Here is a 144,179-nt window from a genome sequence, read left to right as displayed (position 1 = left end):
CCCAGAGGCACTAGGGGTGCGGGGCACCCAGGCGTGGGGCTCTCAGGGGAGCCACCCCAAGAGTCCGGGGCCTGAGAGTTGAGTCCGAGGAAGAGCCCGCCCGTCGGTCAGAGCGCCATGGCAGGCTCTTCTGCTGCGGGCGGCTCTGTGCCGCGAGTTCGGGGGCAACCAAGCCAGTGAGATGCTGAGGCGGCCAGCTGGCTCCGCCCTCCTGCGCGCCTGGGGCTGGGCAACCTGGGGGGGAGGTGCATGCGGATCTTTGCACCCCGGTGCTGCATATGCTTAAGACAGCCCTGCATATATCTCATTGTTCCTATAAGGAGAAAATGAGATAAGACCTAAACTCTAACTCCATGGTGGAAGGCTTGGTATGGAAGCAGAATGTATAAGCTGGGCTGGAGCTTTCACTTCCTGCTATTTGTTGTTTGGTTGCTAGGTGAGCTGATTGATGGTTGCTTAGTCTTACCCAAAACAATGAAGTCTCAGCTTACATCTTCTGGTAGGTCTATTCCTTTGGAGGATTCATGTCAGATCTAGGATCTTAATTTTCTGAATAAGACTTCCATAATTTTAACCCAGTGCAGAATTGTTGTTCTAAATTATGTATCGTCATGAAATAGTGCATTAATATGGAGCTCAGAGTCTTATTTATGGCACCTCAGCAAGAATGCCATAATTCAGCATTAATTAGGCAACAAGGCATGGCAGGATGTGAACTGTGGTGTAATTATTCACGTTTACTGAAGCTCAGCCTCACGCCATCTTCTGCAACTAAGCATGAGTAATTAAACTATAAATCAAGTCTTATTTCAATAACATATTTTTAATGGAAACATGGAGAGGGAAATATGTGCTGGGTTGCTATGACCTCTGCAACGCTACCCAAACGCAAATTTTCGATGTTTGAGTGTCTGTGGTATCTGACCCTCAGATCTAGAACAGAAGCAGAGACTTTGAATGAAAAATGTGCACATCCTAGATTTCATTCAGACTTGAATATGGAACAGCATTACTTGAAACAAGGGTTGCCAATATTTGATGATGATGATGATGATGATAATTTTCTAATTTATAAACCCGCCGCCCCATCTAGCTGGGTTTCCCCAGCCGCTCTGGGCGGCTTACATCATATACCAAACATAATAAAGCATCAAACATTAAAAACTTTTGGAGCCAAGGAACTTCAAGAGATTAATTTTTGTCCTAAAGTTTTTGCGCTCTCACTTAAGCATTCATATGAATCAACCTGGAACCTGCAGTAATCATGTGCTTCCTCTGTGAGAGGTCAGGAAGGTGGCAACATGAGAACGGGCCTTTTCTGTGGTGGCTCCCCCTTTGTTGAATGCTCTCCCTAGGAAGGCTCACCTGGCACCGTTGTCACATATTTTTAGGTGCTGGGAAAAAACATTCCTTTTCTCCCAGGCCTTTGGCTAATTAAATAACCTATGGCCTTTTAAACTTGTGTGTGTGTGTGTGTGTGTGTGTGTGTGTGTGTGTGTGTGTGTTATTTATGGCATCTTGCTTGTTTCTGAGCTATGTCATACTCTTGCTGCCTAGTCTAATAATAATAATAATAATAATAATAATAATAATAATAATAGTAGTAGTAGTAGTAGATTATCTGTACCACACCCATCTGGCTGGGTTTCCCCAGCTACTCTGAGTGGCTTCAACAAAGATTAAAAATACATAAAAATGTCACACGTTAAAAACTTCCCTGAACAGGGCTGCCTTCAGATGTCTTCTAAATGTCAGATAGTTGTTTATCTCTTTGACATCTGATGGGAGGGTGTTCCACAGGGTGGGCGCCACTACTGAGAAGGCCCTCTGCCTGGTTTCCTGTAGCTTTGCTTCTCGCAGTGAGGGAAATGCCAGAAGGCCCTCTGTGCTGGACTTCAGCGTCCGGGCAGAATGATGGGGGTGGAGACGCTTCTTCAGGTATACTGGGCTGCCTGTCTTCGTAGTATAATATCCTGAAGTCCAAAAAGGTGGGATAAATTTACTCCCATTTTATGATCTATTCGATTTCACGATTTCCATCTTTGCCCTTTTCACACCCTCCCCCCGCTAAGTCAGTACAAGAACTTTTGTACATTTGCACCTGTAGTACATTCCTGAACTGGGGTGGGGTGGGGAGATGACATGTCTCCCATAAGCAATTCCAAAGCAGCCTAGGTGATTAGCTAGTGCAGCATTGTTAGTATTGAGCACTAGTGAAGATATTGCTTTTATTGGGATTTCTTACCTGCCCCTAACCATAAGGTCCCAAGGAAAGTTGCAACAATATTAAAACACAACACTGACATCAGTTAAAACTCAGCATGAGGAAGGGTGTATGCAGCGACAGACCTTGGGGTCTCAAATTTCAGTGGTGTCCTTTGTGCCAAAATTCTGCACCCCAGCCTCTGGTGCTCCAGTCTAAATAATTGTTGTGGCGCCCCTGAGGCTCTGCACTCTGGGCAACCGAACCAGTCCTACTCCTCTAAATCAGCCTGTGGTGTATGGGTATGTGCTGAAACATGTGTACAGCAGAGCAGTAAACTCTATACAGTCATACCTCATGTTATATCCACTTCATGTTCTTTCAGGTTACGTTCCATGGTGACCCGGAAGTACCAGAAAGGGTTACATCCAGGTTTCGCTGCTTGCACCTGCACAGACACGCAAAATGATTTCACACGCATGCGCAGAAGCAGCAAATCTCAACCCACACGTGCGCAGACGCGCCACTGCGGGTTGTGCTCTTTTCATGTTGCGAACGGGCCTCCGGAACGGATCCCGTTCGCAACCAGAGGTACCACTGTATTTCCTGTTCTGTGCAGTTTTGCTCCCAGACTCACCTCACACTCTAACATGGCCCTTGGGAGGTTGCAAAATAGCGAATGTGGCCTCTGGACTGAAAGAAGTTCCCCACTGCTCATGTAACTGGTGAAGCTGAATACTGAAATATTCAAGACCGATAAAAGAAAGTACTTCTTCTTGCAGCACATAGTTAAACTATGGAACTTCTCCTCACAGATGGCAGTGATGGCTGCCAACCTAAATGGCTTTAAAAGAGAATGAAGACAAATGGATGGAGTGGGCTATCAAGGGCTTCCAGCCATGATGGCTTTGCTTTGTCTTCACAGATGGAGACAGTAATGTTTCTGAATGCCAGTTACGGGAAGCCTCAGGACGAGAGAATGCTCTTTAGCTCAGGTCCTGCTTGCTGGTTTTCCACAGGCATTTGGCCTGCCAGGATGCTGAACTAGATGGGCCATTGGTTTGATCCAGCTGGCTCTTCTCATATTCTTAATACTGAACATTGTGGACCAGTGGTCTCACATAGTGACATTATCCTAGGCCTAATACCCTAAACTTTAGGCTGGTGGAGTGGTTTTTGAGAGTTATGGTTCAAGACAAAGTTTGTCGTTGAGGATGAAGTCTTTCAGAAATATTTGTTTTATCAATTGCCCTGTTTATCAAATAATTTACCTGAAGGTAGACAACCCATAGGGATGCGGGTGGCGCTGTGGGTTAAACCACAGAGCCTAGGATTTGCCGATCAGAAGGTCGGTGGTTTGAACCCCTGCAACGGGGTGAGCTCCCGTTGCTTGGTCCCTGCTCCTGCCAACCTAGCAGTTCGAAAGCACATCAAAGTGCAAGTAGATAAATAGGTACCACTCTGGCGGGAAGGTAAACGGCATTTCTGTGCACTGCTCTGGTTCGCCAGAAGCGGCTTAGTCATGCTGGCCACATGACCCGGAAGCTGTACGCCGGCTCCCTCGGCCAATAAAGTGAGATGAGCGCCGCAACCCCAGAGTCGGCCACGACTGGACCTAATGGTCAGGGTCCCTTTACCTTTACCTTTAGACAACCCATACATTTATTTACCAACATAGTAATATTAGGATTGAGCTATATATAGTGTATATTTTCTCCTCTACATTTTTATTTTCCTCTAGATATCTTTCATAAATAGATAGTGCCACTATTTCCTCCTCCCTTGCATGTCTTGGTGCAAAACAATGGAATTATTTCGTGGAATGTTCATGTTTTGAGGGGTGTTAATTTCACTCCATTTCAGCCCATAGGTCCACAACTTCTGAGTGTGATGCAGCATACATACACAAGAGGACAGTATTTCACAGGGAAAACAGGCCTGCTTGATTTATACAAAGCATCAATGGAGGATGCTGGCACAAGCTTTCCCAGAGAATGTTGTACTGATTACATCAGCCCAAATATTCTAAATCCAGCCGTTCGGTCAATTTAATGAGTCTAGGGAACTGAGCAAATTAAAAACAAGTTTTGCTGGGTTTCCAGCCTTCTTTGTTTTCTGCAACTTTTGTAGTCAGCACTGCAGGCTAAAAGCAAAGAGTGAATTCTGCCAGTGATGACAATAGTCTTAACACTGCTCCAAGCTGCAGCCAATATTTGATAATGGCAACAATTGACTCAGCAGCATGCAGTGGCTTTTCTACTTGAAGGTCACCTTCAAGCATCGGTAGCAGAATTTCCAGCTACACTCAAAGGAGTGGAACAGGGCTTCTTTCCCTGTACGATGCAAACAAGATATGCTAGTCAAAGAAATGGTACCCAAGCCATGAAATATGATTCTGAAACTTTACTGATGGTGAAATATTTTCATAGTGTTTGACAACACAGCTTCTACTGTGTGATTAGCCCAACTTGCAGACAAAACTCTATAATTGCAATCACATTGCCAATGTGGTACAGTATTTGAAAATATTGTCTTACTTTGTCTATAGGAAATGAAATGTTTATTTAAAAGACAGACAGGTAATGTTGGATGAGGACTTTGTTTGTGTGGAGGAGAGATGGTAATGAGGTTCATTGTTTTACCCTCAAAAGCCTAGTTCTAATATTTTATTAGATCATAATTTAAAAGGAGTGTAGATTACAGAGGAATGTAAAAGCTTGGCAAACCCTCACAGTGATCAACTCCCACCCGGAAACCTATGTCCCCACAATGGAATGATGTGTGGATCCAAAATTGGCCTCCACAGTCACTTACAGACCCACTGTTAAGATCGTGTTCATGGAAGGCAATCTTTCTCGGCTCCAAGTGATTGCTAAAGAAGAAGACTGTCACCCATCACAAGAGCCCAGGCCCACATGACCACATACTCTGGAACTGGCCAAATAATGTGATCAGGGCCTACTATTGCACATGCATCTCAGTTGTCATTGAAAGTTATACATATAGCTGTGAGTGGTGCGCAGAATCTATATGCCCATACTACGGCTGCCATACGCCTGGAATTTCCTGGACATAAAATAGCATCCAGGTTGAATTTTCAGAAATTGGTTGAACTATCCAGGAAAATCCCGGCGTATGGAAGCTCATATTGGAAGTGTTGATATTTTGGTCAATTTCCCCCCAAATAGCTCATCAACTTTGGCCAAATATAGCTTATAGCTCAACAACTTTTGTGTCCAGATTTTCACTTTTTGAAATATGGCAACCCTTGCCCATAACCTCCGTGTCCCTATTTTTAAGGACAGTCCCAGAATTGAATATTTTAATATATATCTTGTATTTCAATTGCTATTAATTTTAATTTTTTTGTAAACCGCTTTGTGGTTTGTTTGTTTGTTTGTTTGTTTGTTTGTTTGTTTTTTACAATCTAGCGGTGCATAAAATTTATGAAATAAAAAAAAATAGATTTCTCTTTTGTATTTTATTTTCTTCTGTGCAGTGCATTGCCTTGTTTGTCTTTTTCCTTCTGTGGCCGAAAGAAAGATAACTTTAAACATATGCAACTACTTTTATTTATCTTTCCCCCCTGCTTTACCTTACTTAATAATGGCTCACAGGGTCCTTGCCAAAATGTATTAAGTCAGATTTCAAAATGTACCCTGAAAGAATATGAAAGCTATGCAGAAAGGCTCTCTGGATAATTCAAGAGATTCTGCAGGTAGGGACTATGCAATATATCTGCAAAGTGAAATAATGAACTACAGTCAAGACTCAATCTCCTAGAATTTGGAACTGCTGTTTAGTTCTCAGTGTGATGAATATCAAAATTGCCTGTGAATACTACAAAATGATCAATACGTGGCAGGTCATGTTTGCCCCACGATGATCTTGGCAACTTTTAAGAAAAACTGATTGCTTTTAAACAACATAAATGATGTGCGCCAGAAACTTGTGACTGCTTATTATCAATGAAGTGCCCTCTAGTTAGCACGGGTTTATTTGGAAGGAACAATATCACACAGTGAAAGCAGCCATCTATTTGGAGCAGAGAGGATATATGCCACGTGTCCTGCAAGAAGATCATTATTCCACTCCACAGCTGTGTCCACAGCTGGCTTTTTCTCCCAGCTTCCACTTCAGTAACTTTCTCCTTCAAATCACCAGGCCGCTCTTTAACTTCAACACACATTCAGAGTGTAAAAGGTAGTTTGGCAGGAGGAACTCCAATGAACAGAGCCACCTTTCCTATTGGGCTTAGTGGTGCATTGCGCCAGGGCGCTGCCCTCTCAGGGGCGCCCCAGTGAGTGGGGGAGCTGCGCGGCTTTGCCGGCTGCCTCTCCTTTTCCTGCACACCCGCCAGCTGTGCCCCGTCAACCATATGGCTGGCGGACATGCAGCTTGCCTCCCAAGCCTTCGTGGGAGGAGAGCAATCCCTGCAGAGGCTTAGGATAGAAGCTCCGCCCTGCCAACTATATGGCTGGTGGGCATGCAGCTTCCTTCCCAAGCCTCCACGGGAGGAGAGTGATCTCCACAGAGGCTTTGGAAAAGGTCAACAACTCTGGGAAAGGGGGGGGCATCGAAGGGATGTTTGCACCACAGTGCCGGATATGCTTAAGACGGCCCTGCCAGTGAGAAAGACATTGATGGCCACGGAGGCATTAAACTTTGAGGCTGAGCTGTAGCTAATGGGGTTGGGGACCCATAATAGCTCATAATATGCTACAGGAGAAGCCACAGCTTGACATGCTCTGCATGTAGAAGGCCTTTCCTCTTTCAATAGGTCCTCAACAAGAGGAGATTTTCATCCCAGTTCATATCTGTATTGGATTTGGAATGTTTTTTTAATAATAATAATAATAATAATAATAATAATAATAATAATAATACAGATTCATAGAACTGTAGAGTTGGAAGGGAGCCAAAGGGTCGTCTAGTTCTGCCGCCTTCATTGCAGGAATCACAGCTAAGGATATATATGTGTAATTTGTCTTTAACTGCTTTAATATACATAATGTTTTTACATTGTTTTTATGTGAGTCCTGGAAGACCTGCTCCCTGCCTTGCAGGCCATTTCGGCCTTTATCCACCTGGCCTGGGAAGGCAGGACTGACTCCAGCTACAAAAGCTGAGGTGGCTGAGCAGAATCTTGGGTTGGTGTATTGTTTGGGGTTTTTGTCAGGGGAGGAGTTGTTGCTGTAATTTTTTTGCATCTTTATTTTGTATCTTATTATTTATGTGGAAATTGTACATTGGTTATGTACTTTTTGATGTTTTGTTTATTACTCCCTTTGTCATGTTCATAGTTATGTAATTTTTTATATGTTGTAAGCCACCTTGAGCATGGCTTTAACTTTGGAAAGGCTGCACACAAATAACAATGTTTTTTACATCGTTTTTATATGCACAATTTTGTTAACTGTATTATCGTCATGATAAATAGCTTTTTACATAGGTCTCAAGGAATTTTACAAAAACCAGTTCAAATAGGTTTTTTTTCACAGTACAGCCCCCACCCCAAATATGTGTTTTAAAAACAGTACAAAATGGACACCAAAGACGGATAAATTTTCCTCTAGCTGAGAAAGCTGGTTGAAACAAAAATGTCTTCAATTGCTTCTGCAAACTACAGATTGTGGGCACCTGTCATATCTCAACAGAGATGCTGTTCCACATAACTGGGGCACCCCACTGAAATCCCCACTCTGCTGTTGTGGAATGGGCTTCTGATATATCCAATTATTTTAGGCATATTTTTATTGTATTGCGAAATCACTTTGAGATTCTTCATAGGAAGTGATTCATAAATGAAAATAACAAGAACAATACAGTGGTACCTCAGCTTAAGTACTTAATTCGTTCTGGAAATCCGTTCTTAACCTGAAATTGTTCTTAACCTGAAGCACCACCTTAGCTAATGGGGCCCCCCGCTGCCGCGGCGGCGCCGGAGCACAATTTCTGTTCTCATCCTGAAGCAAAGTTCTTAACCTGAAGCACTATTTCTGGGTTAGAGGAGTGTGTAACCTGAAGTGTATGTAACCTGAAGCGTATCGAGGTACCACTGTAGTATTCAGTTCAATGGATTGGGTTGAAGGACACAGCCTCGTACGGAGTCAGACCATTGGGTCCATATAGCTCAGTATTGTCTTCACTGACTGGCAGCTGCCCTCCAGAGTTTCAGACAGGGAATCTTTTGCAGCCCCACCTGAAGCTGCTAGGAGTCAAACCTGAGACCTTCTGCATTCAAAACAGATGCTCTGCCACTAAGCTATGTCCCTTCCCCACAAAGGTGATGGGGAAGCCCAGCTGCTGTCAGTCAGAAATGGCAATATGGAGCTAGGCAGATCTGAAATTCATGTTCCATGCCTTAGCTTTTTTTCTAGTTGGAACTCCACACTTCTGTCTGCAAACTGCATGCCATTATAGGTCAAGCATTGGGATGCCATTCATTTTAATTTTAACTCTGCCCTCCGTGAACACTGAAGATGCTGCCAATTTGAAAGGGATTTCAGAATTCTCTCCTCAGGCCGTCTCATTTCTTCCGTGTTAAATTCAGCTCACGGTGCAGGGGCAGCAGGAGCAAGACTTTGGAGGCAATCCCACATGATTAAATGGCCTAGCCGTTGACCTCTAAGGCAGAAGATTGGCCCTTTCTGGGTCGATGCACACAAAGTTTGCCAAGAGAAAGACTACTTTTTTTTAATGCTGTGAACAGCATCTTGAATTTGCTTGTGGGCTTTTCCTCCAAGTTTCCAGCGTTCCAGACTTTTTTCTGGATTCCGTAATATTTTTCGATTGGTGACCGAGAAATACAATGTTGTCCTGTGATATTTCCATAGCCTAACCTGCTTCCGCTGGTTGCACATCCTCATGTCAACAGAAAGGGACAAATTATGGGAAAGAGTAAAGCAAACTCCCTGTGAACAATAGAGAAAAAGACGGGAAGAGGAAGGAAAATCTTGTACTTGTCCACCAAAGTTACTTTAACATAGGCATGGGGTAGTTCAGGCCTGTATAGGGCATGGCCAGCACACTTGGCCCCCTCTCAATGTGTTTGGGGGGATGGGACTGTACACCTCCCCCCCCAAAAAAATCTCATAAAAATATGCCCCCCTCCCCGTTCCAATTCAGGTTACGCAAGGGCTGTGACTCAGTGCTAGATCAACTGCCTTGCTCTTTGCAGAAGGCAGCGGGTTCAAGTGCTGGCATCTCCAGTAACCCATGGGACAAAAACCCTTGTCTGGAACCCTAGAGAGCCAGTTGTTATGTATTCAGTGGTCTGTGTTTGCCTGAGCTTGAGTCTGAAGTAAGGATTCTGAGCCCCTTTGTTCTGATTCGATACATGATGTCCAATCAAAGAACATTTCAGGATTTGGGCCTCTGCCATTGGCCCTTGAACTCTGAGTCATGATTTGCAGCTTGGGAGTTTAGACAGCCAATCACGTTGGGAGTGGGAGTGGCCCAGGCTTTCAGGAATGTTTATAAGCAGTTGCTTTGCCCCTGTTTCACAGTCATGTAGTTCAATAAAGGATCTTGGTGTTATCACTGTGTCTTGCCTCGTGCCATTCAGTGTAGACAATACTGCATTAGATGGACCAGTGGGTCTGACTCGTTATAAGGCAGCTTCCCCATATTGCCTGAGATTGACAACAGGAAATGGAACTAATTTGCAAAGGGCAGCCTTAAAGAAATAGACAGCCTCTGCTAACAGAGGGGGGAGCTGGCAGATGTTTTATGCATGGACTTGGCTTCAGCAAGAGGCACAGACAATGCGTAGGAGGAGAAAACAAAGGAAGTAGGAAGCGCATTGAATGCACCCATTCTTGTTTGTTCCTAACCTTGGGTTAGGAAGAGAGGAAACTACAATGGAATCTTCTGAATCCACTTTTGCAGGAAACAAAATAAAAAGTCAGGGCGGAGGGTGGCTCATGAATTTCAAAGAGGAGCTCATGAATGTGCAAATGTGCCTGTCAAGCTCAGATAGCAGATATGCCTCCTCAGCCACCAGTCTGTATAATGCACTTTGACATGGTAGCTCAAGAAGTAGTAAATAAACTGCAGTCCTTGTCTGGAATGTTTGATCGTAAAAAAACAGGCATGGCCGTGCCAAGTTTAATTCATAAAAAAAGGTCTTGAGGAAATTAGGGAAAGTGCATCTGCTCTCTGATAGGATTTTCTGAATCACAGCAAAAGCACAATCCTTTGCAGGGTAAATAAGCCAAAGAGAAACCCAATTTAGGGGCAGTGGGGGAATAACCAGGAGAATATGTATTGTTTCAAAAACTTGACTGTTATTTACAATGTTTTGCACAGAGCACTCCACACACACCCCAGACACAGAAATAGCTTGTACTTATGACCTCTTTTAATAGAAACACAGTAATTGAAAGCATTATTCATCTTGCAGATTGCTGTTTTCAGGAAATCTACTGTATGTCTTAAAGAAGCACGAAAAAATAGTTTTGCATGGTATTCCTCTGCAGTATGTTAACTTTAATGTGGAGACATCAGCTGCTATGCTCTTGAATGGGAAATGCGAAGGGATGATTAAAAGCTCTGTTTTTTAAAGATTGATTTAACACTGAGCTTCCTTTAAGTGAAATGTTACCTGTAATCTATATCGCAGTGTGCTGGATGATTTTTGAGTGAGTGGTGGTTGTTAAATTTCTGACACTGATTGGTGTAGCTGCCTGCCCATCACAGAGGGCCAGGTAGTCAGAAGAAACTTTGATTGCTATTGAGGGATATACTCTGATTCTTAGGGTTTCTGAAAGCCATTATTAGAGCTATTCAGCCCAAGAGCATCTGAAGAGAGGAGGAAAGAAGGGAGGGAAGTAAACTAGAAATGAGAAGGGGCAGAGAGAAGATGCACACACAATCTAGAGCCGCAGAGGTGACAGAGGCTGAAGTGTCAATATTGATTTGAAATAGCTATTAACCAACCATACCTTTGGCTGTATAGCTGTAGTAAAATAAAATAAAAAGCCCAATTAAGCCCCAGATTCTCCTTCTGTAGCTACAGTTATGTGCTTCAAACTGTGACCTGCAAATGGGAACACACTGCCTAAAATCAAATTGAAGTATTTGGATTTAAATTGCTTTGTGCTACTTACTTCAATGAGATTAGATCACCTTAAATCCAGATACTTTGCTTGTCAGAGTTGTAACCTGGTTGATGGTGGTTGATGCTGCAACTTAAAGCCAGACTCAAGCTTCCATCTTACACAGAATTAAACTTATTTAAGGCCATTGATTTCTGTGGCATTTAATCTTATTTAATTCAATTTTGAACTGGCTAATGAAATGGCTGGCTTTGGGTTTCCAGTGTATACCAAAGTTAAATTATTCCAATCTCCAGAACGAAATGCCTCAGAAATAGGTTCCTGCGAATTTGCTTGAAATGCAAGTGTTTAAGATGGGGGTGTTCTTCCCCACGAAAGGAAAACCTGTGATAAATGCCCACAGAATGTGATAGTTACATGCTTGTTGGATTCAGGATGCTTGTAAGCCCAGCAGGACTCTTCCTATGTTCTTACAGAAATGTTCTTACAGAAATAAGTTCAAGTAAATCCATACTTCTGAACAGCTTTACCAACTCAGTGAAAACAACACCATTAATTAGGCAGCATCTAGTTTCAAAATGGAAGCCCTATCCTTTGTGATTACCTGTGGGCTGCAGAGCGGAGAGATTCAGAGCACAGCAGAGGTTTTTGAGCAATATTGTCATTTGCAATAATAAACCAAAGTTAATTTAGCAGAAGACACTGCCTTGTTAGACGCAAGGAGGGAGATGGAGTAAGCTTGGGGTGGGGTGGGGGTACAGGCACAGCAGCAAAATGATAATTAGTGCTAAATTTTGACAGAATTGGCCCAGGACATGCTCCTAGAACCACAATGACCCACATTTTCAAATTAATTTCAAGGCGATTTGACGTGCATTTGCGCTTAGCAGAAGCAGAGCAGAGGTCAACTCCATCACTTCAATTCTTCCCTGCCAACCACAAATATATACCATGGTTTCTTTCACTAAGTAGGTCACCGTTGGGTTGCTGTGAAAATTAAATACTGTATGTATGTATATATATCTCACATAAGTAATATAGATAATACAAAATGGAACAGGTGATTGTCAGTGACAATTCTGAAATAAAGCAACTGCAATAACAAAATGAACTCAAAAACAGAATCCAAAAGTTGCCATTCTTCAACAAAAGGAGGAAACTCCAGCATGAAATTAACCCAGCATGCTGAATTAGAATTTATTAAGAAGTTGTTTCTGTTGTTTAGGCTTGAATCAAGAAAACGTTTTCCATTTCTGCTGCAAGTGTGTGGTGAAAGCATATGTCTGTTGTTGGCATCCGCCTTGTCTCGGGAGACAATGAAGGGGTGTGCCTTCAAGGGTGAAGTCAAACTCTTGGAGTGTCACGGCATCTGCTGTGGCTGTAGAGACCAATAGGGGAGAGACATGTTTTGTTGCAGTTGGTGCAGATGAAGGTGTCCAGTTGTGTTGATGCAGAGGCACAAGAAAACAGAAGGCTCAATTTGTGCCTATAGTTATCTATTTCCCTTGGCAGATAAAGACTACACACACACACACACACACACACACACACAAGCTTTTAAATTACTGGTGTTTTTTAAAATCTTTACTAGCCTGCCTTCACTGATGCTTTCAAATTGTTCCTTTATTGTTTGCATTGTAAGCCACTCAGAAAATGTTCTTTTTTACTGAAAGGAGGTACATAAATCTTTTAAATAAATTTTAAAATACAATACACTAGGCAAAGAACGACCCAAATTTTTGATCCAATGCACAACATTTTAATCTGCAGTGCAGCTTATTTGCTTTATTATTTATACTTTTATCCCCATATCCTTCCTTCAAAAACCTCAGGACAGCATTTAGGGAGCAGAAAAGGCTGTAGGTTGAAGCACATTCAGTCACCAGGGACATATTATTTGAGCCAAGGAAATTAACAGGTCATGTGCAGCATAAAGATGTATGCAAAAGGTGAGTCTTCCATTGAAATGAATGACAAGAAAGTTCATGTCCATTCATTTATTCATTTCCTTGAGAAAAAGAATGTGCTTTGATGTGCTTCAAAGATGTAGACTGTACAACTTTATATTAGTTTTAAATCAGTCCTTTCTCCAAACTCAGATATGATTTTTTTAAAATTAAAACCCAGATTTATCCATGGAAACAGATGAGCATAAGATGGCTATTTTGTGGGGCATTATTGCAGTCAAATGAACAATTCAGGTTTTGCCAGATGGGCACATGAAGTGGCTGAGGCTCAGAGAGCTCCCTGTAAAATTTCCTAGAGAGAACTCTGTGAGATCGCTTCCTTTGTCTGCCTTGGCAGGAAGCTGTAACACTGCATATTTCTTTCCCGTCTGGGCATCTCTTTCTTTCTTTCTTTCTTTCTTTCTTTCTTTCTTTCTTTCTTATGATTTCAACACATGCATGTCTGAGCTCTGCTTTTGTAATTTAGATAGTAGTTATAAATCTGCCTTCATTTTGCCACTGTAATTGCCGCTTCGAGACCTGAGCTGGATCTATACTGACCTATTTAACATTGTGTGTCGAGGTCCCCAAGCCACCCCCCAAATAACTCACAACGCACACTTAATTTTTGTTTAAGGTTTTTGGCATAATTTTGGCCACAACTTTATTTAAATACAAAATCGTGAGTGGTTGTTTAAGCATTGGTTAAGACTATCTGTCCCCCCGCCTGGGGACAGAACTGACTTCCGGGCACCACCAAAAGAGCAGGGGAAAGCAAGTCGGGGAGAAATGGAGCTGAGTCACAGACCCTCAATTCTCATCCGCATGCTCCCCGAAGGCTTGCCGGCCCTAGTCCCATTCCAGGGATTGGACGAAAAGATGGCAAGCCCCAGGATTTCTTTAACGGAATTCCCTTTCCGCAGCAACCATGGAGGGGCAGGCCCAGCCTATCCTAACCCCTCCTCCACAAATTTATAACCAATGCCTAACCGCAACCTTACAAGTTGTGACGATTTGCTACGCAGTAGGCAAAAACCAAATGGCCCAGCCAATCAGCCAGATGGACAAAATTCCTACCAGGCCCCTGCCCCAACGGCAGACAACCCCATGACAGGCATAGCAAGGTCAATGCAACAACCCTTTACTCAAGGGCGGGTGGGCGGGTGATCCGTTGCACGCAGCAAAGAGAAAGCTCCAGGCTGCATGCAGAGTATTTAAACATTTTACCCCTCCCACCAAAATTGCAACATAACTTTTACCCCAGCAACCCAGTGAACCAATCACTGCCCCAGGCCATCTTTAGAGACCCTGCCTTTATTAGAACAATATTAGATATATTGTTCTAAAACATTTCTTACCTGTTTTCTTTGTAAAAACACTGTTTTTGTACCACTGGCTCCTGGTTTCTCTGCAGCACCCTCTGGTGTCACATTTTAATAATACATTAGGAACATTAAGAGTAGAACATCATGTGTCCAAACTAAGGCCCGAGGGCCGGATGTGGCCCAGTCGCCTTCTCAGTCCGGCCTGTGGACGGTCCGGGAATCAGAGTGTTTTTACATGAGTAGAATGTGTGCTTTTATTTAAAATGTATCTTTGGGTTATTTGTGGGGCATAGGAATTTGTTCTTTTATAGATAGATAGATAGATAGATAGATAGATAGATAGATAGATAGATAGATAGATAGTCCGGCCCCCCCACAAGGTCTGAGGGACAGTGGACTGGTCCTCTGCTGAAAAAGTTTGCTGACCCCTTACATTATGAAAACCATTCCTTAACTCAACCCTTTCTTAACATTATAAACCATGAGTGTAGGTTCACTCCTAGACTGTGTAAGCAAATACTACTTTTACATCTTTACCAAACAGTGTGCGTGTGATAGTTGTTTTTAAGGGGGAGAAATGGGTTAAAAATAGAAGAAATAAGAAATGGGTTGTCTTAGAAGAAGAAGAAGAAGAGAAGAGTTTGGATATGATATCCCGCCTTTCACTCCCTTTCAGGAGTCTCAAAGCGGCTAACATTCTCCTTTCCCTTCCTCCCCCACAACAAACACTCTGTGAGGTGAGTGAGGCTGAGAGACTTCAAAGAAGTGTGACTAGCCCAAAGTCACCCAGCAGCTGCATGTGGAGGAGTAGAGACGCGAACCCGGTTCCCCAGATTACGAGACTACCACTCTTAACCACTACACCACACTTAGCTTCCAAGTTTAAGCTGCAAAGGATGACACTCTGCTGATCTCACTAATATGAGCAAGGAAGGATAATAACTAAACAATATATCCATTCCTACATGTTTTGGTAAGGATTTGGCAAGAACCAATTACAATTCCCTCCATGTTTTCCAGAAAACCAGCTTGCGGTTCATAAACCTCAGCTGAACACTACAGCCCGAATGCGGATGATTTTTCCATGCCAGAAACTTCTCTTGCTTTTCATTGCTAGCAGCAAAACAGAAGACAGACAAACTCACCAGCTACTAGGTTATCTTTCCTTGCCAGGGAATCTGCAGTCATGCAAGCATTTTTCTTGGCTCAAGAAGATATCATTGCAACCATTTCTCTGCTTCTGAGCATTAACCTCGGAGTGTTCACCAAATTGCTACACTTTTTTTTTGTTTGCTGACATAGAAAAATAACACTTCCCAGCAGCACAACACCAGATGGTAATTGCATTCTAATAATAGAACAAAACCATGAGATTGCCTGCTATTTTGTTGTGCTTTTAACTGACGTGACACCAGAAAGTCAGCCACCTGGTAAATACAGTAAGAGAGCTGGGATTTTTTTTTGGGGGGGGGCATCTAGGCCTGCCAGTTTCGAAACAAGCAAGCAAGAGGCAGGGTGGAATTGAACACAGGAGCTGAAAGTGCTATTATCAGGGATATCGGGTCCTCCCTTAAACAGGGCACGTATTGCAGTGAGATCTGGAAAACCAACACCCTGTGTTGTGGGTTGGTACGATTGGTCAGCCACAACACCCGATTGGTAGGTCCCTCGTAGCTGGGTGCAATCTGGCCAATGGGACGCAGTCCAAACGGTTTGAGGGACCTATTTATGCCCATGCATGTGACCCAGAGCTTCCTCTTTTGGCATGTGCATTCGGAACACCCGCCCACCTCTCCCTACTTTTAGGGCTTTGCACTTGACCTTGCTATGCCGTCATGTGTCATATGTCATTGGGACAGGGGCACGGCAGTTTTCCCCACCTGGCTGATTGGCTGTTGCCATTTGGGTTTCACCTGCCGCGTAGCAAATCGCCATAACTTGTAAGGTTGCGGATAGGCACTGGTTCAGGTGATAGGGATGGGAGAACGCTCTCGCCACCCCTATGTGAAGGGTATTCTGTTAAAGGAATCCAGGGACTCGATGGTTTGGTCAACCCCTGAGAGGGGTTGTGCCCGTGCCTGAGTCCAGGGGGACATTTGGGTGGCGGAGATAGCCTGTTCCCGGCTTTCCGCTTATCCAGGTGATCACCCTTGGCTGACCTATGCTGGTGCCCTGAGTCAGTGCTACCTGCATGGCAGGGAGCTAGTTGAACCAAAGCCGATGCAACCTGTCACTTTCTATAATCAATAAAATTGTGGCCTAAATTCTGCCAAAACCCGAAACCAAAATTTGAGTCAATTGTGAATTTATTTAGGGGGAAGGTTTCTGGGTCTGAACACACAAATTGAGGAGCTCTGGAAGATGCATGCATGCCCGTTCCTTGTTCACGATGCATGTGTCAGGTGGCCATGAGTTCTGCTTTAGAGGGTACAATCCTCTATGCGAAAGGCTTTTGGACTGAATCTTGTTTTCATAGACTCATAGAGCTGGAAGGGACCCTGAGGATCATCTTGTCCAACCCCCTGCAATGCAGGAATGTGCAACTGTCCCATACGGGGATCAAACCCGCAACCATGGCATTATCAGCACCATGCTCTAACCAACTGAGCTACCCAGGTAAGGGAGCTCAGGAGCTCTGAGCTTGCCCACTAGCTCCTTAACACCCAGACAGCAGACTGAGCAAGCACACAGACCATCTGGTCATAGGAACACAAGGAGTTGCCTTGTATGGTGTCAGTCCTTTGGTCCATCTAGCCAAAATATTGTTCACGCAGATTCGCTGCTGCCTTCCAGGATTTCAGGCTAGCGTGGCTCTTTGCTCTACCTGGAGATGCTGGGGATTGAACCCAGACCCTTCTGTGTATGCAAACCTCCACTACTGAGCTTTGGTGATGAGGCTTCCTCACTATGTATGGCATTTCAATTCACATTATGGTAATTATTTCTAAATTTGCACCTATATATATAACTTAGCACTTTCAAATTCCACGCAAAGTTGTCTCCTCTGCATCCTCCCATTTGATGATTCACCCCTTCACATATTTTGGGTGATGCAGAGTGGCAGTTGTGCATTGCCGATGGGGTGGGAGTGTCAAAAGGGGTCCTGTGGGGGGAGGCTGAAGCACTGCATGATTCTAAGCCAGCCGTCCTCCACACACCCAGAATGGTTCTTAAACTACAACAGCCCTGGAGCTGGCATAGTTAAGTCCCTCCCCACTGTGATCAGTGGTGGTGGGGGGGAAAGTGATAGGATAACTCATTCCCACCTCCTGCCTTAGCCACAGCTTAGGAAGTGGTAGCAGAATCCTGTACGAATGCTCAACTTGGCTACAATCCTGTGCATACTTACTCAAGAGTATATCTCTATTTAATTCAACTGGACTTCCTTCTAAGTGAACATGCTTAGACTAGCACTGCTATACTTGTTACAGGTATACCTGCAGACACTGCTATTTTTCTAGAAAAATAGGTGCCAGAACTCACCACGAATGTCTCCCTTGTTTTCTTAGAATGGCAATGGCGTCCACCTGAGCGATATCGGAACTGAGGTCCACCGAGTTCTGGCTAGAAAAAAGCCTTGCCTGTATTTTTTTTAAAAATGCCATGAAGATGGTATATGCCATGGGATGTTTATTCAATCTTGTTCATCTGTTTTAGTTTTCCTCTCCCTGTGTTTTCATAGCAGTGGCTCATCTGGGCTTTTTGGACATTACAGGGAAGTGTCGGCCAACGATTCTGAGTTCTAGCGTAGCAAAATAATGATGTGTGGTGGGAATCTTCAGAGCATAAGGAAAAGGGAAATGTGTTTGAGGGGGAGATTGATCTACTCTGCCTAGTGCACATCAAAAACAGCTGCTGCAATTAAAAAGTAATTAAGAGTGTGCTAAAATAAATGGAAAGGCTTCCACATTTTTTTTTTTTTTGAGAAAACATATGGGGCCCACTGAATGACACAAAGCAGCAGGGATGTTGAGTTACCCCATTTTTGAAAGTGCATCCGTACATTTGTAAGACAAACAAGCTCCATTCATAATGTGTAGTCCTGCGTTAACTGCTGCTAATTTAAACATGAATCCTTATCTGTGTGCATTACCACGACACCAAAGATAAACCCAACGTTGTACCATATTTTATTCCCGAGGCCTGTCTGTAACTGAGAAGCCTAGTTTGCACAATAAGATTGGTCCATGAAGAAAGTGGATTTTAACCAGATATGAGGCGTCATTTCTCTGGCACTGACAGATTGGAGCTTACATGTTCTTCTCAGTGAATTGGGGGACAGGGAGAGATGATCTTAAGAGTTTTGATGGCTTCAGTCAAGATGGGAGTAAGCAAGGTGAGGTGTAGTTAAATCAGGAAGCTATAATGTTAAAAGGGCCTAGAGTTTGCTCAGGAAAATGAAGAAGCCTGATTGGGAAGCCTTACTAGAAACCCAGGAATATTGCATGCCTCACTCTAGTCTGCTTGCTGCACTTTGGCCAGCTCTGGCTCCAGGAGTTTGAGAATCCTCAGGCATAGCACGCTGCGTGGGCCCACCAAAACTGGAAGGTGCAGGAACTGCAAGCTGAGAATTATCTCTGGCTGCATCTGATCTTCATGCCAAGTGGGGATGGTAGCACCATTAGGGCAGTGGTTTAGGGCTTTGGCAAATGCCCAGTCATGTCAGGCTCTGGATCTGTCCCTGGATCTGGTTGAGCTCCCTGCAGTTTGTTCCTTTGAACAGACCTGAACGGTGGTGCTCAGGCTGAATCACCTGGCCAGTTAATCATTTCAGTTGTCTAGACGTTGTCTTGAAGAGGAATCAGGAGGAAATGGGGTCTGGAGAGAATGTAGGAAGAGGAAAGTAGGCAGAAACAGAGTAATAAGGGATGGTCCGAGTTACTTCTTAACAAAGTCTATAGAACTACACCAGCTCTCTTGTAATTGTAAGGACAACAAGACTGTGTACACACTATACGTTTCATGCACATTCCCTCCCCCTCCCCAAATAATAATACAGTGGTACCTTGGTTGTCAAACGTAATCCATTCTGGAAGACCTTTCGACTTCCGAAACGTTTGACAACCAAGGCGCAAAGGGCAGCCAGCAAAGTCAATTGACAAAATTGAAAGAAATGCAGCGGAAGCCATTTGACTTCTGAAAAGTGTTTGAAAATGAAATCAATTACCGTACTTCTGGGTTTTTGATGTTCAAAAACCGAAACGTTCTGCTTCCGAGACGCTTGAAAACCGAGGTACCACTGTAATTGGAACTATAATTTGTTAAGCATGCTGGGAATTCTAGTTCTGTGAGTGGTAAGCTGCAGTTCCCAGGATTCTTCGGGGTCTGCTCTTTAAATTGTGGTGTACATGCTTGCTCAGGACTCCAGTTCACAAGGACATTTCAGCATACATACCCTCCAAGTGTCCCTATTTTCCAGGGATGTTCCTGATTTAGATAAGTCGTCCCAGTTTCTGATTTGATCCCTGAATGTCCCACTTTTCCTTAGGATATCCCTATTTTCATTGGAGAAATGTTGGAGGGTATGGAGTTATCTGACCCCCAAGCCGTCTGAAGGCAATTCTGCTTAGGGAAGTTTTTAAAAGATGTTTAATGTTTTATTATGTTTTAATATATGTTGGAAGCTGCCCAGAGTGGCTGGGGCAACCCAGTAAGATGTTTGGGGTATAAATAGTAAAATTATCATTATGGAATGGGTCATCCTTATTTTCATTGGAGAAATGTTGGAGAGTATGAGCCTTACATGCATTAAGCAGCCTGGAAATAAATTAAACAAAGGAACATTCCTGATCACAGTTTCCTTTCATATTTACATATTTATTTCAGTTGAAATAGCCCATGTCCCACAGAGCTTTTTGTAAACACTCTGTCTCATAAGGTTGTGTATAACAGATGTATTAGAGTTAAATCTTTCTTTGTATTTTGACATTTTGTGTTTCATTTTTTAAAAAACACATATGTATATTCTGGGACGCGGGTGGTGCTGTGGGTTAAACCACGGAGCCTAGGACTTGCCGATCAGAAGGTCAGTGGTTCACATCCCCACGACGGGGTGAGCTCCCATTGCTCAAGTCCCTGCTCCTGCCAACCTAGCAGTTCGAAAGCACGTCAAAGTGCAAGTAGATAAATAGGTACCACTCCCGTGGGAAGGTAAACGGCGTTTCCGTGCACTGCTCTGGTTCGCCAGAAGTGGCTTAGTCATGCTGGCCACATGACCTGGAAGCTGTACGCTGGCTCCCTCAGCCAATAAAGCGAGATGAGCGCCGCAACCCCAGAGTCGGCCACGACTGGACCTAATGGTCAGAAGTCCCTTTACCTTTACCTATGTATATTCTACTCCTGTTCACAGAACTCCAGTTCCCAGGGTTTTCTGCGGAAAGGAAATAATAGTAATAATTTATTTATACATACATACATACATACATACATACATACATACATACATACATACCCTGCCCATCTGGTTGGGTTTCCCCAGCAACTCTGGGCGGCTCCCAACAGAATTAAATGCACAATAAAACATCAAACATTAAAAACTTCCCTAGGGCGGATGCCACTACCGAGAAGGCCCTCTGCCTGGTTCCCTGTAACTTCACTTCACACAGTGAGAGAACTGCCAGAAGGCCCTCAGAGCCAGACCTCAGTGTCCGGGCTGAATGATGGGGATGGAGACATTCCTTCAGGTATACTGGGTTGAGGCTGTTTAGGGCTTTAAAGGTCAGCACCAACACTTTGAATTGTGCTTGGAAATGTACTGGGACCCAAACAGCGGTCAAACCAATTTAAGGAAGCAGTGCAGAAACAACAAAAGTATGTCTACTATTTTTGTTTTGTTTTGTTTTGTTATCTTACCCAACAAAATGTCGGTAGGAGGAAAAATCCCTTTCAGATTTATTGGCTTATGAACTTATTGTGTCCCTAATAGAGTGTTTTGCTGGGGAACAGATGGTTTGTTAGAGCCATTTTAGAGCAAGTGACTCTCAGGAGGCCAGGCAATTAGTCAGCAGATCATTAATTTTTTTGGCTCCTAAACTGCAGGAGGGAGCTGAAATCAAAGTAGCCATAACCAGAAACAAGAGCCAGTTAGTCTCTTGGTGTCAATAAAATAGCTTAAAGGGCAGGCATTTGCTCAGGAGAGCATCTTAAAAAGTGAGGAGAGGAATTGTTTAGATATATTCTGGAAGCAATGGGGAGAGAGAGAGAGAACCATTGGAAGGGAAATTGCTTTGCCTTAAGTTCTCTCTCAAGGTTTTTTTTAGAAGGGAAATAGTCTTGCACAGTGGACTGCCTTCTCAATCTTCTCCATGTCAGGATCTTTAACTAAGTCAGATGAAGAACCTGACTTAGTTAACGTTTTATTCCAGTCTGAGGCCTCTGCTGGAGTTCAAGAGGACTCATTTCCTCAACAGTCCAATACAAATGTAGAAGATTTTTCTGACTTTCAAATTAGCTTTATTTACGGTATTCTTCTTCCACAATTGTAAATGTAACCTTTTGTTCTTTTAAACATTGTGGATAAACCTATAAAGCCATAGTGGGTGGTCGTTTATCAACTGTAGGTATATTAGATTTAAAAAATGGAAGTCATCTGGTTGATGTTGAAATTTCCATTTATCCAAGCGGGAACATTTTGTTTCTAGAGATAAACATTAACATCTTTTCTGCCACTTGATTTCTTTGTTAGGTTTTCCTTCTGTAAAGGATTTGAGATAATACAGTTTCAGTGAGGTGCACTGATTCTCATCTTGTGACCATGCTTGCTGACAGACATCTCCAGAGGATACAAACGTTTGGCGTACTCTGACTATCTGAGTAAGACCAAATTGTGTTTCTATGGCACAGGACGAGAAAAGCTGGTGAGAGCAGGCACTCATGACACGTTTAAAAGCTTAAAGCTAATTAAGAAGGCTTAGGATCTGTTTTGATGGCATTAAAAATTATATCCAGGAAAATCCTCACTCTGTGTCTCTTGGAAAACATGAACTTTACATTACTTAAGCAGGTTGGTGCCTGATGAAAGGCCTAACAGCACACAAGGAGCTTATTTCAGGGTGGGAGGGGGGCATTGGAAAGACATGGGAAGGCTCCATGGAAAACAGATCAATATGGAAGTATATTCTCAGATAAGTGGAGCTCACTGGAGTAAAAAAAAACAAAAAAACTTGTAAGACTACTACATTCCTACTGTCTCAAGAGTTTGGATGAGTTTGTTGAACTGAGCATTAAGGCTGGCTTGCCTCCCTTGACGGAGAGGCACCCTAGCAATTTAACATCATTATTGCAATGCACTGCTCTGAAGACCTTCTAAGAAGTGTAAGGAGTGTGTTGAGGGACTGGACATACGGGGCACAACTGCTTTCTTTTAAAGGTTAATAACAACACTTGGAAAGACTGTACACCTTGAAGATAAGAGGCATTCTCACCTCTTCGCTCTCAGAGAGGGGCGAACTCCCATCTCCACCCCTTCACTTCCTTAAGGCCTGTTTGGGGTTATACCTGCAGCCACCTCCATCTCTAATGTTGCCACAGGTCCAACCATGTTCCTCCATACAACACCCATAGGAGAGTAACTGGGTGTGGCTGTATGGGAGAACGCATACCAGGTCAGTTTGAAAGCCCCCTGTCTCCACTGGATTATAAAACCAGAAGTGAACCTGGATAGGTGGGAGGGAATTGCCTCAGGTATGTTTGGGTGGGGTGGGGGGAGGCCGAAGTGGTAGGAGCAGGAGGGATGAAAGTACCCTTCAGTTCTGCCAGACCTCATGTTATCATGGCAATATGTGGTGGGTGTTAGGGAGTGCATTTGCTTAGATGACATGCATCATCCCTGAACAACTCCCTCATCCCTGAACAATGGTCCTGCTAGCTAGGGATGATGGGATTTGCAGTCCAAAACAGTTGGGACCCAGGTTTGAGAAACTCTATCATAGATGTTTGGGGGGGGGGGCTTTAGCCTTTTCTCCACTTTGGAAAATGAGAATATATTTCACTTCTTTTGTTCTTATGCAAACTTTAGCCCCTATACACAATGGGTGGTATTGAGCTACATTTTTGTCACAGTTGACCCATTAAAATGATTGGATGTAACTTAAGACATATTCATTAATTTCAACGGGCCTACTCTTGCGTAGGGACACGGGTGGCGCTGTGGGTTAACCCACAGAGCCTAGGACTTGCCGATCAGAAGGTCGGCGGTTCGAATCCCCGCGATGGGGTGGGCTCCCGTTGCTCGGTCCCTGCTCCTGCCAACCTAGCAGTTTGAAAGCACGTCAAAGTGCAAGTAGATAATTAGGTACTGCTCCGGCGGGAAGGTAAATAGTGTTTCCGTGCGCTGCTCTGATTCGCCAGAAGTGGCTTAGTCATGCTGGCCACATGACCTGGAAGCTGTACGCCGGCTCCCTCGGCCAATAAAGCGAGATGAGCGTCGCAACCCCAGAGTCGGTCACGCCTGGACCTAATGGTCGGGGTCCCTTTACCTTTACTCTTGCGTAAAATGGAATACCACCCAATATGTCTGAGAAAAGAAACTATTGGCTTAACTATGGGTCACTGAAAAGAACATCTCTACAAAGCTGAGTGGGCTAAAAAAAGATGCTCTTTAGATCATCCTCTAGAGAATGACATTTTATTCCTAGAAGCATCCGTCAACAGCAAAAGTTGCATGCCTGGTAATCAGGATCCCACCCACACTGTGAAACATGAAGGGCTCAGAGGGTTGGGCATCTTGGAAGGACAAGAGTCTGGACACTGGGAGAAGCTTTAAACCATCTCAGCCAATTGCACTGCCTTGTCAAGAAGGGACAACAAAAAGCTCAAAGAGAGGAATTAATTTGACATGCAAAAGTAAAACCAAACATGTTCCCAGCTGTAGCTGTCTGTCCATCCCTCCTCCTCATCCAGCATTTATGGACTCTGCAGATGCCTAACCTAGGAAGACGGAACGTTGATGAATCCTTGCTAATGCTACGTGGTAATTAGTGAGGTTGAATATTTCTGCAACACTTTCCTCCTGTAGGGAAGGGCTTGGAGTGATGAAGGTGCCGTTGGCAGATAAATTGTACCTGCCTGAGCCATCTGTCTTACAAATGATCCTGTATGTACAGCTATTATTTCAGTCAGACACCGACAGCTCCACAATTGTTCACAGCCTCAGTGAAGAATAGTAGCTGTCAAGAGGGTTGAGAGTGCTGCGGCTTTTAACAGACCTGTTTGCAGCTCGTCTCAGAGGCTGAGGGATGGCATGTGGGAAACAAATCAGATCTGCACGCAAGGCTGCAGACGGCGTATTTATTATGTTCTGCTTTGCTATGCAACAGTGTCACAGGAAAGGTTGCTGCGTCCTTTGGAATGAAAATGTTATGGAATGCAGCGGGGGAAAGTAATTTGCCCCCTCAAGGGTTAAGATGCTCACCGTTCCCAGACCCAGATCGTGCTAGGAAAAAGAACCCAGGGATCCCAAACCATTAATCTTGTATTGGTTGATGTTCAGTGGAAATATTTGGTACTAAAACCCTGTCAAACGGTGATGGGAAACCTGTGACCCTCATGATGTTGTTGGACTCCAATTCCCATCAGCTTCCATCAGCATGGCCAATGTTCAGGAATGATGGGAGTTGGATGCCAACTGTGATGGCCAGAGGCAGCTCATCCAGACAGTAGTTGGGAGTGTTTATTTCACCAGACAGACAGACCAAATGGACCAATCATGTTCTTAGGAGGAATTCAACGGTGACTCTGTCTTAATGAAGTGTGTTTCTACTTGCACAAATGGGAGACCCTTTTTTTTGCTGATCCCCTCTGCCCACAAAGACCTCCCTTACCCAAAAAGCTGCTCCCAAGAGTTGTTGTTGTTGTTTAATTAATTAAATTTGTATACCACCCTATACCTGGAGTTGGGGGACCCTCTGGGACATGATGCTTTTGCGGATGGAACAATAATAGGAGTGTGACATTGAATTCCTCCCTGTGTCTTTAATTCTCAAATTTAGCAGTACAATAGAAATGTGAGAATAATCGCAAGCTATTTGGGGAAGATGAAATGTAAATACTTGGGAGTAACACAATGTTTAGAAAAGGGGTACAAAAATTCAAAACATGGAGGGGGGAATTTGCCACATGCTTTTTGATAAATCTCTCACCCCAGACAAAATTATTTCATATATATACCATTTTGGGAGTTCTTAAAGGCACCCCGCTAGCCAATTGGGGGGGTGCAGGGGGAGGTGGTAGTTGCCCTGGCGGGACACATTTTACTGGCTCCCACTAGCTCAACTGTTTTGTTGAATCTGGCCCAAATGATTAATAATGTGGAGAAAAGAAACTGGAGTTGCTATTCATACTTCCTTAATACACACAGGAACAAGGAAATGTTGGATAAAGTGAACAGTTACTGGACCTAATGTTAAGAGGAAGCATTTTTCATGCACAATTAGCTTGTACAATTCATCGTCACGAATTTTGCAAGAGCTAAAGATAGAAGAGCCCTAAAAGCTCAGCTATGTTCGTAAGAACAGACCCATGAAAACTGCAGGAATAGTGCAAAATATCTTCTGGATGACAGAAACTGGAAACACATTTGCTTTGCATAGGGCCCAGCTTTGTAGATTTCACATGTGATGGGCAACAGCAGGTGTGGAATACCTCTGGCTCTCTTTGTGTTGCTGAACTACAATTCCTGTCATCTTTGTAGATTCAGGTAGGTAGGCCGTGTTGGTCTGATGCAGTCAAAATAAATAAAAAAAATTAAAAAATTGTCCAGTAGCACCTTAGAGACCAACTAAGTTTGTTCTGGGTATAAGCTTTCGTGTCCACATGAAAGCTTATACTCAGAACAAACTTAGTTGGTCTCTAAGGTGCTACTGGACAATTTTTTAACCCTGTCATCTTTGGTTATTGGCCACACTTGCTGGGGCTAATGGGAGCTGTAGCTGAGCAATATCTGGAAGGCCAAAGCTCCTCCACACCTGGACTAAAGGAGAAAACATTGGTTTTCAAAGAGAACCACAAGCCAATCCCTGTATAAGCCATACTGAGTATGTGCCACATGTCTAAAGGGCATTCTTAGCCCACTCTATGAAGCAAGGGATGAACTAAATCCACCTACTAAAAAGTTGGCAACTTTGTTTCTGTCATATACTGGAAGTGAGGTAAAATCGTTTCTGGGGGCAAGAACTGGAATGGCCATTTTGTGTTCCTCAGAAAGCCCTCTTCCGAGACACTTCTTGGATTTGTGGGTGGGGACTGGCTGCCACCATAAAAATTGACTGCCTTCTTTTTCACCATTACAGCTGACAGCAGTTGGATGTCCACAAAGAAACACACACTTCTAGACAATGGCTGGATCGATCCTTCAGTAACTGCCATTATTTGACAGGTGCAGTGTTCAATGTACACAATACTCCTCACCAACAGAAGGTAGTGACTGAAACAGCCTTGCTTAAAATTGCTTAAAATAAGGTTAGTGGGTTGCATGCAATGCTATTTTTAATCCTGTACTACTAGGAAACACATTTTTTACACAATGGATTTTTTGAAATACAATAATGTCTTCTAAAAAATCCCAAAGGTGCCCCATTTTTTTGGGGGGGGGGAGAGGCAAGGGCAGGAATCATGAGATTAACACTGATGTCCTGTGTGTGTCAAATTTATGACTGCTGATGTAAATTTGACTTGGGTCAAATATTTGCACCAGCTCTAATAATAATAATAATAATAATAATAATTATTTTTATTTATACCCTGCCCTCCCCAGCCAAGGCCGGGCTCAGAGCGGCTTACAAGCAATAATAAAAACAAGATGAATGATTACAACTTAAAAACAAAAATAAAATACAACATTAAAATATGCCTGTTGTCTTTGTCCATGGAGTTTTCTTGGCAGGGATACTGGAGTGGCTTGCCGGTTCCTCCTCCAGGTGGATCACGTTTGGTCAAAACTCTCCACTATGACCTGTTCATCTTGGGTGCCCTGCTCGGCATAGTTCATAGCTTCTCTGAGTTCTTCAAGGCCCTTTGCCACGGCAAGGCAGTGATCCATGAAGGGGCAGTGATCCATGAAGGGGGCAGTGATCCATGAAGGGGACATTAAAATAATGGAACATTAAAATATTAAAATGTAGCCTCATCGCAGGAGGAGAAGGAAAAGGGGGGGGGAGAGAGGGAGGGAGGGAATCAAATTGGCTCCAAGCCAAAGGCCAGGCGGAACAACTCTGTCTTACAGGCCCTCCGGAAAGAAATCAGATCCTGCAGGGCCCTGGTCTCATGAGGCAGAGCGTTCCACCAGGCTGGAGCCAGAGTTGAAAAGGCCCTGGCTCTGGTTGAAGCCAATCTAACTTCCTTAGGGCCTGGGACCACTAGGGTGTTGTTATTTATGGACCTTGAGGCTCTCCGTGGGGCATACCAGGAGAGGCGGTCCCGTAGGTACGAGGGTCCTAGGCCGTGAAGGGCTTTAAAGGTCAAAAGCAGCACCTTAAATCTGACCCTGTACTCCACCGGGAGCCAGTGCAGCTTGAAAAGCACTGGGTGAATATGCTCCCATGGCAGAGACCCCGTGAGGAGCCTCGCTGCAGCATTCTGTACCCGCTGGAGTTTCTGGGGCAGCTTCAAGGGCAGCCCCACGTAGAGCGAATTACAGTAGTCAAGCCTAGAGATGACCGTCGCATGGATCACTGTGGCCAAGTCGGGGCGGGAAAGGTAAGGGACCAACTGCTTGATGCGGCGAAGGTGGAAAAATGTCGCCTTAGCTGTTGCTGTAACCTGCGCCTCCATGGAAAGGGAGGCGTCAAGGATTACACCCAAACTCTTAATGGAAGGCAATGGCACTAATTGGGCCCCTGCAAGAGAAGGCAGTTGGTCCCTCATCCCCATACCATCCCGACCTAGCCATAGGACCTCTGTTTTCGAAGGATTTAGTTTCAATCGGCTCCCACGAAACCATCCAGCCACAGCTTCCAAGCATCTGGTCAGTGTGTTCGGGGTCGAGTCGGTGTGGCCATCCATCAGCAGATAGAGCTGAGTGTCATCAGCATATTGGTGACAGCCCAGCTCAAAGCTCCGTATAATCTGGGCAAGGGGGCACATAAAGATGTTAAAAAGCATCGGGGAGAGAATTGAGCCCTGTGGCACTCCACACACCAAGGAGTGGCGCGCCGACATTTCCCTCCCTAGTGCCACCCTCTGTCCCCGACCAGAGATAAAAGAGCACAACCAGTTACGGGCTATGCCCTGTATCCCCACGCCTGCGAGGCGGTGGTCCAGAAGATCATGATCGATCATGTCAAAGGCTGCTGACAAATCTAAAAGGATCAGCAGTCCTGACCCGCCTCGATCCAGTTGTCTACGGAGATCATCTGTTAGGGCAACCAGAGCCGTCTCCGTCCCAAAACCAGGACGGAAACCGGACTGAAATGGATCTAATGCCGATGTTTCCTCCAGAAACCTACCAAGCTGTTCAGCAACCGCTCTCTCAATTACCTTACCCAGGTATGGAAGATTTGAAACTGGGCGGTAATTGGATAGGTCTAAGGGATCTAATGAAGTTTTTTTTAAGAGTGGACACACCACTGCTTCCTTCAATTCCCCTGGGAATGTCCCCGTGTCAAGGGACAAATTGAGAATTTCAACCAGGGGGGTCCGCACAACATCTGGACACTCCCTAATCAGCCAAGACGGGCACGGATCAAGGAGGCAGGTGGTGGGCCTACCAACTTGGAGGAATCTATCCACATCAGTAGGGAGTATCCGATCGAAATGGTCCAACACTGGACCTGAAGTCAGTCAAGGGGCCTCCAGTTCATCACTGTATCTAAATTGGCAGGGAGGTCACGGCGGAGCAACAGGACTTTCTCCGCAAAAAAACTTGCGAATGCCTCATAGCTGTGAGTCGAATTTGTGCTTAAATTTGGTTGTCCTCCTAAGGACGTTATTGACCTAATTATTCTAAAAAGTTGTGCCGGGCGAGAGCTAGAGGATGCAATGGAAGCTGCAAAGTAAGATTTCTTAGCAGCTTTCATAGCCATCTCATAGGTTTTCATAAGCGTCCTATAAGATGTTCTTGAGGCTCTGTCACGAGTCTGTCGCCATACTCGCTCTAGCCGTCTGAGATCCCGCTTCATTTTCCGGAGCTCCTCAGTAAACCAAGGGGCCCGGTTTCGACGGGGTCGCAGAGGGCGCTTAGGCGCGATCTCATCAATGGCTGCCAAGAGCCGGTTATTCCAGTCCTCAACAAGGTCATCTAATGAGTCGCCAGGAGGAGCAGGGTTCCGCAAGGCTTGTCGGAATCTATCAGGATCCATCAGTTTTCGCGGATGAGCCCAAATAGGTTCGCCACGCGAGCCAGGGAGGCTGGAACAACAATCTTCCTCCCTCCAGTTCACTTCAACCAACATGCTAAGCAGGACTGAAGATGCACAGGGAGGCACACTGCTTTGTAAAACCATGCTGGGAAGCAGCTGTTAGGATTGCACCCTTAGCAAGCTAACTTTAGCACCTATTTTATACATGGACACAACCGTCCTGGGTCTAGTGTTACTGTACTTATGCTTCTCTTTTCTAGTTAGGACTGTATTACTGATTAGAACCCAAATCATCTCTCCGGAACAAGGCAACAATAGCAAGAAAAATGCTCAACATAGTGCACCATAGATCACCACCTTAGGGAGAAAGAAGACCAAGCACAGGAGAGTTAGTTTCTTGGTACACTCAGCTCTGTACGTTCCTCAGAGCAGCTTGAGGGGCTCTTTCTGCAATCCAATTAAAAGCAGCTCACATCTAGACGGTGAAGAAACACGTACAGCACACACACCTGATAGATATTTATAAGACACAACAGTATTCAATTAGTTCAGGATCAGTTTCATTGGTCCCCTTCCATCTTGCCATATGGCCTACGATCAATAGGTGTCTGAATTAGCAAGCAAGATCACAAAGCAGCCAACGATATGGTTGGGAGTCAGCAAAAAGCAAGCTTGCTCTGTGTATCTCTAGAGACCACAAAAGCACAGCAATATTGAATAGTCTCTGCCTCTCTGCCCATTGAGTTTCTATCATGGAAGTTTGCAGCAATGCTAAAAATAGAGCGTTTCTGTGCGTGGAGCTGTTCCCCTCGATACATATATTTCAGTCTAATAAAAAGTGCCGGCCGTTTCATTGCTCCTTTTCCTCAGAATGAGATACTCCGATAACAGCCATTAAAATCAACCCTTGCAAATGAGCAGGTACAGGGGGTTCTTTTAAATGCAGCCTCCATTCTAGCAGGTGGCCAGAACCACTCTGAACCAAGTGATTACCTGTGAATAGAAGAGGTAATGCTGACAACTGCTCGCTGCAGGCAGTTATTCAAAAAGGAGAAACAGAAGCGAATGGAATGGAAATGCAGCATTTAAAGTGCTTCGTAATAAATACCTTAGGAGCCCCGCTGCTGGCCTATTCTCCAAAAGCCTTCCTTTGAGCTTTGGGGTGGGCTCGGTCACAATGAATGCTAATGGGCAATCAGTGAAGCCCATCCTCCTTCACATTCCATGGTGAAAGGTGGCATTGAAGCTGCTTTTCCAGGTCTGCAAGGCACAAGGGCAAGAAAGCCTGGGAAAAGTTTGTACGAAGCCAATGGAAGAGTTACGAGCTGCAACGTAGATGCTGCTGCTGTAGAACTTACGTTCCTATGAATCTAGCACTACCTGCCTGCTCAGGTCTGCTTACCTGTGCACCTACATAAAAACCTGCTTGATTGGGCCAATGGCCCATCCAGTCCAGCATGCTGTTCTCACAGCAGCCAACTGGATGCCTGTGGGAAGCCTGGAAAAAATCCCTAAGTCTCCACCTAACTTCTCCACCTCCAGAAGTTTCTCACCACTGTGGCCATTTCCAGCAATTCCTCCCCTGGCTCCAGCTCCCCATGCACCCAAAATCTGTTCAAGAGGGTCCCCCAATTCTCTAGAGATTTTGAGAAGTGGTAGGGTGGAGGATGTGGGAGAGGAATAGCCAAAAACTGCTCCCATTTCTCCATTCAGCTGATGGCTGCTTTCCGGCAGACAAACATCAGCTGGATTCTACCCTCTATTCCTAGGCATACAGCAAAAGCCAGCATTTTCACAATACTTTTGTAATAGCTGGGGCGTCCCAAAATATAAAAGCAGAAAGTCATTGTTCATATACTTATTAAAACTTTTATTATGAAAACAAAATTGTCATTTTACAGTTATGTGAATCACACACAGAACAATACATACAATGAATTCTATTTTGCCAGATTATAGTTTTGTACAAGGCCAACATCTCATTCCAAGGGCCTAGACATTCCTATGCCCTGACGAAGAGAGAAGTCGCTATTTATTGAAGGGACAAACTGCAACTTGCATTCACAACATTCAGCAATGTAGTTGAGCACCGTAACCATTTAGAGCCATGGTGCTTTTTATTCTTCAAGGGGATGGATCGGTCCAGTAGCACTTCGTAATGTGCATGTAGCACATTGGTAAATATACCTTTTAGTAATGTGAATATTTACAGTACAGGTGTGACAAGAAGCCAAAACAATTCTGAATGATGTGATGCAAAAGATGACGGTCCTCAGAGATCAGCTTCTGCACACATTTCAGGCCACAAAACAAGTGTCACATTCTTTGCAGGCAATCTTATCTTTCTGGAATACATATGAAAATCAGTGGCCAACTTTGTGTAAATCAGTTATTTAAGGCATATATACAACAAGTATGAGCCATGAAATCTTTATTTTGAATGGCTGATTCCTTATGGATCTCTAGTATGCAATATTTTATTAGGCACTTCTGCCAGCAACAAAAGGAGGAAATAAGGGGTGGGTGGGGGAACATGGCTAAGTGTTCCAGTAACCACCATAAAGTAGTTGTGTAAATAAGCCCTTGCTGGTGTGGCCGAGGGGTGGAGGGAGGCGCCGCTGAGCTCCCAGTTCAAAATGTGCTTCCCACAGAGCTTTTAAGACTTGGGGCACCTTGAGACAGTCACTATTTTGGGGTGATAGTCGTCCACATACCAGCAAATTCCAGTTGCGCAATTAAAGTTGATTTAGAGATATTGCACATCAAACCTGCTTCCCAAAAGATAATTTTCTTCTTTTTTTTAGCAAAAAGGAAAGTGAAAGGAAAAAGTAGCAGAAAGTGTGAGATGCTACATCATCTAGCCTCCTTATAAACAAAAGCGAATGCTCAGTAAAACGGCTAACCAAGTCGAATCTGCCTGCAAATAAATCAGGATGAATGCTCAAAATGCAGGTCTACTGGAAGCGCCCTTAAGTGTCACCTAAAAGGATTAAGAGCAAAAGAGGAGGTATGGAATAATAACAAAAATCCTTCTACAAGGTTAAATTTACAGCCATGCCTTCTCTCACCAAATAATCTAGGAGAACAGCATATTTTATTGAATGACAAAAACCAGGATTAGAAAAGAACCCATTTATTGCAGAATGGTGTGGTGTCTTTTTCCCTATATCCCTAGGACTTTTGAGAAAGAATATCATATCAGCAAGAATTTACAATTTTGGCATGTTAAAGCACAACAAACTTAAGATCACTTATTTAGTGAGCAAGTTCTGTTAACATTTTCACATTAATGCACATTTTGCTAGCCACAAAAATAGGCTGTTAAGACTGATCTCACTGATATAACAGTTTGAAGTTCAGTAACACATGGTTTTTATTCTTCGCAGACCTTTTAAAAAGTTGATAAAGAAACTATGGTTCTTGTTACTTTTTACAAATACATTCTTGAATATGAAACATTAACCTGAATTACGGTATACTTTTTGTACTCAAATATCTAATACTAGAATCGTATACTACCACTATTCTCAGGAGGACGTTTTTAACACTATAATGTTTATTACCTTCAGTACTAGATGTCAGCACATTTGCTTCTAGTTAGATAAAAAAAAAGCCACCATGAAATTTAAATTTACTCAATAGCAAAAATACAAATTAAGATCTAATTTTTGATACATCAAAGTGATAAAATCACCAGGGGTTGCTTGGCAGTTTGAAAATTTGACAAGAAGCCAAAAGTATCATTGAGCTGAAATGCAAAAAATGTGCAAAATAAATATAACATACAGAATAATGGTTCACAGTACAAGCAATGGAAAATCTGGAATTTAGCAGTAGTCCTCCGATCAGATATGGCCAATTGCAAATAGTATCCTCATTCACACTGTGTTACCTAACACTTCATTCATGTTCATTGTAAATTAATCTAATCTGCAACTGAAGTCCTTTTCAGCTATGGCCACACATTGGTGCTGGCTTTGCATGATGCAGTTTAGAGAGCTGGAACTGCCTATGAATGATGTGACTACTTGTCCAGGGCACTCGGTGGTATGTGGGAAAGATCCCTACGATGAGTCCTGCCTACATGGCAGCACTATTCACGCATAGCCCATTGCATGGGGCAGCATTACAGAAGGGTGGTACCCACATTGCTGTGTGTGAAGGGTACCACAGGCTGCCTTTGTGACGATCTCCAGTTTCATCCACTAACTTCAGCAAAACTGACATTGCAGCTGTATTTTAGCTTGTATTTCTCATTGCTTATTATTATTTTTTTAATCCTGACACCCCTGCCTCGCCCAAGCCTATTAAAAACAGTAATGAAAAACTGGTAACAAAATTGCTTTGGAAAATGCTGTATACTTTAGTCTAATTCCAAAGGGCAAAGTTCTACTGGATATTTCGCTGGCCCATTTAATTCCTGAGCAGTAGGTGCGTCAGGTGGAGCCAAGGGTTCAAAATGCACCTTGGACGAACAGTGATGGCATTACATTTAACCACCTTATTCTGATTTGGAACATGTCTAACCGGCAGGCTTGTGCTGTTGTAACTCCTAAGGGGTGCGGGGTCCACAAAGCCACTTTTCTCTTACAATTTCAAACAAATCTAATGGGCAGTTAAGTCTAATTAAATGAATGTTATCTCTGTGTTGATTTAAAGGTTCATCTGCATTAAAAGCTGCTTGTTTTGTTTTGCTGGTGTCTGTGCAAACAAAAATAAAATAAAAATGCAGAAATTTCGCTCTCCTATATCTACAAACCTTTTTTCTCATCTCTTGGGCTGCCTTACTTGAAAACTATTAGGTGTGTTCCAATCAGCATCAATAATGCGATAGCAGTGAAATAACATGAAATTCTGCTCACATATCACTTTGGATCTAAAAATTCAAAGCAGGAAGGAAAATCAGAGAAGAAAATGCAAAATATATCAGAAATCCTGAAACATTTGCTGTAACTTATGGAGGAGGCAGGGTTGCTCTGGAGAGTCATGGAAAGACCCTCACATTTTCTGCGCACTTATCTTCCTATGCCTAGCAAATATTCAGTGCTATCAGAGGAAAGGGTGTGGTTGGATCCACACGACTCAATCATCTCTTGAAGGGAAGTTAGGTAAGAATGGTCTGGTACTGTTGCTGACAAAGCAGACAGAACTGACTTCATGTGCAATGGATGTGCTTATAGAGCAAGTGTTGCAAGCTAACTGAGCAAACCCTAAGTACTGGATGCTGAGCTCTAGTGCCAAGAACTCCATGCACAGCTCCAGTTCCCAAACTCAACCAAGAGGCTTTTGTGCATGTTGTTAGGTCAAACGGCAAAAGCTTCAAAACCAACGAAATTTGTGTGTGTGCAAGTGAGTATTCCACAAAATGCAAGGTTAATTTTAGTTACTCTAAAATTATGAGTCTCCTTGGGAACCACTCAATGCAAGGGCAGTTCAACCTTAGCTTCTCCTAGCCAAGGATGGCGAGGCTGCAGTGTTGGGAATAAATGTACCAAAGTTACTCAAAGCACTAAAATTGAAGCATGCTTAACATTAAGCAGAACTGCAGCTTCAGCAAGTGTAGTAAGTGTTCGTGGACACATTAAAATGCTGGAATGATTCCTGTATAATGTGGATTCGGAATGTTCTCTCTCTCTTTTTTTTAAAAAATCTCATTTACAAATGGAAAATTCTATTTTATAATTTGACTGCTAAATTCCAGACTAAATGCAGAGACATTTAGAAATTTAATCATCAGTTTCCTTAGCCTTAACATCTCAAGTGTCAATTCTCGGCGATATTATACAGTCCAAAGAATAAATCAGAAGAGTAAAAAAGAAGAAGTTATTTTGAAAATGTAGCGTTGACCACAAGTTGACCTCTCGAATCCAGATTTGCACTGTGGTGCTGGTGATGGCACATGCAAAATATGAGTATTAATACTGGCAGAAATGAGAAGGCTGCTTTTTCATAGCAAATAATTCATTTCGTTTTGCTCAGTGATCGAAGGCATAAACTATGTAGCTCTAAAAATTGTTCAAAGAGATAATTGTAAACCAAATTCCTTGGATTTTATTTTCATTTGGTAATCTTACCCGTAGGCAGTTTTATTTCTTCTTTCTTAATACTGGGAAAAGTGTGATGTGGAAGATCAATGCAGTTCAGTATGTCCTTTGGTCCAATTTCCATGTTAACACCATCTCTTATTTTAAATAATAAAAAATATATATGGTAAAAGTGCAGAATGGCTTAGCAATACAAAAAGATAGGAATACAACTTATTTCCTACATAGTAACTGGAATAACTGGGCTTCAATGAACTGTAGAAAAAAGCAGACATGTGGTTGTATCTCCAGTAAAAAAATGATGAATCTAGCTTTTCAGTTCCTCTTGGGAAGATCTTTACAGTAGGCATTTTCAGCACTTGTGCTTCATGGCAAGCTGGAGGGAAAATGTGTGAGAGAGTGAGAGATGCATTAAGACTTATTTACAATTATGGCTGGACATTTATGAACTAGGCTTAGTTCCTGTGCTACAGACAAAAAGGAAGCATGTATATATTGGCTGCAAATCCCAATAAAACTTTCTCCTGTTGAGTTTATATTGTTTGCTACATTCACAGACCATATAATCAATACAGAAGGAAGATACTTAGTTGTTTTCACTCACTTCAAGGTGAAGATGCTGAAACCCAACCAAGATAAAAAGAAATATCTTAAAATTACTTTATTTAGACTAAATTACAAATATCACATGCAATGTTAATGAGATTATCTAACTTCTAAAGAAAGCTTTGAAAGGAAATATAAGCATATTAAACCCTTCCCCTCATCATTGCAAATACAGAACTAACGGTAGCTTGAGTGATCCCTCCAAAGCAGAATCAAACCACGGTTTACAATCTTAGTTTGGAGGGATAGCTCAAACCACTGTTCAGGGGACCTGATATCACAACAAAGTGCGGCTTGATTTATACAAAAATGTAAGGAACTAAGATCCATCTACAAGGGAGGTGGAAACACACAGAGACTCTTGATTATGATCCTCTACATAGAGCATATAGTTTGCATAAGCTGGGGGGGGGGTGTTCTTAAATATGAACACCTTAAGTTGACAAAAAAATAAAAATCAGCCAAAACCCTCCCCCAATGAAAAACCCTAACCAGTACCCCAGCCCAAAAATCTGTTCAGCAGCCTCACCTTTTGTAGCTGGAGTTGGTTGGGACTAAATCAGATTAAAATCACCTTAACTTTCAAAGCATCTGGGTAGGCTTGTCTAAAGAAAATGTTTTTAGCAGATGCCAAAAAAGAGGTCAGTGAATTCACCTGCTCGATCTCAGTAGACAGGGAGTTCCAAAGTGTAGGCTCTGCCACACAAAACAATCAAGTTCTTACAAATTAGGTACAGGTCTTATATGGCACCTGTAATAGTGCCAATTCCACTGACTGAAGCGGTCGAGTGGATGCATGTCAGGTAAGGCTGGTCCCAAGTTGTTAAGGGTGCTGATAGTAATACCTTGAACTTGGCCCAGTAGCAAATTGGTAACCAGTGCAGACCTCTTGAGTTATCCTTATGAATACTGAACAAACCTGTGTCATAGGAAGCTAACAGAGCACCAGTCCATCTAGTTTATTGTTGGCAACAGTGACTGGCAACAAATCTCTTGGGTTTCAATAAATGATTCCCCCCCCCCACCACCAAATACTCAAGACATTTTAAAGTAGGTAACAAGAACACAGCTGCATCTTTCAAAATCAGCTCTCATACTGGCACTTATATCTGGTTATTTTGGGATACACACAGAAAAGCCTTTTCATGTGATGTGCTAGCAAGCATCTCTCCCCACATCTTATCCACTTAATACTGAAATTAACTTGACACGTAGCCACTTCCTGGACACCACTTCAGCCATCTAATGACAACATTTTAATAGTGATATCAGGAGCTGACGGAATGTCACAGCATTTGTGCTACATCTTTTAAGTGAGATCCTTGACTTGATTCTGAAATGTTCCTTAAAAATGAAGATGCTGAAAGGCACACAGATATTTACTTAAATCTTCTTTCTTTCTTTCTTTCTTTCTTTCTTTCTTTCTTTCTTTTACATTTCTTTTCTTTCTTTTTTTACATTAATAGACGTCATCATTAGGATTTTTGCCAGTGCAGGATTATTTTACATTTCAGGCACGGCACAGATTAGTATTAGGAACAAAGCACATAAACCAGCAACTTGTATAAATAATTGACTTTGCAACAATGACTCTGTGAAGTCACTTCAAAGAGTTTAAAAGTAAACACAAACCAGATTAATTAGTTTGTTTCACTACTTTCAAAGTGGGAGAAAGCAACACAGGAATTCAGTATTGCTCATTAGTATTCAGTTCCGAATGTTGCAGAAAAACATAAATGCAGGATAAATAAATGAGGATTAAAGGAATAAGTTTCAAGATTTTCCTGTAGTTTCTAGGGGTGTGATACGATGCTTGAAATATTCATATATATATATTTTTAAAGAAAAGGAAGAAGAGTCATATTCCAGGTTGTCTAGAGTTCTTGAATGTTGCATCACACACATGTCCTACAATTCCATATTTATTATGAAACTAAAAGGTGATGGTCAGTCCTTGTAGCATATAATAATAGAGGAGTGTGAGAGAAAGGCTGTGAATACAGGAGATACCAAGTCTTGAGAACATTATGAAGTGCGTTTAAGGGAAAGCAGAAGGCTTAGCAAAGAAGCCAATTATGTGAGGAAAGACAGAGGTTGCTAGTCTAGATCACAGGCAAGGTTAACAGATCAGGCTTGTTTGAAAAGAGATTTGCCCCAAGGACAGGAGGTGCTTGGGCTGAATGGATGCAGTGCAACAAAAGTCTGGGAAGACAAGCTGTTGGGGTAGTCAGGGATGGTCTATATTTGCTTCCAACTCCATTTACAGAAGCATGTATGTATAGTCCAGATAGTCCTTGTTAGTGGAAGTTGCCGAGTGATAGCCAGACTGATAAAGATTCAAAGACCAAGATAGCCACTTTAAGAGAAGGCTTTCAGCCTTCACAGACGTGTCTGGGGGCAATGGGCGCAGTTCGAAATTAAAAACATGCAGTGAAGTGAGCACCCATCTTCTATGGGTAAAAAGTAAGAGTATTTATCGGCACAGTTAGAAATATAAGCTCCTTTTTATGATGGGAGATGTAAGGAATAGCCACAGTAATACCAAGGGCAGCACAAGACTTAAGTGTAAATGTATAATAGGGAAAATGCTACAATGCAATCTAAAGGATGTATTTTGCACTGCTGGTGGAAACATTCCTCTCCTGGTCCTGACTGTATCACAAAGCAAAATGGGAGATGGAAAATGCAAATCCTCATATCCTTTTTGTCAGGTCTTGCTGCATAGTTTGATGCAACACTTTGCTTGCAATCTGTGGGACTTTTTTTTCCTTGTTAGATATGTGTTACTCTGCTCAGCTTTTCAAACCATGCCGACAGAATATTTAACCAGTACATTCTTTAAAAGGCCAACAAAAGACCATTTTTGTGTAAGTGGATGAGGTCAGACGGAGATACTGTGTACTATGTTCTTTATTGCCCTTCATAGGAGCAGATCCTTCTATTCATTCCAGAATTTTTTAGACGGTCAAACAGGTGATTTCAAAATTAGATGGTTGCTGGCTGATAAAGATAAGTTTGTTATTTATGAGGTTGCTTTGTATATGCTAGCAGTGAGAAGCTTGTCAGATGAAAACTGTTGGCTGTCATGGCTATTTTTAAATCTAAAATATTTGGGGAACTTTGTAAGTGTATGATTTGTTAATTTGCAGCTCAGAAAACTAGTATTTTTTAACTTACACTTGGATTGTTTGTGTTTGTTATTTATAATGAAAAATCTCACTGGCATTGACTTCTCTGGGTCTATTCAGAGTATGACATGGTAACCCCACTTACCCAGGAGTAAGCCATATTGAATTAAATAGTCATGGTTAGGACTGCAGCCTTAGTTGGATACCACCCATAGGGTGGGTGCCACTACTGAGAAGGCCCTACCTCAGATTTAGTTAATGCACATAGTAGAACATTAGCCTTCACACCATATTCTTGGTTTCCTCAGAATCTTCCAAGAGAGTGTAAAAACTTTTTTGTATTCCAGCAAACATGTGTTTTATTGGGGCATATAATTTTTTATCTGATATTTTTGTATCGAACCCATCTCTGTTGTATTACATCATTTTATGGAATGTTGTGCTTTATTTGATTTACTTAATTGCTGTAAAACACCCCTGCCCCACCTCAATATGCAGGCGCTAGAAGTGTGCACTGCATATTTTTCAAACAAACAAATGCCAGCGCTAACTTACCAGGTCAGAATGTGCCCCTTTGCCAGCATTTATCAACAAGGGTTTGGTACCTTTTGATGAGATTAAACAGTTGACAACAATATGTGAAAACAATCTTGCATATTAATATTAGGGGTTTCCTAGCAACCTGCTTCTCATAGAAGTTATTACCATATTAAGGATTTCTTGTCCTTTTCCTTAAGCTGTATTTTATTAATTTCATACCTTGTGTGCAGTTTCTGCAAACTGCTGAGCACTGTTCTTCATATCCTCTGTCTTTTCCTCTGCTCGACCTAACCTTTCACCACGCTCATTCAAAGCTTGACTTGCCTTCTGTACTGCACTGGTTACACTGTCTGCAGCCGAATGTAATATGCTATTTCCTAAAATAAAAATAAAAATAATAAATTGTTAGAAACAAAAATGGAAAACTTACGTGAGGACTGCGAATGACATGATCAAATGTATCACAACATTTTCTAATATCAGAACTCTGATATAAAACTAACAAGGTTGGAGCATAGGAAGACAGGAATTTATCTTCTATTAGGCCATTGCTCCAATAGGCTCAATATTGAATGCACTAGGAGACCCATACTTGTTGGGCCCATGGACACATTTGGAAATCATAGGCACCACAGAATACCCAGCTGATGATGCTCAAAATCCTCTCCAAAATGGGCAAAACACTTACACCTACACCAACACAAAATAAAAGACACACATGTACACAAATGAAAGCAAGCCACCCCCAAAAAACAGGTAAATTGTCCCAAACCAAAACACATACTTTCTCCTTTTCTCCCTGCCCACACGACATGTTAGGAGGGTTGTCTAATGTCAGGGACTACAGGTCTACAATGACTAGCAATGACTCTCCTGTGCTTCATCCAGCACCATTTTTTAGCTCTACCTGGAAATGCCATGGATTGAAACAGAGACTTTCTGCATTAACCACCACTGAGTTAATGTTCTTCAACCTAAGACTCATGAGTGGAGTTCTACTCACAGAACAGAGCTTTGCCATCTTTTCCTGGAATAAATAGAGAAATCCTATACATGTCTGGATGAGACGTCCAACTGAGTTGGATGGGACTTACTCCCAGGTACTTGGTATAGGATTCTAGCCTAAGTCTCAAAAGAAAAAAATAAAGCAAATGCTCATGTTCCCAAATACCTTTTTGATTTTTTTTAAAGCTGAAACAAACCTGATGAAAAATATCACTTTATGAAGCTGAGAATGGTACATGTTTTTTTTCTTCTCAGCTTACATCTTCCCCAAACCTGATGCCCTCCAAGTTTGTTTGGACTTCAACTTCCACAGCCTCTGCCCATTATATCCCACAGTGGAGAATGATTGGGGGTTGTGGCCTAAAATGTCTGGAGGTGTGATTGTTGCATGTGTGGTTTTCTGCCAGTGTTTGAGCTGTAGATTAGATACAGTGGTACCTCGGGTTACATACGCTTCAGGTTACATACGCCTCAGGTTACAGACTCCGCTAACCCAGAAATATTACCTCGGGTTAAGAACTTTGCTTCCGGATGAGAACAGAAATTGTGCAGCGGCGGCACAGCGGCAGCAGGAGGCCCCATTATCTAAAGTGGTGCTTCAGGTTAAGAACAGTTTCAGGTTAAGAACAGACCTCCAGAATGAATTAAGTTCTTAACCCGAGGTGCCACTGTACTTGACTTTCTGCTCTCAGGTCTGATATTCATTTGATGTGGATATTGACTGCTTTGCTTCAGCTGACAACTGGATAACTAAGTCAATTTTCAAAATGTGAGAACTCTATATATACTTTGGTAAACAATTGAATTTCTGATGTAATTTTGAATGCACCAGTGGCATAAAATATAGAATTCATACATAGGGATCAATGGCTTGATGTTCATACATTCCATACCTGTAGTGTTATAAAGTATTTGGTATTGAAAATATATTATTAAGTGTTTGCATTGCTTGTGGTCTAAGAATGCAATTAATTTAGAAATTGTCCACACTTTTCTGAGAAAGGCCATGGTCTTGCAATGGAATTGATCAGCAAATCTCTCTCTCTCTCTCTTTGTAGTTTTAAAAGAAGAATCAACTGATTTTGTCATCAGGAAACAATTATTATTATTATTATTATTATTATTTGCCCCCATCCCACTGCTTGTGTATGACTGTCTCAGCAAGTTGGTTCTGGATGACTGTTTCATTTGTAAATCAAACGCGTATGATCAGGAGTTTGGCACTACTATAAAAACAAGTTTGAGAACTGGTGTCTCATTTCAAAATGAGTACAATCTGCTATTAAACCAAAAGTCCACTCATTAGCAAATCTGTTTATTGCCTTGCAACTGATTCTTGAACATTTCAGCTCACACCCTATCAATTCACTTCCAAAGAGTAGGGAGGAAGTGTCCATTTCTTTGCTCCTACAGTGTCCCAGATTGGAATTCTTATGGTTGTATTGTAAATAAAGTGGGCTATCAATCATTAAATTTATGTAGCAGAAATGGTATTTCAAAATGAAGTGTGGAAAGGGATGTTTCTTAGGGACTTTGAATTTTATAAGCATTTTTGGAGTTGCAAAAAATATGGTCTCGGCAATGATTGCAGCAACCAAGAACTCCAAGTTTTTCAGTGCACAAAGCAGGAACAGAATTTACCTGTGTAAAGACAGAATTGACCTGTCTCTTTGATTTCTGTGTTTTTAACAGCTGCATAGCAAGCAAAAATTCAAGAGATAGAGCTTTCTATCAAACAGCAAAGTGATGATGGATGATGGTCTCTCTCCTGATTAAGCGGTTTAATCAATATTTGAAATCTTAGCTTACAGCTCTAGTAAATACCTAATTAACTGTAAGAGGGCTCACATATTCAGCTGGTCTCAAAATTCTGCCCATCTTTTATCAACTGATTGCATAACATGAATGATAGAATAAGTTTCACTTAAGGAAGTATAAGCCAGAGTATAAGCCTGATAGTTTCTGGTTTTATACTTCCTAAACACAACACACTGGCAACTAAACCTAACAGACCACCACCACCACCTAATTAAAAGGAAAGGAAAGTATTACAGTTATGAGGAGATACACATGGCTCTCCTGTGACTTGTGTTGCTGGGGAGATAAGAGTTAGAGAAATTTTTAATATTTCTGGACTGAAAATGCAACTATTCAGGAAAGCAATCATAACATGAGCATAAAAAAATAGGATTAAATGCTGCAGCTCTTGTTGTACTATTATTATGAATGGAAGTAGAGATGCCATATGCTCCACCATATAAATAGTACAAGTAGGTCAAATAAGGGTTTGTTCTAGCTATAGGGGCTTAAATTATTTTCAATAGTCTTGCATAGCTCAAATCACAATATTAAGACATTGCAGTTACTCTGCTAATGGCTTAAGGCAGATGAGCAATCACATTTTAGGGGAAATGGTGTCAAATTCATAGGCAGTGTAGCATGTACTGATATGACATAGCTTACTTTGATGTAATGAAGTTTCGATCCAGCACAGATGATCAGGACAGATAGAGACATTTACATATAATCGAATTCAAATTTAGTCCTAAAAACATGGTGTTAGATTAAGAATGTACATTATATTGCTATGCATTTGGTAAAGCAGAAGGGGTGGAAAGAGACCCACAGAGTTGTACAAATCAATCTTCTGTGCTGTGGTTATACTTAATGATGGGCCAAACTGTAACTTCAAACCATAGTTCTTAACTAAGAAGAAGATAAGTAGTTTTTTAAACAAAGATAAGCACTATAGATAAGAAAAAGCTGATCTGCATGAATCTACACAAGCATAATTAAAACTTCCTGTATTTGGCAAAGTCATTTTAATGTTTATGCATCATCAGATGTAACAGTCTATCACAGTAGGTTATTTGCTTTAAAATGCAAATTGGATTAATCATTTCCTTGTGTACATATTTTTAAGTTCTTTTACATGAATTTTAAAACTCTCACATTCTACTATTACTAGGATATTATGAAACCTTCTGTTTTGTTTAATAAACAGCAATGCTGACCATGTTCACACATTACAATAAGCTACAGCTTATAAGCCATGGTTTATTTAACTAAAGTTAAAGTTGATCATCTAACATTAAGCCACGGTTTATAAACTTTTCTTAACATTAACCATAGCTTAGTATTATGTGTGAACTTGGACCTCTCTTCTTAACTATGGTTAAGGATCTGTCACTGCTCCAAAGCTACTAGTGTAGAACAGGTTAAAATCTAACAGTGGAGGAGAAAGAATCTGTTCTGTGATGTACAAACCATGCTTTGAGTGACTGTGTGTGAGATACCTTGGTTTTAATGATGGTTTATTAACTATAACTTAGCATTAACTATTGCTTAATGTTACATGCAAACGAGAACAATAAGGCACACAATCCATCAAGAGAATAGTTAAGCTCAGAAAGAGATATAAGACTTGGTGAAACAAGTGTATACTCTTCTGAAATGTGTTTTTTAAGGAAAATAAAGTGCTTGCTATATGCTATGGGCTCTTTTGCACATATGGTAAACCTTAACAGCTTAATATTATAAAGGTGAAAGCGGCAACCCAGTGTACAGTTAGGCTGATTGATTCCCATTGACTTAAGAGTGGTTTAAGCAGTATAGCTGTGTACAGGAGAGCAGCCAATGAGACATACATGAATTGAGAGATAAATGCTAACTGAGCTAAGTGGAACGGGGGAATTGTATGGCGTATTAAATGAAATGTGAAATTAGCTTGACAGACACAAACCATACACTGCTTTTTAACACTGCTTTTTAGCTGTTACAATTAACTAAACTTAAATGCTCGCTATAGATTTTATTTTCATCCTAGCTATTCATTTATATATCTGGTAACATGCATCTAATAGTCGCTAACAGTCAGATAATGTCCTTAACAGACAGAACTGTGAGTACAGACTGAAAGGCAGCAAGGAGAAACATGAAAGGGTGTCATTAAATCTTAACTTATTTAATCAATGCGCCAAGTGTGTTTATGGTTTTTTGTTATTTACCCAATGCTGATTTTACCACATGCCTGTACCTTGTGTGTGGATCATATAAGACTAAGCTATCCTGAAGTAGTTTGGTTATCCCGAGGCTCCTATACAGGACATCATTCCACAAAATCACATCTGTTAATATGGCAGGTGTAGAATTAGAACTGTTGACCAACTAGTGGTGATAAAACCAGACAGACTTAATCTATGTATACTGAAATGCATTATCTGGCAAGATAGGAAGGGCTAAGGTCTAACTAACAGCCAGGGTATATCCAGAAAAATGCCAAGCCATGTACCCACACTATGCAACTCCCACGCAAAACGGTCACTGCGTGTATTAATTTTGTTAAATAAAGGTTACATAAATTTTGTTAAATAAGTAAACAAATAAATTATGCATTTATAGGGACATATAATATGGCCTAATATGCAGCCCTATTATTTGATTAGTGATGCTCAAGTACAGCCATTTAAACACACATTGGCTGTATTCCTAATTCATTCTCCCTCCATAATGTGGAATCAACTGACAGGTCTTCCACAGTGCCGCCATTCTCTCATTAATTCTGCACTAGGTATCAAATAGCCCAAGCCAAGTAGTACAAACAAGAAAGGCTACAGGGAGGTTTCTCTTTTTCTCCACTGCACACATTTCAGAGACGATTTAAGAGCAGAGGTGCTTCAGTATTGCCTGCACTGAACAGTCATGTAGCACAGCAGCAATTCCCACAAAATTATGCACAACTGAAACCACACTGTAGCTGTCTCACCTTTCTGTCTTTGTTGTAGTGGAACTCAGGAGGGACTATGTCGCAGGCAGTAACTCTTGGAAAGAGCTGCTACAATGCTGCGTCATGACATTTAGAGTATTAAACCATTAATTTAATTAACATTACCCCTCAATAATGCAGAGAGAACATAGGACTTTCATTTATAAGCTTGTTTACCTTTGCAACAAACTTGTAAGGAAGGTAGATCATGGAAGGCAGGTTAATTCCCATTTTTTTAGATTGGAGGTAGAAGCTGAATGACAAGTGATAGTGGCCACCTAACAGATCTGTACTTGAGCAGGCATTTAAACTCAGGTCTGAGTCCTACATGAGTCAACCAGACAACAAAGGCTCACTCAGCTGATCAGGCAGTTTAGAGAGGACCTGCAAAAAGTGGACACCTGCCTCTCACAATGAGCCTAAGCCTTGGAGATTGGGCTGGAGAGGATGAGAGCAACACACCCAACACATATGCCCAAGATGGCATTTCACTAGCTATGCCATGTTTCTCTCATCAACAGGGACTGAAATAATGAAACAGATTTACAAACCATGTTTTCATAGTAATAATAATCACTAAAGGTTTCTTACGTTTATAAGTGGACATCACAGTGGTGTCCATTTCCAGAAAGTAATTACTAATATTCTAAGCACCAAAGGTATTGCCTGGGCATTTTCGTGATGTGGTTAACAATTCAAATATTAGAATTCTGACTCCTAGATCATTTATTGTCAAAATAAAGACCTGGTCAACAAATAATCGGAACAAACTAATAGAAACCAATTACCGTATTTTTCGCTCTATAACACGCACCTGACCATAACAGGCACATCGTTTTTAGAGGAGGAAAACAAGGGAAAAAACATTCTGAATGAAACAGTGGATGTATCATTTTTGTGCTTCATGCTGTGGCCACAGACATGTGATCTGATGGTGAATTTGGGGTGACCCAATGCAAAAATCCTGAGAATCCCTGTGGATCCATGCTTTGTAACCACGTTTTTGCACCATTGCAGCCCCAGGCAACAGTGGGTGTGTGATTTTTGGGGGGCAGGCTGTAACCATGGACATGCTATGTGATCTGATGGTGAATTTGGGGTGACTGAATGCAAAGATCCTGAGGATCCATGTAGATCCATGCTTTTTAACCACGTTTTTGCACCATTGCAGCCCCAGGCAACAGTGGGTGCGTGGTTTTTGGGGGGCAGGCTGTAGCCATGGACATGTTATGTGATCTGATGGTGAATTTGGGCTGACCCAATGCAAAGATCCTGAGGATCCATGTAGATCCATGCTTTTTAACCACGTTTTTGCACCATTGCAGCCCCAGGCAACAGTGGGTGCGTGATTTTTGGGGGGCAGGCTGTAGCTATGGACATGCTATGTGATCTGATGGTGAATTTGGGCTGACCCAATGCAAAGATCCTTAGGATCCATGTGGATCCATGCTTTTTAACCACATTTTTGCACCATTGCAGCCCCAGGCAACAGTGGGTGCGTGATTTTTGGGGGGCAGGCTGTAGCCATGGACATGCTATGTGATCTGATGGTGAATTTGGGCTGACCCAATGCAAAGATCCTGAGGATCCATGTGGATCCATGCTTTTTAACCACATTTTAAGTGGGGAGGGAAGGAAAAACACAGAAGGGACAAGGAGCAGGAGAGGGGTGTGCAGAGAAGCAGCTGGCTAAGAATGCAGGAGAGGGGTAGGGAGGAAAGGAAGGCAAAAGTTTTCCCTCACCTACCCACCCAAGCCAGCCAGCTCGCTCGCTCTCTCTTTCTCTCTCTCTCTCTCTCTCTCTCTCTCTCTCTCTCTCTCTCCTCCTGCATGTTTTCAGCTTTCCCCTCTGCTTGCCTGGAGGGGAGGGGCTTTCCCTGCTCTTTGTTCCGTTTGAGCAAACACAGCAAGGAAACAGAGGTGGGTGGGCAGTAAGACCCTGAGGCAGAATGCCGGAAAGCAGCCGCTTCCTCTTTTCAAGTTTCCCTTCTAGGAGACGCGCGGTTTGATTTTTGCCTGCTTTTTTTTGCCTCCCCTCGCACCAATTGGCTCCAGGGACCACACATTCGCCCAATAACACGCACAGACATTTCCCCTTCATTTTTAGGGGAAAAAATCTGCGTGTTATAGAAGGAAAAATACGGTATTCAGGACAGCTTTATCAGTAATAGCTCTGAAAAATTTGCAGTGTATGTGTCTTTCCCCCCTTTCTCTTTCGTATGCTATGCATTTTTGTGTTTTTATATTGTAAACAGTCCTATGATCTTCAAAAGGACACAGTAAGAATGGTTCTGAGTTCAGGCTATTGCCAATAGCTATCTAAACTACAGTGAAAAAGATACTAAAGAGGACTGAATCAATGAAGGACAGAGACAATAATAATAAGAGCTTTAAAACCTTTACTGAAGAAATCTGAATAAGGTTAAAGAAAGATGCAGCAATAGCATTGAAGGAACAAAATACGATAAAACACAAGGTTGAATGTATTCCTCACAGATGAAAGTTTTACAAGACTAAGTTGAATAAAAATTGAATAAAGTCCATATGAATAAATCCTAACAGATAGCTCCTTAATCAGAGAAATGGGTGTTTGTACCCACTTATGAAGGCAAACAAAGGACTGCACTCTGCATAGACCTGTGGCCATTAGATAAATGAAGACATTACTTCAACATTTCAGTATTTTCTAAGTTTGTCTCCTCACCTTCCTGGAGAAAGAACATGTAACTTTTCTTATGAATAAAAACACACAAATTCCCCATATCCAAAACCAATTAGGCAAAATAAACAAAGGAGGCCAACAAGTTGAAATGACAGACTGAACAGATGGGTGGGGCATAAAACAACAACAACAACCATATCATGAACCCAAATAATACCATCATCCAACCAAGACCTGCACTCTCATTTCATGCCAGTGCTTTAATATTTGCCCCGGTGATAAACTTCACAGAGCATTCCTGGTCAAAAATTCACGAGAGGTTGAAACACTATTTATTTTCTAACCTGTCACTTCGTGCTCGTAGCATTTACACAGTAGAAACATTCATTCCAATATCCCTATTCAGACATCTACTGATGGGATGGATACTGATGGAGCCCTCCTGGGAGGTGTGGGGAACTAAGTTCTGTTTAGTTCCGGCTTAAAAAAAGGTCCTGCTCAGAATTCTGGAAAATCAGAGTTCATGGAAAATCACATGAGAAATCTCCATGAGTACAAAAGGCTTCCCCCATTGCAGACAGACGTCTTTGAAAACATGGAGGGCAACAGAGCCAGGACTAAGCCAGCATGCTTCTATCTGCTCTCCTGCCCACAGGTATTTGTTTAACCAGGAAAGGCAATGCCTGAATTGACATAATGAAGGCACAGGTTACCAGATTAGCATGTACCGTATGTGCAGTCCTTGGCCCCATATTGTTTCTGAGATTTGGGGGTGTGGCCATGCTCCTGTCTCCACCTGTTTTGGTTTCCAACGACTCCATACAAACATGTCCACAATATGGCAACTGATAGCACTTCTTAGCTCTAACAATGAGGCAACAGCTATATTTAGATTATTTGTTTTGGTTAAGTTAGTACGTGGAAGAAAACCAAAAACATGGTAAACTGCCTAACCACTTTCTAACAAGGTGCTTTTCTGTGCTACTAAGAGCAATGAAGCTTATGAACTCTGACATGCAAAAATTTCAGCTTCTAACAAGGAAACTTCAGTGGGATGTGTTGCTTAGCATCTGCCAGAGCAAACTAAGTTGAAAATAACATACCCATTCCTTTGGGGAAATCGCCTTGACCCTCATCAGCTAAGCTTCTCAAATGTCTGAATTAAAGTAGCAGTGCTATATGAACACTTTAACCTCCTTGAATATCAGAGGATAGGGTAGTTTTACAATGAACATGAAAGCGAATTTTGCTGAGAAACTGTTTCTGTATAGACAGCTCTCCTGTGAGATATTTTGCCCCTTTTGCCAACAGTGGGGGATGACTCAGAACTTACAAAAACAAGGGATGTTAACACGGACATGAATATCTATATCTCTATGTTTTAATGTATTTGTAGCCCTGCAGTGAAGCAGTGCAAAACAGGCTGTTTCAGGCAATACTTTGTAAAGGTCAGCAGATAATGAATTCGTCAGTTTGGGGAATGCCTCTTCTACAAGTGATGTGGCAATTCAAGCAAGTGTCCAAAGCAGGAGATGTTTCCTCTAAAGACGGTATCCACTGTGACACATGCAGGCATTTATCATGCTGCACAAATATTGCACTGCCTTATTGGTACAGCAAGTTAGTGTAGATGAATACCAGCCAGGAAAACTGCCAATAATAATACTGTAATAATAATAATAATAATAATAATAATAATAATAATAATAATAATTTTTATTTATATCCCGCCCTCCCCAGCCGAAGCCGGGCTCAGGGCGGCTAACAACAATAAAACAGTACAAAAGTACAGCACAAGCAACACTCTAAAATCATTCATTATAAAATTAATAATGCTGAATGCATAGGCAAAAATCCCTTTAAATAAGATGCCAGGCTACATTGAATCCTAGATGGAATTATATGCCTACTGAAACATTCAACCTCCTCATTTATAACATGGTAGTTATCACTATCAAACACAAACATACTGTATTAGGTTACTTACAGTGGAAACAGCATGTTCCAGTGGAAGTAAACGTTAGGGCAGATTTTACGGGTCTTTATACCACTTCTCACCCAGTAAACCAATCCTAAGAGAGTTACCGGTAATTCCCATGGCTTCATGTCACATTAAACTAGAACAAATTGGGAGGAGCTGCAGTAAGTCTCACTCTGCTTCTATCACATGAATGGAATGAGAACTTCAAGATCTGCTTTCAGTTTCTTTGCATGTTGGTCTGCCTGGATCAGAGCACACCAAGACTCATGTAAGATTAGCAGAATAAAATTTCTGCTCTTTTTAAAAAATTAAAAAAACAAACAAACGTGTGTGTATGCACTTTTGAAAGTTCGAATGAATCTAAAATCCAAATGGATTTTTTTAAAAATGTGTTTTGTGAAACTACCAGCATCACCCTGTGGGCTATTTATAGGATGCTTTGCTAATCTAAGCCAATACTTGGCTGGTGAAAAGCAAATGACTCATTAACTATCACAGTGGCAAAATATCCTCCAAGGAAATAGAATTGGATAATCCATTAGTAACTCCAGCCAGCTGTCCAGGATAAAAAGGTTACAGGAAGCAAAGGTAGGTGTGCTTTTTCAATTCTCAGAGTCTGAGCCAGTGAGTTCTTGCAATTTAGTAGGAAAACTGATGTTCTCCTGGGAGCAGGAAGCAGAGTGAGCAGCCCACTGCTGAATCCCAATTACCACACCTCCCAGTTCTTTGCTCTCTCACTTTTCTACACGCCTTCCTTTAAAAAACTTTGCAGTCCTAGTCTTTGCCTGCAGATGTCAGCAACTGTGTTCTTCAGGAGCTCACATGCTAGCTACCTTTACTGAAACAATCCAAGTGTAAATAGGAAATTGGGTCAAACTCCACACAACTTCTGATTGGGATTTCTCTATTTTTTTAATGAACAGCAGTCACAGGGTCCCTGATCTGAATCAAGGTCATGAAGCTGGAAGGTGGGTGTTAATCCACATTCTGTTTTCCACCCCCAAAACCACCTGTATTCAACAAGCAATTTGTTGCAACGTACGCTGAAGGAGAGAAAAAAAGAACCAGTTCAGGGAAATAAATTTGCACTCCAGAACTGCCCAATGTGATTTACGTTGATCTGGCAACAGCTGTAAGTTATTCAGGAAAGGGACCTTCACTTATATCAAACGTTAGCTATTCTCAGAGTAGACCTACTGAAATTAATAGACATGGATAAGGTGCATTGATTTCAATGGGTCTACTTTGAGTAGATATGGGACGCAGGTGGCGCTGTGGGTTAAAGCCTCAGCGCCTAGGGCTTGCCGATTGAAAGGTCGGCGGTTCGAATCCCTGCGGCGGGGTGCGCTCCCGCTGCTCGGTCCCAGCGCCTGCCAACCTAGCAGTTCGAAAGCACCTCCGGGTGCAAGTAGATAAATAGGGACCGCTTACCAGCGGGAAGGTAAACGGCGTTTCCGTGTGCGGCTCTGGCCAGAGCAGCGATGTCACGCTGGCCACGTGACCCGGAAGTGTCTCCGGACAGCGCTGGCCCCTGGCCTCTTAAGTGAGATGGGCGCACAACCCCAGAGTCTGTCAAGACTGGCCCGTACGGGCAGGGGTACCTTTACCTTTACCTTACTTTGAGTAGAGCTTTGTGGGATACAACACCTTGCGAATAAGCTTCATTGAACTAAATTGGATTTACATCTGCCTATAAACACATAGGATTGTTGCTTTGGGTGCTTTCTAGGGAAATGTACATTTTGGAAACATCGGGGGATTTGTTATGTTCAGAACCTGAGGGCCCAAAGTAATAATTAAAAGTAGATATTTTACTGCAGAACAAGGACATCAGTTCAGAAAGAATTAAAGGCTCTTGACTTTCATTACAGACTGTAACAGTGGCCTTTCCAAATTTGAGGGATTCATCGCAGAATATGTTGATAGTGTATTTTGGATATAAAACCCTCCTCTACGAGAGGAAAATTACTAGCAATGCTGTGCCAGTTTTAATATCAGCTTATGGACCTTAGGGAAAGCTATGCAAAATAATGCTGAAATAGCAGCACATAAAACTTTAAGTTACTGGCGAAAATATTGTAGAATGAGAACCTTTCTTACCATCTACGATTTAATGGCAGTCTCCTCAAATGAGCTATAACATCCTTCCACAATAAATCAGCTTCTAAGAATATAGCACAGATATCAGCTTTCTTAGAACAGAAGTAATGTAAAATGATTGATTACACCATTTGACCTAAAGTTAGCCAGAACGTTACAAAAATAACAATCAAGTAATCAACACTAGTGTCATGCTTTTAGCTTAAATAACCATGACTGTAATAGTCCATAACTGCATTTTTTTTCTTCAAAGACGTGCAAAAGCTTAATGATTTGCTCATTTCTGAGTTAAAAATGATGGCAGGAATGTACTCAGATAGGAATAAGTAACCTGAAACTACTATGGGATGAAATACTGCAAATAATGAAAAAGCAGTACTTCAGTTTAGAGTCTGGTGTGATATATGTGGGCCTTGCTGCTAACTTTCCTGTCTTGCTGTATTCTCACCAACTACTTATATGGTAGATGTGCCAAGAGAAAAATATCCTGAACAGCAACCAGCAAAGGTATTGCTTTAACAGCAATCCATATCCACCTTGAGAATAATCACCAATGTTATCCAGTTTCACGGTGCCCTAAAATGGAAGCAGCAAGAGGGAAGCCACAATGTTGGTGTCAGAAATCCATGATGAGAGATATCCAACTACATCGTACTCAGGCTAGACCCACTGGAATCAATACTTAAGTGGATCTACTGGATAGCACCATTATTCGACATACTTCAAATAAATTTTAATTTCTATTTTGCAGCAACTCCCTTAGCACAATTTCCAACATTTTAGGCAAAGTTCAAAACTAGGATGATTTTTTTTCTTGACAGCTAAGCAACCATCTACAACAATATGGGCAGATAACAATTTTGCTCTTTTATTTAATAATCAATGCTCCGTTGCAGAGGAAAAGTCACATTTTTAAAGGCTACTGCATTTCAAGCAGATATGCACCTTCTTCAACACCAATCCTCAAGTCAAAAGGAGGAAGAAAATAGCTGCTTTACTACAGAAATTTCCTAAACCAGAAAATGTTGCTTTTGAGCACCAAACAATTGTAAGCAAAGTCTGTGAAATCTTATCTTGTTGGTGCCATGAGAGATGTCTTGGCAGGGCCTCCTGAGCCTGCAATGCTCACAACTTAATGGTCTATCTATTTAGGGATTTATATAGCACTTCAATTTGTCAAGTGCTTTATATCATAAGTCATAACATCCCTATTGCAGATAGTGAGTAGAGGATGACAAACTGTGGCTTTGCCAGGGCCACTCAGTAAATCAATATGTGCACCGGGATGGTTTCCAAAGGTCTACACACCAGGTAATGGCTGATTAAATAAAAAGACTGCCTTCTCATTTCCTAATTTAAAAACAATCTAACTGCACATGCATACCATTTCTAGGCAAAATATGTGCAATCATACAATAAGGGACACTAAAAAAGCATTTGAGGAGCACATTGCTAAAATCAAGAAGGCTAACTGTGGCAAGCTCCCTTAGTAAAGGAGGGAGCGAGGTTACGTTACTGGGCCTGAATGGTTTAAATTTAAGACAATCCCTATCAGAAACAAATCTAAATTAAGAGATTCTGTGCCTGTGGAACTGTTTACTACAATTCAGCAACAAGGACTCTTATTGTTGTGGGTGTCCTATGACCATTTATTTCCTGAACTGGGGGAAAAATAAAGATGAGGGCATGATGGGAACAAAACTGTAAAGTACTCACTCTATGAGGGACAAAGCTTAGTGGTTTTGCTAGTACAGTACTTAGTTATACAGATGCAATTAAGAACTTTACTTATTTCTAATAAATCAAATTCTTGCTAAAAAAACCCCTATCTCTAGCCCCATTCAAGGATCTCTTCCTTTCCTGAGTTAAATCTAACAAACCTCTAACCTCCCAGCTGCTTCTCTAACCAGGCACCATTGGCCCTTTAAACTGTCAAATTCTACCTTTTTACTCTCTACCCATTCCTGATTTGTTGTTTTACCACTCTGCCATGATTGGCTACAGGGTCTCCAGGAGGATGACCCCCAGGTCTGTCCATCACATCACCTACTGGCTAGGGAAGCAGCTGGAACTCTGGATGATAAGGGACTCAGCTATGTGCTAGAGGAGGATACTATAGAGAGCAGAAAAACTGAATGAATTCTGTCTTCTCAGTACAAGTTAAAGGGCAAATCCCTGTGCCTCAGCTTTCAACATAATTTCTGACATCAAAATATAAAAATAAAGCCAAAACCTCCCTGCACATTCTACCACCCCTTTTATCACCCATTTATTACCATTCCCTCCCATTTCTTTATCAACTTTCCACTTAATCTAATGTAATATTATGGAAAAGAACAAAAGACCATGTTTAAGAAGTATGCATCGCAGTTCTGGAACTGATATTGCCCATATTATGTTACATGCCAAAAGCATTGTTAAGAGGAAATGAGGAGGCACAAAAGATCCTGCTCCAGAATGATGTCACTAAAGGCTAATTTCTCAACGTAGATGCCAATGCTACTTCCTCGTGTTTGAAGCTCCAGCGTGTATTTGTGCCCATGGCCTTTCACTTGAGCAAGGAAGAAGGCATGAAGGGCACTAGACCTCTGGTAGGATCTAGTACTTGCTCTGGATAGTTGGCATCAAGTGAAACCCAGGAAGCCAATTATTTAGTATTATTCAATCCAATCATCCATTCCCTTTGCTTCCCACAATTCTAGAGATAAGCATTAAGAAGTTCTTTAACAGAGAACTTGAGTACAAAAATGACCATGAATAATAGGCTAACCATAGCAGTACCACCACCACCAAATATTCCTAATTTTTCTGGTCACATGGATTTAAAGAAGCATTTCCTATTGATAATACAGTGGTACCTCGGTTCTTGAATGTAATCCGTTCAAGTACTGAAACGTTCGAAAACTGAACACTGAAAGTGGAAGCCTCAAAACGGAAGCCACGTTTCCTGTTCGACTTTGGAGGCACGTTCAAAAGCAGAGACATTTACTTCCGGGTTTTCGTTGTTCAAGTTCCAAAATGTTCGACTATGGAGGCATTTGAAAACCGAGGTACCACTGTACCTTTTTTCCCCATTTTTTTTTTATTAGTTTTCCAATTTATAACAAACAAAAAACATCAAAAGCAAGCAAACAAACATTTATCCTTGCTATAATGATTCCACTTTTGTTAACATTGTTAAATGACTTCCTCGAATCCCCCTAGCTGAGTTTCCATATACTCCATTATAGCAGTTTTCCAAAACTATTTTCACATAAAATTTACTTAGTCAATTTACATCTTTCTTTACCACCATACCTTCAACAAGAAAAATTAAACTATATAATGCATTACCAAGTACAGTGGTACCTCTGGATGCGAACAGGATCCGTTCCGGAGCCCCATTTGCATCTTGAGCAGAACACAACCCGTGTCTGTGCATGTCGCCGCTTCTGCGCATGCACGTGATGTCATTTTGAGCGTCTGCGCATGCGGCGAAACCCCAAAGTAACCCGTTCTGTTGCTTCCAGGTTGCCGGAACGCAACCTGAAAACGCTCAACCTGAAGCTACTTCAACCCGAGTTATGACTGTATGTCATTTTGGATCTCTGAAGTTCAGTTGATCTTAAATGACAAGCAGCTCTGGAGCAGTTTTGAATTGTGCTGCCAGATTCTCTTTGGTGACCAGGAGATAGCAAATAAAAAGTAAACTTGGTGCAGAAGCTTATGCATGGCATGTTTTTCTCCAGCTGCTTTAAAGACTTCAATGGCCAATTCAATCAGTTAACAGCTAGCAAATCTGACTACAAGGGATTTCATTGGAAACAACCAGAAGATATTGGAACACATCTATCACAAACCCTGGGAGAGTAACACACAGATTTCTGTTATCTGAAGCAACAACATGCACGGCTGCACTTGCATGCTCTGCTGACATCAATAAGGCTGGTACATAAACGAAGATGTTTTGGCATAATAAAGCAGTGCATAAATGAAAGTGGCTATTGTTCGACAACACGTATTCTAATTTAGCTCTTTAAGAAACACTGGCAAAATCAATGTTTGCTAAATGGGAAAGAACAAAATCAGCAGAGAAAGGAATTAAATTTTCAGCCTTTTAAATCAATATCTGGAAGAAGTAAGACACGAACTGGAGGCAGTATCCTCATGCACTAAAGCACCACAGATTAAAGCCAGGAAAGAAATAATTATATAGGAAATATTTCTTCCAAGGTAAATTGCAGTTTTGAAACAAGAGATACTACATGCAAGTAGCTAGAAATCTGGGAAATCTAGGCTTAAGACCCATCAGATCAATTTATAAAAGCTTTTATTTGGTTCAGATTTTGATAATTTCATGTAAATGGCTATATTTACAACTATCACTGAAACCCAGATGGATTGCCTCAGCCACTGCAGATTTTTAGGCATAACACATTAGAAGAATTCATTAGTATAATGATCTGAAATGAGCTGAGCCACCCATTCAAATCAAAACACAAAGACTTACCTCCAATAATTTTAGACTGGCAATTAATAAATTCTGGCTTTTTGTCTGTAAGGTACCGCTGACAGGTATGATGGAGAATTTGAAAGAATGTACATTTTTCAGAGGCTGTGCTTGCTACCCATTGGTCAAAAGCATTTTCAAATAGTAAATCAAATTCTGGGGAATCCTAGAAGGAATAATATTAGAATTACAGGAGAAATGATATATTTTTTAAAAAAACCCAAAGAAAATGTTAAAGAAAATGTACACTGATTTTATATAGCCCAACTTCTTGCAACTTTTGAAAATGTATGTCATGTATGCAATTCCATATTATAATGTAGAATATCATGACTAGAACTACTACAAAAGTCATCAAAATTGCTAAAGGAAATTCAGCAACAGATGTCATGAGGTTGTTTAACCTGGCTAACTCCACTCCCATTTAATATGAAGAGTCAAACACCAGTTCACATCTACAGTTAAGCCATATTTTGAAAAAAAACAACAAACCCCTGATTAAACCACAGTTTAACAATAAAATGGTATATAAATTGTATGGAATAAAAATAATGCTCACAAGTGCTTTGCTCTTTCCCTACTCTTGATTGTGATGTACAGTGGAACCTTGGGTTGCGAACGTTATCCGTGCGGGAGGCACGTTCTCAACTCGCAGTGTCACGTCTGCGCATATGCGGGTCGCGATTTGGCGCTCCTTCGCATGCACCAAAACCCGGAAGTAACCCGTTCCGGTACTTCCGGGTTCGGTGTGGTGCGCAACCCGAAAACACGTAACCTGAAGTGTCTGTAACCCGAGGTACCACTGTACAGGGGGTGAAATGAGCCAGAGTTTGATTTAGAGTGTAAACCTGACTTGTCGTTTGTTTTCTCCAAACAAGTCATGAATGCTAAAGCCAAGAACGAACCTTAGCCAGAAGCAAACCAGGATTCCAGGATCACACATCAAGGCAAATAAAATTGTTGTTTCTTTCCTCCTTCCCTCACATGGCACTGTCAGCCATGGAGGAAAGAAAAACAATTACAGTGGTGCCTCGCAAGACGGAAAACCCGCTAGACGAAAGGGTTTTCCGTTTTGGAGGTGCTTCGCAAAACAAATTTCCCTATGGGCTTGCTTCGCAAGACGAAATGTCTTGCGAGTTTTTCCGACTTTTTTTCCCTTTCCCCCCCTTTTTCTAAGCCGCTAAGCCGCTTATCTGCTTATCCGCTAAGCTGATAAGCTGCTAAAAGCCGCTAAAAGCCGCTAATAACGCTAATCCGCTAAGACGTCAATGGGCTTGCTTCGCAAGACAAAAAAAACGCTAGACGAAGAGAATCGCAGAACGGATTCTTTTCGTCTTGCGAGGCACCACTGTAATTCTAAATCAGAGGTACCCAATGTGGTGCCTTCTAGATGTTACTGGAGTACAATTCCTGTCAGCCCCAGCGAGCATGGCCAATGGCAAGGGATGATGGGGACTGAAATCCGACAACACCTGGAGGGTACAACATTGACTATTCCTGTTTTGAACTGTGGTTGAATGCTGCATGCAATCTAGGTCACTGAATCAATCTGGTTCTGAGATGGCCATTTGTCAAGCTACAGTAGCGTGATCCATCATCAGGTGCCACACTGGGCCAGTGCTGCTTTGAAGCAGCAGGTAGATGGTCCTATCTGTGCCTCTAGCATGCTATCAGCAGGATCATCACTCTCTAGTACGCATGGAGTCAGACATCATTTTGTCTCCCATGTACAGTGGTACCTTGGTTTGCATACGTCTTGGTTTGCATACGTTTTGGATTACAAACATGTCAAACCCGGAAGTGCGTGTCCTGGTTTGCAACCTTTTTTGGGATTACAAACAAAAAATTTTTGGAGGCCCCATTGGCGAAAGTGCACCTTGGGTTACAACCTTTTTTGGTTTACAAACGGACCTCCAGAACGGATTATGGTTGTAAACCAAGGTACCACTGTACAAAGAAAAGAGACAGCAGGAAGAATGAGGGTTAAAAATGGTACACCTTGCTGAAATCTATAGTTTTTAATTATTTTGGACTGCTTCTAGCATTATTTACCATAAAGATATATGTTTAGTTAAGAGGACAAGTTTTCTTGCCTGGATATATGAATTAAATTCCCAATGCAACACTGGGGCAAAATAGTGGTTCAGATTATTAGCAGCAGCAGAAGTTAGCAGCAGCAGAGAACATGAAAGCCTACAAGGTAAGGATAAGTTCATTCACACACACTGGGATTCCAAACACTTCTTTTTCCTAAAATAGCAGAGGTGAACCTAAGGTCCTAAACGGCTGCACTTAAAAAGCATCCAAGACAAGACATGGTTTTCTTTTTTAAAAAAAATCAAATGGGTGAATTTTTCTTTTGGAAAACAGGGAGAATAAAAGATATGAAGCATCACACAAACAGAATATCACTAAATGGGAACGAGTCACTACTCACCTTATGAGGGTCTATTCCGTTAACCTGGCGAAGTTGTTCAAGCGTCCACTGCGACCTTCGGACAAAAGATGTGGAACCTCCAAACTGTTTGACTTTTGTAATAGATGCCTGTGCAGGTTTCTTGTTTGTCACTGTACACATAACACAAAGAAATCCATGTTTAAGCATACAGAAGGGTTTCTATCACTGCAAACAAGCTTGTTTACAGACCTGACAGTTTCCAATAAATCATGACAAGCGTGCCTCAACATATTTAAACCTAGATTCCTGTTCCTCACACCCCTGTTGCAAGAATGACCTCAACCTATTTTAGGCAACTTCAAAATAAAGTAACCAGAGTCCTGGCCGCTGAACAGCAAGCAGTGTGGTTATTCTCCTACAAAAAGCCTAATCCTACTTCCAGCAGAGACTTCTTCAACCTGGTGCCCTCCTGATGTTTGGACTATAACTCCCATCACCCGCAGCCAGGGTACCACACTACCTGCACTAGACTTGAGTTTGTGGGTGTATTGCAAGTACAAAATCCAGTTTGCTCACACTGCTCTGATGCATCAGAGAAGGCCCCAACAACCCGATGCATTTACCATGACTGGATCCAAAGAGGTTTGAGACTGTTCACGAGTATTTTTGCACATGGAAGAGGATATTTCAAATGCGTACTTTTGTTTCTTCAGCAACAAACAGCTTTTCAAATAAGGAAATGTTGCTTTCGACACTTATACTGAAATGTATATTCATGCAAAAGGTGTGTGTGTGTGGTGCATGCATTATTTTTATTTTTTGTTGTTTCATTTCTCACAGGGAATGGCATTGTCAAAAAGGAGTATAAACCTTTTAATGTCTTAAGAAAAGTAGTATATACAGCACTTACAGATAAGATGAAAGGCTCACAATTTTAATGACAATATAATGAATATACTGCTGCAGTTTCTTCAAAATAATTTTGAATGTTCTTGTCCCATGTGATATTTTATTTTGCAATTGCTGGCTAATTCAATTCATCTTTGACCTTGAGATATACATGGGCCTGAGGTTCCCACATCCCTCCTTTAGAGGTTGGATTTATTGCATGTCTCCCTGGCTATGTAGTCTGATTTTTAATTCTGATTTATGGTGCAGTTTTTTTTTAAAGAAAAAAATAAAACATTTGTGGCTGGCTTTTATTGGTTGGTTTCCAATGAGTAATTCTGTTATTGCAAGGATTTCCATTTGTGTAAAGGAGTTTGCATTCTCTCTCCTCTCCCCATGGGTCTCCCAGGCCTTCTCTAAATCTGCTCCAGAGGGTTGGCGGGAACCCCAGAATGCATTTAGGGGGCATGCAGGGAGAGGAAAGAGGGGATTGTTCTGTTGCACAGCTAGAAATCCTTTTGCTAATGGAACTACTTTGATGGATACTGCCCATTGCTTGACCTTTTCTGCATGAAGCTGTTGTTTTTTTAAGCTGCCTTGTATAAATGAGGAAAGGCAGTGCAGAAAACTGAGTCTACTTCATTATGACTCAATGATCATGATCTGTTTTCTTCAGGAAAATCATGTATATTTTGAAGAACCCTTTACAAGCCATTTGCTTAATAAACATAAAACAAAACAATATGATAGTGACCTGGTCTATCAACATATTATGCTCCAGAAGAGTACTTGGGTGTAATTTGATTTACATACACTTTCCTCACTGAATCTAAAATATTATGCACCAATTTAATTTGTCTGTAGGGTGGATTAGTACTTGATTAAATCCTTTATTATCTATCCTACTAAATGCCATTAAATTGCTGGACTGTTTGAATGGCTATGCTTTTAGTACTGATATGAAACAGCTTGATTATTTAATGTTGCTGGACTTTCACTATACTCCTGTTAGGTACTCGTTTTCTCGATATACAAATATTTCCCCCGTGCATGTAATAGCAACAGAAATACTGCAATTGACTTACTGTGCTTTTTGTTTTCATATGTTATGTTTCAAAGCAGCACATGAACATCTTTGCATGCAAATCGATTTTAATTATTATTTTTAGAACAAACCCTGTAAGAATACCAGTAGCACACTAAAATAATAGTCATACTTTAAAGTATGCTAGTTTTTAAATACACTCAAAATCCCAAGTCTCTATTCTTTGATCAAAGTATGCTTATCAAAGCAATTTAAATGCAGGTCAGTAATAAGGCACTGAGTAATCACCATTTTACTGCTCCAACATCAATCAGATAAGAGGGATTAGGTCTATATTAATTATTTGGTAGAACAAAAAAGTTTATGCACATTAGAAGCTGGCTTCAGATTGGTATCAGGTTATTAAAAAAAATGTCTTTGCTGGTGCAGCTGAGTAGGAACTGAAGATTGCAATCTCACTAGACATTTTGTCCTTCTGATATGGTTATCAGATTACTTTGTTCCATTTAACAGATAGCTATCTTTGTCAGTTGTATTGCTTTCTATTTATCAAGAATAATTTATACAAAACTATATTGCTGGATATCTATTTCTGGAAGTAGATAGCCAGCAGTGAACAGCCAAGCGTAACTCCATATTTGGGATTATCTTCTAAATGAATTAATAAAGAAAAATGAAAACATGCTCAAGATTGAAATCAATCAGTAGGGGTGATCATATTCATTATTCAGTGGGTAGGACATGCCTGCAAGAAATCAGGGTCCTACATGTTTGCATGTATTAAGAGAGAATATAAACTGCTTGAAGTGTACAATTCTGAAAGTTTCTTCCCAGAACACTTGTAACAGCTAGACATCATCAGCGGTTTAAACACAAGGTTAGGTTTTATTAACACACAAGTAATTGGATCTTCATATTGAGCAGAAGAAATATATTTTAGACTGATTTAACACTGCCTGATTTGGGCAAGAAATGAGAAAAGACACTTTCCCAAAGGCACTGGAGGAGCTTTTCACCGTTCTTAAGAAGTTCAATATATTGTCATGTTCAGAAACCATCCCTGAAATCAGGATGAAAGAAAGTGTTCTTTGGGAATGACTTGGATTATCTTCTCTGATGCTTAGTTGCTGCCCCAATGTATCTCAGGTGCGTAGCAAGCCTTGCTCAACTTATGAATCTGTCGTGAGATGGGCAGAAACTACACAGATGGGATTTACCCATCAGCAAAAGCCCTGTGCAAGGACTTCTGCTTGTGCAACAGAGATTTCCCTCCCTCTTCTCTGCCCTGCACCTCCCCCAAATTGGCTCAGGTGACGGGGACAGGTTCAGGAGAAGCCTTCCAGAATAGCAAGATTGGGGGGGGGGGGGAGGAGTAAGAGGAGAGATCATTCGACCTGGCAAATCAAAAAGCTTGCGCTGACAGAACAATCGCCTGACAGACTTTATTCCCACAGTGAAGCCAATTAAAATAAACAAACACACCTGGAAGTGCTTCATATTCTTATTTTTATCTACAGGTTTCTTAATATATTTCTAAAGCTTTAGCAATGTATCATATACCAAATTTGACATTCTCACTTTTAAAATGAAGCAGAAATTGTGGCTGATATCCAAATATACTTTCATTAAATTTATATAATTTTAATAAAATTAATACTAAATTTTACCTTGACAAAAGGTAAAGAGCTACTTTTGATGCCATCCAACAACTTGGATTTTTGACTTTTATTAGCAGCCTCCCTGTTACATATCACAAACTATTTTTCAGTTTGCGGAGTAGCTTGGGGCCTGCTCTCTGAAGGCACACAAGTCAAAAGGCTTCGTTGCGAGTGGCAAACTAGCCCATGTGTTCTTTGGATTCAAGCCAATGCCGAGAAGTTCAAATACAAAGATGGTTGAAAATTAAACAGCCAGCAAAGTCGAACTGTAAAATTCTTTTGGTAATCAGAAATCTTTTGACAAACAGCTTGATTGCTTCTCTGGAAAAGCCATCTATATATTTATAAACTGCTGAAGGCATCAAAATGTGAACTGATGCATAGAATTAAGTGTTTGATGTCTCAGAACTCTTATAAGAAGGAAATGATTACTACACAATTGTTTACATTTTAGCTGCCAAAAGACTTTTCGGTTGAACTGTGAAATGAGGGAAACTTCCCCACTGGGGGTGAAACATCAAGACTGCAGTTATGTCTGTATTCCATTTTCCATGTGTACAAAGAAATCAGCCCACTACTTGGTTGCTTAAAGATAAAAGAAAGCTTTTACATCAGTTCATGCAAGTCATACACAGAAAGATTTAAAGTAGATTGTGCAACTTCTAAGTTGTATTATAATGCATTACTGTGACTAGGCCACCTGTATCTTGGAATGTCAGTAGCTGTAGTAAGAAATAGACACAGCAACTCCCTGTTGTCGGTTTCAGATTCAGTTTCTAGACAATGCAATCATAAGGATGGAGTCATGTGGTGAAGTAAGGCCTCTGATTAATGACTTCATTTATAAGCAAGTTCAAACAAAATATCCCCAAATATCTGTTAGATTAAAAAAAGCACGAAACCTTCTTTTCCATAGTTTATGTAAAAGGCACTGCTTGCAAATGCGATATTCACTGATCACTAGAGGGGGCACTTTCTGTAGTTCTACATCAGTTTCAGAAAAATACCATGCTATACAGTGGTACCTCGGTTTACAAACTTAATCTTTTCTTAAACCGAAACCATTCTTAAACCAAAGCATGCTTTCCCTAATGAGGCCTTCCACCGCTGGTGCCCATCTACCGTTCGGCTTCTGTTCTGACATTGAGGTAAAGTTCACAAACCAGGACACTACTTCCGGTTTTGCAAACTGAATCGTTCGTAAACAGGGCTGTTCTTAAACCGAGGTACCACTGTAATAGGGAGTCCTTTCTCTGAGCCTTTGATCTTGATGTGGCCAAACAGCACTATTCACAGACAAGGCAGGTACCGGCAGGTACTCCTGCATTTGCAGAAGCAACAAACAAACAAAAACTAATGGGGGGGGGGACCTAACTCCAGAAACAGTCAAACGAGGACTGTGCATGCTTAGTGGCCATGGCTGCCACTGGAGTGTGCGTGAGAGTACGAAACCATTGGGCAGGGGGAATAGAATGGAGCCTGGGACCAGAGTACTGCATGCTGCAACATTTTGCTGCAGGTTCCACTTGTTCTGTCTGACAAAACTTGGAGCCAAATTAATCTTGATATTAGAATTTAATGATTCATGTCCCCAAATATAGTGGGGCACAGATTATGAAGAGGCCATCTTATTTGGGATGGGGTGGGAAGAAACTGAACTTTATTCATATGCCAAGTCCCCAAAGCAATTTGGCCTAGGAAACTGAATTGCACAGGGTGGAAGGATTAACTTCCTTCCATCAGTCCAAATTAGCATCCTTCACTGGTGTTTTTTGGACATTACTAGCTTGGCCCTTTAAATGTATTACTATAAGTTCATGGAATAGGTATCATATCTGTACATGAATGTTGCTTTGCCTCTGAAGACACCTCCCTGTGGTACTCATGAACAACCCAACCTGCTTTTGTCATCTGACCACATTACTTGCATACTATGATGTGCAGCATAAATATGACTCTTTGCTTTCCCCTTGCACACTTTGTTTTTGCCACAGAAACTCAGAGGAGGATCAGTGGCAACTGCAACCACCTGTTAGTTTAACAAACTAGTCATAATTTGTTAATCGATGTCTGTGCCTGTTAGCAAATTTCAGAAACCATATGACAAATCTGTCATGCAGGGATGACAGAGGAGGATATTCAGCTAAGTTTTACTCAAGAGTAGATCAACTGAAATTAATGAACATGGCAAAGTTAGAAACATTAATTTAAATAAGTCTCTTCTGACCCCAACAGTGGTACCTCGGGTTAAGAACTTAATTTGTTCTGTTCTCATCCTGAAGCAAAGTTCTTAACCTGAGGTACTATTTCTGGGTTAGCAGAGTCTGGAACCTGAAGCGTCTGTAACCTGAAGTGTCTGTAACCCGAGGTACCACTGTACCACCCAGAGACTTCTCTCTCTCTCTCTCTCTCTCTCTCTCTCTCTCTCTCTCTCTCTCTCTCTCTCTCGGTGTTGGTAATTTTAAAACTTCAGTTTTCTAAATGATAGTTACAATACTCCATTTTGCACCAGTACTTAAAAGCAACATAATTCCTCTTTGTTTGTTGTGCTGAGAAAAGAGGTTTACTTGTTTTTAACTAATTGCAGTCAGTTTCAAAACAAGCCAACTTCAAATCACGTCATAACATGATCCCTGGCCCAGAGAAGACGATGTTTCTGAGAAAGCAAAATGAGAAGTTGTTGAAGTTCTCCACCCAGAGAGGGGAAGAGCACACAAGTCCAGGGCGCACTGCCAGTCCTTGCTGTTTGTGCATGTTCTGCTAACCCGTGGTTTAAACATGATGCCAAAAATTGAGCCAATATGCAACAGAAATCTTTAAAACAAAAATATGAGAACTAGCATGCCTTATGTATAGGTGAAACTCCCTGCAACAAAATGGGGCGACATTTTGAAATCTCAAAATTCTATTAGGTGTTTGATGCCAGTATTGACTATATCTACTGAATTCAGATAATCTACCAACCTCAAAGAAGCGCTTCTGTTATATTGTTGCTGACAGCAGTATCAAGGGATGATAAATCATGTGAATGGATGAGGAAGAGACAAATGCAATTGACCATTCAGATTTACTCGCAGAGATTAGGAATATATTTTTGCTAGACAGTAGTTGAAAAGCAGATGAGTGGGGTTCTTCTGCTCCAGTGGAGGAGAGACACAACTTTCCGAATATTCTGAATTGTCCCCTCCCTGACAGATATATGATTGGAAAATCGGGGTATATTGCCCTATTTGCAGTGTAAAATTGGGAGGCTCCTCAGTACAGAGTGAGCAATACCACAGCCTGGGTTCACCTCAAGCAAGAATCCTATAATGTATCTCAATTTTATTTATGTGTGCTTTGAAAGGGGCTACATCTAAGGGACCCGGGACACGGGTGGCGCTGTGGGTAAAACCTCAGCGCCTAGGACTTGCCAATCGCATGGTCGACGGTTCGAATCCCCGCCGCGGGGTGCGCTCCCGTCGTTCGGTCCCAGCGCCTGCCAACCTAGCAGCTCGAAAGCACCCCCGGGTGCAAGTAGATAAATAGGGACCGCTTACCAGCGGGAAGGTAAACGGCGTTCCGTGTGCTGCGCTGGCTCGCCAGATGCAGCTTGTCACGCTGGCCACGTGACCCAGAAGTGTCTGCGGACAGCGCTGGCTCCCGGCCTATAGAGTGAGATGAGCACACAAGCCTAGAGTCTGGCAAGACTGGCCCGTACGGGCAGGGGTACCTTTGCCTTTACATCTAAGAAAACAAGTTGTGCTAATAATATCAGCCACATAATTAATAGCTTAACTGCCCCAATTCCATTCCCCCCCCCCAGGCCAACTGAAGTTTAAGGTTTGAATATCAGTTCCTAAGTCTATATTAATTTTCTGTGTGATGATATTTATTAGAAACTGTCAAACCTATAAACTCAGTATCTTTCTTTTACAGATTTTGAACAGCCAGTAAAATTGTGAAGGGTGGTGGGGGGGGGCTGTCTCTTCGCCCACCCTGGTTTTCTGAGGTCTTAATAATGGGGGGAAACCATAATTTGCACGGACTTGAGGTAGAAGAGAAATGTTTGTGAGCAATGCTGAAGATTTTCTTGCTGTAGCTGATTGGAGTAGGCAAAAAAAAACTTTTTAAAAATGGGGAGGGAGTGCTTCACTAGTGTAATATTTTCAAATAAGAGATGGAAAGTCAGGGGAAGGAATTGAAATATCACAGGGAGGTGGGCTCTGGCTCTTTCAGACTCCCTACCTTAAAGGTTATTTACCTAGCATCTTGGTAGGTGTGGTTTAAGATCAGGATGCCATTCTGTTGCAGAGGTAGGACTAGACATTATGAAAAATGTCAAACAGAAGATGTGGCAAATATTTTTACTCATCATGCTTCATGAGGAGAAAATGCTGTTTTACGCTGTGCTAATGAGGGTGGAAATGACTGCCAAGTGCTTGCATAAGGAAGAAATAAATAATGAAGCCACCTTGTAACCAGTAACTTCCGAGTCCCACCCCAAAATTCCACACATTCCTAAAGTTCAACTCAGGCAAAACATTTCAGCCATGCAAAAGAAGCAATGGATTTAAAATCCAACACATCCTCAGTCCCACAGCGAATGATAAAACCTACCCAAACTCTAGCACATACTGCAAAATGACTGAATTTAGCATCCACAAACGCCAGCCATCCCACACACAGAGCAGTGGCTGATATTTATTTAGGAGCAGAGTGAGAAGAGGTAAAGAAGAATGCAATGCAGTTCCATGGAGTAGGTTGGAGAATAGAGGAAATTCCAGTCACAGATGTGACAACATATATAGAGAACATTTGCCAAAACACCTTAGTATTTTTCTTTCCACATCCCTTCTCTACGGTACAGCTGAAAACAAACATCCCTGTTAATCTTTCTATGCCCTGACACTCCACATGTAGCTTTTCTGGTATCTATGTGTCACATTTTAGTTCCCACATTCACAGCTTTCTAGATGAACGACATTAGAACAAATCTGTAATCTCCAAGACATGTTTCCATGCTGCATTCTCTGCAGCTGTTGCTCTGTTTTGGTGTCTGTGCCAGAGCTCTTTGCTTGTTTCACCGTTAGAAACTGAGAAACTAAAGCTAGGAGCTAAATGGCACCATACACCTAGGTTGTGGGAGCAACAACAGAATGTCTACGCGCACCTTTTTTATAACAAGAATACAAAGCTGAAAATGAATGAGCTGCAGCTAAAATATTATGTTCATTTAGTCCTTCCCTTGCCCCCCCCCCAATATTCTTAAGAGGGTCTCTTTTCCAGTCTTCAGAGAGTAGCTGGAAGTGGGGAGGCAGAAATAGGTTGTCCTTTCCTTCCACTCTGCAGCTTTAATCAGAAATCTTAGGTGCACTATTGCGCCCAGAAACTGCTTGCACCAATGAAATTCCCTGTCACAAAATGCGTCTAAAACAATGGGAGTTTTGAACACTGGCTTGTTTCCATCAACTAAACACATGGCATTTGGGTGTTTTCAAATGTAAAGGGCAAAACCAACATTCTCTCTAGTACCATAGTGGGGAACCAATAGTCCTTAAGAAGTCTCTGACCATTGGCCATACTGGGCTGGGATGGATAGTACTTGGAATCCAATAACATTTGGAGGACCACAAGTTCCTCACCCCTGTTATGCTGTGTTTGTGAATTTAAACATAACCAAGTTCCCTAAAAGGAATATATATATATATATATATATATATATATATATATATATATATATATGATTCATAATACTCTCAGAAAATTACAGTGCTTTTATGATCTATGATTTATGCCTATGGAAACACACGTCAGGCACAAGAGAGAATGTTCAAGTAATGCAATGCAGCCACCAATGCAAGACATGTCAGCATTGGCCAAACACTTTAGTCACGTTCTCCAAATTATAATCAGAACCTCTCATTACAAGAACAGGAGTAATGAATTGGGAGATGTCACTGCACACAGATTAAAACAATTTAAAAGCCCTGCTGGATCAGACTACCTAACCCAGAAACCTACTTCCCACAGAAGCCAATCAGATGCCTCAGGGAAGCCAAGGAGGAGGGTTGAAACATGTTTTGTGGTAAACTGGTATTTTGTGGAACAGTGATGCCTCGCAAGACGAATAGAATCCGTTCCGCGATTCTCTTCGTCTAGTGGTTTTTTCGTCTTGCGAAGCAAGCCCATTGACAGCTTAGCGGATTAGCGCTATTAGCGGTTTAGCGGCTTTTAGCGATAAGCTGTTAAGCGGCTTATCAGCGGAACAGCTGATAAGCGGCTTAGCGGCTTAGGAAAGGGGGGGGAGCGGAAAAAAACCACGGGAACTCGCAAGATTTTTTCGTCTTGCGAAGCAACCCCATAGAGAAATTCGTTTAGCGAAGCGCCTCCAAAACGGAAAACCCTTTCATCTAGCGGGTTTTCCGTCTTGCGAGGCGTTCGTCTTGCGGGGCACCACTGTATGCTGCTTCTTTATACGGAGATTTCACATAACCATCATGATCAATAGCCAATTAGATACCCATCTCTCCATGATTCCCCTTCCCCCTTTAAAGCTTTTTAAAGCTATCATCATTCAGATTAGTGACTTCCATAAGTTAATTATGTACTGAGTGAGGTAGTACTGTGTCTCTCTCTCCCTCTCTCTCTCTCTCTTTCTTATCCAAAGTCTACAGAATTTGCCATTCTGAGAAATGTCAGCTTTAAAAAAAAAAAAAAAAAGACGACAAAACATTTCCTCTCACAGCTGTGGAAAAGTTTGAGCAATGGTGGGCTGTACTATAGCACAGGTGTGGGAAGACCTAAGAGGTGGAAATTAATTTATTATATCTGGATCTACCAGTAGATCTCTGGGCAATCTGGAACAAGATGACAAACACACGTGCCCAGGAATGGGCTTTTGTGTGGAAGGACTGTGAGCTCAGTTGGTACTCAAAACAAACCCATGAATTCATAATTCTTCCTTCTAATTGAATGTTTTTTCCATGAGGCTCTGGTTCCCTCAGGATCATGGGGCAGAAGTCTCTTTCACAAGCCTGGGATATGCCCGCCCCTGGTGTAGCAGACAGTGTCTCTTGAGCTGGACGAGGGAAACAATTGTTGACATGTCCTCCCACACACCCTTCAATAATAAAGCTCACTCCTGTGACTTGGCCTAATCACTCTCTTTCAGGGTGGATGGGGAGAGTAAAATAACCCACAGAACACAGGTAGTTGTCTTGTACCAATACAGATCATTGGTGCATCTAGCTCAATTTTGTCAATAATGATTGGCAGCAGTTCTCTGGGGGTTTTGGGGAGGTCTTTCCCAGCCCTACTTGGAGACAGCAATGATTTAATCTGAGACTTCTTGCTTGCAAAGCTCAACCCTCTCCACCCCGCCCCGCCCCCCGTACTTCGCCACCATCCGTTTGGAGAAAGGACGAAACTGCATGTATAACAAAGTGAAGATCAGAAATCAGAAAGTAGCCTTCATATAGTCAGGAAGTGAGCATTCTGTCTCCTTCCCTTCATCCATGCCACAGCTCTCCTGTTCACCTTCCTATTTTACTTCAATCCAAGCTACTGAAATAGGTTTCTGCATCTGTGTGTTTTCAGATTCTGGGATCGTTTTTATTTTGCACAAAGAATCCTCAGCTGTGCTTACACTCATTAGACAACATGAGGTGATACCATATCATAATTATATTTAAATGCAACAACTCCTGGGCAATATATTCAGCTCAATTTTAGAGTTTTTGATGTTGTTCAATCCTGAGATAAGCATGCTCAGGTTTGAGATATAAGGCTAGCCTGAGGTTAGAAACACTAGGGGAGCTGGGAGGTATAAGGGAGTTTTGCTTCCAAACCAGCAATTAAACCAGATTCAAAAGTGTCATTAAATTTAAAAGAGCAAAAAACAGATGAAACAGCTGGAGCCTGGAGGGATTCTTCCTTCTTGGCAAACCAATGTTCTCTTCCTGAAGCACACAAAATGTCAGAGTAGGTATTTATCGCAGCAAATTATAAAATGGTAGTTAGTTACTTGTGGCACAGCGATACAATTCTCCAACAAGGTTAGCTCTTAGCTGCTATACAACAGTGGCAGCTCCTAATTTAAATTCCAGCTTTTACAATCTCTGGTCACGATTGTTACTTTATGTCTCCAAGTTTCACCAATCCCAGTAAGTATAGCCAAAGATCAGGGTAAATGGGAGCTATAGTCCAAAAACATCTGGACAACCACAGATTAGCCACACTTGCTATAATTAATAATTGCACATGTTTTGCACTACGAATTATTGTGGTGTACTACAAATCAAGTGTACTACAAATCAAGTCCAAGTATGAGACAGCATTATTCTAAAGTTGTACACATGCAGACCTTCATGCCTTAATATGGTGCCCTAGTGAGTTAGAGGACAAAACTGTTGGTATTCAGGTGTGCCACAAAGACCTGTGACAAAGGTTGAATACCAGTAATGTTGGCAATTGTAGTGTCATACAATATGCACCATAAAGTCACTGTCTTTTGGTCATTTCCTCAATAATAGTTCTTCCCTACTTGTAAGGTTACACACATGCTACTTTAATTCTTAGTGCCTGATGTCTCCATCAACAGCGCAAATTTGCTTCCTTACTATTCTTCCCCTGCTGCTCCAATTGTACGAAGTAATATTATTTAATTGCTTGTCAAAATGTTTGGCATTATGTGCTGTTCAATCTTTTCCACTACTAATTTACCACAGTTCCAAGACAATGACCTTGTTTTACCTTTTAGGCATAGCTGTCAACTTACAGATTTGAAAATAAGGGACCAGCAGCCTTGAAAATAAGGGACCAGCAGCCAAAATAAGGGACCTGCAGCCTCACCTGTTCCAGGCACTCCAGTCTTCCTGTCCTCCTGCAGTCTGGGTCAAACTCATGCTGGTAGCTTCGAGAACACTGTCCAACCAACTTTGTAACCAGAGGTTCAACTGAATAGAATCTGAATCACATGCACCACAAGGCCTATGCAGCCTCAACTTAAGATGGCTCCCCGGCCTAGCTTTGCACTGCAAAGTTTGCAGCAGCACGTGCAACAAAATGGCATCCAGCATTCAAAAAACCTCTCAGCTTGCATTAACTAGCCACACACAAGGCATGCAAGCTCCACCCCCCAGTCATTCTAAGAATGACTTCTTATTGGGTGAGCAACACAGCCAAGCAACACAGTTGGAGCCTCCCTCCTCCCTGGCCGGCAGGGAGGGAGGGAGAGGAGCGGCTTCCTTTGAAATTTAAGGGACATCATTTAAGGGACATCCATCAATAAGGGACAGCAGCAGGACATGGCGCTGGAATAAGGGACTGTCCCTTCAAATAAGGGACACTTGACAGCTATGCCTTTTAGGAAAAGAAGCTCATAAATTAGAGAGAGCAACTAGAAAGTCGTCTTCTACTCAATAACATATGAAAATATACTAGGAGTGTAGCCCCCTCCATTACATGTTATTTGTGTGAAGAAGAACGCTGCTAGCAGAGGGACTCAGAAGTGGTGGCAGTTTCACCAATGATATACTGCTGAGTGAAACAGACATCGCGGTCTGCTCCTCATACTGGTCTTAGGCGATGTACTGATATATTGCCCAGGCATACTCTACATTTGCCCTGCATCACAGAATCCAATTCCATAATAGTCTCATACTTAGGTATCAGCTAGTCCATGGGTAGGCAAACTAAGGCCCGGGGGCCAGATCCGGCCCAATCGCCTTCTAAATCTGGCCTGCAGACAGTCCGGGAATCAGCATGTTTTTACACGAGTAGAATGTGTGCTTTTATTTAAAATGCATCTCTGGGTTATTTGTGGGGCCTGCCTGGTGTTTTTACATGAGTAGAATATGTCCTTTTATTTAAAATGCATCTCTGGGTTATTTGTGGGGCCTGCCTGGTGTTTTTACATGAGTAGAATGTGTCCTTTTATTTAAAATGCATCTCTGGGCTATTTGTGGTGCATAGGAATTTGTTCATTCCTCCCCCCCCAAAAAAAAAATATAGTCCGGCCCCAACAAAGTATGAGGGACAGTGGACCAACCACCTGCTGAAAAATTGTGCTGACCCCTGGTGGTCCCTCTTTCTAATGCTTGAGTTAATGAAGAAAAATGTGGAGCTTTGTGCTTTTTCTTTTACTGGACATGGTGTGTATGCTCAAGAAGTGTTACTTCAGGTCAGTGCTATTTTCCTAGAAAAACAGGTGCTGGTACTCACCATGAAGTTGTTACAGTAAGTGCCACACTTTTTAACAACAATAAAAAAGAGGTGCCAGTACTGTGTACCCATGAGTACCCCCTGGAAAAAAGCACTTATTAGTGTGAAATTTGTTTTTTTAATGTCACAAATAGGATAGGTAAAGCTTAGTTATATTAACGCAGAAGCAAGAGATGGGCAATATGAAGCTGAAACTCAACATTTAAAATTCTGGTTTTGTTTTTTTAAATGAAATGCTTTAGAGCTGCATGGTATACATTTTACACAACAATAAAAACAAAATATAGCAATAAAAACCCCAAATATACTACTAAAGAATGCTATCAGCACCTTGACCATAAGGGCACCTCAACCAGATTGAGCACAAAAAACATAGCCTACAACTGCAGAATAAAGTCAAACAACACTTGAGACCTAATGTATCAGTAATAATTTAAGAGCTTCCTTTCAAAAAGGGAGAACAGATTCATCTTTAACCAAAACTGAACCATACCCTACTATTCACTGTAGTTTTAGCATGCAGTTGCTTGAAATGTTAGATTTTCAGCTATTAAGTTTTTTTGTCTCCTGTTCTGCAACACACAGTTATTATACCTTTGCTTTAGGCTGTTTACATGAAAATGGACAATCATAAAAAATTGCTGATGCGGAAACATTTCCTTAAGGAAATGGTTTTAAATTTGCTTCTTTTTTAATGACCGGGGAAGAGGGGAAGTATTAACGATACGGATAAAATCTAAATTAAAAGAAAAAGGTTTCTGGCAAATCAAAACCCTGTGGGTCATGGTTAACACTAAAATCATGTGCATTGGTGCTAAGCCATTGTTTGGTTTAGCATTACATTAATGGTTCAAGATGTAGGAAATATTTTAAAGGTAAGACTGAATACTATGCTGTAGAAACGCCGGTTAAGATTTATAGCTGAGGGTTTTTGCTAACTTGCATACGACAGATTTGTTAGAAAGCTGCCAAGAGCCCAAGATACTGTAGTTTTATTGTCAGCAAAATCTTATGGACAGATATCTATCTTTTGTTAAAGGGAAGTTGCCAGGAAAACATCACCAGCTGAGGGGTGGGGAGTCATTCAAGATGTTCCCACACTGACACACACTTCAGAGACAGTGAGGCTGATATGTTAACTAATCTGCCCAAGGCACCACAGAACTTGATAATATCACTTTTTATGGCAATGCATGCATCACAGGCATAGTTTGCAAAGAGAAGGCAAGAAAACAGCTACATGTATGCACCAAGTTAGGTATTGTGGGTAAGTACAAAAGAAAGCCTTCAGCCCTACTTGCTGCCTGCTTAATATTAATCTGCTCAATACACTGCCTAAAATCCTGGTGAGCTACTGCCAGCCACTGTGTAGATAATACTGAATTAGATGGACTGTCAGTTGAATTCTGTATAAGGCAGCTTCCTAAGTGCCTATGACAGTGAGGTAGGTAGCAGAAAGAGAGAAGGAAAAGCAAGGCATCTGGGTATCAGGCCTGTATGTTAAATGACAAATAAAATCAAGTCTCCCATACAAAACTATCACTAGAGGTTATTAAAAGGTAAAGGTAAAGGTACCCCTGCCCGTACGGGCCAGTCTTGACAGACTCTGGGGTTGTGCGCCCATCTCACTTAAGAGGCCAGGGGCCAACGCTGTCCGGAGACACTTCCGGGTCACGTGGCCAGCGTGACAAAGCTGCATCTGGCGAGCCAGAGCCGCACACGGAAACGCCGTTTACCTTCCCGCTGGTAAGCGGTCCCTATTTATCTACTTGCACCCGGAGGTGCTTTCGAACTGCTAGGTTGGCAGGCGCTGGGACCGAGCAGCGGGAGCGCACCCCGCCGCAGGGATTCGAACCGCCGACCTTTCGATCGGCAAGCCCTAGGCGCTGAGGCTTTAACCCACAGCGCCACCTGCGTCCCCTAGAGGTTATTAACAGGCACTAAAAATTTACAAAAGGAAAAATGAGATAGTGAAGATAGATGGACATCAATAATTCATTTCACAGGCTATATTATTATTATTTTTTCCACGATACATGCCGGAATAATAACAAGGTGCTTGTTTAAAATGAAATGTTTTGACATTACGCAACACTGATTGCAGAAGACACCAATTCAGTGAAAAGGTATGAAGAGTTCAGTGGTATAACAGGATTGAAAATAATGTAGGCAAGGCAAAGAGTGTTGAATATATTCATGCCAGTATACAAGCTATGGGATAACTTTATGGCAGAGCTCATTGCATTACTGGGAATGTCTAGGAGCCCTATATCGCATGTAGCCTGTTACAAGCACGGTAAGGGAGATTGCAGGGAAAGGTCCCAGAAGAAACTTATGTAACTTCCTTTTGTGTGCGTACACACACACAGGGAGGGGGGCAGGGAAACAGCAGCAGCAGCATCTCTACAGAAAGTTGGGCCACTTGCCTGTCTAGCACAGTGTAATGGCGTTATATTATAAATTCAGATTGCATCACATATTTTGACACACATCTTTTTTAGAGAGAGAATTTATTTAGATATGAAATCTCCAAGGATGTAAATGAGACAGGTAAACAACTGCATTCCTTGAGCAACATAAGAAATCTCATGGGAGGCCCTTCTCCTTGACATCTTGCTTCTCATTTTGTTAACTTCCAAATGTGTTGGAATTTCAACACATATACGTCTGGAAAGATTTATCATGAAGAGGTTCCAAAACTTAAAATTTCACCATAACGAAGTGCACATGCCAAATCAATTTTAGTTCATTTGACAGCTCATCCTCCTTTTAGTAACTGAACTGGATATTAGGAAAGAAACTTGCTAATTCTATTTGTGCATCTTTGCATTCTGCTTTGAACAAATACAACTAACAGTACAGAACAATACTGAGTAATGGCTTATCAGTTCTTTCTTGTCCTTTGTGAAAACATTCTCATTTTCTGATAAAATGCCTTATTTGTGCCACATTCACTGTTTAAACCTTCAGTTAGATTCAATGAAATGTAGGGCACAATAGTAGAATACTGTACAGTGGTACCTCGGGTTAAGTACTTATTTCGTTCTGGAGGTCTGCTCTTAACCTGAAACTGTTCTTAACCTGAAGCACCACTTTAGCTAATGGGGCCTCCTGCTGCCGCTGCTGCACAATTTCTGTTCTTATCTTGAAACAAAGTTCTTAACCCAAGGTATTATTTCTGGGTTAGCGGAGTCTGTAACCTGAAGCATATGTAACCTGAGGTACCACTGTACTAAGACACCACAGTAGTTAAAAACTCTATGCAAGAGTAACCACAACCAGTGGTTCCTAACACCACCTCCACATTTATTCAGCAGAGGATTCTGTGTATTGTGGCAGTAAGAAGAATTAAATAGAAAGGAAAATATTAGTAAGTATGTGCTCCAGGTGGAAGCAGTTACTGCAGCTGGAAAAAAGCAAAATGGGGGCGGGAGGGGGGAGAGAGAATGATTTGGACAAACTAATAATTAACAACCATGAATAGTCAAAAATTGAGTAATTCCAGTTAGGCACTATCTCCAATGAACATTGTCTTATGCAACTGAAGTTGTGTTGCTTGGGTAGAGACAAGTTTTAAAGAGGGGTTAAAAATGTCTGTATAATACGGATATAATTTTTGTACATTGCCATTTCATTTCAGTGTTAGGCATTATTCTCTTTTAGTTTTAAGCCGTTGAAATAGGTTAGTTTACTCTACATGCAATGTTAATCTATATCTATTGCTGCATGGATCCATTTTCTCTATTTACTGACGTCATGATTATTTTAAAGTGTTCTTAATGTGGCTTTGATTAGTCATGTTTATTGTTCATTTGATAATTCTATGGAAAAGTGGCATGCAAATAAGAAGATAATGATGACTGTTGGCAGCACATGCTTTCATTTTATAATCTCTGACCAAATAGATTTTGCAGGTTTTTGATGCACTATGGAAGTATTATGACCAGATGCAACCATGTGATGAATGGTGCCTGTTAGGCAAGAATGGTTGTCTCTGTCACCTTTAATTCTCTGAAAGGGCTATCTTTTCCTCTATCGCCTCTGCACTTTAGCTGTTTCTGTAAAATGGAAGACACCATAACGTTACCATAAAAAACCCATACACATACAAAGCTAATTTGGGAGCAGTGGGGAGGCAGTATAAATGAAAAAGAAAGTGAAATAAATGATGATTAAATGTCTTAGATAGTTACTGTTTTAGCTATGGCTTTATTGTCATTGATTTGCAAGAAAAGCTCTAAAAACGTTTGTTTGCATCAAACATCCAGTTACCTAAATCCTTTAAACTTATTATCTTTTGCCAAACATTTGTTTCCCATAACCAAACTTTTGGTCCATTTGGAGAGAAACAAACCATGTAACTCTGTTAACACTATGTTGGACTGTCAGGGAACTGCCATCGGAGCCAGAGGAGGAGGGAGGGCTCCAGAGGGATTCCGGAGAGCATCCCAGGTGGGAGAGAGGCAGCCCATCTTCTGGGGAAGGAAATCAGCGTAGCACCAGTGGAGAAGGGGGGCAGATGGGGGAATCGGCGAGGGGGCTCCATGACTCCTCGCCGGAGACCAGCGGGGAGAGCACAGGTCCTCCGCTGCCCACACCCTCCCTGCGCAGAAGGCTTCCGCGCAGGGAGAGTAGGCGGAGACTAGGCGTCAAAGAGCTTCTTTGCTGGAAGAAGTTCAAGAAACGCCCACTGACGGATTCTGCCAGCGATTGAGACAGCCACGGGTGAGTGGCTGTCCGGACAGAAAGGGTTCACCCAGGTAACCCAGCCAAGCGTGGCGCCGATTTACGCACAAGCAACCCCTAGAACCATTACATGGACAATGGCTTGTTTTCTGGCAGTGCAACAGCATCAGGAGCACAGGAAGAGAAAAGTGCCCATGATTAGTGATACCGATTTCAAAAACATGTCGTGTGTCAACTTAAGCCTAACACGTTTTATTATGGCATAAGCTTTCATGGACTGGAGCCCAATTCCTGGCGTGGCAACCCCTCTGAAAACTGACTTCAGTGTGAAGAACAGCACAATCCATATCCATTATGCACTTGGTGTTTGTTGGTTTGATTCCAATAGTCCCAATGACACAATTTTAATTACAGGAGACTAATCCACATAAACTTAGCTGAACTGGTGTGTGCATTGGCTCAAAGCACCCATAGCCAATACTTGAGAACTTCATTTGGGAATGAGGAAGCATGGGTGGTTTTCAACAAAGTTTTACTCATAAAACTGCCACTGAAATTAATGAGCTTAGATGCATTGATTTAAATGGGTCTACACCGAATAAAACTTTGCTGGATTCTCTCCCTTTGTGGCTAATCTACACCAGGCACTAGCTGTGCGACTGAATATGAACGTCTGCTTTGTGTAACTAAATTTTCTCAAAACATACCAGGTTGGCCCTCAGACTTACCCTTCTGTGAACAGAAGGGCTCCTTGTGCTTAGATAGAACTTGGATCCAGCAGAGGGCCAATTTTCACTTCCTCCTGCAGCTTCCCACACTGTTCTGGAGGGTTCCCCAATCTTCCTGAGCAACTTTTCAGGGGGCACAGTGGAATGGAAAGAGGAAGCAGCAGAAAACTGCAGCCCAACCTGTTGCATTTATTTATTACCCTTCTGGCTTGATGATACGCCAGGCATGATCATATTCAATCAAGAGAGCAAACCCCAAGACATATGTTCTTTTTAGAATCTGTAATAAAAAAGACACCACAAGACAAATGTAGTCATGTTTATTTTCCCTTCCAACTACCAGGGGTTTCCATTTTGCTCATGCAAAAAAAACACCAATTTGCTTAATTACTTTGATTAACAAGGGATTCTTTTGTAGTGTGGATCCTTGATTAAGGTAAGCAGTCGTGAACATTTTAATTGAATAAATTCCCAAACACATGCGGCCTAGCAAACCATGCGCGGTGATTTAATTATCAGGTAAGGAAAATCATTTCCCAACCTTATGGAAATTTGAAAGAGAGTTTATCTAAATGAGAAAATGCTTCAGTTTTTATAGGCAAGGACTCCTGGCCATAGCAAAAGTACAGACATATTATGTAATACAGACATATTAGGCTGTCAGTGAGGAGTGGGGAACCTTTGGCTCTCCAGATGTTGCTGAACTACAACGCCCATCATCCTTGGCCATTGTCCATGCTTCCTGAGGTAGAATGAGTTGTAGTTCAGCGGCATCTAGAGCAGTCTTTCTCAGCCTTGGGTCACCAGATGTTGTTGGACTACAAACTCCCATTATCCTTAACTAGCAGGACCAGTGGTTGGGGATGATGCGAGCTGTAGTCCAACAACATCTGCAGAGTAAAGGTTGAGAAACGCTGATCTAGATGGATAAAATTTCCCCACCACTGCTGTAAGTAATGAATGAGTATCTCAGAATATCACATCAATGGGAATGAATTCTTCCATTAGCAGGAACCAAGTAATACTAAACCATAACAAAAAGTCGCTTAAGAATTTCTTGTATATTTCAAGTGTTCAAAGAACTTTACTTTTGTGCCGATTAGGCACAAATGATACAAAGGGGCTGCAGGGCTGTGCGTTTAGCTCTGCCCCCAATGTACACTGTACCTCCTTTCACATCAAGGATATTCAGGGAATATGTCTGAAGTGGGGAACCTTTTCTGTCCTGGGTTTCTCCCCCCACCCCACCCCATGTAGTATATTCCTAGAGCAATATTTTAAATCATATAGAAAGCCCATATCACTGGCTCTTCATAAGTTATCCCTCAACTTTTGAGGTGGAGAGAAGATGTGGGGTACTCAAGGGCACAGCTAAACATTAGTGGCCCCACAGCCATTTAGTACAGCTGTTGCTCCTTTAGACTGAGGAACACCTGGATAGCATTGCAAATACTCTACAATACGTTATCACTACTGCTGCTACTAAAACTTATATACTACTCTGCAGAAAAACTGCTGAAAGCAGTCGTTAAAGTAAACCCAACGTACGGTTCAAAGGCACCTGAAGCCACCATTTTGCTGAAGTGAATCAAGTCTGGGAAACACATGTATGTTGCCTTCCTCACAGAAGAAAGGTAGGAGACTGATGTAAGAAAACAATGAAAACTAGTCCCCTACTCCCTCACAGAGTAAACAATTTTGTGACAGAGTGAGCAGGGCTTTGCAGTCCCTTCACTGCCATTAATCACATGAGGGGAGGAAAGCCTGAGGAGTACTACAGTACTATGAAGCGTTAATTGAGCTCAAAAGAAACAAATGGTCCCAAACACCACAGGCCAGGAAAATCCAACAGCAATCCAGTAAAATGCAGGACTAAAAACACAGCAATAAGGCTTAAAATTCAGTCAAGGTATATGCCCTCTGGAAAAGAGCAGCTTTTGCCTGCCTGCAAAAAAGCAGAAAGTGAGAGAAAAGTGTGGAAAAAATAACCTTTCATACAGCAGGTGGAAGGGGGGGGGGAGGCTGAGGAATCAGCAGGACCATCTATAAAGATTTGAACCAAGAACTTCCTCGGTCACAGCTCAATATTCTTTGCCACTTAAGCTATGTAACCTCTTGACTTGTGGAACATACCGTATTTTTCGCTCTATAAAACGCACCAGACCACAAGACGCACCTAGTTTTTGGAGGAGGAAAACAAGAAAAAAAATATTCTGCATCTCAGAAGCCAGAACAGCAAGACGGATTGCTGCGCAGTGAAAGTAGCAATCCCTCTTTGCTGTTCTGGCTTCTGGGATAGCCGCACAGCCTGCATTCGCTCCATAAGACGCACACGCATTTCTCCTTACTTTTTAGGAGGAAAAAAGTGAGTCTTATAGAGCAAAAAATTCGGTAATTCTTTAATTCAAGCTTGTTTGTTTGTTTGTTCTGTTGATTTTAGCAAAGTGACAGTCATAGTTTAAAAGGGGTGGGATTTATCCCTTTCGTACCTTATGCACTGCATATTTTCTAACATGCATTTTAGTGCATTTTCTAAAATGGTGTCAAACAGCATTTTTATTTCCTTTGAAGCAGGAGGGTGGGAGTAGCTCCAATTCTTCTAGAGGACATTGCCCACTGAGTGAAGCATCCGTCTCCTCTGCCTCAGCTTTCTCTATTAGTAGCCTTCCTTATTTATCACCTAACTGGGGCCAGGAGAGGCCAATCTGAGCAGGTGGGGAAGGGAAGCGCAGGATTAGAGCAATTTATCACTGTTTGTCAGGGTTTGGCTGAACTGCACATTTGTATTACATGCCACGACTGTCTGCAGGGGTCAGACTCGGAACTCTTTCCTTTCCTATCTGAGCCCTGCAGCAATGGCATGACAATCTTCCAAGTCAAGATAAGAAGAATGCAAGACAAGGAGCTTTGGCACAATTCCTTCCCCCCTCTAAATAGCCTCTCCCCCACCCACTGCACTATTTCAACAGCCAGGCAACATCAATAACTAGTTGATACCCGAATGTTACAGTTTTCAGAACGCACTGTTTAAAAGGATAAGTACGATTTCAAGAGGTGCTATTAAATTCCTGTCCTAAAAACATTTGCCCCCAGGAGTTAAGACACTGCAGTACTGATGTAATGCCAGGTTTAAGGGAATAATAGAGAGTGCTGCATCCCATTCTAAGCACTTAAATGCTGGCGCAGCAAATAAGTTTCCAGAGGCTTCGAAACCTTTTAAAAACTCAACCCACTGTCAATATACAAAAGACGCTAAGTAGAAGGGTCTCTGTGTTGGGACAATGCATGGCATGCTTAGGCTCCCAGCAAAAGTGGCCATGAAGCCAGGGATCCATCTTGTCTGAATAACTGAACGACTGGGGGAAGGGGAAGGAATCACTGGCAGCACTTCAACACACGAAAAAGGATGTGGGTTGAAGGTGGGTGATCACATGGGGTGGGGATCACTGCCAGCTGGCGGGCCAGATGCCCTGCAAGCCATTTTGACAGGCCACACCCCTGTCAATCACAGTTTTGCTAGTACAGTACTGTACCTACAATCAGGCACTGGTGATCAGCTGCATCTTTAACCGCCCTGCACAGATGAGATATAAAAGTCCACAAAATCAGTTCCAAAATTAGGATGGCTGACATGAAAGCCAGGACTCCACATATTTGCAGCCACCCAAGCCAAAGAAAAATACAGTGCCATGTCATTCCCTTTGTGCTCAGAAATGGAAACTGCTTTTGCTCCTGAACTGAGAAGACTGCCCTGAACTGGGAAGAGTAAAAAGCCAGGGCATTTCTTCACCATGTTTAATTTATTTATATTCTGCTTTCCCTCCAAGGAGCACAAGGTGGCATGTATGGGGCTTCCTCTTTTATCTTCACAACTGTGAGGTAGGCTAGGCTAAGACACAGTGGTTTGAATCATTTGGCATCACTGAGTTTTCCCTGTAGCTGAACTTTCCCTGTATTATTGCTGAAGTGACTAACCTGTGGCCCTCCAGATACTGCTGAACTACAATCCTATCAGCCCCAGCTAGCATGACCAGATGGCCAGGGATTGTGGGAATTGTAGTTCTGCAACATCTGGAGGGTACTGGTTGGCTATTTCAGGCAGGGCTCAATCACACACTCCCTGAGCAATGGCAAGATAGTCAACACAAGCACATTTTTCATTAAATAGAATCAGATCAGTCAAGCTCTCCTTATTTCTCTTGTCCCACTACCACGGGTTATTAAGAGAACTATGGTTTTAAAACTACATTGTCAGAAGTAGCCTTTTTGGGCCTTATAATTTGTCAAGTTTTGTCTAGATTTAAGACATTTTAATTGTTTTTTTTGTTTTTTTTGTTTTTAAGAAACAGTCTTCCACCAAGCCCCAACCCCCAGTGGTGGTTTTAGCATCCTTCGAGAGATAATGATCACCTTCAAGCTTTGGTGCTATTATTAACATTCACATAGCAGGACACACATTAGGAAGAAAGGGAAGTCATTTGAGTTGAGACTTTCACCCAGAGATGCAATAAATCTCTCTTAAATACTGTTGGGGATTTTACAAGAATGCCATAAAACCCCCCAGCAGCAGCAATTTCCAAACAATTCTGTTCTCTCCTGCTGTCCAATTCTAAAACATAATTTAAAGCAAGAGGTGTGGATATGCTTTCTTTCCTTTCCTTTTTCCAAGCAAATTATCAGGCAGAGCTATTTTTTAAAGTTTAAATAATGAATAATTATACGGCACTGGTTTTCACAGGATTTCAAACAGAAATAATGGCAATAATTGTTATGGTTTAACTAATGGGCACTTTAAATTTCCACTACATGAATTATAAACAGAAGTTTTTTATATTTATAATTCATTCCATTTAGAAAATGGGCAGATAAGCTGCAGGTCCTCAGGTGTTCAAAATCCTTTCCCCAGCCATAACATCAGCCATTAAACAAGCATGTCAGTGCTATGATTCAAACATGTTTGCCTGGATTTTCCTGGTGCCTGGTTATTCCACATTTAAGTAAATTATGCAACTTCTCATCTTCCCATTGTAGTCAATGCTTTCCATTTCACATGCATGGTACAACTCACTAGTACCACCACTTAGCACTTTTTCTTGCACTCTGTTCTATCATGCAATTAAACTAATGGTGAGAAGATACAAACAGAGAGAAGGAAGTACTACTTTTCACAGCATATAATTTATTGTACACACAGGTCTTGTTATCCAAACAGAATGCTTTCTCAGGAAATTGTTTGTTAGGCGAGTGTTCACATAATGAGTTTATGATTTCCACTGATTCCTATGGTGAAATTTCTAATGTGGTCCTGACCATAGAATTTTGACCCCAAAATTACAGAAAACCCTGGGAAACCCTCTGAAACCTTGCAAAAGGCATGATTTCTGGTGAAATACATGCCATGGATCTGTGAAGCACAAAAAATTAAGGGTTGTTTAAGGCTGCTTAATTGTTTACAGTCCTACATGCTGGTACAGCTGTTTGGATATCTGAATCTGTGGTGTGTGTAGTGAGGTTTGAGTACTAGTTCCTCATGTTTCAATAAGCAAATTTTTGTATGAGCATTTGGATAGCAGGACCTGCATGCATTTGCTACCCCAAGATGTAACGACAATACTAAGATACAAGGATAACTTTAAAAAAGGAATTGGACAAGCTTATGGTGGATACGGCTATCAAGTGCTACCAGTCACAAGGGCTATACACTACCACCAAGATCAAGGACTAAATGCCTCTGAATACCAGCTACAGGGAAACATGCACCCCTGGCTATCAGAGGTGCTGCTGGTAATCAATAGGATGGGTTGGTTAATTTATGGTTCTCCAGGTGCTGGTGAACTACAACTCCCTTCAACCCAGACCATTGGCCTTGCCAGCTGAAACTGATAGGAGTTAGGGTCCATCAATATTTGGATGGCTGCAGGTTAGCCAACCCTGCTGTAGGATATCAAAATTGCATTACTCTGAATTAAGAAGTATTAAGAACATATTGGCATTCATTAATGTCTTCAGTTGGTTTGTTTAAATATAAGGTGCCATGCAACATCCAACCTGGATAGGAAGCTCACCACTGGGAGAGAAGTCCAAAACTCAAACAAAATAAATATGTAGGAGAAAAATAATAAAGAAAGCTAGGCAGCAATGGAAGCAAGTAACTTGACATTTTTAAAAATGTGCATAGTCGTAAGAATTATAGACATTTATTTGACAAGAGGTGGGACGCAGGTGGCGCTGTGGGTTAAAACCTCAGCGCCTAGGACTTGCCGATCGAAAGGTCGGCGGTTCGAATCCCTGCGGCGGGGTGCGCTCCCGCTGCTCGGTCCCAGCGCCTGCCAACCTAGCAGCTCGAAAGCACCTCCGGGTGCAAGTAGATAAATAGGGACCGCTTACCAGCGAGAAGGTAAACGGCGTTTCCGTGTGCGGCTCTGGCTCGCCAGAGCAGCGATGTCACGCTGGCCACGTGACCCGGAAGTGTCTCCGGACAGCGCTGGCCCCTGGCCTCTTAAGTGAGATGGGCGCACAACCCCAGAGTCTGTCAAGACTGGCCCGTACGGGCAGGGGTACCTTTACCTTTACCTTTATTTGACAAGAGTATTATTATTTTTACTTGCATATTGGAATTATCACAATAATTACTTCTGCTGTTCATAAACATGTATTGTCTATGAACAGAGAAAGGTGTTACAAACAGTTCTTTCTTAAAAATCAAGAAAACCTAAAACAAAATGTGATTTATTACAGTGGTCTGGTTATGTCACAATAGTGTGTTCAAGCTAGAAAAGAGGATCACCTTCTGAAGTAACGAAAATCCAATGATCATTATGCTATAATCAGGTTTACTTTAGGCATTTGTTCCTCCAGTCAGGGTATTCACCCATGTGTTGTCCTGTTTACTATGATGAAATTCATTTCTGTTAAGTCCTGTCATCTTTTTGATGGCTTAATGTGGTGTAATTATCAGAAAGGGTAGATATGAGGCATCAATAATACAGTCCTGAAAGCATTTGCAATGAATACATGGGAAATGCTCTCCTTGCCTTCTTCCATTTAGGGGGATGAAAAACAGCAATGCATACAAGCTCTATCTACATCTTCCCGCACTCTCCATTTATTTTCAGTGGTCTGCTCATTAGAGTCCTTAGGAAAGCAGTTAAAGAAATCACACTGACTATGCACAGCACTAGTCAGAGATAAGTATTCAGTGTTCTTGCAGGATCTAGTTTAGAGTCTTAGCAGGTTTGGGGCTTAAGCAGAAGGCTTCACAAGATCTAGGGTACGTCAGATGCAGGGAGACAGGTCTGAGAAAGGAGTCCGTAGCGAATGAAGTGTGTTTTACTTCCAAGTCTATAATTCTCAGTTAATATATTGACAGAAGCCAAATAAGAATTCCACTGACTTCACCATTAACTCTTCTGGAATAAATCATTTGAGGGATTGAAGCGTGTTTCTCATACAGTCTAGAAAGGATACATAAAGACGCACAGTTTCTTAAAATGAGATGCAATGGTGTCCTGGAACTGGATATCCTCAGAATAATAAAGTACCAGAAAGCAGAAGCACAGTTTCTATATTTAAACTATGCTTTCTTTTACTCTCCATTTCTCTGTAGTGCTCTTTTAATGGCTCTGTGTGGAGCTGGAGGGCAACCATTTCAGAGATGGCCCTGAGGGAAGGCCACTTGCAAACTGTCCTTCGCCTTGTTACCACTCATTCCTAGTTAGTCTAAACTGGGTAGACAGTGAACTTCCAAATGATTATGACTTACCTATCCAGGAACAGGACACCTTCCAGTTCAGCTCCACAGTCAAGCCATCTCCCCCACCTTACCAACCATTACTTAAACAAGGGGTAGATAGTATGTGATCCTTCGGTTTTTACTCAATTCCTAGCTCCCAATAGCCCCAGTCAACATGGCCAATAGTCAAGGATGATGGGAGCTATGGTCCTGTAGCATCTGTAGGATAAGGTTAGCTACCCTAAACACTATATGGATGTGGGGTCAACATTGATATGGAGGCAGGCAATCCTACCGTCAAAGTGCCTGGCAAACAAGTCACAGTGGGCTTCCTAAAATTCTAAATCTCCATTCCCCGAATCAGTCCACCACCCCTGCAAGGGGGTGGGGATGGGGATTGGAGCCATAAGTTCAAAGTTCACCAGGAACTTGACTGACCATGACAATGGGGTGATATCCCATCCCCCAGCTCATCATGGAGTCCTGAGCCAGAATACTAGAGGCAGACTCATCATGCAAGTTGAATTACTCCAACACTACCCTCCAAAACTTTCTCCACCAGTTTGGTAAGAGAAGCTGCTGACAGCAGCATTGACAGTACATCACAGGAACCCTAGTTTCCTGTCTCCTGAGCCTGATACCAGGTGCAGGTCCTCAAAGTCAGCTCCAAGACAGAGAAGTTTCCTGTTAATGGAGATGGAAGTCCTGTGGAACACAGTCACGCCCCACCCCACACCCTATGAGTATCTGGATGGGCACAGGGGGGTCAAATATGTCTCAGTAATAAACCCCAGATCTTTCCTTCCAACTATGATTCTATGAATCTATGATATGCCAATTTGGCATTAAACACCAAGACACATAGGCTGGTGGTCACAGCAGGCAAGCAACTAGTAACCCAACCACGGAAGGGGTGGGAGCAAGGAACAATGTATAAATAAGCCTTGCTCTCTCCTTCCATGGTGACTTATCACATCCGTGTGTATCCCCTACACATGTTCACTGAAACTGAGGTGGCATCACCAATGTCCAACCCTTGCCAAACAGCTGCTCCCATGCACATAATGTAAACAACAGACCCTCCCCCTGACAAAAAATATTTAGTGCAATCAGCCAATTATCCCAGAAGATATCTGACAGGTTAGAACAGTTTTGCTAAAAGCACACGATCCACACAGTCCCGACCACACAAAAGCACATGTGCTCCAACCTTGGCTCACACCCAGGAAAGGCCAACCTTCTGCCAATTAGACTCCCACTCTGAGGACATCTGGCAACTTTCTTCTGTCAGACAATTCACTGCAAAGGCTCCCACCCTGTGTAGGAGAAACACATGCTTTATACCTACCCAACCATCATGGTTGAAACTGAAAGGGGATTCACAAATCTGCTTTCCCCTTCCCACAGACTCCCTTTGGTGTCACCCGTGCTAAGGCAAGCCTGCTGCCCAAGGGTGCAGGCTTTTTATGCCCCCTGATGCAAGAGACTCTGCCAAGGGCAGCATATAAGAAGAGCCTGCTGGATCAGGCCAATGGCCCATCTAATCAGGACTTCTGTTCTCACAGTAGCCAACCAGATGCTTGTGTCCACAAGCAAGACCCATGAGCAGGAGCTATCTTCCCTTCTGTGGCTTCCAGCAACTGATAAAAGTTGTTATCTTAGGTAGAGAAGAAGGAAGTGTCTCAGTTCTTCCAGCATTTACAGGGAACCTTAGATATCTCAGGTAACTGTGATTCCTGCACAGTAGGTTGGACTACATGACCCTCTGGGTTACTTCCAGCTTTAGAATTCCATTATTCTAGGATCAGCAGCCCAGGGAATGAACAAAAGCACTCATATGGCCAAGTCCTCAATCCTTGGGCAGATCTTCTCTAGTCCCACCATGTTATAGCTATTCTTAAAATGACAGGCCTTCTATGTGGAAGTTCATGTCACAGTCTGTTAACAAGAATTCTGAGTAACACTGAAGTTCTAACACCGGCTGTAAGAACAGTGTTGTGAAACTGCAAATCCCTCCAGAATGAACTTGGTCTATATTACCTGACACGAGGGCTGGCAAGGAGGATAATTTTAGCTCAGAATCCACATTTCAAACAAAAAGAACGTTTTCTCGGCTAGAATGGGATAACATACTTTTATGCAACAGAATATTTAACCTTTTACACCATACCAGATTTATAATCTATGACACTCACCATCCTAAGTGTTTTGGATGACAGAATTTGGATGCAATGGTAAACCATGGTTTTAGCAGTACAACAATGAGCCTTAGGCTTGTGTGCTCCCATTTACCTCTCTTCTGGTGAAGTCAGAACAAGGGGTATCAGAAATTTCTGTTTCGATTTTATATTATAGCTAAAGGTGGTCCAGAACAGGATTGGTAAGCTTGTGGCCCTCCAGATGTTGATGGACTACAACTCCCATCATCCCTGACCATCGGCCATGGTGGTTGGGGTTAATTAAGGACGTGAAGTCCAACAACATCTAGATGGCTACAGGTTCTCCATTCCTAGTTTAGCAAGTCAGCCTAACACAGAAGTGTGATTAATCTTAACTTTGGTTAGGTAAAACAAGCCCCATATCTATTCAGACTGGCAGCAGCTCTTCAAAGTCTCAGACAGAAGTATTCCTCATCACCTGAGTTCATGATGATGACAGGGATTGAAAAAGGTAAAGCAACAGGAAAACGAGTGAGCAAATACACTGGGGGGAATCCAACTGGTGCCTTTCTGTTCAGAAAGGGACTTTTGATCCAATGGACACCAGTGCTAATAAAAGGAGGATATGAGGTTTTTTGTTAATTCGCCTTCTTCCTGTGGCCCCCACACAACACCACCTTTCTTCTTGAGGCCTCCCAATTTTGTGGGGTCCATTTGGGGGTTGCAAAGGAGAGTGAGAATAATCTGGAAGGTACCAGTTTGGGGAAGGGAAAAGGGTACTTGTCATCTTTTCTACTATCCCTATTGAATAGGGAGCAATGAGGCCATACAGCAGTTCTATGATACAACATAAAAAATTTCAGTGACTAGATATGAGAGGTTGTTGAGAGCTGGGTTAAGAAACACTTGAAAAAATTGAAGAGTTAAAAAAATATATAAAATAGCCACAAGAATCCAGTGTCCTTTTTCAGTACAAATCAGCCAAATGTTGGTCCCAATACATGGAATCATAGCAAAATAGACCCATTTGATTTTCAGTTGCTTGGATGATACTCCTCTCCCTCTTAACAGCATGGATGTTGAAATATATATTAAATGATATCCTGGTTCACTCTTATACTGCTTGTTACAAATTCAGTCTCTCTCTCTCTCTCTCTCTCTCTCTCTCTCTCTCTCTCTCTTAGCTGGGTTCTAATGCTCCCTCTCCTACATGACACTCAAAGATCTTTCTTTATTCCTAGTAGTAAATATTTACCAGACATCTGGAGAGCAGAGCATGTTGAGGTTGAAATTAGCCAGATAATAGGTCACATTTTGGCATTTTTATCTTCATTTGCAAATAACTATTTTCTTTGATTTTGCCACAGACGCACACAACCACTGCACAGTTCTATATGCAAACATCTAACCTATTCCTTCCTTTTTAACTTTATGCAGTTTCCATATGGGATGGAACACACCCACACCCACACACCATATAGTAAGTCTAAGTTAATGTGTAAAAAACAGTTCACTGATCATGAGAAAATGAAGAATATATATTTTAAACACTCAAAGCACTCAGTATTATTATTTTTACAGGACAAGGTCAAACACATAAACAAAAGCTATTACGGATGTTAATACAAGATGCATATAGAACCTAGATTCTGTTTACGTAACAAAAATTTCAACCTTCTAGAGCCCTTTCAGAACAAAGCAAGTTGGTTCAATGTAACACAACATGAAAGTCCCAAAAGCCATAAAGGTGGGATTCAACTAAGTTTTACTCAGAATAGGCCCATTTAAATTCATGAACATGACTAAGTTAGGGCCATTCATTTCAATAGGTCTACTCGAAATAAAACTTATGCTGAATACCACCCTTTGCAGCTACTCTTAAATTACCTAGTCCCAATCCATCAGCAGGCTATCCTGCTCTCTGCACAGCAGAACTGTGCTGAAGTGTGGGTTAACAATCTTTCAACAGCCTAGCCTGCTCAGCATTGTTTAAAAAAGATGATGTACACCCTGGTGCTGGAATGCGGGAAATGCTCTGTGTAGAATTAAGCTGAACAAAACAAAGGAACGGAAAGGCAATTGCAAAACAAGAGAGCATTGCAGAAGCAGAGGGAGTGTATTTATGCTGGAATACTATGTGAGTGCTTTTACACTGAATTGATACAGCAGGAACATTCAGCTACTAAACCTTTTCTTCTTGCAAGGAAATGATGGGGAAGAGGATGAGACATAACAGTGACAGCCCTCTGACACTGTTTGGGTCCTTGGAGGGGGGAAAATGCAAGTTTCCCATATCTTCTGCTACATTTGTGAGAAAGATGCCTGAGTCCCTTGAGAAGTAAAACTGCTTATTTACCAGACAATAAAGAGTTCAGCTAGGAAAAGGCTTGGAATTTACACTCTTGCTCTTTTGGAATATTCAGCCTTTGAAAATTCACTCATCAATAGGTTTAACGTTTCCTCAATGTTAGCCTTTAGGAGGAATTATAGGCATTGTTCCGCCTTTCTTGAAGGAGCGTCTCCACCCCCATTGTTCTACCCGGACACTGAGGCCAGCACCGAGGGCCTCCTAGCAGTTCCCTCACTGCAAGAAGCCAAGTTAGAGGGAACCAGGCAGAGGGCCTTCTCGGCAGTGGCACCCACCCTGTGGAATGCCCTCCCACCAGATGTCATGGAAATAAACAACTATCTGACTTTTAGAAGACATCTGAAGGCAGTCTTGTTTAGGGAAGCTTTTAATGTTTGATGGACTACTGTATTTTAATATTTTGATGGAAGCCGCCCAGAGTGGAAGCCTGGAGTCCAACTCCTGCTAATGTGGAAGGAGATGTGCACATCACTTGCACCTTTTTTTAGCTTCCATTGTAACATGGGGAAGGAGGGCTGAAAAGTTTCTCTTGCAGGCTGGCCTGTAAACCTACAAACTGGGGACAAACAGCTGAACCAAAGGCAAACTGCATACCGTATTTTTCGCTCTATAAGACGCACCTAGTTTTTAGAGGAAAACAAGAAAGCAACGCAAAGCCTCCTGAGCGAAGAGGGAGGAGCGCTCCGGCTGCGCTCAAGAGGCTTTGCGTGGCTATCCCTGAAGCCAGAAGAGCAAGAGGGTGTGCACCGATCCCTCTTCTGGCTTCAGCGATAGCTGCGCAGCCTGCATTCACTCCATAAGACGCACACACATTTCCCCTTACTTTTTAGGAGGGGAAAAGTGAGTCTTATAAAGTGAAACATACGGTAATTGGCTCAATAGTACCATTTTAGGTGAAACCTATGAGTGCTGGCTACATTTTTAATGGAGGACCCAGACATCTTTAACTCCATGGGTATTCAAATAAGCAAAAAATAAAATATATCTACGTTTTCAGCTATTTTTAATTAAAGTCTTTTATGTGGTTTTATAATTGTGATCTTTTTTAAAAAAAAAAATCAAAATAGAAATATTAGCATAACAACTCAAGTCCATACACATAGGCTATATGGAAGTAAACCATAAATTAGACATATTTTATAGTCAAAGTTACCAGAAGTCATATTTTCAATCCAATTTTCCACTTTCTCATATTGAGGAATAAATAATTTTGTAAAATCCAAACTCTTTGTTTAAGTTTAGTTGGCAATATTTCCTAGATCCACAGCCCTTATTTATGATCAAGGAAATGGTGTTCTATTTTAAAGTATGGTTTACTTATCTCAACAGTGTTTACATTTGCTTATCACCATCATATTAAGTCACTCTGAATGGACCATACCAATACCTAATCTTAAGATTCTTTGCATTCTTGTAATGCAGCTCGTCTGTGATTCTGGAATGGGCTTGCTCTCTGAAGTCTTAAGTGGTGCCTCTCTCCTGAACTGACTCGACTAATAATTTTTAAAAAATTATGACTAGCAGAATGCAATACCTGGGGACGGTGCGAGATCAGTTTGAATACACACCCCCCCCCTCCACACACGCAACCTTCTACTAAAGAGGTCAGGGTGAGTCCCAGCACAATCTTAAACATGGCTACATCAGAAGCAAGTCCCACTGAATTCAGCTTGACATACTCTCAGGTAAGAAGCTACAGGACTGCAACCTATAAGTACTTTACTGGTCAGATACCCATTCTTTTAAAGAAAGGGAAAAACAACAAGCTCCCATCACATTCTCTAGCCGCAAAATTGGAGCTGGCAATGGAAACTGGGGATTGTTCCTGTCTTCACAATAGGGTGCAACGTGTGGCAAGAGTATTAATGGATCAGATTGTTCTTCCATTCACACCTACATGTGAACCTGTCACGCATGCTCAAAGAAGGACAACTTTTGGCAGAGGTTACTGCACTATGGTCATGCTCCTGCCAATTTAGAAAGGTTTGGGGGAATGAGCAAGAACAGCAAATGCCACCATATTTATAATACTTATATTTACACAAAATGGCAGACAGTGAAGAAAGTGGTTTTGTGGCTTGAAGTCCTAATGCACAGATATAAAACGGCAAGATGGCTAGTTGTTACAAGTTACACAGGCTACTCAAATCCACATTGCTTAAATGGGCCAGAAGGGCGGGGTATTATTACTACTGCTACTACTATAATACTTAAGCACAACAGTCCCTCCACAAAGATAGATGGAGACTGAGAAATTGCCTAGGGAACCAGCAGAGTTGCAACAGAAGTCCATATGCAATGTGCGGAGGAGGAAAGAGTGCTCAGATGCAAATGACTGAAGTTTGGATATTGTAAGGTTGAAAGCCTTTGAGGCCCAGGAAATAAGGAATAAGGGAAATAAGGAAAGGTAGAGATAGGAGGGAGAAACAAGATTTGTCCAGAGAAAGGAAGGACAGAGTAGTTTCCTGACTTTCACTGTAGGTTGCCATGGCCAAGTCTGGGGTTCCTAGCATTGGTTCAATTGATTTTGATACTCTGTCCTCAGCAAACTACACTGACAGCTTATAAATCACCTCCACTTTCTGAAAGGGCACCCAATGGTGTCAAGTGGGAACAGGAAGTGCCTTCAAATGAAGTTCAAAAATAGAAAAAGGTTTCCTTTTTGGATAACACTGACATGCATTTCCTACAAGGATCCTGACTAATCTGAAGAAATTACAAAACACTGCTTAAGAGGCAGAGAGACGAGATGAGGAATCTAACGAAGGAAGTCAAGTTGTTTCTACAGCCATTCACAGGATCAGGGCCATTTTGAAAAACAGGAGCATGGAGCATCCTCCTGGAGGAATAAAAGTATTTCACATGTGGACTAATCCATGGGGCAGAAGCTGCTGGAGGAGATATCAGTTATAGGAATGAAGCATCCTGGCAAGGCTTTAGCTCTAAGACACAAAGCGTGATTAATGTTAGTTCTGGACTGAAGGTATATTGAATTGCAATTAACATAAGCACTGATTTACTATCAGACATATCAATACAAACTTCCCACAAGGGGATCACAAGAGCTCTCTGGCAATTCAGAATTCACAGCCAGGTGACTGAGTTGTCTCTTGTGGGAAAAGATGTCGAAGCTTCCCAGGACGTGAACATTTTTAGACTAAATCCAATTATCAGTGGGAAAGGCTTGTTGAAGGAGTAAAGATGTATGTTTGCATTAGATTCTTTGAGGGAAGCTATGACTGTTTAAAGTGGTATGATACTACTTTAAATGTATGGTGCAGTTGGGGCCTTAGGCTGCCATCTGCCCAGTGTGTCAAGAGACTTTCTTAAGGGTAATATCTATTTAAGCATTTTGCAAATAACTAATTTCATACAAATTGTGGTACTCCTACTAAACTGCACAGGTCTTGAAACACTCACTACGGCTTATCTTGAGATTTCTGTCAACTTCAACACCTTTCTAAAAGCAGAACAGCATACACTCAGGCTACACAGAACTGGGAGAAGAGGAACATGAATTCCACATTTTTGCATATTCTAACTTAGTTCAGAGAGAAGGGTCTGAACCTTACACATCCTACTGGTGACTGGGGCTGGGTGTGCTTTTAACAGTGTGTGCGTGCGCGCACACACGTGTGTGTGCAAATTCTTTGGCTGCATCAGAACAAAATCTCACACAACTGCCACGTCAATAGGATCTTCATACTGATGTGATTCATTTGCAAGGCTTCTAATTCTCTAACATTATTTCTGCAGAACCTACAATTCTTGCTTTCGCCTACTGGAAATACATGCAACTGGGAAATCACTTATTTGTGTTATGGGGGCAGGAAATCACAGAGTGGTCTCTCTCCCCCGCCCCTTACTTCTTCTGGATGCCTGGAGATTCTGGATTTCTGGAGAGAAACACTCTCTCAAGAGGCATGTATAGGGAACGGCATCAGACTCTCTTCCCTATTCCTTCCATGGCTGGTCTAAGGGGAGTTCTGTTCTTGAAAAAGCAGCGCCAAAGCGCAAGTGTTTAAACCTTTCCCCCAAGCATGCCTCCTGATCCTAGCTGCTCAACCGAGGAAACTGTATTTTTGGAGTGAACGATTTAGATCAGAAAATGAGCATTGTGGGGTGGGGGTGGGGAGAACGATTTAACAATTCCACTACTGTACTACCTCAGTGATTGAATTAGCACCCCACCCTCCAAATAAAAATTTCCATTTAGTAGAGAAAGGTTAGAAACCTAGGATTACCACCTGCTTCTAATTTCACATAAGCCACAAACTCTCTTGCCTTAGGGCAAACCACTTTCACCTTCCCTATAATATAGGAATGAGATTTGCCCATCCCTACAAAGATATTGTTAAGGATTGGTGAGATAATATACAGAAAGCACTCTGAACAATTCAAAAGCTCTATATAGAATGTAAACCTTTGTTATTATGATAATTTAAAGCCCTAAATGTGTAGTCCTGTCTTCCACAGATGGTCCTAACAAAATTGGCTATCTATGATAAACCTACCATGGAGTCCGAATAAGAGATTTTTCTTCCCTGTGTTTCTCAAGTTCAACTATTTTTCATGAAGGAACAAAACTATGAGCATGCTTAAAAGGAGAATGGTGACAGCAGGACAAGGAGAGTTAATAATAATATTCCAAACTGTCATGCCTATCGCTGTGTCATTACATAAGACTATGTCCTATATACCTAGACCTTTCTTTCTAAAAATAAAATAATATATTTCAACCAACTCATTAGGAACAGGTAATAATAGAGAACTTCTGTTCATTATCTGCTAGACATTTCTCATTCTGAGCAATAATTACATGGTTTGGTTAAAAGAAAAATGCAACTGTTTTAGACAGAGCACAAAGGAAATTAGGCATTTAAAAAGTATATTACAGGCAGGGGTGAGGTGGTGTCAAATCAAGATGTCAAATTATGGAAACTGGGGCTTAGCCTTCCCTCAGAAAATGGCTCAAAAACCTGTTTTGTGTTCAGTGCTCATGGAAAGAGACAGAGGCAACCATAAAGGGAGTCTGCAAACATAGGTGTATGATGCAGAAGGATGGTCTTTATTAGCAAGTGGTCTTCAAGAGATTTGAGAGATTCCAAAATAGTTCAAAATGTTTGTATTTAAGCCTTAGCAGATGGTCATGATGTGATGAGTAGGGATGGGTGATATATTGCAATATATCACCGGCTAAACATTGTGATATATTGATATGAGGATGGAACTATGTAGAGGTGAAGATGCGCATGAGTACTTTGCTTTGCATAGCAAATATCAGAAAGAATGGCTTCATAGGCTGTCAGGGACTGGACTGAACAGGAGGAATGGGAAATGAGCCCTTGGTCTGATCGGCCCCTCTCAGAAGAGGAGGAGGAATGGGAAGTTTCGCTCCCCCCTCCACCCCCAGTCTCCAGCAGCTTCAGCAGAGAGGGAGACAGGAATGATGTACAGCTGAATGAGGAAATCCCAAGTTACAAGATAGTGATGGTGGTGGAGGAGGGGGAAGTTAGAGAGCAGACAGCAAAGACCTCCCTGGAGAGTATGGGAGACCCTCCTAGTCCAAAGACGCATCCCTTTCAAGAACAGAGAATACAGAGGGATGTGACTCCTGTGACTTCCTGTAGGTTTCCAGGATGCTGCGGGAGACGGAAGAGGAGGGACTCAGAGTAGCCAACGTCTCCTATGCGTGGAGACAAGGATCTTTTGTTTTGCAACCAGATGACTGAATAAAAAGCCATAAAATACGAACTCTTTTTCTTCTTGCCTCTGAGGCTACCGGGGGGGGGGGGGGGTAGGAGGATAATCCATACCTGACATAGGCAGTTAGTTCTCTTTAGCAAGATGCAGGCCTTTTCCCTTCTTCTCAAGTGGCCCGTGCTTTGGTACACAAGAGCTGTATGAACAACTAAAGATCAGCCTGAAATTTGTATATTTCATAATGGTATAATGTTAACTGAAAATATGCATTTCTGCAAGATTTAGAACTTTTTTTGGTTAATGTAGTAGTTAATGTTTCTCAATGATTGAGGTTCAGAGCCTTTTTAGTTCTACCATCACAGTAGTCAATGTGACAGTAACTCCATGCCATACTTAACATACTCAAAAATAAAAATAAATTGAAATCTGCTCTGTTGAGCTTGAATATCCAGCCGCTAACCTCTATCGTCTATATCTCTATGGTTTTGCCAATGCATGCCATGCTGCTATGTTTTGGTTTGGTCTCAAATAATAATTTTATTAAATCTTTTTGTTTAAAGGATACAAGAAGGTAAATCTGAAGGGCACATTCAGTAAGATTGTGCAATACTTTTGCTACCAATCCCTTGTCACTATTTATTGCCAGTCTTTCACATACTTTTTGTGAATAAGATTATCTGGGGGGTTTTAGAAGTACATGGCAGGTACTGAAATACCTATTCTCAATCTCCTGGAAAACCCCTGAGGTGTTAACACACAGAGCTGACAATGAAAACACTGGAAAGACTAATCACTTAATTAGCATAGCATGCTGTGCAGTGCATGTCTACTCAGAAGTAAGTCCCATTCCCAAGTAAGTGTGCACAGGACTGCAGTGTAAATCTTATTTGTGGGATAGGGGTAGTATCTTAACAGAAGACGAATTTTGTATGAATCAGAATATACCATCTGCTTTATTCAAAGCATTCTTACAACTTACAAAGTTCTTGTGTAATATGGAGAATTATTATGTTCTTCCACAATATTGCATCTTTACAATAAATGGGTTCAATTCTACAGCCCTCTGAAGGATTAGCAACAAAAATGAATGGAAGGTAGGCAGGCAATTCTGTATGAAACTTGTACTGTACAACTATTTGTCATATTCTGAAATTATTACAAAGTGGGGAAGAAAGAAGAGGGCATGCTGAGAGGAGGACACAGGAGCCTGAGGCTTGTTTACATCTGAAGAAGGCCATTACACAGTTTGTCAGTTCACTATATATATATAATTGACCACGTTAATAGACAACTATTACCCTGTAGATCTAATCTTACTGGAAATGAATTCTGTAAGACTTGGGTTTTGTAGCTTTTCTTCATTTTCAAGGACAGTGAAGCCATCTGGTCGACAGCTGCTTGGCTTTGAAAAGTTGTCATGTACATTACACTATCCTCAAAAATCATCAGGAGACAGTTATTTTCACACTTTGGGTCCTCTCAGATATTACAACACCACCCATAAAGTATTAGTCAGGCAAACTACAGAGAAAGCAGTCAGCCGCATCCTACATATAAGGATTTTTAGCCAGAAGATAAAGGGCACCATGTGGGGTTCTGTTCTCACATAACAGGACCTTGGAGAGTGTGTATCTCCCCCCTGCCCACTGTGGCCTACCAAAAAAGCTATTTCAGAGACCATTACCTGTATTAGAACAATTACAAACACACACGGTATTCACTAGTACAGAGTATCATCAAGGCATTGCTGTTCATGGCAGCCATTTTGTGCTGGCACCCTCAGCACCTTTTTGAAAAATATGATGATGATGATGATGATGATGATGATGAAGAAGAAGAAGAAGAGGAGGAGGAGGAGGAGGACGAGGAGTTTGGATTTGATATCCGTCTTTATCACTACCCGAAGAAGTCTCAAAGCGGCTAACAATCTCCTTTCCCTTCCTCCCTCACAACAAACACTCTGTGAGGTGAGTGAGGCTGAGAGACTTCAGAGAGAAGTGTGACTAGCCCAAGATCACCCAGCAGCTGCATGTGGAGGAGCAGAGACACGAACCCGGTTCACCAAATTGGGAGTCCACTGCTCTTAACCACTACACCACACTGGCTCTCCAGTGAGTGCTAGCACCCCACTTTTTAACAAAAAGAGCAGTGTGTGTGTGTGTGTACGCACGCGTGCACGCGTGCACACACACACACACACACACACACACACTTAAATCACCAACTGTACATATGCTAACCACAAAAGAGTTGAAATACAGTGGAGCTGCATCATACTTGCATTTAACTCATACAAATTCAACCACGCATGCTTGGCAAAAAGGGGGGGGGGTGCTCCACAGCAGGTCATGTGCAGCTGCCACCCCTGGAAAAAGCAGCAAGGAACCTTGTTGTTGTTTTTTGTTCCTCCTTCCCTCTCTTAGGATCCCATCCACCAGTTTAAGAAACTGTTCCAGCCTTTTTTTCCTGCCTCCCTTTTCTCTTTCTCTCCCTCTCTGCCTCCTCCTCTGCTTTTCATCCCTGCCCTCCAGGCTCACACATGGAGGAGTGGGCAGGAAAGCTCCTCTGACTGGACTACCAATACATACAGCTCCAGCTCAGAAACAAGCTGTGCCTCACAGCCTGACAGGGGAGGGAAAGTGTGTCAAAAGATTTTGATTGTAATTTTGATTATAAGCAATTTTTTTGCCTGACATGCTGACTCCAGAACCTAACCCTTGCATAAGACGTGATTCCACTATAATGAAATTAATTTCTTGATGGAAATTATAATTACTTTTAATGATGATAGGTTAGTGTGAACAATTTACTGAACGGTTTCTGCTTGGCTCTTATACTGGAGCACCAGCTGGCCTGCAGTTATTGTATGAATTTTAAATGATTTTTCTAAAAAGAAAGAAAGAAAGAAGGCAATTAATAGTACAAATCAAATTTTTAAAAGTAGTTGCGAAAGTAAGTAATAATCTTGGGATAATGGAATATTTGAAAGTGTTCAAAAAGATGGTCAATCGACAATAGTTGACTGGTCAACTGACTAGCATGCTGTCCCAGAAGAAACCCTCCATAGTGGAAGACAGTGAGAGTTGCTGTAATGGAAAGGAAAATGGATACATATACTCGTATGTACAAAAAAGCACTTAAGCTCACATATAGGCTTATCTGGATCAGAGCACTCCATTTCAACCATTTTACTTGTGCAAATCACATTCGTGTAAAATAAATGACTTTTCCCTATGCAATCCACCATGATGACGTCATGCTTTTAGAAGCAATAATTTTAAAATAGCTAAAGTTAACTTTAGCTGATATACACATTAGAGGGTTCATTGGCTACAAAACCACCACCACCACCTTCTCATTTCAAATGGACACAAGAGCTTATATACAATGCAATTTTATCTTTACCGATGCTGCCTTTTATTTCACTTAAGGGCTAATTGGCAATACACATTGTATAATCTAGTTGCACATCTAAAATGGCTTTCATCATGATCAAACATTTACCACAAATTGTGAACTCATGGGTGAGGTCCTCCTGAAAGAAAAGCAGTAATAGGCTAAGAGTATGCAACACCTTTTCTTTAATTAGAACACAATGTCATATTTTAATGCTTTGAAAGAAAATCACACCATCAAGTGCCACACAGGTCATCAGCCAAACCACAAGGAAATTACTATTATGGTTATCCATTCCACATAAAGCTTTATAGTATGGCAATAAATGAAGTCTAAAAGTCATCAGAAATTCTGAAAGTTTGCTAGGGTCAACACAGCTGCCTTCTCTGTTTGAGTGCATCCACTGAGAAAAACTGGAAATAAATAAAGAGTGTATGTGTGTGAACCACTTTCTATTATTTAGAAACCCATGGCAATTGGGGAGTAGGAGACTACATTTCACAGTAAGAATGCAAAAATTAAGGATTCTTTTAATTTCCAAAACTGTTTTCTGAGAAAATTAAAAATAGGCATACCAGAGCAGTGAGCAAACACCCTGCTGCTAATCAGCTGCTAGAATGGAGACAGCGATGACAGAAGCTATTTTGGCACCCGATATCAAGTTTGACTGACATGCCTCCAAGCAGCAGTCAGTCTCTTCCAGCTGCTCCTGAATCTGCAAGTGCTGGACGAAAGACTACTCACAGCTATTGCTACGCTACCCATGACAAGACTGGAATCAATTAACAGGCTAGAACACAGCCCACTGGGTTTCTTACCTGTAAGTTATCCCACAGTGGCTTAACTTTTTTAAAAGTTCTCTGATGATATTTATGAGTAATGCCCCCCACTCAGGGTAGGAAGGCAGATTTAAAGAAATTAAAAGACTGCCCACACTGTGCTCGGCTCCTCCCCAAGCTGAATATTTGAGGAGAACTCTGGAAATAGATCTATAAGAATCTCAGAACAACTAAGAAATAAATGGCTAAGTAAAGAAGAAACTGTTAGTTCTCTCTGACGTTCCAGGTTATTCAGGGTCAAATGATCAGAGACTGATGGAGATCCATGATCAAATTTCCTGTTTCTTTAATTTTTATCACATAGAGATCATGGTGAACCCTGATATGGATGTCTGGGCAAGATTCAAATCCCAGCACAAAGGGCTTCTGATAGTGCAGCAGGGCTTTTCAACCCCCCACTCCCCCCACCAGTACCTCCCAAAATTGGTTTGTAAGGTCAGGAGACTTCCATCTAAAAAAACCAAAGAGAAGTACAAAAATACTATATTAACAACAACAACAAAAACCTAATAAAATCAGGTGCAAGGGTGGAGTTGCATTTTGACATATCAACAAGTGTTGGTGCAATTTGCATCACATCCCACAAGCCAACACCTCTTTACTGATGAACCTCTTTGCTTTCTCCAAAAGGAGGTTCTGACATTTGAAACAGAAGCATAGAATTTAGAAGCTACATGAATTCACAGGTAGGAGCCCCAGCCTGCCATTCTTTCAAATACGATACGATACGATACGATAATCTTTATTGTCACTGTCCCATACAGAACAATGAAATTGAAAAATCTACATCAGACATTCAAAAACCAAGCCTGCTATCCCAACTATCCCAGCCTGGTTAGCCCCAGGCTAACCAGGCTAAAACTCAAATACCCCATAATTAAATACCCCATAATTAAATACTCACATAGAGACTACCTTACGCTGCATTTCTCAGGTGGCTAGTCCTAGTCTTTATAACCCTGTACCTTCTTCCAGAAGGCAGAAGCTGAAAGAGATAATTTCCGGGGTGCGCACTATCCAAATAGCTGGCTGGGACCCCTCTCTTCTAGAAGGAAGGACAAGGGAAGCATTCTACTCTGCATTTTCATAGGGGAACTCATCCACACCCAGTATCTTTTACATGTAGTCAATTCCACTGGGAGTGAAGAGGGGAATCTTTTTGTTTTTAATTGTACGAACCAGAAGACAACAGATTGTAAAGGAGGTTTTCCAGAAGCCCTGAGCTTTTGAAAGGTGAAATATAAAATTTATTAAATAAGGGCAATGGATTTAAACCAGTGGATCAACTAGCAAGTTAAGACCCAGTCTGACACAGCAGGTTGAGGTGTGCACTCGCCAATAATTCCTGTCCTTTGCACCTGTGGACTGCAAATACACAACATGACATTTGGACCTAAATGTCAGCTCAGCTTTACACTCTAAATTATCAATACTACTAGCCTACAATTACAGGACTATATTCTTGAGTTCTTTGCAGTCTAACAAGCGTTGCCTGTTCTCTGCAGTATGCTTTTCAACAGCAGAATAAGGATGGGAGAAAAATAGATCCCACAAGCTAAAGGAGTGCAATAATCAACTGAACAAACTTCCAAAGCTCCTTCATAGCTCAATATATAGTTATCTCTAAGGACTGTTAAAATTGGCTTTGACCTGGAAAAACAGCTTTCTTTTTCTATCTTCTCTTTTAAAAGTTATTATTGCATCTGTGTTACCCAATTATATCATAGCTAAATTTGAATTATTAGTATTGGCCTACTACGAGACAGCATATGTGCTGTGACCCTACCTTTGCAAAGAAAACGTCTGAAACGGTAGGTAAGCCAAGTTTTGAGCAAAGCTTAAAATTTAAAGTTGCAAATTAAAGCTAATTTGTGGCTCGTTAACAAATCTACCTCGTTTTTAGACATACAGCCATTTTAATTACCCTTAGACTTCTATTTGGCTACTAAAGGAAGCAGGACATAGCTATTCAAAGATGTGAATTTAGAAGACCTCTGTGACAGCTCCTCTCCAGAGAACTTCAAGTCTGGAGTAAAAGGTCCTCCAAAGACAGAACAAGGTGACCCAATAGCAGAAGAGAGGACAAGGAGCTGTTTTTCAGATGATCTCATGCCAATGATCTACCTCCAGGGATGAGTAGGGTGGATTAGCGGGGACCACCTTTGCTGTGAAGGGACGCAGGTGGCGCTGTGGGTTAAAGCCTCAGCGCCTAGGACTTGCCGATCGAAAGGTCGGCGGTTCGAATCCCTGCGGCGGGGTGCGCTCCCGCTGCTCGGTCCCAGCGCCTGCCAACCTAGCAGTTCGAAAGCACCTCCGGGTGCAAGTAGATAAATAGGGACCGCTTACCAGCGGGAAGGTAAACGGCGTTTCCGTGTGCGGCTCTGGCTCGCCAGAGCAGCGATGTCACGCTGGCCACGTGACCCGGAAGTGTCTCCGGACAGCGCTGGCCCCTGGCCTCTTAAGTGAGATGGGCGCACAACCCCAGAGTCTGTCAAGACTGGCCCGTACGGGCAGGGGTACCTTTACCTTTACCTTTACCTTTGCTGTGAGTCCAGGAATACCAGTTCCTTGCTCTGAAACCCCTTTTCTACTTGGCCCTGACTCCAACTACAAAAGTTGAAGCTCTTGAACAGACTATTGGGCTGATGTATTGTTAGGGGTGTGTTTTTGTTGGGGGTTGTTGCTGTTATTATTTATTTATTTATTTATTTTAGAACTTATAATTTATGTAGAAATTGTTCAATATGTACTTCTTGATGTTTTATTATTTTACTACTTTTGTTATGTCTGTCATCATGTAATTTTTTACATGTTGTAAGCTGCCTTGAACATGGTTTTAACTTTGGAAAGGCGGTATGCAAATAAAACGATTGAATGATTCTCATAATAGGAAACCTGATTTGACAGATGGATGAACGGCAGAATGCACTGCTTACTTAGTAAAAATGCTAATGACATTGTGAGATGTCTAGATTATGTCAACAAACAGGCTGCCTTGCTACCCTATTGGACAATGTGGAATGAATGAGGCCAGTCACTCTTGGTACATATAGAAACCTTTTGGTACATGCTGTAAAATAGAGTTACAACTGGAACAAAGCACTGCTTCACATAAATCAAAATCTACCAGTGGAGTTTATTTCCTCTAAAATTTGGAAAATCAGGTATGGCTTTGGAAATAATTAGACAAATTTCATGGGAGAACAGCATAGCAGGACAAAGTTAAGGATAGCCTTCATCACACCCTGCTTGTGAGCTTTCCAGAGACAACCAATGGACCACTAATGGTGGCAGAATGGAACTTTGATCTCATACAGCAAGTGAATCCCTAGGCCCAGGGAAGCTCAGTGGATATTTGGAAGCAAATTAAATCTGCATAAAACATGTGCCAAATAAATAAATCCCTGAATGCCAGCACCAGAAACCCACATACATTCTCTCCAAGCACATGAATGGCAAAGTGAATTCATCTTTCTATAATTTCCTGTCAAACACTAGAAAGATCACTGAAATTACAAGGACAGTTCAACATTGCCACTTACAGCATATAATTGCCGTAGACATCCATACCTTTGCCTTATGTAGTCAAACCTATGAATATCAAATGACAAAGCATACTGTTGATCTACTTGTTTGATTAAAATTCATGGTACTACATTATTTTTAGCAATCACAACATCTAATCAGTTAATACAAACTATAAAGAGAAACTGAAAGGACAGTTAGATGTCAAAATCATTTTTCTTACCTGACAAACAGATGTAAGTTAAATATTCGCCCTGACCCCCCGTTGCCAAAAAAGGAATCTTTTTCTTCGTTCTCCTTTTTACTTGGACTGCTCCCAACATTCTTTCATCATGTGGAGCGAAAATCTCTTTGCTGATAGCGGATTTGGCACTCATTGTAGATCAGAGATGGAGGAGACGGATTGCGTTCCTAGAATAAAATTCATATTTTAATTTCACTTATACAGCATACTGATTCCCATTACCCTTCACTTATATAGTATGCTGATTTCCATTACTCTTCAGTAGAAAGTACATGCAAAAACATATGCAAGATAAAAAATGCAAAAGTAGTTATATGGTCAAGGATTAAACCCGAACAGTATAACAAGATCCTTGCTACTGTCATCATGGCAACTGCCATCAAGTTTATGCCCTCTCAGAATCCATTATCTGTCATGCTGAGAGGATGAGACAACAGAAACTCTTTCCATGGACTAAGTATTATTTTTTTCACCAAACCACCATACCCTCTCAGAGCAGAAAAAACTGCAGCTTGTAGGAAGAAGGTTTGCGGGGAGCAGGGAGCACAACATATAAGCCCCAAGCTTATGTATGCATATAAGGCTCAAGGTTCCTTCATCTATATCTCAGGTCTTCCTAAAACATTTGAGTGATTCTGTTATTCAGGCTCACCAGCAATGTGGCAAATGCATGTCCTATGGATCTCACCCCAAACATAAGGATCAATTATTGGCACTTCACTTTTATGTAAACCAGCTTAACTCAGATCTTTCCATTTAAAGACTCCTATAAAGACTCCTGTTTGCAGTCAGAGTAAAGAGTCAGGCTGCACCTTAAAAATATTAACTAATTTGTTCGTGTGTGTTTTTTTTAATTGCCTCAAGACCCTTTGTTTTTGCAGCAACCAACAAACTATTCTTTCTTAAATAACAAACAAATTAGTTACTTCAACATACAACAGTGTTGATTGGAAGCAATAAAAATATATATAAATCATTGCTTCCTGGTTACTTCCCACTGCAAATTCCCCCCCCCTCCCCAAACTTCACTGCTTGCCTACAATGGCTTTGCTGTAACTCCTCTTGTCCTGCAGTATTATGTGATTACATCATACACTGGTAACATCAACAGACATAGCCCTTCCCATTTACAGTAGCAAGCTACATCTGCATGGACACTGGTTATTGTTCACTGACAAACGTTCTTCTGTGCAAGATGGAAAGCTGCACTTCCAGCAGCCTTCTAAAAGATCGGTATTGTACTGCTTTCAGCTATACTGATCTTTGAATGATTTGTCATCTTTTGGTGTATTTCCAGACAGACGTGCCTTTCTTCATGTGATGCCAAATGCTCTGAATACAAGACAACTTTAGTATGTGAACATCCAACTATCCTAAGCTCTTTGAAGTATTGTATAGCCATTTAAGTTTAAGACATGATCTCAAGCATCTGATTTAGCATGTCTGATATATTTAGTAAGCAAAACTAAAAACGAACGAACACCATGTTAATTTTACATGCTGTAAAAGACAGCAAACTGATATACAACTACCTGGGAGTGAGTCCCATTGAACTCAATAAATCTTGCTTCTGGATATACATGCACAGGATTACACCCTATAAATGACTCAAAGGTTTCAACTACTGTACTCAAAAGGTTCAAATACTTTTGTAGCAAAATACTTGACTTGGGATGCATGTGTGCAAGTTACAGCATACACTTAACGTCGTTAAAATTTTACATTTGAAGCCAGAGTCAAAAGCTTTACTTGGAAATTATTGTTTTTAAAATTAGTTTTATAGGAATACAAAACTCTAAATCAAAATGAAACTACTGCAAAATTAGTACAGGAAATTTGTTTTCAAAAATCTTACACATGTTCTCAATTGTCTGGCTATGAGGTTTCAAGCATCTTAAATATCCAAACCAGTATTCTGAGCACCATGCAAACATTTCTCTTGCCTCACTCAAATTCTCAGATCTCTAACTGAAACAAGAGTTCTAATCTATGACCACCCTCAGCAGAAATCTGCCCTCAGTAGGACTATCCAAACTAGGCCACAGACGAATGCAGCCGTAAAAATATAGTTAAGGAAAACAGCACTCCTTCAGTCTAAGCCTCCAGAATTGCATGTTACTGCTTCAAAAACTTGTGCTTCTGCACCTACTTTCCATCTCTAATTTCTTTGAATGATAGTTAACAACATTTACATATTCCACTTGATTGCAGTAAAACCTCCAAGTGGTTTATGAAACAAAATCTGCTTCGATTTCCTGGTTAGAGAGCTGGTGGCTTTCTCAGGCGTAACATGGAAATCCCATGGATCCACCAACATCTACATCACATGAGTTATGCACATGTAGCTTCAAATGCCTACAATGTTCATGCTGCTGCCTAGGATTCTGAGAATCTTTTCTGACACAACAGTATATCACATAGTCTTCCTATATGACATGTACAAGATCACACTCTAGACCAGTTTTCCCCAATATGGTCCCTCCAACTGTTGCTGGACTACAGTTCCCACCATCCATGACCACTGGCCATGCTGGCTGGGGCTGATGGGCATTTTACTTTTCTGTAGTTATTTGTACTTTTTTATTATCAGAAGCAGTGCTTTGAAAGTGACTTGTGTTCCACTGACTAATATGCACCCTTAAAACAATTGTTGATCAAGTATCAAATTATATATATGCAAGAGAGAAAACTAATTTTCCTTTTTAATAATGTTATTGCTTTTTGGGTCTTCAGTAACTCCTTTGCTTCTGTTCAGTTGCTGCTTGGTCGACTTCAGACCTGCCTCAGGCTGTGAAGGTTTATTTGGCATCAGGTGTTGTTCCTTTGTTCCTGTATCAACACCCCTTTCCAAACAATTTAAGGGATTACCTACAAAGTCTTGGCAGTTAGACAATTTCACTCCCAATTATATAGTATGTATGTTTGTTTGTTTTCTCTGAAAGGGTTTCATTGTGTCCAGATAAAGATTGCAGAGGAGGAGGAGGAGGAGGAGAGAAGTAAATATACCAGTCTTGATCTTCTTCATGAAATGCTAGTACCTTTCATTTTGAAAAGAAGCAGGATGAAAATGCAAATCTCATCTTACAGATGAGCATTAACTATCCGAGGCTGCATCAACAGAAGTATAGTGTCTAGATCATGGGAAGTAAGAGCAGGACTTTCTTTCATCTGGAACTCGCCAGAATTCAGTTCTGGTACCACTCAGGGTGATGCCATTGCCATTTTAAGAGAACAAGGGAGGCATTCAAGGTGAGTTGTGGCACCTCTTTTTCTAGAAAAATAGCACTGAGTAAGAATGCCACTCTATTCTGATTTGATCAGACCACACCAGTTTGGGTGCCACAATTTAAGAAGGATATTGACAAGCTGGAACGTGTGGAAAGGAGAGCAACCACGATGATCACGGGTTTGGAAACCAAGCCTTATGAGGAATAGTTGAGGGAGTTGGGTATGTTTAGCCTGGATATGAGAAGACTGAGAGGAGATATGATAGCCATCTTCAAATATCTCAAGGGTTATCACGTGGAAGAGGAAACAAGCTTGTTTTCTCTTGCTCTGGAGGGCAGGACTCAAACCAATGTCTTCAAGTTACAAGAAAGGAGATTCCACCTAAACATCAGGAAGAACTTTTTCACAGTAAGAGTCATTCAGCAGTGGAACAGACTCCCACGAGAGGTGGTGGACTCTCCAACTATTTTAAAAAGTCAAGAGGCTGTATATATAAGATTACCCCCAAATTAAATGCCCCATACTGTTTGCTTAATATTTACATTCAAAAGTCTAAAACGTTAAAAAGTATTCTTTTAAAAAGTCATATATGCAAGATTTCATTGTTGCAAACAATGAAAACATTTAACCGTTTTGCAACACATTTCCTTTGGCCTTGAGGCTCAAGGAACAGTTTGTTTTCAAGTGGGTTAAGTAGTGAATGTTTCTAGGCAACATCTTGGGAAGCAAACTATCAGATACACTTTCCCCACCCTGCTCGAATAATCAAGGCACGTTTTAAGCTCATAGGTTAACAAAAAAAATGCCTTCCATGTAGGAGATCAGAAAATACTAGATCAGAAAGGATTGTAATAATTTATTGATCTGGTCTATCCATAATAGATAAACTTTGATGTCACCTGAATGTGAAGGTTTTGAACATTATTCTCCAGCATTTCAATGTGTTACAGCTATAAAGGAATGGTATACTTTGATGAATTCCAACCTGGGATACCCAATCTAATTACTGAATTATCTTTTTCTGAAATAGAGGAGTCATGGAGTGCCAATATTATGGCATTTGGAGATTTAAACATTCACTGAGTTAGAACAAAAATGATCTTACAAGAATACTGTCTTGAACAGGCTGTCCTGAATGTGTCCTGAGAACTTTAATACAGTGGTGCCCCGCAAGACGAACGCCTCGCAAGACGGAAAACCCGCTAGACGAAAGGGTTTTCCATTTTGGAGGCGCTTCGCAAAACGAATTTCCCTATGGCCTTGCTTCGCAAGACAAAAAAACCGCTAGACGAGGAGACTCGCGGAACGGATTAATTTCGTCTTGCAAGGCACCACTGTAATGTTGTTAGAATTTAGGAGTCTAAGGGAATCAATAACTGAAATCTTTTTTAAAAAAATAGTTGTGGAATTTACATATTACAGATAGACAAAAAAACCCCATTAATATGACTGACATACTGCAGAACTATGATGTCAGTTATCCTTTCAGTACATTTTATACAATGAGATCACATGCTAATTGCCAGTCAAATACATGAGAAAGTTACTCTGAAAAAAAGTCTAATGTTTCAGTCTCATATACACACTTAACTGGGAGTAAGTTCTATTGAACCCAATGGGACTTGTTTCTGGCTAAATATGAATAGGACTGCACTGTAATACATTTGGCATTATCATTATTTATAATAAAGAATTGCAGGAAGTTGAAAGCAATTTTTGATTAGATACATAATGCCCTGTCTTACAAAAAAGAAAAAAAGAAAAAATACAGTGTGGAAGGCTGTTATCATCCTTGCAGCATTATTCAAGAAATGCAGTTAAAGTCTGGACAAAACCACTTAAAGCTCTCAAACTGAAACACGAAATGCAAGAAACGTTATGTTGTCCATTGTGCGAGGTTAACCACTATAAGCTTACGAAGAGTTTCATAAGCAGCCACATCAACAGTTTGCACACATGGGGTTGCATCCAACTAAATTTTACTCTGAAGAAACTCACTGAAATTAATGGACACGACTAACTTAGGTCCATTCCTTTCAATGCATCTACTCTTGAGTGAAACTTTTTTTGGAGCAGAAGCCATAGTTCTCAATGTTGTGAGTGAACATGTGCAATACAGGGGAACTGCATCTTGTGTGAGCGTTAGATTCCTAAGGTTACACGTATACATGAAAACTGCATATAGCCCAAATAACTCTTGGAGATGCCCATGCAGTTAGCCAGCCTGCTTGCCTTCTATAAGGCAGTAAGTGAGGAGCAAAGTCCCACACAGCACACCTGCACCTTTGGCCAGCAGTGCAGTGGCTCTGAGAGTTGTGTGAATGTTCTCACAAGAGCACTCGTTTTGTGCTGGGTCTTGGCTGTTTTCCCCAGGCAAAGCCACTTTGGCACACCCTGAGAGCAGGGTGCCTTTAGCTCTCAAGAGATCTCATGGGAAATCCCCACCACTCCCAGAGCCACGGAGCTGCTGGCCAAAGGTGCCCTGCTCAAAGGGTATGCCAAGCAGGCCTTGCCCAGGACCTCTGATCCTTTCCCTCCCCAGACCGCCTTCAACCACGTATGGTTGAAATCACAGAGTTGGAAGGAATCCTGAGGATCTTCTAGTCCGACCCCCTGTAATACAGGAATATGCAGCTGTCCCTTAATGGGAATCAAAGCTGCAACCTTGGTATTATCAGCACCACGCTCTAACCAACTGAGAGATCCCATTTCAAGTCAAATGCATGTTAAGATGCAGATTTGCTGCATATTAAATGTACTAAATCTCCGCTTCCTTATTTCTTTTGTATACACAGAGTAACAAGAACAGACATAAAAAAAAGAACAAAATACACCACTACAATAAAATCAGCTTTAGCACAATAAGACACACTTTAAAAAACCAAAAAGAAATCCTACTTTTACAGGCGACTGGACTATATTACAGCCCATAAAATCACTTCCATGGCATGCACCATGCCAATTTTAGTTTAAGTATCAGAAGCCACTCATGAACTTGGCCCTTGGCTGTAGGATGTAACACCTGCCCTCCAAATGGAGTGCAATTCATAGTACCAAATGTGGGATAGGGAGTGGAGAATTGACAGTGGATAATTTGGCGTATTCTTCCCCACTTCAAACAGCAATGCCTGTCTCTCTTCCACAATCACAGCAGAGAATGGTCAACAAAAGGAATCCAGCTTTCAAGCTCCAGTAATCTCTATATTATGGCTCTCTGAATGAAGTGCTATTTCCTTATAGCTCATAATTTTTTATTCATACCTTGCAAGTAGCAAATGTTAGGGGTTTGTTGCTGTTGCTACCACTTCTGAAAAGGGTCGATACAATCAATCAAGTAACAAATACAGAATAGAAGCCAGTAAACAATACTATTGAGGGAATGCAATTTCTTAGGGTTTTTTTTTTTAAAGAAGTTTCCCCCCCTTCTTTTTAATGCAGTTAAAACCTTGGTACACAAAAGGCATCCTATGAAAATTCAACACAGAAAAAGGACACGTTAAAATCGCACAAGAAAAACAAAATTCTTAGCCATCCAACTGCAGACAGGTCTCAAATAGGTGCTCCAAACTATCCATTTTAGTTGGCTTTCCTAGCCATTGGAATATGTCTGTCCATTCCCAACTATAGCACAGCTGGGGAACCCATGGCCCACAACCTCATTTTGTGTGGCCCCCCCAGGACACCTGAAGCTGCTTGTTTCTTCTATCCAACCTGACTTCCTTCCTCATTTTACACAAGAAAATACCACAATAAAGTGGCAACCCTACTTGTCTGAGTTTCTCAATGCATCATTGTGAAGCTGAGGCATTGTTTCCCTTTTTTAAAAGAGTACTTCCTTGCAAATCCAAACCACTAACCAACCAAGATTGGGAAAGAGGCATTTCTAAATACATCCCTGCCAGCGTACGAAAGTTACAAAAAACAAATAGTATATGGGATAGTGGTGGTTACAGGATAAGATGGTATGGATCTAATAGCTAGCACTGCTATGAGTCATCTGTTGCAGTAACATGGACTCCTCAGTTTCCAGTAGGTGATGCCTTGTATTCAGTATGTAATACCACATTTCAAATTGCATTCCTTAAGGATTGTTTAAGAAGGAACAGGATCCCTCTGCCCTAATCATTCAATTCTTTGGTCAAAGTATGTTAATGCATTTTTCTATTCTATTAGAAAGAAATGTGTATTTTTATTTCTATAATGATCAAGTCTGGAAAACTGGCAGAAATAATTATAAAAGACAGAATTAATAATAATAATTTTATTATTTATACCCTGCCCATCTGGCCCTATACACCACATTTTATTATTTATACCCCGCCCTATATACCACATATAGAACAATTATTGCTGAAGCAGAACCAGCATAGCTTCCACAAGGGTTAAGTCTTGCCTACCTAACATTTTAAGAATTCTTTGAGTGTGACAGTAAGCATAAGATGTGATCCAGTTGCCACTGCGTATACTTAAAGACTTTTAAAATGTTTTTTGACCAGTTACAAAGACCCTCAGCAATTACTGCAGAGTAAACTTAACGGTCAAGAGATAATAGGACAGGTTCTCTTATGGAACACTAACTGGATAAAGAAAAGGAGACGGGTAGGAATAAATGGCAAGTTCCATGCTAGTGATCCTTAGGCAAGGAATTGAAAATTATAATACTGTTAATGCAAAGCTATGGTGCAAAGATGCTTGGAATAATAGTGTGTACAGCTGTGATATCCTCGCCTCAAAAAGAGTGTTGTAGAGCTGGAAAAGATTCAGGGAAGGCCAACCAAATGATCAAGGGACTGGAGAAGCTTCCTTAGGAGGCAAGGTTACAACATTAGAGGCTTTCTAATTTAGAGAAAAGATGTGTAAGAAATGTGTTAAACTATGCACGTTGTGGAGACATCAGATAGAGAGAAGCTGCCATTCACAGCACTAGAACTCATACACCTCCACAAGTGGGGAGAGCAGTGGCAAACTAGTATCCCGCTTGCAGGTTACCCAAAGGCATCTGGTTGGCCACTGTGAGAAAAGGATGCTGGACCAGATGGCTGGTCTTATTTGTGGGGATTCTCAACAAAACGCTGCTATTATCCCCAGTCCCTATCAGGAGTACTTGTGTCCAGGGGTCTAGGTAACAGAGAACAGGAAATGCTTTGCATTTTCTGGGGATAAACAAGAGGGCTCTCCCATTTTTTATCCTCTGAAACCAACTTCATACATACTGTGGGAAGGGACTTTTAAAAACTCACGTGCATGGCACACATTCCAAATCTCCATTTCCTATTTACTGTTAGGAGCTTAGCAGGTTAATTCCTCCTTATTTATCTCTTCACCCCTCTCAACATTCCATAGCTTTAGTAATCTAACAGAGCATACTTGGTTATCACGCTTTTTGGTGATGGTAGTTTTTCTTCTCTTTTAATTTACAAATGAATATACATCTGAACTTCTCACACATATTCATTCATAAGCCTGTGCTGTCCCATTTCTGCATTCATCTGTGATTTTAAATTATATATATTTATGCACATTTTGACACAAGGCAGGCTACACTAGTAATGGTTTCTAAACCACTTTTTGGAGAACTGTATCACACAAAAAATCCTAAGAATAATTACGTTCTGATACATATACTAATCCAGGATGTGCAAATCACATCAGTTCAATTTTTAAAATGCTGATTGAATAAAATTCTGTATTTCTACTACTGTGTATCTGGGGGCCCTCTTGAGAATATAGAAACCACCACCTTGTCTGTAGGTGGCTCTGCTTGAGGGCAAACCAGTAGTCATGGGACCAGTAAGGCCAGTACACTGCTACCTTGGTTCTCAAACTTAATCTGTTCCGGAAGCCCGTTCCAAAACCAAAGTGCACTTTCCCATAGAAAGTAATGCAAAACGGATTAATCCATTCCAGACTTTTAAAAACAACCTATAAAACAGCAATTTAACATGAATTTTTACTATCTAACAAGACCATTGATCCATAAAATGAAAGCAATAATCAATGTACTGTACTACAAAATAAATAAAACAGTATTGTAAATGATAAAAAATAAAATTAACTTTCTTTCTTACCTGCACTGATGATAGTCATTTTATCCATTTCTGCAGTCACACAATCAACCAGTCAATCAATCAATCAATCAATCAATCAATCAGTAGCTGAACTGGGTTACACACAGCCACAAAAACAAATTTACCGAAAAAGCCTCAAAAACAAAAACACAAAGTAAATAGCAAAAACAAAAGTGCCAAACTTAATCCCTTCCAGAAGTCGGTTTGACTTCAGAAATGTTCGAAAACCAAAGCGCAGCTTCTGATTGGGGCAAGTGCTCCAGAAACAATAGGTGACAACTGCATTGGATGTTTGGCTTCTGAAAAACGTTTGAAAACCGCAACACTTACTTCTGGGTTTTCTGTGTTTGAGAACCAAGGCATTTGAGAACCAAGGTACCACTGTATTAGAAAGAATAATTCAGGGGAAACTAAATGGACATTTTAGGAGGCAAGTCATGAGACTTTGGAAATACATCTCTAAACCCGCTGAAAGGATGACTTAAAATAATATATTATGAACATTCAAATACTGAAAGGTGTTGTGGACAGAGAAGTAATTGTTGATCATATCCGGCTATTTTACCCATTGAAAATAAATATTACAGGAATGAAGGAGTTTCCATTACTGAGTCTACAAGAGAGGAGTACTTTTGTGGCATTGCTACGCACACTTCTTCTGAAGTTTCAGAACTCTGGAATGTTACTTTGCTTCCCACCAGTCTCCTGAGCACAATACAGAGATACTGTAGAAAGCTAATGCCCGATTTTCCAGGAGTGGCAGGAAGCCAAATTCAGAGGAGACAAAATTATAGCATGGAGTTATGAGTGCTTCTCTTGACTGTCAAAGGAGTTTCCGCTGAGGGTAACCCACTGGACAGGAGAGAACTCCCTACAGGGCTACAGTAGCCCCTTTGTTCCAAAGTAAAGGTAATAAACAGTCCTTCCATTCCTTTTGCTATGGAGATGGGAGAAAAGTCAGGATTTTTAAATAAAGGGATGGAAGTGTCTTTCCTCTACAACACTGCTAGTACAATGGTACCTTGGGTTACATATGCTTCAGGTTACATACGCTTCAGGTTACAGATTCCGCTAACCCAGAAATAGTACCTCAGGTTAAGAACTTTTCTTCAGAATGAGAACAGAAATCGTGTTCTGGCAGCGTGGCGGCAGCAGGAGGCCCCATTAGCTAAAGTGGTGCTTCAGGTTAAGAACAGTTTCAGGCTAGGAACGGACCTCCAGAACGAATTAAGTACTTAACCTGAGGTACCACTGTAGATGGTTCTGTCTAGGTGAGTGGAAAGCACCAATGCCAATTCTCTATGCTATGAACAGAGAATGTTGTGCTGTGCACAGATGTGGGTCACTGGGATAAACTGTCAGCCATCAGATCTAGTGTCATGTTTACTGCAGTCTTAGTCATGGTGTTGCATCAATCATGGCACAAACACGTTTGCTGTGATGAGGAAGCGAGGTGACCTCATGAAAACAGAATGTATCCAGCTATTTCACAATTCACATGACAATGCAGGCAAACGGCTCAACAGGAAGTATGTAATGCTGTCATTTGAATGATGGCAAATCAGGGAGACTAACAGGTTACAATGACAGAATCAGCATGGATTCACAATCAGCATGGATTCACATGTGCCTGTTACCTAACATACTTCAAGCATGAGACCATCAATTTAGTTAAGTTACAGAATATGAGTTGCATTCAACTAAATCCTACTCAGAGCAGACCCACTGAAATTAATGAACCCAAGTCAGTTGTGTCCAATAACTTCAATGGGTCTACTTTGAATAGGACTATTGCTGAATACCACTCTTTTTTCCTCCTCCCCCCCAACATTTGGTTATTAAGAATGTTTACGATCTGTCCTTCACTCAAAGGTCCCAGGGCAGAGCCTACATATACATTAAAACAAAATTTAACCAAAAGCTAAAAACAAAATACGACAACATCAATATAGTTGATCACAGCATTTCAACAAAGTAAAACTACAAAGTGGCAGTTATGCACTATGATGCTGAAAGCTTGCAACATTTTTTAAAAATAAAAAGAGCTGAGTAGTCCATTCAAATACCTTTTCATCTTCTGAAAACAGTGAAAAGTAACACTTAGCAATGGCAACGGGTGTAAAAAAACCATTCATGATGATGCACAAAAGCTGATTAACATTAAGCTAAGATGGCAATAACTTTGTAATGTTGCCATTAGCAATTGATCTGTAACACAAGTATAAATTGTACCAAGCAACATAAATTTCTCCTTCAAAGCTGTTGCTCAAAACACTCAGAAAAGCTGCAGTAATAAATTAACATGGTTCAGTAATGGTTTAATTTTTTTGTCCAGCTTCTGTCTCAGTAACTTTCTCATACACAGCGTTTATAAGAAAAAGATTCATGAATCTCAGTTGAGAATAATTCCTTTTTCCAATAAGCCCCAGTTTGTGACTATCTAAAAATAGGTAAACCTTTTAGGACGATGGATCCTTTTCACAAACCTTCGCATGCATTAAAAGCCATGCCAAACATGGGAAGGCTTCCAACTAGTTTCTAGTTCTGCCGGTTTTTTGTGTGGAACTCTGTACGAAATAGCTGCCGTGAAGACGAAAAGATGAAATTAAAGTATCCCCAAGGCGAGAATCGACATTAACACCCACTGGATCCAAGTGAGCTTTTATTACCTTTCCACTTTGTAGCTCAATTACTTAAAAAGTGAAGGCAGTAAACAATTCCACATAGTCTATAGTTCTGTGGTACATTCACAAGCAATAGAACTTGGAGGCATTTGTCCTTCCTGCTGACTCGTCTTCTATCTCTCCCATCACCCACCATACCAATTTCTCCCACCAAACGTACAAAAAAAGCTTCCTCAAGTCTCTTGCCACCTCTTCCTACCTTACTTCCCCTGATTCTTGTTCAGAGATATCAAGCAAAGTTATAGTTTGGCATTATATCCGAACTTGCACTGTTTTGTGAGGCACTGTTTGAAGCTGCTCTGCAAAACACAGTTTGTGCCACATGTGACCTGAGGTTATGGCTGTATTTACAGCAAATGACAAATCAGAGTTAGAGCTTCTATTCTGCCTCAAGAGGCTGTTGCACTCTGTTGAGTGAACATGGGAAGCTTCATTCTAAAGGGATGGAAAAGAAAAGCAGACAAAAGTGTCTCTAAACCAGATTTGTCTGCTGTATGTCTATAAACTCAAACTACGGTGGGGCTACTTACACCACTGGTATCAGAATCCAAGGTTTGGCATGATGTGTGAGACAGTGCATGCTTGCACACCCAAACATACTTGGAAAGCTGTTTCTGCGTGGTAAAAGTAGCACAAGCAACTTCCTGCATTATGCAGGATTTGCATCTCTCCCCTGTTGGGAAAACAATGAGATTATTGTTAAGATTTCTGGAGGTTAAACTGCTAATGGCTCCTACTGCTTATTTTTTTGCTTCTTCGCATGCATGAACCAGTTCCAAGGTAAAACATCTCAAAGACCAAGTTCTTGGCAATCCTAAAAAATGAGTGCAGGCTGTAAGAGAATATGGCGCTAGTACTTATAAAACTGAAATATTTTCCATCCTCAGCACAAAATTTTAAAATCATTTTATCCTACCTTCTCACTATGCTCAAAGTGGCTAATTAATCATTGTAACAGTCTTCTGAATTGCCCTTGAGATAGACTGTCTTCAAGATGGAAAGAAAAGCTCCCAAGTTTCTAAATTTCTGTTAGTACCAAAACCATACAAAGACAGGAATGAGCGTAGGTCAGAGATTTTCAATTTTTTTGAGTCCACGGCTCCCTTGACGGACTATATTGTTTCTGCAGCAGCCCTGTGAGGTTCAGAGGCCCAGTTATGTCACCCCTTGCCTGCAGAGCTGGCAGCCTCTCACCCTTTTTCAAACACCCTCCCTTGTGGAGGATTCACTCAGCCTCCTCCTCTCCCCTCTCCTTGAGAGTCCTCTGGGCAGCTGCAGCTGCCGCCCCTGGTCTTTGAGTTGCCTCCCTTACCCCAAAGAGAGGTGCCTCCTCACACTGCCCTACAGGGGCCTGGGAAGCATCCCCTGGCCAGACCTAGAGGCACCATTTGCCTGGGGAGGTTGTAGCTAGGGCTTTGGGAGGCAGAGATGCAAGAGGGCATCCAAAGAAGGAGGGAAGAAAAGAGGGACAGAGGGCAGTGTTACCCACAGCACCCCTGAACAGACACCCCAGGGTGCCATGGCACACTGGTTGAAAACCACTGGCATAGGTGATTTCTTTCCTGAACAAACACTTAAGAAAGAGTGGATAACCAGGTCACTAGTGCTTCTCTCTCGTCAGTATTTCTTTCTCTTCTAACTGAACTACAATGCATATACAGATAAGTCGTGTCACAGGCGGATTTGAACAACTTGACCCTCTGTTGTTGCTTATTAATTATTATTATTATTATTATTATTTACAATAGGATTGAGGCTTCAAGCGAGATGTGTGTAGATACCTATGAGATAACCTCAAATTAATTTTTAAAGATTTTTTGGTCCAAAATTGGGCCCAGGAGAATTTTTTGAAAATTTCGACTTTCACGCGATTTAGGCTAATGTAACTTCTGTGTCAGTTTAGAAAAAAAAACCTCTTGTTTCGCGTATTTTTCAACTGATTAGGGTTATTTTGGTATCAAAATAAAGCTAATTGTGGTCTCTTTCAAAATAAGGTATAAAAATGGTATTAAGTGCCATAGTAAAGGGTCACCGACCATTCAAAGTGAACTTTTGTCATTCCCCCCCCCCCCCGGTAGGTTCCATAAGCCATAGCACACAAACCACGACTAACTCGTGTATCATACTTTTGTTGTAGAATGGGCTAACCATGTACTTGTTGTGTTTTAAAAATAAGGAGGGTGTTTTTTGTGGTTATAAAATAATTTGATTTTGAAGTAAATTTTTGACAAAAATAATTATTACTTTTTTGTCAACTTTTTTGGACCTGGGCCCAATTTTGAACCAAAAAGAAATCTTAAAAGAATTAATTTGAGGTTATCTCATAGTTATCTACACATTAAAAAAAACCTGGAAGAAAATCTGAGTCGTGAGAGCACGGTCGAATATTAAAATCAGGTGATTTGGCGTGACCCAGAGGTTTTTAGCAAAGAACTGTGTCTTAAATAATCAGCAAAGGGAAATCTGAGCTTAATCCAATCAGTTATTATTAAAAAACGAGTCCTTACAAAAACAGACACATACCACTACACCACAACGTTTATTTATTCCAGAATCAACATATAAGCCAAGGATGTAGGCGGCTTATATCATTTATCCCACCTGTCGCATTTCAAATGCAAATACGTAAGTGCTAGGAACAGCTCTGGCTACATTATATTCATGTACATAAAAATGTTAGGGGGGAAAAGGAAAATAACTTCTGCAGAAAAAGAACTCCCCAGACAGCCAAGGCAGTGCCATTCAACTTCCCTCTTCTTCCTCCCTCTCTCAAGAATTTGCTGCAGCTGTATCAGGATTTTTTTATTTTCATTTTTTTAATAATAGAGTGAAGCAGTAATAGGGTCAGAAAATTTGCCCAAGGAGAATATTTTCCAGAGTTTTGTTTTTTTTAAATCCCACAAAAACTTTCCATTTTGTAAGTTCATTAGCAACAAAAAATTGATGCCAACTACACAAGTTGCGCTGTGCTAAACTCCATTGCTCTCTAGGGCATCAGGAAAATCCACTTTGCATGCACACAAGGTCCCAGGGTCAACCCCAGGCATCTTCAGGTAGGGCTGGGAGAGAACCACATCTGGAACTCTGGAGAGTCTCTGCCAGTCACCATGGACAATACTGAGCTAGATGTACCAAAGGCCTGACTCGTATAAGGCAGCTTCCTATGCTCCTAGTACAGGACAGCTTTCTTAAAAAGCCACACCATTGGAATGCAGATATGAATGAGTTAAAGGCTGAGGACAAGTGGGAGAGAGGATGCTTAAACCTTTCAGCTATTCCCCATCTCTGGTTTTCCCACCTGTGCAGGGGAAAGCATAAGGGGTCCACAACTTTGTATATTTTCCCACAATACTTGGGAATCCACAGGGGAATTTTGAGTGAACAAATAAATGTCTAGTAGGAAAAGGGTTAAGCAGGTCCTTCTCCACCTCTATGCCATCTGTGACTGCCCTGTATTTATTTCTGGGGGGGGGGGGGGGAGGAGAATCATGAGAAATACATGGGCCTAAGCAGCACTAAAAACCAACTACAGTGGTACTTCAGGTAAAGTACTTAATTCATTCTGGAGGTCCGTACTTAAGCTGAAACTGTTCTTAACCTGAAGCACCACTTTAGCTAATGGGGCCTCCTCCTGCTGCCGCGCCGCCGGAGCACGATTTCTGTTCTCATCCTGAAGCAAAGTTCTTAATCTGAAGCACTATTTCTGGGTTAGCAGAGTCTGTAACCTGAAGTGTATGTAACCTGAGGTACCACTGTAGAGCCTTTATCAGTTTTGTAGGAAAGGTATGGTTATGTCTGAGTGGCTGTAGTGCATCACAACCGACAGCACAATCCTATGCATGTTTTATTGGAAATAAACCTCACAGTGTTCAGGGGACTTGCTGCCTAGCAATGTTAAGTAAGATTGCAGCTTTAGTTTAACTCCAGGAAGCATGAGGGAGGGCGTGGAGGGAAATTTTTAGACAGATGGGTTTTTACTTGACTTTAATTTACTTGTAACAATTAATTTAACACAGCTTGACCCTGGAGACGAATGGGCAAGTGTGCAGTGTACATGTGGTAAACACCATTCAATCTAGCCCCATCACTCTCGACAGGTTACTGCGGTCTTCACACTCATGCTGTACTTTTAGGCAGACCCAACAGCATTGTGAAGAAGAGGTCAATGGCAAAACAATGTGAAAATATTTCCTGTAGCTTTTTCTCCTACCCTTCCTCAGACTAAAGAAAAGGGGGCTTGAAGGGTGAGCCAAAAGGACAACACTCCAAAACCTAGTAAAAAAACAAATATGTAATGGAGTCCAAAGTTTTAAATCCCAACAACTTCTAGCAGATTTCACAATATGCACTTTTGGATCAACAAAAGATGAATGTAAAATTCACTTTATAGTATTTCAATCAAATATTTTTAAAAGCCTTAATCTCAATAATAATTTTGATCTTCAAAGGTAGGTGTGTGCATATGTTTCTATAATCAATTTCCACATCTTCCAGCTACAAGCAATATCAATTTTAAATGCTCAAAACATTCAATCAGCCCAGGCAAGGAAGACTAAAGAGCCTATTCACTGCTTAACTCTTAAATCAAACAGAACTTTGCGAACAATTATATGAAAAAGAAATTCACGTATTATGTGGCGCAACAAGTAGAAGAAGAAGAAGAAGAGTTTGGATTTGATATCCCGCCTTTCACTCCCCTTCAGGAGTCTCAAAGCGGCTAACATTCTCCTTTCCCTTCCTCCCCCACAACAAACACTCTGTGAGGTGAGTGGGGCTGAGAGACTTCAGAGAAGTGTGACTAGCCCAAGGTCACCCAGCAGCTGCATGTGGAGGAGCGGAGACACGAACCCGGTTCCCCAGATTATGAGACTACCGCTCTTAACCACTACACCACACTGGCTCTCAAAACTTTAGTACAAAACTAAAGTACACCATCTGAGAAAACATGCATCAACCTCCCCCACGTTTTTATCTCTCCTTCTTTCTCACTGCAGTGGAACAATAAAAGAGACTTAGTTTATTTGATGATGTTGTAAAGCCAAGCTTTTTTGTTTACATGTGCTAAGGGGATAATGGAAAGACCGATCCAATATTTCCTAAGTGCATTTTGGCAGCAAATATTTCCTGGATTTATTGGAGCTTTTTCAAATTAGTGCTGGGTTTTGTCCTTCTACGAAAATAAGTTCTTACTGCCCCCCAAAGCAAGACTCTGTATCCTTTATAAACACTGCTCCTACGTCATACTGTTCATCCCAAAATACTCCGAACATCGGGGGGGGGGGCACATTCCATTTTCTGTACCAGGTGCTCTTTTTTTTACTTTCTGCTGCTACCAAACATGGCTGACTACAGAGACAGTGGGAAAATAATCCTTATGAAGTATCTGGAAGGCGAGCAGAAAAATCTCCTGGCCTGAGCCAGCCAGCCTTCCCCATAGTCCCATATCATCTAAAGTTGAGGAAAACATCTCTAGAATAATATTTATGGGCATATAATAAGGGTGATAGAGGTGATTATGGGAGCAAGTTCCATAGATTAACTATGCATTAAATGAAGGAGAACTTCCCTTTATCTATTCTGAACGTTTCCACAATTAGCTCCATTGGATGTCTACCAGTTCTAGAGTCCTTGGTGGACTCCACTTTCTATACCTCTCCATTCAGAGAACAGTCCATTTATTCCCACTCACTGCTTACTATTTAACCAAGTCCTGATCCACAAGAGCACATCTCCTCTTTTTCCATGATTGATAAGCTTACTCAGGAGCCTTTTGTGAGATACTTTGTCAACTATGTCAACTGGATCACCTCTGTCTTGACATTCTCAAATGTCTTGACATTCTCAAAGATTCATGACACAGGACTTGCCCTTACAGAAGCCATGCTAGCTCTGCTTCAACAAGGCTTGTTCTTCTATATGCTTGGTTATTTTATCCATAACAATGCTTTCCATCAGCTTACTCAGGGCAGATGATAAGCTAACTAGTCTGTGATTTCCAGGGTCTTCCACCTCAGATCCAATTTTTAAAAAATGCTAATACATTGACTATCTTCCAGTCCTCAGGTATGGAGGCTCACCTGAGGGACAAGTTACATATTTTTGGTAAAAGATAATCAATTTCATATTTGAGTTCTTTCAGAACTCTCAGGTAGATGACATCTAGACCTGGGGATCTGAAATACTGTATTTTGTCTTATTTGGCTGAGATGATCAGATCATCTCTTCTACCACTATCTGCCTCAGTCCCTCAGATTACCCTCTTTCAAAACTTCAGGGATGTGCTCTATATCTTCCACTGTGAGGACAGATGCAAAGATTGCATTCAGCTTCTCTGCAACCTCCTTAAGCACACTAATGACTCCTTTGTCATTCAAGGGTCCAAAGCCTCCCTAAAGAGTCCTTTGCTACTATTATATTTAAATATCTTGTTGGTGGTGGTCTTCATGTTTTTAGAAATGTGTTTCTCTTATTCTTTTGGTATACCTTATTGTCTGGCTTGAACTTTATTTTTGTTCTCTTAATTTGAACAAGATTCCCCCTGCCTTACTTTTTAAAGAAGCCTTATTGCCTCCAATAGCTTCTTTAACTCTGCTTGTGAACAACACTCTCACCCTCTTGGCTTTTGTGGTGTCTCTCCTTATCTGCCACATACACTCCCGTTTAACTAATATTGCAGAATGGTAAAGTTGGAAGGGACCACAAGAGTCAAACAGTCCAAGCCCCTGCAATGAAGCAATCTTTTGTCCAATGTGGACTTGAGCCAACGACCCTGAGATTAAGAGCCTCATGTTTACCAACTGAGCTATCCCAGCTATTTGTGTTTTCAAACAACTTTCAAGACATTTTGGAATGATTTGACCCTCTTGAGTTTGCTTTTCAACTTCCTTTTTACCAATCTCCTCATTAGGGGGATGTTTCTCCTTTTGAAAACAAATGTGACTGTTGACTGACTGTGTAAGTTACACTGTAGAAATTGTACCTTCGTGTACTGTTATTTGTGCTCTTCATTTTAACCTGAAGGAGCTAAAGGTATTGCAGATGGTGAGTTAAGGTCATCATCACATCCCATGTAACAGAACATTGGTCAGTTAGCATACACAGAATCAGTAAGAAAAATGGAAAACATTTGCCTTCAGCTAGTATTATGTAGGACTATAAATGTATGAAGGGAAGGCCCTTATCAGTGGCTCCAAAAACATTTCAGTAATGGCAAGACTGGAAGAAAGGGGGCAGATTTGGCAGGGGTATGTGAACGACTGCAGAAATCAAGTGGTACAACAGAAAACAAAGTGATGAGGAAATGGGGGAGAAAGCTATTTGGAATACTAGGTGGAAGCCTGGTGAAAATCTATGCAAATTTTAATTAAAAACATGTTCATTATACTTTTGACCTTCTTAACTGTCCACCTTAAAGTCCCTCTTGCAAACCAAAAGGCTTCATCATTAGCTCTTGGTGTCATCATGTAAGAACCATACAATCCAGTGACATAACAAAAAGTTCTAGCAACCAATCATTTGGTTTAAATATAGGGAGATCAGTTATCTATCCAGCTCCTAACACAGCTGCTGCTCTCAAGGACGTTGACCTTACTTTAGGCATCAGACACTTTCTACCAGCCTTTTGTCTGTGTTTCAGAATGAGAGGCAAGGTGACTGTTAAAGGGAGCATGCCAAGCTTTCCTTCTGTTGCTGTCATGCAGGAACAGATTACAGAGAATGCCTTGCCTGTGTCTCAGCTCAGAGAAAGGGGTAATCAATGCTCTTGGACCTTCAACTCTTGCACAATTCAAAAATACAAGCCTATTGCTGGCCAGAAATATACATGAACACTGGAGAATGTCACACTAAAATCACGCTGCTCAAACAAGGATGTTTGCTCAGTACATTATAGTAAGGAAGCAAGCCCCTCAAGTTGAGCATTTGCAGTCAATGTGCTTTTGTTATATCAATAGTTAGACTGGTGAGGATTCAGAGACTGCACTGCATGAGACATTCCCAAAGAAATTAAAGCTAATTAACATTCCTCGCAAACTTCAGAGGACAGGAAATCACAAGGGCATCCACCCTACTGGAGTATAAATCATGCTAGAGACTATGGCATCACAGGAAGATACATATGCCTGATCCTGTTTCATATTGTAACTGGTATAGTAGGTTTGCTTAATGTGCAAACATTTGTGCCTTTTTCTGTTTACTTTCCATGGGGCTAGAGATTTATTTGGAACATGACAGTTTACTGTCAACTGTATTTGAGCTAACTTAATCTACTTTTTTACTTCTTTTATTCAGGAGGCAGTAGGTGACAATTGTGAGTAGTGCTAAGATACTAACTGATCTCAAAAGCTACGGCATACATGAATTGCAGTCATTTCTATAATCAAGAGCACAAAGAAAGCTACTTGAAATGTGTGACTTATAAATAAGGTTATGATTTTGGGGTAGTGGCTGCAAAGCTAAAACTCAGTGAGTAAGTGGCCTTAGGACTCTTTCAGATTCAGTGCTCTCCACCTGCAATATGGGGATATCACTGGCCTGGGGATAACACTGGCCTATGTTACAGGGTTGTCATAAGGATTGCACAAAGATGACATACGTGAAACACTTTAAACACCCAAAAGCAAATGCCAAGTATCATAGTGGGTGGTCCCAAGTCTAGCACTTTGGAAGTGAAACATGCCCACCCAGAAACAAAGCAGTGGTTTCTGCATATCTAGATGCCTTAGTGACACAGAAGCATCATTGGTAAGTTAAAATAAAATTTTAATGGCCCATTAGCATCTTAACAAGAATGTACAGTAAGATATGACCCTATAGCAGGCATAGGCAAACTCAGCTCTCCAGATTATTTTGGGACTACAACTTCCATGATCCCTAGCTAACAGGACCAGTGGTCAGGGATGATGGGAACTGTAGTCCCAAAACATCTGGAGGGCCAAGTTTGCCTACGCCTGCCCTATAGATAGGCTGCTTCTCAGCTAAATTTAGCAAAAACTTCAAGCACTTCTAGCAACCTGTCATAATCCTACTCCTTTGGTTCAGTAAACAGGGTGAATACAGCAATATCTAGGAAATATGGCTGGAAACACACAGGAGACTAGTTAGCTATGCTTCAGAAAGCTAGGACAACTAACAAATAAAGCCATTAAAAATTGGGTGAGTCTGTGTGTGTATTTTTTAAAACAGCAACGAAAGATGCACTGCAATGAACCCTGGGCTGAGAGGAGCAGAGGTGAAAGGCAACAGAAGCCACAAAACCAACAGGGGGTTATGATGCAAGTTTCCATGCATTTTAATTGCCATTTTCCACAATGATATTTCAAACAAACAACACACCCCAAAGTTCAGAGTATATTGGTTAATCAAAGAACACCGAGATGGTTAAGTGGAGAAGAAAATGCACAAACTAAAAATATGCACCTCAGTCACACCAATGTGTATTGCCCTCATCACACAAACCAAGAGTTTCTGAAAATCTGGGAAGCCAAAAGTCACGTTCTACCAATCTTCTGCATTAACAGAAAAATAGCTTACGTAGAAAATATCAAGTTCGCATCATGAGATCTTGTTCCTTAATAACTTCTCTTACTGAAATTAATGTGCCATGCCACAGTACAAAGTGAAAATAAAAGGAATTCCCAATCCAATAATTTCCTTTTTATATTTAAGTCCACATGTTGTGAGAGGTGCAGCCAGCTAATATAAATAATGCTTCCCTGCCAAAAGTTTTGCTCAGTTTAGGCTAAGCTCCAATTATGTCAACAATTCAGTTAATTGAAAAGGGGCTTTTTCCTGAGCTTTTAGTGGATCTCCTTTGAACTCCAAGATACAACTTCCCAACTCTTCAAAACACTTCCCTTTTACTCCAAACAGCCAATGAACCAAAGAGAAGGGGAAAGGTCACCTTCCTTTTAGAAAACAGTTTCATAGCTGTGTTTCTGTCAGGGGGGCAATTATATCACAAAAAGGGAATAAAAGGAGGTTAGAGTTGCAAGACAGTTTTAAACCTCTAAAGCCGCACAAAACAGAAGACAATATAGGAAAATGGAAGAAACCATGCAAATGAAAGCTCCTGGGTGTTCTGAAGGTCCAACATAGTTCTTACACTTCTATTCTTAATGCTACTCTTCCTACTTACAAGTACCTAAAAGGTGACTACTGTAAGAAATGCTTCTATGCCTTATTTGAAGAAAATCAGGATGGTGTACTAGAGGCCCATTCTTCACAATGAAGCAGAACAATATTTCAGAATACATGCCGGAATCATTCTTGTCACCAACCAGAATTCCAATGAGAATCTTAAGTATTTACTTGAATGGCAAAGGTACATTGGTTTTGCTGCTATATGAGCTAAAAAAATATGACAGCAACTTGCTTGGGTCTCAAAAATAAACAGATGGTATAAGAAGTCAGAGAGATACACATGAAGAAAATTTTGTTGTTAATGGAACAGGGCAAGAGATAAATGAAGGTTTGTATGTTTTAATTAAATGTATGTCTAGCTAAAGCATAGACTTTTGCTCCACTTTAAGCATACTCTTTAGCTCTTAAAAAATATCCATGCTGGATTTGTAGCTGTGTTATTGAAAGCACATGCAATGAAAAAATATTAAGTGTGGTAACATTATCAGGTTCAGTCAATATATCCTACAGAGCTACAATCCTAAACACAAAATTAAATGAACTCTGTGGGATTTAAGATGACCAGCATCAGGCTATCTGTATATTTAGACCCCAGCATATCTACTTGATTACTTACAAACGTCCTCAGTATCTTTGGCTTGACAGCAAGGAGCAAAACATCGAATAATCTAAGCACTGGGGGAGAGCATCCATTTCTAGACTGCATAAGAATTTCTTGGACCAATTCCCAACTGTCTTCTAAGCTGCAAGTCCAGCATCTGACTAATGCATTCGACTGTGGAGGCACAAAACACATGTGGGGGAAGTCGACCAAAACGAAATGCAACTTCTTCCAAGAGTTGAGTAACGCTCCCACGGGCAAGCTCCCCAACCCCAGCAACTTTCTGCTTAACTGAGCAAGCATTAGGAAAGGGTTAAGAAGCCTGCTCTGTGCACCTTTGGCTCCAGCGGCACACCCCCTCCGGCCAGGAATGAACAGAGTGGCCGGATTCCAGAAGAAAGCCTCGCCGATTTGGCCCCAGGAAAATGGAGCCGGGCCAGCCCCGATCTCCCGGGTTCGAGTTCCCTCCCGCCCTTCCACCCCACCCCCCCCCCCACACGTTTTACGCACCAGGAAGCGAAGCACTTTCCCTAGAAGTCGGTGGGAAACTCGGCCAGCCCGCCGAACTTTTCCTTTCATTTCCTGACAGCAGATGCACACACCCAACAACAACTACAGCCTGAAAAGCTATGGAATGCGTGTCTCGATCCTGATCCAAACCTCGCCCACGAAATCGCGCCAGCGGGACCCTTTTAGGCGCGCGCACCCCACCCGCAAAGCACCTTCCAGCTGTATAAAGCCGAACCATCCCAAGCAAGTCTTCTCTCTCTCGCCTCGTGGCGCAAAGAGAGGAGGCTGGACGGGGCGAGCCTCCTCCAGCACCACCAGAGCCGGACGCAAGGCGCTCCTTCTCGGCAGCGCCAAATGGAGAGTCCACCTCCTCTTTCTCCTCCTCCTCCTCCTGCTCTTCGGGCTTATGGTTAACTGCGCTCCAGAAGGCGAAGGGAGAAGCGGCGGGAAGGGGCGCGGCGCCTCTCCCCGGCGGCCAGCTCCTCTCAGACGCCGCAGTTCTTCCGAAGCGACCCACAACTTCGGCGCGGGAAAAGCGCGAGGGACGCTCCGAAGAACTACTGCGGCAGGGCGGCCCCTGCTGCGCCTGAGGAGAAGAAGGAGAAGGAGGCGGCAGCTGGAAGTTGCAGCTCCCTGCACTGACTGGGACCTACCTTCCCGCCGCTGCCCGGTCCTTCAAGCCGCCTTCTTCCCCGGCTTGGCTTTTTCTAAGCGCGGGGTGGGAACGCGAAAGGGCTCCCGCGCTGACTGGGAGCTGCCGGGCGAAGCTACAGGCGAGGCGCCCCGCTGCCGCGCACTCAGGCTCCTCGCGGGGAACGACGGCGCGCGGGCAACACAAACTCTCCGGCTGCCCCGTCAGGCTCTTCACTGGAGCGGCTCTCCGGCTGCTTTGCTTCGCCGCCAGGACCAGCGCGGCGGCGGCGGCGGCGGCGAGGCCACCCAGCTGTGAGCCAGAGGCGGGAGGGGAGCGCCACGTGCCCGGGCAGGGGCCAATGGCGAGAGGGCGGCTCGGAGCTTTGCTGCTCCTAAATGCAACGCACCCGCCCGCCTTCTCGGCCGGGAGCATGTGACCACGTCGCCGGCTGGAGTTCAGGTGAGGGAAGCGCCCTGCAAAAGGAGTCGGCAGGTAGGTAGGTAGGTAGGTAGGCAGGCGGACTTCCTGCCCAGGCAGGAACACTTGGGAGCAAAAATTTTGGAGAGGGGAAAGGATTATACAAGGGGATGGCGGGGGGGGGGGACGACAATAACAACAAGGAATAGAAGAAGGGAAAGGGTTAAGAGAAGTAGGTACAGGAAGAGGAGGAAGGAAATAGGAGCACAGAGGAATGTCACCCAAAACAATGCTTCTGGTTTTTGGTTCTGGTCAGGGGCGGCCCAACACATTCTGCCACCTGAGGCAAAACAGGAATCATAGTATCTTAGAGTTGGAAGGGACTCGAAGGGTCATCTAGTCCAACCCCCAACAATGCAGGAATCTCAGCTGAAGCATCTATGACAGGTGGCCATCCAACTTCTCCTAAAAAACCTCCAAGGAAGGAGAGTCCACCAACTCTGGTGGGTGTTCCACTACTGAACAGTTCTTACTGTCAAAGTTTTTCTGAATGTTTAGTCAGAATCTCCTTTCTTGCAATTCGAAGCCATTGGTTCGAGTCCTACCCTCCAGAGCAGGAGAAAAAAAGCTTCTTCTCTCTTCCATGTGACAGTCCTTAAGATATTTGAAGATGGCAGGCTAAACATACCCAGTTCCTTCAAGTGCTCCTCATAAGGCTTAGTTTCCAGACCACTGGTCCTGTCAAAGGTGGCAGCTTCTCGCTTCTCTGGTGGCAGGAGGCACCCACAGTGGTGCCAGAGAACTATGAGTGCCCCCTCCCACATCGCTGGAGAAGCAAGGCAAAGCAGTGACAGGAAGATCTCACAAGAGCTCTCCAGCAGGTGCCTCATGGGCTAGCCAGCCTTCCACATCGCCCCAGTGGCTTAGCATGGAGGGTACCAGGGAGGCTGTTGCCCCAGGTGCACCCCCCCAAGATCCCCATTGAGCAGCCTCTGGGCCCCTCCACCGCCATGCATGTGTGTAACATACCATGCGTGGCACTGAGCTCCCCCCTTGATGTGTGTCGGGCACAACCTCTGCCACTGCCACCCCTGTCCTTAACTAAAACAAAACAGAGTGGCATCATTACTTCTTAAGACCTTGAACTGAGGCTGGGAAGTTGCTGGGAAGAGACTGATGGGAAGCCACCCATATATATATAAAAAGACTGTACCACCTCCCCTGGGCTCTGCTAGGTGGGAATGGGAGCCATGCAAGTAAGAGATGGCAATGTTGCTCCTATTTCCGTATCTTTGTCATACTTTCTGGACAGGCTCACGGAGAAGGCAGAGTTGCAAACAGCTGCCTTAGCCCTTTCACTGCCTCATCACTCGCACTCTGGTGAAGTTAATAGCAAATTTCCCCATTGGTGTCAGTAGGCCCCTTCACTGTTTAATGGAATTCAATTGTAGTGTACAGGACTTTACAAACCAGCCCTATACATAAATTTTTGGAAGCTCCATAGAGCCATCCACCTTTATCCAAAGTGCTATATTCTGTGTACACTGCTCTCTTCTGAAAGGACTGTTCTAAAGCTGCTTTTAGAATAAAAGGGGAAAGTGTTTATCTCTTAACACTCCTGTATGGTAAGGAAGCAGTAATTTACAGATAAGGACGTAAGTACAAGGTAAGGCAGGTTATTCACTCTCAGGGTTACAAACACACACATTAAACTGACTAATCCGGCTACTGAATTTCGTAACTGAGGTTAGTATTTAATATTTTGGACTGTGGTTTTTTCAGGACAGCTAACCTCAATATGTACGTAATTGGTTTTGATGGTGCAATAAAGGGGAAAGGAGGCAGATTTTTTTTTTAGCATAGTCTTATTAAAATACTGAAATTGCATTCAAAAAGCAACCATTCAGAACTTAGTATAGAAAAATTGCTGCAGTGATAAGAAGTACTTAACAGTGTTAGAGTTGCAAACGGCAGCATTAAAAAACATTCAAAGTGATTATATTTTTGTAAACCGCTTTGAGGTTTTCTTACAAAGCACTAGATACTGTAAATTTTGTTAAAATGGGGGGGGGGGGAATGCCTGTACTAATTTTTTTTCCACTGCACCCTTAAAATGGCAGAACAACAACTACCAAGTTGTGAAGGGCTATATCAGTTTGTAGTTTGCTCTTTGTTTACCAAAGTTTCTTCATTGGTAGATCACCTGACAAAGTTTCTTCATTGGTAGATCACCTGACAAAGCAAGCTTAAGCAATGAATGTTCCTTGCTTTGGATTTTTATTCCAGGAGTTCAGGGCAGGTCTTGAACTCACCAGATTAAAAAAAAAAACTGAAATACATACTGGACACCACAATAAAAAGATCACACTAAAAATGTCACAACACAATCTGATTCAAACACTTAATTTAAACTTCCCTCTATTACTGTGTAATACTTTAAAAATTCTTAGGATTTTCTACTTTTCACAATAATATATATTTTTAGGCATGATCCACCCAAATTTAGGCATGCACATATCTAAAGCTGCAATCCTATACTCATTAACCTAGGATTAAGTGCCACTGAACTCAGTAGCATATACTTTCAAATAGATGTGGGTCACCAAACTGTATTGTAAACATGCTTAACTTGGGCTGTTTCACATAACCCCACAAATGGTAATAAATTTATTGGATAAAGGGCAACGCCCATGATGAAAATGATGTTTGCTGTGCAAATTTACTTCAGCTATTACATCATTCTTTCAGGTTCACAGGAGTTTCTTTTTCTTTTTTCACAGTGGGCTTGTGACTTTTCAGAAAAGGCATATCCACAAACAAATGGTAGTGCTGCAGAGAGCATAGCATGTTCTTTGTTGTGCAATTTTATATCAGAGTCAGTAGCAAATAAGCAGCCATGTAAAACAAGACTGCTATTCAGTCAAGGGAATCTGGTCTGACAGCATCATAAAATAGAAGACAGACACTTCAGTAGATTCCAGTATCAGCAAGAATCTTAATATACCAAGGACACCGTTTTTATACTTGATTGCATTCCTTGGAACTACCCATAGAGTATAAAAGAAAGCACTATTCAAGAAAATTCTTCACCTATTTATTGTGTCTTGGTTTTCCCCTGTCATGTCTCTTGGGCCTTTGGCAGCTGTGGTGGGGTACCTAATCCAGTATGTCCAGTGTTTTCCTAGATGAAGGCTTAATGCTGGTAAAAGCTGCATTCTTGGTATTTCTACATGCAGCAGACAAAATATGGCTAGAGAACCATGACAGCCAGGAGTCTATTTGTAAGAGGGGGTAACACCCATACACAGGTACCAGTAATCTTAAATGCCCAAGCCAAGATGGCAGTGCCTTCCAATTATTTATGTTAGATCTGAAGTGTGTGTGTGTGGGGGGGGGAACCATGCCTTTCCTCCCTTTTGGTGTAATAAAGCACAACTATTACCAAAGATACACTTCAGGACAAGCTTGGGTTTGGGGTGCTTTTTTTAACTGGCGTGTGCATCAATGCCCTCACATAAGGCTGCAGCCTTGATCCTCCAGTGTGGTACTATTTGGGTGAACAGGACAAGTGTGCTCTTTCCGGGTTCAGAGAGTGAATGTTTAAAGGTATGTTCAAAAGGAAGGAGAGTAGATTGATGGGAGCTCTATACAGAATCATGAGTCTCACCCTCTGTCACATTTCTGCTGGCCTCCACAGTGAAGGGTGAATAGTGTGCAGCCTGCTTCAGTCATGCAGGCTTCCTGCATGGTTTAGACTCCTGACAAGTACAGTATGCTGCCTCTCAGAGGCCTTCACACTGTGGAACAAAACAGGGAAGCAATGGAGGGACGAGGCCAGCAAGCACATGCACCCGTTCTTACCCTTCCATCATGTGCAGATAATAAAGACTAAAATGGGATACCATTGGAGGTCATCAAGTCCAACTGCCTGATCAGAATGGGATCAGTACAAATGCAGCATGCAACTACAGCATGCCAGAGATCAGGAACAAGACCGAAAAAATATTTTATTTATTTATTTATCACACTCCCCCAACCATCTGGCTGGGTTTCCCCAGCCACGTTGGGCAGCTCCCAACAGAATATAATTAATAATGATGATGAAGAAGAAAAAGCAATAAAACACCAAACATTAAATACTTCCCTAAACAGGACTGCCTTCAGATGTCTTCTAAAAGTCAGATAGTTGTTTATTTCCTTGACATCTGATAGGAGGGTGTTCCACAGGGCGGGCGCCACTACCGAGAAGGCCCTCTGCCTGGTTCCCAGTAACCTCGCGTCTCACAGTGAGGGAACCGCTAGAAGGCCCTTGGAGCTGGACCTCAGTGTCTGGGCTGAACGATGGGGGAGCAGATGCTCCTTCAGATATACTGGGCTGAGGCTGTTTAGGGCTTTAAAAGTCAGCACCAACACTTTGAATTGTGCCTGGAAATGTACAGGGAGCCAGTGTAGGTCTTTCAAGACCGGTGTTATGTAGTCTCGGCGGCCGCATTCAGTCACCAGTCTAGCTGCCGCATTCTGGATTAGTTGTAGTTTCTAGGTCACCTTCAAAGGTAGCCCCACATAAAGCGCTTTGCAGTAATCCATGCGGGAGATAACCAGAGCATGCACCACTCCGGCAAGACAGTCTGCAGGCAGATAGGGTCTCAGCTTGTGTACCAGATGGAGCTGGTAGACAGCTGCCCTGGACACAAAATTTACCTGTGCCTCCATGGACAGCTGTGAGTCCAAAATGACTCCCAGGCTGCACACCTGGTCCTTCAGGAGCACAGTTACCCCATTCAGGAACAGGGAGTCCTCCATACCCGCCCACCCCCTGTCCCCCCAAAAACAGTACTTCTGTCTTGCCAGGATTCAATCCCAATCTGTTAGCCACCATCCGTCCTCCAACCGCCTCCAGAACAAAGGGTGCATGAAATAGACAGCCTCTCTCTCATCGTCCCACTGCCCAGTTCCCTCATTTTGGACAGGACTAAATACCTCCCAGTTTATGTCATGATAAGATAAAGATGGGGTATAGTCAGCAGCAGGGACTTCCCTTATAATCAGAGCAAGTACTTTTCCAGCGCCAAAATGTCAAAGAACTACACTAAGTCAAATTTAAATGGAATTAACTGGAGATGCCCCCAGCAGCAATCTGAATATTGGATGCAAATTGAAGAGCACAAGAACAACATTGCAGTATTAGACCGACTAGGGTCCAGCATCCTGTTTTCCACAACGGATAATCACAAGCAGGGCAATAGCATTCTCTTGCTTCTGTTCCTTTGATAGTGGAGGTAATATGGTCATCATGACTAGTACCCACCAATGACCTTAGTCTTCCATGAATTTGTCTAATTCCCCTTCCATTCAGGTTGATGGCCAGTCTCAAAATGTGTCCAGTGTATCACTCACTGTAGTTTTAACATTGGCGTAACCCTGTAAAACAGTTGGCATATAGTAATACAATAGACTTCTGGGTTGTGGGAAACCAGAGTCATTTAACTCAGTTAGCTCAGCTGGTTAGAGCACGGTGCTGATAACGCCAAGGTCGTGGGTTTGATTCCCATACTGGCCACCTGCATATTCCTTCATTGCAGGGGGTTGAATTAGATTACCCTCAGGGTCCCTTCCAACTTTCTGATTCTATGATTCTAACTTAAAAATCTGGAGGAGGAGGAGAAATAAGATTTGGAGAGGTATATGAAATCTGGTAAACTGGCAGATTGCCAAAAGTGGGATATTTCAAAGTAATTTTATTAGCTGTTGGAAAACCTGGCTTAGCTAGCAGCTAGATCGTACAGTGTTACCTCTAGATACAAATGGGATCCATTCCGGAGCCCCGTTCGCATCTAGAAGCAAACGTAACTAGCGACGGCACATCTGCGCACGCGCACGTCGCTTTTCGCCGCTTCTGTGCATGCGCGTGACGTCATTTTGAGTGTGCATGCGCAAGCGGCGAAACCCGGATTTAATGCGCTCTGTTACTTCCGGGTTGCCGTGGAGCACAACTCGAACGCGCTCCATTCGAAGTGTATTCAACCTGAGGTATGACTGTACTTCAGATTGTGTAACAAATTCAGAAATCATGGTTGTGATTTCATGCACATCTTCAGTTGCCAGTACAATCCTGTTTATAGCCTGAACCATGACTTCTAACCAATGCCTTGTTTTCTAAAAAAAAAAAAAAAATGTTTAGGGGTACTCTCATTTTCCTGCTCATATTTAAATACTGCCCCTCAATGAGGCCAAACCGAGATTCACAAAATGTTTAGGGGTATGCGTCCCCCTGGGAGTGACGCGGTCCCCCCAGAAAAAACACCGCTTCTAACCCAACAAATGGAAGGCAGTGCACCAGCCATGTTTTGAGTGGAGGCCCATCTTGAATTTAAAGCTGATTTTGCTGCCTGCCTAATACTGCAGGAAGATGAGGGGTTACCAAGTGCTTGAAAGGCCACAGTCCACGGCTAGTGGGCTGCATTTGGTGTGCTGGGTAATAAACACAGACCTGAGCAGACCATGTAAATTCTAGTGTGGTGCTTTAATAAAGCAAGAGAACCACAACATAAAATTATGTGTCATTTGTCTGGCATGCCTTGCTGCTAATTACTATCCAGTAATTATTATATTAGCCACATGGAGAGGCTAATTACAAATGACTGGCTGAATGGAAGTACCTGACCCTGATAAATGTAAATTCCACCCTGCTGGCCCTTTCGACTTAAGTTAGGCTTGTGCTTGAAGATCACTTGGAGGCCCAAAGAACCCACATTCACTGTAGACTGATTCCTCCCACCAGCCTATATATACTTTGTGGTGTGATTTACTCATATCTGTTGTGTATGTAGTGCAATGGACTACAACTATTTAAGTTACTAACAACATCCCTGCTTGTAAACAGTAAGGTAAAAACTTCAGTGTACTACAGAGCTTTGGGCAAAGAAAAACATTAATTGATTGTCTAATATCTAGAATAAAGTTTCTCTCTCTTTCAGATCATTTCAAGATTATCAAAGCATTCCCTCCCAAGGAAATAGAAAAATGATAATTCCAAATGGAAATAAGAACAGCAAGAGCCTTGATGTATATCAGAAATGCTGCCACCTTTCAAAAACCTGTGATTTATTATTCATTATTATGTATTTAAAAGCACACCTTCTAAGTCTGGCATTTTGACTTTACTGAGTTATGTAAGGTTTTTCCAAGGCTACTTAGAAAGTAATCATTATGAGCTAAAGGAAAAACTTAAATCAGGTCGGACAGCAATAGATAGGGACACTTTAGGCTTACTGTTTCCTGTAATGCAGTTAGGTCCAAATGCTAATTATTGAGTTGTATATAAATGCCTTAAATAAAAAAAAATAAATGAACAAATAAATAAGAAAGAAAGAAAGAAAGAAAGAAAGAAAGAAAGAAAGAAAGAGGGAGAGACCACAATTCCAAAAAAGAAAGAATGTGCAGTGCTTTAAAATTCTCAGGAATAATTTTAACAAAGCTAGATAAGGGGAATAGTCATGTCATAGTTGTTGCTTAAGCCCATGCTCCAAGCATCTAACTGCCCTTTACCTGACTGTTGCTCTGCCCTGCATATAGTGTTAAGCTCTGAGGTGTTTCAAATCAGGCCAGGCAATAATAGTTATGTGAAAAAAAGTTAAAGGGGATGGACATGTGTCAATAGCACCCCCACTGGCAGTGGTGGAGCAAGCCAATCGGATGCCTGGGGCAGCATGCGTGCCCTGTACCCATAGGCAGGGCCAGCTGCCCACGGGGGTGGAGCCAGCCGGGGCAGGATGCTCCATGGGGCCTCCGAGGAGTCTGCTTGCCTCCTCCCACTCAGCCACCCTACAGCTGAGGGGGAGGTGGTGGACGGGCCGTTTGGGGCAGCATGGAGCCTGCGGGTGCCCAAGCCACGAAGTCACTCCCAGGAGAGACACATGGCTTGGGTGTGCTGCAGGCCCTGCGGTGAGTGCCACCCAGCATTTTGTCATCCCCGGGGCAGTGACACCCGGGGCGGCCTGCCCTCACCACACACCCCTTCTTCTGCCACTGCCCACTGGTGGTGCTGTGGAGCCGACCTGCACAACAATATCAGGAGCATTTTTAGGGGGTGCCTAGGAGGGCCAAACCCTGTGCTGGACCCTGGATCTCCTGCTCATTTCCCTTTATTTTAAAAAACTTGGTTGTTGCTTATTTGTGAGCTGTCTTCCAACTTAATTTGCCCAGAGGCAATTCTATATAGAAATTCTCAAATGCGAATTTGGATCTGTGCCCCAAGTCCCTTTAGTGCATCAAAATGCCTCTGATTAGGGAACTCGAAGTACTACCTGTTTCCACATATGCTTTCCTGTACACAGTATCATAGAATTGTAGATCACAAGGGTGATCTAGTTCAACCCCCTACAATGCAAGAATCTCAACTAAAGCATCCATGACAGATGTCCACTCAACCATGATGTGCAATTCAGGCCCTTCTTAGTGACGGCTGCCAAGAAGGCTTACCTTATGCCTACTATTACATTTTGGGGGGCCTACTATTATATTTTGGGCCAGGCAAACATATTCTTATTTTTTTCTGGCTTGATTTGTTGTTGTTTGCTGTTTGTTTGTTTTTTGTTACCGTATTTTTCGCCCCATAGGACACACCGCCCCATAGGATGCACCTAGATTTTTTTGGGCGAGGCTTGCGGACATCTGCCCGAAGCACAGGGCGTGCTCCACAGCGCGCCCTGTGCTTTGGGCTGCAGGCTCCCGCCCGCAAGCCTTGCGCGCCTGGTGGGACCTCCCGCCGGGCGCGCGAGGCTTGCAGATAGCTTCCTGAAGCCTGGAGAGCGAGAGGGGTCGGTGCGCACCGACGCCTCTCACTCTCCAGGCTTCAGCGAAAGCCTGCATTCGCCCCATAAGATGCACACACATTTCCCCTTCATTTTTGGAGGGGGGAAAAGTGCGTCCTATAGGGCGAAAAATACGGTAATTGCTTTCATGCCGCTTTGAATTTGTTTTTATCTTTGCTTATTGCTTTTATGCTTCTGTTCTAAACCTTTGTTGCTTCTAATGTTTTGTTTTAAATTGCTTTTACTGCAGTTTTTGCTTCTTTGAAAGGTGCCCTGGAAGTCTGTTGAATGGAATGGGGTGGAAAGCCAATAAATAAATAATCTGATGCAACCGACTCTTGGCTAACTGACTATCAATATCACCATGTAAAGAATAACACCATAATACATCTCTTTTTTATTTTATTTTTAAATAATATTTATTAAAATTTTTAAGGGTTACAAAAAACAAAAGTAAAAGTAATAACACCATATTAAACAAAAACAAAACAACACATCACAATAAGAAAAGAGAAAAAGAAAAAAAACACAAGAACAAGAACAAAAAACACAACTAATCTTCCCAACTTATCTTTCATTTGCTTGTTTCCTTGACCTCCTCACACCTCCCTTTTTTGTATTCTAATTCGATTAACTATTTCAGCAAATCCTTTCCATCTTTTCCAATCTTTGTTCTGTATTTTATCTCAATATAATGTAACTTTACTTTCCCTCCTTTCACCAATTTTTTTAACCTTATTTTAACATTAATACTAAAATACTTATATATGCTTAACTCCTTATAACATTTCTGCTAAATCCATAAAATATCAATCCACCATTTTTCTATCACTCATTAATTTTGCGATATTTCTATATATAAACTTTAAATTTTCCAATCTTCTTCCATCAACTCCTCTCCCTGGTTTCGGATTCTGCCAGTCCTTTCCGTCAATTCCATATAGTCGATCAACCTGGAGATCTTATGTCCGAGGCTCTCACCATAATACATCTCACACCATCCGACTTCACCTGAAGCCTTCCCAGAATCGCAAGGCTGGGGCTTAGCTGCAGAGCTGCAGGAAGCCCGGGAAAGCTTGCATTCGCCCCATAGGACGCACACACATTTCCCCTTCATTTTTGGAGGGGAAAAAGTGCGTCCTATAGGGCGAAAAATACGGTATATATTTTCTTTTTCAGAATTGATCACATCCAGTGCTTTTTTTCAGCTGGAGCCAATGGGGCAAACTCCAGGAGACCATGGTGAACTCCAGCATATCTTTTTCTAGAAAAATAGCACTGCTCTTATCACAGTGGGGGGGGGGGGAGCAAAACGAATCACACTGCTCAGTTGCACAGTTAAAATCCTAGAACTTAGTATCAGCTTTTGGTTGGAGAAATAATTTAAAACTCATTACAGTTAGAAAGGCCATATCTACTAATATCTGAAGCTGGGAACACCAAGGTCATGTACCTATCATAATTAAAGGCTTTACTTCTGTTGATACTGGCTGGAGTCCTGGATGTAGCTGTCTTAAGAGTTAGCTTTTGCAAAGACTTCTAGCTCTTAAATTACATTAGGTTCATTTTTAAAGTTTCATTTCCTGCTGTCTTTCATAATAAAGAGTAGTAGAAAGATACTGCCTTTCACGTTCAGTCGATGCTATAGCAGTGCTCATTAATTCTCCCTCTAGGATTCTGTCCTCATAGGTGAGGCCTCTTCCTGTGAAAAGCACAAATTACTGAAGAAGTGGCGGATTTATTGTATATGGATTGCCTTAAAATAATTGCACTCGGGAGCTACTGTCTGAGTAGATTCCTCAGCTGTTGTGAAAAGCTCCACCCCTGCATGCTGGGAGGCAGCAGGCATCAGGCTGGAAGCAGAAGTTCATATCTGCCCCACAGAAGACAGCAGCTATGGGGAGGGGAGACCTGGTAGGCTAAATATTCAATTGTATGTAGCCGCTACCTTTTCCCAGCTGATGCTTGCAAGTCCCGTGTGCTGTGCCGCCCCTGATTTCTCAAAAGGAAAAAAAGATAATAAAATGAAATAAATGTTCTACCCAGTTCCACAGAGATGCTCAGACTTCATTAGAAATGAAAAGCTGCGAACGTGTGGAGAGCCAGGAGAATTTTCACAATCCTGCCAGGCATTGCTCTGTGGGATCCAATGTCATTATTTTAATGATGATGTTTACCTTTCCTCTGCGCAACTATTTTTGACATGATAGAAGGAGGCAGTTATGAAAAATCTCTCCCAGAGAGAACGCAACACAGCTATTTCCCTAAATTACACTTTTTCTCTCTTTTTGTTTTAATCAGGATACTTCCAGATAGGCCACTCACATTTTATATTTGCCTTTCTTCCTCAATGACCTTTCAGAGAATATTTTCCTATGAAATTTAAAGTCCACACTGAAGATCTAGGTTAATTTAAGCCTGTTAACTAAAACTTCTAAAGGCTGGCAGTGGTGAGGTTGGGGCCGTGCTGGCACATCACTGGGAATGCCAGATTTGCAATGATGCTCCTGGCTAGTGCTTCTATGTTATCCTGCCCTTTCCATGGTCCCAGCTGTCTCCAGGTAAGCAGCAGCAGTGCTGGTGTTTAGGAGGGCAGTTCTGTCTTGCCACACATGTCCCTACTGCATCCTAGCCCAGCTCAAACATCACATACCTGGTCCAGTAAACCATGGTTGGATTGGGAATTTGCCATTTGCCCCCAGTCTCCCATCCCTATTAACTAATTCTCAATTCCTAGTTTTATACAAGTCATCCCTCGCTAACAGGACCAGTGGTCAGGGATGATGGGAATTGTAGTCCCAAAACAGCTGGAGGGCCAAGTTTGGCCATCACTGCTGTAGGTTGTCCAGGATTGCTGGGAATAGTAACTGTGAGGGGTGCCTGGAATTCTTTGAGAGCCAGTGTGGTGTAGTGGTTAAGAGCGGTAGTCTCCTAATCTGGGGAACCGGGTTCGCGTCTCCGCTCCTCCACATGCAGCTGCTGGGTGACCTTGGGCCAGTCACACTTCTTTGAAGTCTCTCAGCCCCACTCACCTCACAGAGTGTTTGTTGTGGGGGAGGAAGGGAAAGGAGAATGTTAGCCGCTTTGAGACTCCTTAAAGGGAGTGAAAGGCGGGATATCAAATCCAAACTCCTCCTCTTCTTCTTCTTCTTCTTCTTCTTCTTCTTCTTCTTCTTCGAGGGAAAGAATGTGCTCACGTGCTTTGAAGATACAGTGTGTACACCTTGCTTTTCAGAGACTTGCATGGCTCTGTGGAGTGAGTGACGGAGGCAGGGCCCCCCGGAGGCAGACCCAGGAAAGGGGCCAGCGATTTATGGGGTTTGGTTCCACCCACGAGGCAGAAGCCAAGGCGGGGGGTGGAGGGGAATGTGAGCAGTCAGAGATGGAGGAGGGGGTGCAGGATGGGTCAGAAGCAGAGAAAGATGTAGTTCAGGCCAGGGGCGGGCCAGTTAAATCCCTGCCACCGACTGCCCCACTTTCTCCTAGAACCAGGAGCGGTGTGAAGAGGGAAGCACAGCGATGACTTCCTTGCAGAAGTCTCAAATTGTGTGCGCACACTCAGTCAGACGAGTGTACATAACCCCAGCGGGACATGGTCACACAAATGCTTTAACTGCTCTGCAGGGCACGAATCCAGAAACACAGGAGCCAATTCTTAGGGGCTGAGGTCCCTTTGCCCCCCTAAATAAAATATTTATAGAGGCCAGCCCCCCCACCCCAAGTTTATGGCATTGCCATTCAAACAGTGTACACTTATGATCACTTATGCAGGGGGATCACTTATACCTTGGCCTCCCCAATATTTTATTCAAGTTGGCACCCCTGCCTAGAAACAGCTGTGAACCTATAGGAGATACTTTAAGTGCTTGATTTTGTCAATAAAGAATTAACCATCCACTGTTTGCCTTCCTTGGCTGGGTGTGCGCAGGACATTACAGTACTTAGGTATTTCCATTCACAAGACCTTTACCGTTAACTAGCTGTATATGTCAGATAATAGTCACAAATTTTAGCTTCAAAGGGAAAAGGGGTTAACGGGCTACTAGAAGAGATAAAAAAATATAATCTCTAAATCTCTAACAAGGCATAATCATAGTCAGCACGGAGCAGTGGCGTAGCGTGGGGGGTGCAGGGGGGGCCGGCCGCACCGGCCGCAACATCTGGGGGTTAGGGAAATCCACGGGTTAGGGGGCGCAAATCCACGGGTTAGGGGGCGCAAATCCACGGGTTAGGGGGCGCAAATTACTTGCCTTGCCCCGGGTGCTGATAACCCACGCTACGCCACTGGCACGGAGGACATCCACGCAGTAACGAATTGCATGGGCTTAGCTACAATATGCTCTAAGACTAAGTCGTATATTAAGGTAAAATAGCATGTCAATGCCTACATGGTCCATTGCACAATGTACCCAAAGCAGTTTCCAATTAATGTATTGGTCTTTGTTTTAAAAGGGATTATTTGGACACTGTGCATAACGCAGCCACCCTCCCCCAGTGTGACTCAGCATCACTAAGTTAACCAGAGAGGATATTTAGGACAAGTATTTCCTATTATTTAGATCAGATGTGCATTTCTTATAGGTTTAGTTAGATTTTTTTTTGTCTGTCTTATTGCAAATGCTCTTGGAAAATAGCACTATGCAAACAAACATGGAGATACAATAGCATTTAAAAACAAATTAAAGATACCACAGGTTAAAGCCTCATTTCTTAAACTATTTAAACTGATGCCGATAGATAGCCAATGTATGTGGATTTTTATTTTTTTTAAAAAAAAGCTTTCTGTTGCCTTACACTGGAATATGTTCCCCACCACCAGCCACTTGGTAGAGGCTGCAGTTCAGATTGTCTTCTGATCTAAATATTGGCACAGATCCAGAGAGCATCACTGGGGGCAGTGGCCAGTTTTTGGCCTCAGTGGTGCAGAGTGCCTTCCATCAGCTTTGGCTGGTGGCTGTGTGTCCCTATGTGGACAGAGGTAGCCTAAGTTGTGTAATCTGTGCTCCGGTAACCTCTAGGTTTGATTACTGCAATGCATTATACGTGGTGCTGCCTCTGAAGATGGTTTGGAAACCAGAATTCAGCAGCCAGGTCCCTCACCAGGGGAAGGTGGTTAGAGAATATAGCTCCAATCCTGGCCTGATTGCACTGGCAGCCAATTAGTTTCTGAGCCCAAATTCAAAGTGCTGGTTTTGAGCTACTAAAAGGCTCAGGATTGCAATACCTCATGGACCGACCCACCCTATATGAATCAATCTGGACCCTGTGATCATCATCTGAGGTCATTCAGATTTTTAGCTTAAATGAGCTACTTAAATGGAAATTGTGAAGCCAAAGGATGCTCTGCTTATAAGTCATCTAGTCCATTATTCTCAAATACCTTATTAATTTTAAGAAACATAAAGTATAAGTGCAAGCCAAAAGCTACTTAATCTGTTGTTGTCCTTCTAAGCCTAATGCAACTACTATGGGCAATGGTGGCCTTATGCTTGCAGCCTTGGTACCTTATTTTTGTTCACTCATTCAGCTTTAGCAACGCTGCTCTAACATTTGGCTCATGTATCGGAACAGAAAATCGATTTCTTAAAAGCGACTTTAGTAAGGCAGCCTTTAAAAATGGTTTTAATGGTTGGCAATAAAGAAGTGTGTGTTTTATCAGATAAATATTTGCGTAATCTGAAAATGATGTGGTATTGTGGAACTAGGAAGACTTGGAAGACAGGTCTGTGGCTCTATGGTGCAATATTGTCTTTGGGTCTGTATTTGGTTTCAGCCTTATGTGCGCTTACCAAAGAGTAAGCCCCACTGAACACAGTGAGACGTACATACTTCTAAGGATACATGCGTTGGAATGCACTGTCAGATATCCTAGAAAGTCCAAAAGTAATGCCCAGAATGTATTGCTCAGGTGAAGTTCTGATGCCCACAGGACTCATGCTCCTCTGTCCACGGTAATGAAGGATGCGCCTTCCTTGTTAACACACAGTGTTCTGATGCAAAATTTAATACTAGGGGGGTGGGGATTTACAGCCAAACTAGCTCCTAAAATTGAAAAGGGTATGCCACTTATTTAAACAATCTTTCTGATCATCTGCAAAGGTGCTAAAATCTAATAATCCCCCCCTCCATGCCATATGGCCTACAATCCACCAACTGGAAGTTGTTATGCTGAAATCAAATAATCACACCCATGTGGAATTGTTAGAAGACTTTGTACTTCAAAACTGTTTTCAAAGTTTCAACAATATTGAAAAATAGGACAATTAAAAAAGAGTTCTTCAGAATTGTGCCGGCTGGGAAATTTTGCTACACAAAGGCAACAGCTAAGAGAAAATCTGAAATTTTTAAGTGTTACTGTTAAAGGTG

At 41.8% G+C, this 144,179-nt stretch overlaps 1 protein-coding gene across 2 annotated transcripts; it reads right to left on the bottom strand.

Moving 5' to 3' along the window:
* Positions 1-31,672: 31,672 nt before the first annotated feature.
* STXBP6 (syntaxin binding protein 6) lies at positions 31,673-128,792 on the bottom strand. 2 transcript variants are annotated; one of them, XM_079955573.1, is made up of 6 exons: positions 128,603-128,792; positions 104,698-104,885; positions 59,584-59,714; positions 57,147-57,312; positions 40,364-40,521; positions 31,673-36,246 (listed from the first exon to the last, which is right to left on the bottom strand). In XM_079955573.1, exons 2-6 carry the CDS (start codon positions 104,849-104,851, stop codon positions 36,223-36,225), a joined length of 633 nt encoding a protein of 210 aa, XP_079811699.1. In that variant the 5' UTR covers positions 104,852-104,885; positions 128,603-128,792; the 3' UTR covers positions 31,673-36,222. The 2 variants fall into 2 exon arrangements, with proteins under 2 accessions (XP_079811699.1, XP_079811700.1); XM_079955574.1 differs by lacking the exon at positions 128,603-128,792 and adding an exon at positions 127,950-128,513.
* Positions 128,793-144,179: the final 15,387 nt, after the last annotated feature.

Source organism: Podarcis cretensis, assembly GCF_951804945.1.
Source record: "Podarcis cretensis genome assembly, chromosome: 1".
Taxonomy (NCBI): domain Eukaryota; kingdom Metazoa; phylum Chordata; class Lepidosauria; order Squamata; family Lacertidae; genus Podarcis; species Podarcis cretensis.
Note: the sequence above shows the minus strand (reverse complement) of the source record. Positions and strands in the feature narration are given on the sequence as shown.

Excerpts from the sequence above, each read along its gene's own strand:
- STXBP6 (XM_079955573.1), bottom strand. The coding sequence starts at position 104,851 with ATGAGTGCCAAATCCGCTATCAGCAAAGAGATTTTCGCTCCACATGAT. Across the intron at positions 59,715-104,697 it reads AACTTACATCTGTTTGTCAG|TGACAAACAAGAAACCTGCA; the intron begins GTAAGAAAAATG and ends TTATGTGTACAG. Across the intron at positions 40,522-57,146 it reads CCAGTCTAAAATTATTGGAG|GAAATAGCATATTACATTCG; the intron begins GTAAGTCTTTGT and ends TTTTTATTTTAG.